The 144,179-nt window shown below is 35.7% G+C and overlaps 8 protein-coding genes across 14 annotated transcripts; 4 read left to right on the top strand and 4 right to left on the bottom strand.

The window, feature by feature from the left end:
- Nucleotides 1-8,176: 8,176 nt before the first annotated feature.
- LOC132611834 (endo-1,3;1,4-beta-D-glucanase-like) lies at nt 8,177-16,619 on the bottom strand. Its single transcript, XM_060326201.1, has 7 exons — nt 16,493-16,619; nt 16,385-16,406; nt 15,727-15,829; nt 9,633-9,723; nt 9,434-9,523; nt 8,952-9,052; nt 8,177-8,632 (listed from the first exon to the last, which is right to left on the bottom strand). Exons 1-7 carry the CDS (start codon nt 16,617-16,619, stop codon nt 8,492-8,494), a joined length of 675 nt encoding a protein of 224 aa, XP_060182184.1. The 3' UTR covers nt 8,177-8,491.
- A 3,041-nt stretch (nt 16,620-19,660) lies between these two features.
- LOC132611070 (endo-1,3;1,4-beta-D-glucanase-like) lies at nt 19,661-25,804 on the bottom strand. The gene is made up of 7 exons (XM_060325486.1): nt 25,498-25,804; nt 22,899-22,920; nt 21,492-21,618; nt 21,213-21,303; nt 21,015-21,104; nt 20,358-20,458; nt 19,661-20,160 (listed from the first exon to the last, which is right to left on the bottom strand). Exons 1-7 carry the CDS (start codon nt 25,643-25,645, stop codon nt 20,020-20,022), a joined length of 720 nt encoding a protein of 239 aa, XP_060181469.1. The 5' UTR covers nt 25,646-25,804; the 3' UTR covers nt 19,661-20,019.
- Nucleotides 25,805-29,920: 4,116 nt separating this feature from the next.
- Nucleotides 29,921-34,115, top strand: LOC132610609 (heavy metal-associated isoprenylated plant protein 22-like). Its single transcript, XM_060324928.1, has 5 exons — nt 29,921-30,117; nt 30,366-30,396; nt 30,500-30,575; nt 31,800-32,124; nt 33,280-34,115. The coding sequence occupies exons 2-5, from the start codon at nt 30,376-30,378 to the stop codon at nt 33,299-33,301; spliced, it is 444 nt and encodes a 147-aa protein (XP_060180911.1). The 5' UTR covers nt 29,921-30,117; nt 30,366-30,375; the 3' UTR covers nt 33,302-34,115.
- Nucleotides 34,116-53,456: 19,341 nt separating this feature from the next.
- Nucleotides 53,457-60,044, top strand: LOC132611068 (uncharacterized). 2 transcript variants are annotated; one of them, XR_009571448.1, is made up of 9 exons: nt 53,457-53,644; nt 54,412-54,563; nt 54,653-54,786; nt 54,891-55,135; nt 55,226-55,432; nt 56,996-57,076; nt 57,334-57,643; nt 58,819-58,943; nt 59,423-60,044. XR_009571448.1 is itself a non-coding variant. In XM_060325483.1 (8 exons), the coding sequence occupies exons 1-7, from the start codon at nt 53,601-53,603 to the stop codon at nt 57,593-57,595; spliced, it is 1,125 nt and encodes a 374-aa protein (XP_060181466.1). In that variant the 5' UTR covers nt 53,458-53,600; the 3' UTR covers nt 57,596-57,643; nt 59,423-60,044. The 2 variants fall into 2 exon arrangements, 1 of the variants encoding a protein (XP_060181466.1); XM_060325483.1 differs by lacking the exon at nt 58,819-58,943 and having other exon boundaries at nt 53,458-53,644.
- Nucleotides 60,045-65,812: 5,768 nt separating this feature from the next.
- Nucleotides 65,813-78,555, top strand: LOC132611065 (mediator of RNA polymerase II transcription subunit 33A-like). Of its 2 annotated transcripts, none has more exons than XM_060325480.1 (12): nt 65,813-66,201; nt 68,879-68,989; nt 69,854-70,201; nt 70,384-70,703; nt 70,773-70,864; nt 71,548-71,884; nt 72,256-72,466; nt 73,435-73,549; nt 74,291-74,452; nt 75,081-75,738; nt 76,472-76,678; nt 77,135-78,555. In XM_060325480.1, exons 1-12 carry the CDS (start codon nt 65,921-65,923, stop codon nt 78,265-78,267), a joined length of 3,975 nt encoding a protein of 1,324 aa, XP_060181463.1. In that variant the 5' UTR covers nt 65,813-65,920; the 3' UTR covers nt 78,268-78,555. The 2 variants fall into 2 exon arrangements, with proteins under 2 accessions (XP_060181463.1, XP_060181462.1); XM_060325479.1 differs by lacking the exon at nt 65,813-66,201 and adding an exon at nt 66,938-67,490.
- A 3,810-nt stretch (nt 78,556-82,365) lies between these two features.
- LOC132611064 (protein PALE CRESS, chloroplastic) lies at nt 82,366-88,416 on the top strand. Its single transcript, XM_060325478.1, has 7 exons — nt 82,366-82,555; nt 82,653-82,723; nt 83,573-83,767; nt 84,502-84,588; nt 86,885-86,935; nt 87,357-87,539; nt 87,741-88,416. The coding sequence occupies exons 1-7, from the start codon at nt 82,453-82,455 to the stop codon at nt 87,972-87,974; spliced, it is 924 nt and encodes a 307-aa protein (XP_060181461.1). The 5' UTR covers nt 82,366-82,452; the 3' UTR covers nt 87,975-88,416.
- Nucleotides 88,417-89,330: 914 nt separating this feature from the next.
- LOC132611063 (isoamylase 2, chloroplastic) lies at nt 89,331-93,964 on the bottom strand. Of its 2 annotated transcripts, XM_060325477.1 has the most exons (3): nt 93,769-93,964; nt 89,622-92,273; nt 89,331-89,541 (listed from the first exon to the last, which is right to left on the bottom strand). In XM_060325477.1, exons 2-3 carry the CDS (start codon nt 92,199-92,201, stop codon nt 89,488-89,490), a joined length of 2,634 nt encoding a protein of 877 aa, XP_060181460.1. In that variant the 5' UTR covers nt 92,202-92,273; nt 93,769-93,964; the 3' UTR covers nt 89,331-89,487. The 2 variants fall into 2 exon arrangements, with proteins under 2 accessions (XP_060181460.1, XP_060181459.1); XM_060325476.1 differs by having other exon boundaries at nt 89,333-92,273; nt 93,769-93,960.
- A 3,292-nt stretch (nt 93,965-97,256) lies between these two features.
- Nucleotides 97,257-106,140, bottom strand: LOC132611062 (CSC1-like protein At4g02900). 4 transcript variants are annotated; one of them, XM_060325475.1, is made up of 13 exons: nt 106,060-106,140; nt 104,916-105,086; nt 104,038-104,377; nt 103,710-103,859; nt 103,135-103,270; nt 102,946-103,047; nt 102,621-102,740; nt 102,408-102,488; nt 101,033-101,373; nt 100,350-100,595; nt 99,374-99,698; nt 98,323-98,556; nt 97,257-97,875 (listed from the first exon to the last, which is right to left on the bottom strand). In XM_060325475.1, exons 3-13 carry the CDS (start codon nt 104,349-104,351, stop codon nt 97,669-97,671), a joined length of 2,256 nt encoding a protein of 751 aa, XP_060181458.1. In that variant the 5' UTR covers nt 104,352-104,377; nt 104,916-105,086; nt 106,060-106,140; the 3' UTR covers nt 97,257-97,668. The 4 variants fall into 4 exon arrangements, with proteins under 4 accessions (XP_060181458.1, XP_060181455.1, XP_060181454.1 ...); XM_060325472.1 differs by having other exon boundaries at nt 104,916-105,107; nt 105,813-106,129; XM_060325471.1 differs by having other exon boundaries at nt 105,813-106,129.
- Between the last annotated feature and the right edge of the window lie 38,039 nt (nt 106,141-144,179).

Here is a 144,179-nt window from a genome sequence, read left to right as displayed (position 1 = left end):
TCCAAGACGTTGACAAACAAAGTGTACCTAAAGAAGCAATTATACGCCCTGCATATGGGTGAAGGTACAAATTTTTTGTCACATTTAAATGTGCTTAATGGATTAATCACGCAGCTGGCCAACCTCGGAGTAAAGATTGAGAAGGAAGATAAAGCCATCGTGCTCTTGAACTCGTTGTCATCTTCTTACGATAATTTGGCAACAACCATCTTACATGGTAAGGACTCAATTGAGCTGAAGGATGTGACATCAGCTCTTCTACTCAATGAGAACATGAGAAAGAAGCCTGAAAATCATGGTCAGGCTCTCATCACAGAAAGTAGAGGCAGGAGTTACCAAAGGGGTTCGAGCAACTATGGTAGATCCGGAGCTCGTGGAAAATCTAATATTCGATCCAAGTCAAAAGCCAGAAATTGCTACAATTGTGATCAACTAGGTCACTACAAAAGAGATTGTCCAAATCTAAAAAGGGGCTAAGGTGAAAGCAGTGGCTAGAAGAATGACGACAACACAACTGCCATGGTGCAAAATAATGATAATGTTGTTCTCTTCATAAACGAGGAAGAGGAATGCATGCACTTGGTAGGTTCAGAGTCGAAATGGGTGGTTGACACAGCAGCATCTTACCATGCCACACCAGTAAGAGACATTTTCTGCAGATATGTAGCAGGAGATTTCGGCACGATGAAAATGGGTAACACAAGTTACTCAAAGATTACGGGCATCAGAGACGTTTGTATCAAGACAAATGTCGGATGCATATTGGTTCTGAAGGATTTGCGCCATGTACCTGATTTGAGGTTGAACTTGATCTCGGGAATTGCTTTGGGCCAAGATGGATACAAGAACTATTTTGCAAATCGAAAATGGATACTCACCAAGGGATCATTGGTGATTGCAAAGGGAGTTGCTTGTGGAACGTTGTACAGGACAAATACAAAAATATGCCTAGGTGAATTGAATGCGGCTCAAGATGAGATTTCTGCAGACTTGTGGCAAGAAGAATGGGTCATATGAGCGAGAAAGGATTGCAAATTCTTGCCAAGAAATCATTCATTTCTTTTGCCAAAGATACAACGATAAAACCTTGTGACTATTGTTTATTTGGTAAACATCATAGAGTATCATTTCAGACATCGTCTGAAATAAAATTGCATATACTTGATTTTCTATATTCTAATGTTTGTGGTCCAATGGAGATAGAATCGATGGGTGGTAACAAATATTTTGTTACTTTTATTGATGATGCTTCACCAAAATTGTGGTTTTATATCTTAAAAACCAAAGATCAGGTATTCAAGTTTCCCAGAAGTTTCATGCTCTGGTGGAGAGGCAGACGGGTCGAAAGCTAAAGCATCTCCATAGTGACAATGGGGGGGATTACACTTCAAGGGAATTTGAAGGGTACGTTTCAAGCCATGGGATCAGACATGAAAAGACAGCTCCTGGAACCCCACAACACAATGGTGTAGCTGAGAGGATGAATCGCACCATTGTTGAGAAGGTGAGTAGCATGCTCAGAATGGCTAAACTGCCTAAGTCATTTTGGGGTGAAGCAGTTCAGACAGCCTGTTACCTGATCAATACGAGTCCATCAGTTCCATTAGAGTTTGACATACTAGAAAGATTTTTGACTAATAAAGAGGTGTCCTACTCATATCTGAAGGTGTTCGGTTGCAGAGCTTTTGCACATGTACCGAAGGAGCAGAGAACAAAGCTGGATGATAAATTCATTCCCTGCATATTCATCGGATATGGAGATGAAGAGTTCGGGTATAGACTATGGGATCTTTTAAAGAAGAAGGTCAACAGAAGCAGAGATGTAGTCTTTCAAGAAAGTGAAGTTGGAACTGCTGATGATGTGTCAGAGAATCCCAAGAATGGTATAGTCCCTAACCTTGTTACCATTCCTTCTAACCATCCTAGATGTGCAGAAAGTACGACCGATGAGGTTGCTGAGCAAGGGGAGCAACCTGACGAAATTGCTGAGCAGGGGGAGAAACTTGGTGATTATGTCGAGCAAGTGGAGTACCCTACTCAGGAAGAAGAAGAACAATCTCAACCTCTGAAGTGATCAGAAAGTCAAAGGGTAGAGTCATCCAAGTACCCTTCCTCAGAGTATGTCCTCATTAATGATGAGAGGGAGCCAGAAAGTCTGAAAGAAGTGTTGTCACATCCAGAAAAGAGCCAGTGGATGAAAGCCATGCAAGAAGAGATGGAATCTTTACAGAAAAATGGCACATACAAGTTGGTTGAACTTCCAAAGGGAAAGAGACCACTCAAATGCAAGTGGGTCTTCAAACTCAAGAAAGATGGAAATGGCAAGTTGGTCAGATACAAAGCTCGATTGGTGGTAAAAGGCTTCGAACAGAAGAAAGGTATTGATTTTGATGAAATTTTCTCACTTATTGTCAAAATGACTTCTATTCGAACCATTTTGAGCTTACCAGCTTGCCTGGATCTTGAAGTGGAGTAGTTGGATGTGAAAACTGCATTTCTTCACGGAGATTTGGAAGAGGAGATTTATATGGAGCAGCTAGAAGGATTTGAAGTATAGGAAAGAAACACATGGTGTGCAAATTGAATAAGAGTCTTTATGGGTTGAAACAGGCACCAAGGCAGTGGTACAAAAAGTACTCATTCATGAAAAGTCAAACTTACACAAAGACCTATTATGATTCATGTGTATACTTCAAAAGATTTTTCGACAATAACTTTAGTATTTTGTTATTGTATATGGATGACATGTTAATTATAGGACAAGACAAGGAGCTGATTGTTAAGTTGAAGGGAGATTTGTTCAAGTCATTTGACATAAAGGACTTGGGCCCAACGCAACAAATTCTAAGGATGAAGATTGTTCGAGAACGAACAAGCAGAAAGTTGTGGCTATCTCAGGAGAAATACATTGAACGTGTACTAGAACGCTTCAACATGAAGAGTGTTAAACCCGTTAGCACGCCTCTTCTTGGTCATTTGAATTTGAGCAAGCAAATGTGTCCTACAGCAAAGGAGGAGAAAGAAGGTATGGCCAAAGTTCCTTATTCGTCAGCAGTCGGAAGCTTGATGTATGCAATGGTATGCACTAGACCTGATATTGCTCATGCAGTTGGTATTGTTAGAAGATTTCTTAAAAATCCTGGAAAAGAACACTGGGAAGCAGTCAAGTGGATACTCAGGTACCTGAGAGGTACTACTAGAGACTGTTTGTGTTTCGGAGGATCTAATGCAGACTTGAAGGGTTTCACAGATACTGATATGGCAGGTGATCTTGATAATCGTAAATCTACTACTGGATACCTGTTCACATTTTCAGGGGGAGCTATATCATGGCAGTCGAAGTTGCAGAAGTGTGTCGCACTCTCTACAACTGAAGCAGAGTACATTGCCTCTACAGAAGCTGGCAAGGAGATGATATGGCTGAAACGGTTCCTTCCAGAGCTTGGATTGCATCAGGAGGAGTATGTCGTCTATTGTGACAGTCAAAGTGCAATATATTTGAGCAAGAACTCCATGTACCATGCAAGAACAAAGCACGTCGATGTGAGATATCACTGGATTCGGGAAAAGATCGAGGATGGATCAATGCAGGTCAAGAAGATCCCTATAATTAAACTTTGTTTCTCCATGGCATGGTTGCTCCACCTTTCCCCATTTCTCTTCAACTAAATCAATATAAATGACGTCCTTAGGATTATACACCAAAATAAGTAGAAGGAGTAGTCCAATGAAGCTTTCCATTCACAAGGGTACCCCACCTAGTGGGTAGCACCCACGCCAACATTCTTCGGTACTTTTCCAAGAATCACTTTCTAGACTATATATTTTCATCTCAACATGATGTTTATCATATCCAAAACCGTTAATAATATTCCAAGGCTTGCAAACTGCCACTACTTTGTAATCATCATGAAGTTCATCATATCCAAAAGCATACCTGACATAGAGACCGGGTCCAGGATCAGGCAATTTCTTGAACTTCCTGATCGATGGATTGTAAAGAAAGAAGTCGTTTACCTCGATGACAAGACAAATAAACCCATTGACAGAACCTACAATCTAAGAAGATTTCTTCATAGGACAACCAAAGTTAAATGGCAAATTAGCAATAGATGTATGGGGTTCTTTCATAGGATAATCCAAGTCAAAGGCCTCAGTAACAGTCATAAAGTAAAGAAGTAAGCGAATAGTTCTTAAGATCAGTTGGATATACTTTCAAGAAGCGAATTGTTCTTAAGATCAGTTGGATATACTTTCAAGACAATCCTATAGTGAGTGTAATCTTTGTCATTAGCACATATACTGAGATGGGTATTGACAAAATCAGGGCTAGAGATTAAAGCAAGCCAAGATTTTGAAACACAGCTGAATTTCAAAAGAGATTTCACCGGAAGCCTTAATAGGATATCAGTAATAAGTTCAGGTGGAAGGGTAAGGCTTGTCAAGCTTGAATCTTGCACCGAAGTTGATGGAAATTGAGAATGGTTTGTGGGTTTGCTCTATTTTGGATGTAGATGGGAGGCTTCATCTTCCATTTGGGCAACACAAATTTGAAGATTAACAGGTTTTGATGATTTTCATGTGTAAGTACTAGAACAATACTTGCGCAAATAAAAGTCCGCTTTTGGGTTCAATATAAGCGATTGATGGGCCAAAACATATTTCTAGCATAGCAACTCATTAGTATCATTGTGCAATATATTAAAAGTCAAATAAAAGATACACATGAATTATTAGGAAGCATAAAACTGAACAAATATATGGAAGTCCAGGAATGCTTGGTGTTTTAATAATGAATGAACTGATCCTTCAGACATTGTGGTGGTGGTAAAAACTAAATATTTGAGTACAATGATTCCTGAAATAATGTTTGTCGAGTCCTCAAATGGTAATTTACAGGAGAACTATAAATATCAACTAATAATGTCCGAAGATGAAATTTGTTTATTCGTTGATACAGGGTTATAAGTTAAGTCGAAGAAGGCATGTATTGATCTTGTTGTTATGGATAGCAAGGGTGTTTAGCTTCACCCATGAATCCCAATTCAGTTTGTTGGGATGTCTATGATTGTTGAAGCGCTTGAAATTAGAAAATTTGTGGAAACAACGATACAAAATGGATGGAGAAAACTTTATCTCTTCTCTGATGTGAAAGGTGTAGTAGACATTTTGAAGAAAACTATGAAAGCTACTTGGGGCGTGGATGTTTCTTGTGAAGATATTTGGAACATGTCTTCATGTCTAGATCACGTCGTGTTTGTATATATTACTAAATGGTTTAATATTTTTGCTCATAACTTAGTTAAGTTTTCAATTTCTTGTCGCATGGATTTTTTTTGGGAAAGAATATTTTCGAGTTGGATTGTCCATGATGATATATGCTCCTTTAAACATATCATGTCCTTAATACATTAATAGATGAAGATTTATGTTTAGAGAGAGAGAGAGAGAGAGAGAGAGAATCAAGTAACTTAGATATCTTTTGAATTATAATTTAAGCATTTAAATCTTTTAAATTATGTAAAAAGAAAGATTAAAATATCGTGGAACAAAGAAAATGGAAAAAGGCCAAAAATGCCCCTGGACTATTAGAAAAGGTCCAAAAATACCCTCCATCTACCTTTTTTGCTAAAAATATCTCTCTAGTTACATTTTTGGCTCACTTGTGCACTTTGACTAACGATCAACACTAAAAAAAATTTAAAAAAAAAAAATTCACGTAGCATTTTATTACTGGTTCAAGTTTAAACTCTGACCAGTTAAATAAATTCACCCACCCGATTTTCCCCAAACCCGCCGCGTAAACATAAATAGTATATTCTTTTTCAAATGGATCATATTGTAACAGCTATTTGAAACTTTAAAGGACTATTTGTAAAGTTAGAAGAGTATTTTGAAACTAAAAACATTTCAAGAGAAGTCGTATTATTGCATCTCTCGTTTTTATCAAATAAAATTATTATTTGATAAAAAAATGAAACATTTATGGTGGGTAGGGTAGTAGGGGTGGTAGCAGTGGGGGTTGGGAGGATGAGGATGGTAGTGGTTGACCATGGTGGTGATAGTGGTTGTGATAGAAGAGATGATTAGTAGTGGTAAGGTGGGTGGTGGTGTTAGGGGATGGGTGGAGGGGTGGGGGTTGGGAGGGTGGTTGTGATCGTAGAGGTGGTTAGTGGAGAATGGGTGGAGGTGGGTGTGATGGCAGGGGTGGTTAATGGTGGTGGGGTAGGGTGGGATATGGTGGGGAGTAGGGTGGGGAGTAGGGTGGGTAGAGGTTGGGAAGGTGGGGTGGTGGTAATTGTGATGACAGAGGTGGTTAGTAGTGGTGGGGCAGCTGGGTGGTGGTGGGTAGGGGTGGATGGAGTTGGGAGGGTGGGGTGGAGTTGTTGGTTGTGGACAGAGTGGTGGTAAAAATTATCCATACAAAGGTACCTCTTAATGATATTAAGATTTTTTTCAAGATCTTAATGATTAAGACCTATTCAGACCACATAAGTGTTTAAATCTTCATGTAAACAAATGCACTTAATGGCCTAAGGTCTGAACCATTCAGATTCAGACCTCCAATAAGTGCAAACAAATGAGGCCTAAGTGTCTATAGGAACAATCCTAATTAGGGTGCCTAAATGAAAATCGTGACAATTTTAAGGGGCCATGTATGTATTTGTCCTAAAGGCATAATACATAAAAAAAAAAAACTCAAACTCAGTCTCATCTGGCAAGTATGCCTTCCAACTTTTGGTGTGCACAAGTAGGCACCTCAACTTATATAAAGTTGAACACGTAAACACAAATGCTGACGTGACACATGACTTTTCGAGGTGTAGTTTATACAAATTGAGATGTCTAGATGATCATTTTGTAAGTTAGAGTGTTCAACTGACAAAGTGGAGACAAGTTGAGGTGCCTACTTGTGCACACCCAAAGTTGGAGGGAACACTTGCCAGCTGAGGCCAATTTTAAGGACCTATTTATGTATTATGTCTGTCCTAAATTTAATGTTTTGTGAAAGGCATAATACATAAACAGGCTCTCAAACGTGGTCTCAGCCGATTATTATGCCTTCCAACTTTGGGTGTGCATAAGTAGGCACCTCAAGTTGTCTCTACTTTGTCAGTTGAATACTCAAACTTACAAAATGATCATCTAGACACCTCCAAAATCTATGTGTAACATCAGCATTTGTATTTACATGTTCAACTTTATACAAGTTGAGGTGCCTATTTGTGCACACCCAAAGTTGGAGTGCATATTTGTCAACCAGCCGAGGACAAGTTTGAGAGTCTGTTTACGTATTATGCCTTTGTGTATTCAAAAATGAATAATACTTGATAATAAAGGTAAAATGGATATAAAATGGTAAATTATCTCGTGATTATCCAAAATGGACAAGTAAAAGCAGACATCTCTTTTTAATATAATGGACAAGTAAAAGTAGACGGAGGGAGTAGTCACTTGGTTTTGTTCGATATATTTTGTACCCTTACTCAATTTGGCACTCTCCTCTGTGAATTAAGGTTTTTTCTTTTTTCGCATAAAGGTTGCAACCTTGATCAGCAGGTGTTGGAATTTGTTTGTCTAGTAGTTAATTATTTTTTGCGACAATCTACAAACTACTGAATTTCTTCCACCATTACAGCCTATAATAAGTCCTAGAAGAAACTACGAAGTTTTGAAACAATCTAAAACAATATTTTGGATTCTTAAACCAGGGAAACAGAATTTAAAAACTAACTTGGATTTTGCTGTCAACAAAGAAAATTAGAGAAGACAAGTTTCAGGAGGGGGCCCAGACCATTCTATCCATGGCAAGGGAAAAAAATTCCAATCAGAAGGAAATCCCAACAATGTTTTCGGAGGCTTGTTTATCTTGTCAAATTGGTAATCATCTAGAAAGCCAACGGTTTTAACCATGATTTAAGGGTTATTTTAACTAACTAACATTGACCTCTTTTTTTAACCTGACAAGCTACTACACGTAAGGCAAGGAATTTGAGCGAGCTGCTCAACCAGAGCGTCTGTCTAGCTTTTTACATTGACCCTTCGATATATAAGTGGACTGGTGTGATAAAATTACCAATGCACTGGATAAACTGGATGGATGTTGTAACGGAGAGGAGCTTCATAGTCCTAAATCCGCCTCAATTAATGAAAACACATTAATTTAAAAGGAGTACATAATAACATAAAACACATCAAGTAAGGTAGCTGCTAAATAGTTCATATCATTCTCAGACATAAAGAATATGAGCATGCAGCAGCATTACACTTCAGATGAACATAGCAAGATAATTTCTCATCAAACAAGTGGTACAGTACAAGGTTTTTATTGGAAAACAGGGAGTTTTGAATTTAAGGATTTATTCAAATTATTCAATAACTTGATAATACGGGGTTTATCAATATTTAGCTAAGTACACCATTTTTTCTCGAGACAGACTTTTCGAATTCTTAGCTGGAAATTGCAACTGCCAGGTATCCATCTTTGCACTCACATGACATACTTGGTAAGCCAATGTAACATGTCCCGGTGGGCTTTTTCAGCACTCCGCACAGCCTCTTTGTCTTCCACATTGTATCTCAATGTCCATCCATGCTCATCACTAGGAAAGATTTTGACAAAGCTATCCACCTATATTTACACAAATCAAGAAAGCAAAGCAAAGGGTAAATCTAAAATCTTGTAACATACACTGAGAGATTCATCAAATTAGTTATACCCACTTATGTCGGTTTATTCCCTGAATAGACAGGACAATATTATTTTCCCACATCAATCTTTTAAAATGACGAGCAAATCCTAGAATTAGTAAGGTAAGTCCGAGCTCCCATTACTTATGCGCATAAGTAATGGGATTAGCATGCTATTTCTTTTGAGTATTAGTAATAAATTAATCCACCCAGGAATCCGAGTTTGGAACCTGGGTAGGTACCTTAAAAAAATCATGTACCTCAGGTTTTGATGATAAAATCTCCTCAAACTGCTTAATAAGCTCCGGAGGAGAGATGCTATCATTCTCAGCAGCTAAAATAGCTACTGGTTCCTTAACGTCTGCAAGTAATATGTATCATCAGTCGGTGGGGAGAGAAAAAAGAAACAATGTTCAAGGTAGTCTTCACGATTCAAACTACAGTTAGCACCAATTGCATAAAACGAAGGTAAATTCATAAATAATTAGCAAGATTCATATTAGAACGGAATTGAGGCGTAAACGAATACAAAACAGCTATATAAAGTCTTTGGAGGACTAAACATCAATCTAGATCTCAATGCCCCTTGCAGTATAGTAGTATGTATATGCAACAAATGCGTGTAAAATCCAGGATTCAAGTGGCATCGAGAACATTGAATGAAATCGGTGGATAAGCAACAAAAGTATAAAAGCACACCAGTAATAGCTCAATCTGATCATTTTCGTAATAAGAGCCATACCTTTAATATCATCAACTTTGACAAATGCTGGGTGCAATAGTGCTGCAGCTTGAATGTCATCAGATTTAGCTAGGTCAGTAACTACCTTTCCTGTTAAGAAAACTTGAGATAACTATCACAAGAACAACCACAAGAATCTTGACCTTTTACATCCTAGTACAGGAAAGGGTTAAAATAACCTTGATGTTCGAAAACTTACCACCCCAGCAAAACCCTACAGCTCCAATTGCAGATACACCTTTATCTTTTAGAGCTGCAACAACCTGTTTTGCATCTTCAAATCCTTTATCCTAACAAGAATAATAAAAAGTTAATAGCATGGGGGCAAGCCTGTTGCTAGAAATGTTACGGGACATTTCCGAGCAGTGGCAGATGAAACCCATTAGCTTTTATCCAGCCCTGTATATACAGTAAGAAATATACTAAACATCTCTAAGTATTTGGGGCATTTAAATATAGGTGAACTTTAAGTTTTAAAATTGAGTAGAGGTGATTCAAGTTTTAATTATTGAGTAGTGGTGATGATTTTTGATTAGTGATTAAGGGATTTTAAGCTTGTCCAACAGTTTTATTTTTGACACTTTGACCCTCAATTTTATTTTTAACACTTTGCTCTCAAGTTTTATTTTTAACACTTTGTTCCTCGCCCCCACCCCCTCCCTGCCCCCATCCCCCCACCTCGCCCCTGCCCTTGCCCCCACCCCCCACCAAAAAAAATGTTTTTTTGAAAAAGATTTTGAAATTATTTTTTTGTTTGTTTTTTTGCACCACCCCCACTCTACGCATTTCACCGCTCCACCGGAAATTTCCTCTGCCCCTACCGTACTCCAGCTTGGTAGTTTCCACCACCTGTCCAAGGTTGAGCCCTGGGATTTGACGGCAGACTTAAAAAGCCACCTACAAACGCTTTACGCCCACCCCTGCCCCCAGCCCCCGACCATGCCCCCTCCCTTGCCCCCCAACCCCACCCCCCACCAAAAAAATGTTTTTTTAAAAAAGATTTTTAAAAGATTTTTTTTTTTTTGTTTTTTTGCACTACCCCCACTCGCAGCCCCCGACCACGCCCCCTCCCTTGCCCCCTGCCCCCACCCCCACCCCTCACCAAAAAAATATTTTTAAAAGTTTTTTTTTAGTTTTTTTTTTTTGCATAACCCCACCCCTTGCCGCCAGCCCCCCACCACGCCCCCCTCCCATGGCCCCCACCCCTACCCCTACCAAAAAAAAAAGTTTTTTTTTGCACCACCCCCACCCCCTGTCCCCAGCCCCCACCACGCCTCCCTCCCTAGCCCCCCACCCCCTACCCCCACCAAAAAAATATTTTTTTAAAGAAGATTTTTAAAGGTTTTTTTATGGCACCACCCACCCCCACCCTCCCAAAAAAAATTAATTTTATTTTAAAAAAAAAGTTTTTGTTTTTGGTTTTTGGCAACATCCCCCTCCCCCCCCCCCCCCCCCCCCCCCCCGCCCCTAACTCCAAAAAAAATTAATTTTATTTTTTTAAAAGTTTTTGGTTTTTTGCACCCTCCCCCCCCCCCCCCCCCCCCCCCCAAAAGCAAAAAAAAAATTGAAAAGAATTTTTTTTTTTCGTTGGTTTCTTACTCCACCCACCCACCCCAAAAAAAAAATTGTTTTAAAAAAAGTTTTGAAAATTTTTTTTTTTTTGCACCACCCCACCCAAAAAAAAATCTTGAAAAGAAGTTTTGAATTAGAGAGAGAGAGATACCTCCTTCATATGTTGATCCTAGCAAACCCAGAAGAAGGCGGACAAAGAGGAGGCGTGGATTCGGGGAATCATTGCGAACGAGAAAAAACAAATGCTCCTTATGCAAAACAGTTGGCACAAAAACGACATGTCCAAACTGAAATGCTCCATAGTTGTTAATTGCACTGTGTTGTAATAATAGTTATTTGTTGGAACTTTATGACATTTTAATGTTATTCTTTTTTAGAATGATAATTTATGTTCTTGGTGTTTGTGAACTTGGTTTATATGATATGTTGATCGTGTTCAATCATAAATGTGAGTATTCTTGTTAATAAATTGCTGAACAATTTTCAACAACTAATGAATCTGTTGCAACAGCTCTGTAACTTGTTGTGTTTTATCCAACAAGTAACAGGACTTGTTGCAGCAACTAGTATTTTGTTGGGTTTTATCCAACTGCTAAAAGATTTTCAACAAGTAAGCAATTTGTTGCAACAACTGACAGGCCTTGTTACAGCAACTAAGTTACATTTTGGGGTTTTTCCAACAAGTGGAGTGACTTGTTGCAGAAACTGGGTAACTTGTTGTGTTTATCCAACAAGAGTAAGGACTTCTTCGACAATTATGTCACTTGCTGCAACAGATACTACAGTTGTTGCAACATATACTACACTTGCTACAACATATATTACAGTAGTTGCAACAGATACTACTTGATTCACCCATATTTAGTGATCAACAAAGGGAAACCAATGATATTTAGTAATAAACAAAGGAAATCAACGATATGTATCAATTTATAATACTTAATCAATTTGATGGTATTTTGAGTCAGGAAAGTTGATCTACTAAGTCAGTATGCACTAAATCCAATGATCATTAGAGTGAATTGATATCAACTACTTGATTCACCCATATTTAGTGATAAACAAATGAAATCAATGATATTAATTTAGTGATTAATATATAATACTTAATCAATTTGATGGTATTTTGAGTCAGGAAAGATGATCTACTAAGTCAGTATGCACTGTGAACTACTTGATTCACCCATAGTTAATTATAAACAAAGGAAATCAATGATATTTAGTGATCAATGTATATACTTAATCAATTTGATGTATTTTGAGTCAGGAAATATGATATACTAAGTCAGTATGCACTAAATCGAGTTATCATTAGAGTGAATTAATGTGAACTACTTAATTCACACATGTTTAGTGATAAACAAGGGAAATCAACGATATTTAGTGATCAATGTATAATACTTAATCAATTTGATGTATTTTGAGTCAGGAAAGATGATCTACTAAGTCAGTATGCACTAAATCGAGTGATCATTAGAGTAATTTGATGCGAACTACTTGATTCACCTATATTTAGTGTTAAGCAAAGGAAATAAATGATATTTAGTGATGAATATATATATCTACTAATATCCTTAATGGATTAGATAGTAATTTCATAGATTAGATGGGCAATTCTAAGTGTATTCTTCCTAAATCGAGTGATCATTAGAGTGTTTTGATGTGAAGTACTTAATTCAACCATATTTAGTGATAAACAAATGAATTCAATGTTATTCAGTATAAACAAAGGAGTTCAATGTGATCAATATCATGAATATGTTGCAACAAATGGAGGAGTTGTTGCAACATATGAGATACCTGCTGCAACATATGAGTAAGTTGTTGCAACATATGAGATACCTGCTGCAACATATGAGTAAGTTGTTGCAACATATGAGATATCTGCTGCAACATATGAGTAAGTTGTTGCAACATATGAGATATCTGCTGCAACATATAAGTAAGTTGTTGCAATAATTCAAATCTGTTGCAACAACTAAGCAACTTGCTTAAACATCTGATCCATCTGTTGAAACACATTAATAACTTGTTGCAACTTCTTCAACAAATGTATGATCTGTTGCAACAATTAACTCATATGTTGCGACATATTTTTTAGTTTGTGCAATAATTTAAGCCATTGTTTGATTTTTTTCCAACAAGGTGAATAATTTGTTGCAACAACTAAGCAACTTGTTTAAAAAGATTAGTAACTTGTTGAAACAAATTAGTAACTTGTTGAAACAAATTAGTAACTTGTTGCAACTTCTTCAACAACTGCATGCATCTGTTGCAATAATTAGTAAGTAAAATAAATAAGTTCATAAACAAAAATTGTTCAACAGCCACCTTGGTTGCAAATACCACAACTAATCAAAATAAATAAGTTCATAAACATCATTCACAAATAACATAAAGGACAAAAAAAAAACATAAATTGTTCAACAGCAACCTTGGCTCCAAATACCACAACTTAAGTAATAATTTGTTCAGCAACTGCCTTCTAAGGTGTAGCAGATTTCCTTGATCTGCTCCATCTCCTTCATTTCCATCATCAGTTTCTTCATCTTCTAGTTCTTCTTCACTTTCTTCATTTGTATCTACTGCTTCTTTGCTCTGTTCTTCATCTCTTTCTAAGGATTGATTGTCAGTTTGGCTGTTCAATTTGACTATATCTTTCCTCAACATTTGCTGATTCATAAATAAATTGTTTACTTATTGCAACACGTGTAGAAATTGTTGCAACAACTACAAATCTGTTGGATATCTTCTACAAACAGAACCAAATAACTGAAGCTATGTCCAACAGATTTGTAGTTATTGCAACAGATTGTCTACTTGTTGCAACAAGTATAGAACTTGTTGCAACAACTACAAATCTGTTGGATATCTTCTACCAACCGAACCAAATAACTGAAGCTATATCCAACAGATTTGTAGTTGTTGTAACAAATTGTCTACTTGTTGCAACAAGTGTAGAACTTGTTGCAATAAGTGTAGAACTTGTTGCAATAACTACAAATCTGTAGGATATCTTCTACAAAAAACAAAAAAAAACTAAATAACTGAAGCTATGTCCAACAGATTTGTAGTTGTTGCAACAGATTGTCTACTTATTGCAACAAGTGTAGAACTTGTTGCAACAACTACAAATCTGTAGGATATCTTCTACAAAAAAAAACTAAATAACTGAAGCTATGTCCAACAGATTTATATTTGTTGCAACAGATTTATAGTTGTTGCAACAGATTGTCTACTTGTTACAACAAGTGTAGAACTTGTTGCAACAACTACAAATCTGTTAGATATCTTCTACAAATAGAAGCAAATAACGGAAGCTATGTCCAACAGATTAGTGAGTCGTTGCAACAGATTATCTACTTGTTGCAAAAAGTGTAGAACTTGTTGCAATAACTACAAATCTGTTGGTTATCTTCTACAAATAGAATCGGATAAATACCAGGACAAGAACAAAAAAACTATTTGTTGGATATATTTTTCTAAACCCTGAATCATACCTGACAGTAACAGAAAAACCATCTATTCACTACAAACTTTTCCTAAACCCAAAAAAAAAAAAAAATCAAAACTTCCTTTCAAGTTTTTTTTTTTTAAGGGGATGGGGGGGGGGGGGGGCGGGGGGGGGGGGCAAGAAACCAAAAATAAAAAATTTTCAATACTTTTTTTCAAAACAAAATTAATTTTTTTTTTAGGGTGGGTGGGGGAAGTAAGAAACCAAAAAAAATAATTCAATTTTTTGGTAGGGTGAGGGGTGCAAAAAAACAAAAAGAAAAAAATTTCAAAATTTTTTTTTGGGGGGAGGGGGGTGGGGGTGGGGAGGGGGGAGGGGTGGGAGGAGGAGGAGTGGGGACCGGTAAAAAAATCAAAATTTTTTTAGGGGTGGGGGTGTGGGGAGGGGGCTGAAAAACAAATAAAGAAAATCAATACTTGAAAAAAACAATTTAGGGGAGGTGGGGAAGGGGGTGGCTGGTGAAAAAGCAAATCAAATAACAAAACTTAAATATATATATATATATATATGGGCGGGGTGAGGGGTGGAAGGAAGAAGAGTGGGGACTGATATAAAAAAAATTAGGTGGGGGGGGGGGGGGGAGTGTGATTGCGCGGGGGGAGGGTTGCGAGGAGGAGGGGGGGTGCAAAAATAAATAAAGAAATTAAAACAAAACAAAAAAAAAATGGGCCGAGGGGGTTGGGGGGGTGTGTGGGGGTGAAGGAGGAGGAGGGGGTGCTGGTGAAAAAGCAAATAAAAATATCCAAACTTTTCTTTAAAAAAAAAATTTGTGGTGGTGGGGGGAGGGGGGCAACGAGGGTGGGACTGGGGAGGGGTGGGAGGAGGAGAAGGGGGGCTGGTGGGTTTTTTTTAATTAAGTTGGGATCTTTTTGTATTTTATAAAAGATTAAGAAGTTTGAAAAAAATACATTTTGGACCCAATCTTCTTAATTCCAAATTTAATTGAGTTTTGATTTGATGTGGTACCCACAAGTCACCTATACTAATTTCACAACTAAAAGGTCACCTTTAGTTAAATCTTCCAAGTATTTGACCGTGAGCCGAATTATTATTATATATTTAACTTAAGATCGTTACAGAAATCATAATCTTTAAATCTTCGATCTGCTTCTGTTTCCGAGCATGATCAACTTAACGAATGGAGAATTAAGATTAATAAGTTGAAGAAATCTTGAACACATATTGTTCCATGTGATTGTATCCAGACCGGTAAAGGCTTCTCCGTATTTTCAGGATTATACGGATCGCCATAAAGAAAATCAGGAACTACGACATAGTATCCTTTAGCGGCAACTTTGTCAGCAAGATTCCTACATAACGGCAGTTGAATTTGGGGATCAGCGCAAGATAAACAGAAAGATCGGTACTGACCCTGACCTCTTCCCTTGATGTGACCAAAAGATACATGGATAAAACATGGCCACAGTTGGATGAATTAGTGTCATGAGGTACAAAATATAAAAACTTCAGGTGAAATTTCCTTTTCAGTTAACCTGATCAAAGTTGAATGACTTTTATATGACGAAAAATAGAAAAGTGATTTGTGTGTGATAAATTTTGAAGTTTGACTTTTTGTAAAAGACAATAAAAAAATAATTTTTGCATGATAAACTCAAAAGTGGATACAAAAGATGAAATTTACTCCCAAAAGATACACAGATAAAACATCACCAAATTCTATATAGACCCATTTTTAGCTTATTTCATCCCATCCTTACTAATACAACATCCGTGTGGTGCATGGGACCAATTTATTTGGTTCAATGGACATATAAACGGAGTTTGGGTAAGCTTAAAAGTTGGTCAAACCAGTTTTAAGCACTCTTTTGCATGAAGTCGGAAAAGAGGAGTAAATTAGAGGGTACCTCAGATTTGGTGCTTCATAACCTACAAAAAATTATGAAGACCATGAAATATTGTCTTCCAAAATATTACATTTAAAAAATAAATAAATAAAAAGTTAATCCTTTTACCAAAAATGTCGGAGACGAGGACGATGGCGAATAAGGAAGCCGAACAGCCAGAGACGTATGTGTTGAAGCCTCCAAGTTGTATAACACTCCCATTTCCGCTACTTGAGCTCAATGTTGGTGCATTCATGCAGCGTTGGTGCATTCATGCAGCATTGATGCCCCGCCATCTTTTTCTCCAAGGAAATGATAGATATAAAGATATGATATTAAAGGGAGTAACGAGTTTATATTCGACGATATGTGCGTGTTTGAGAAACAAAAGATATTAAGGATGTCTTATTATCATTTATAGTCCTATTTGACCTGCTTTTTATTGCCTCTCTACCTCGCAAGTTAAAGGTAAGATCTGCATACACTCCACTCTTCCCAGACCTCACTTATGGAATTACACTAAATATGTTGTTGTTGTTGTCGGGGCCGGCTGAAGCCTAAAGCCACCAAAGCAGTGGCTTTAGGCACCAAATATATTAGGGCCCCAAAATAATTTGTATTATATATATGATTTTAAAAAATTATATATTTATTATTAGTGATAAATAATTTTTTGGATCATTTTACTGTCAATTATTTATCAATCATTAAATATCTATATATTTTCAAAGTTTATGTTACTTTTTAGAAATATGATTGATGTAATTACAGTTCGAAGTTGTAGACAATTAAATTTATAATTACATCCTACTTTGTAATATGGTTTAATTCACTTCAACTTAAATCAATCTAGTTTATAATTTTGACTTTGTAAGATCTTCTATAACTCTTTGAGTGCCTTTTTAGATATTTTTCAAGCTCAATGTATACTTATTAAAAAATTAGAATAGAAATGACATTATTAAGCCCTTAAATATTTTTTTAAGGCATAATAGTCACTGACAGTTTTAATCTATTTTTACAGTTAAAGTGATACGAAAAATATTTATATGTAGAAGATGATATTCTTATTGGTCTGAAGTCTTACTTCTATTTTTAAATGTTTCCATTGCTTATAAAATAATGTTGAAAAGTTTTTTGTAACAATCGCTTGAACATAAAAAAAAAAAAAAAAAAATCAATGAAATGATCGTAACACAGAAAGACTCGTGATTCAGTTAAGGTCTCATGAAAAATTACACGAATTGACTATATCGTCAATTGAAAAAAAAATACACTTTAAAAAATCTATAAGAATAAATAACAAATAAAATATATTAAAATTTTACTAAATAAATATAAGTCCTCCTTTTAAATTTCGGCTTTAGGCCACCGGCTCTCTAGAGCGGTACTGGTTGTTGTTATCTTTTATAGTAGAGGTGTGTTGGCCAACTTGCGAGAACCTCCATTAATTTTACAGGATGTTACCTCCAACCAACATAATAAATCTGTTAATCAAGGCCTAGATAAAGAATACTTATTGTTTTCTTCTTTGATTTTTGTTTTTTATTTTCAAAACCTCATTTTTGCTTCATGGGAATATAAAGGTTCAAATTTCAATGATCGATCATGTTACTTGTACTTAGTCAAATGCGTGTAAAGCTTTTTCCCCTATTTTTTTTCTTTTTTTTTTTTTTTTGGGCATTCTTACACATTCAATTGTCTATTATTTCTTGCAAATATTTCATTGCTAATCGCTTTTAAGATAAAATGTTTTTGTCTCGAATGTGAATACAGTTTATAGGTGAGATGAAATTTCAAGTTTTAAAATTCCAGTAAAACGTTAAATCAATGTCTCTTTTATTTCATGCAATTAGACGGAATTTAGGCCTTTCTATACAATAAAAATATAATTGGTTTTTTTCCAATCACTTTTTAGAAGAATGTATAGAACAAATATAACTGAAGGTCATTTTTTTATATTTTGAAAATACGTGCACCGACCAACTCATCTTTTTACCATTAATTAAATATAACTGAAGGTCACCTCATTCACAACGAATTGAGGCATAGTTTCCCAAATTCATAAAGTTAGTGAGATTGATTTCATCGTTTATATTGACTTGTGTTAATGGCATTTTGAATTGAGAACGAAGTTAAATCCAGCGTGTGTAAAGTTAAGAAGTTAAGCGAGATTTACTCTATCATTTACATTGAACTGTGTCAATATCGTTTTTTTTTATTGAGAATGAAGTTAAATCCAAATGTGTTGAGTGAGATTTACTCCATCGTTTATATTGAATTGAGTCAATGGCATTTTGAATTAAAAAGGAAGTTAAATCCAGCATGTGTGTGCTGGATATTATATACTCCTATAAAACTTCATCTAGAGTTTAAATCACTGGAGATCAAATATTTTTATTTTATTTTTACAAAGTCTGCAACACTTTGATGGAGACCTACCACCGAAATGACACATTAAGCTATTAATTGGTTAATTTTTTGAGTTTAGTGTGTATCACTACTTATCTAACTCAAGCCAGATAGCAGTAATCACTCGAAATAGTCATATGCAGAACACATGCAAGTCCAGACTGAAAGATAAGAAAGGCAAATCCAAGCAGAAAGAAAGCCTTAGCCGGAGCAATAGCCAAAGAAGCAAAAAGCAGCAAGGCCAATTAACCAGACTTCTGATTTTTGGTGCAGGCTATACACAGCTCACAATCTATTTAGCTGGGAGTCTATCGAAAACAGCCTCCCTCCCCTATAAAGGTAGAGGTAAGAACTGCGTACATCTTACCCTCTCCAGACCCCACTATGTGAGATTACACTGGGCATGTTGTTGTTGTTGCTGTGCTATACACAGCTCACGAATTATTCTTACATATCTAAAAAAAAAATAGACTACGTTAACCAACTAGGAGTGGAAATTCTAATGAATGCAACTTGCAAATTACAAGTCTCTCTGATCACTCTACCTCTTCATTAATACAATAATTTAGTCACAAAGAGAAGCTGGAATCTCGGAGATCACTGTATCGAAAAAATATTTATGCACTTTCGATATTTATAACAGAACAATAATCAATACAATGTTATCTTTCCTATGCATTATGCACCTTCATTGCTAATGAATAATAAAAGCTAATTAATATATTAGCACATTAATTTATCACTAAACTATGATAAACTGGTAGGATATTAACTTTCCTTCCTCTCATGGAAACAATGCCTTTAACACTCTTGCTTTGGTCTTTGAAGGGAGGGTTTCAATAAAATAGTCTAGTGAGTAGAATTTTGCATTTTCAGACATGAAACTAACTAGTCAAGAAAGACTGTACTAAACCATATTCTCCCATAGAAGTGATGGGAGATTGTGAAACTTCCAGTTCTAGTTCTAATAGTTGCAAAATGTTGGTATCAAAAAGGCATTACCCATTTGACTCAATCTCCCAACTTACCAGCAGAAATTAACACCTTTTTTTCTTAGAGAAAGCACATACTAGATCATTCTTATGCATAATGGACCATACAGTACATTTCACATGACCATGAATCTAGTCTTCAAATATGAGATACAATACGGGGTCTGTAAGTAAGCAGCTCCATAACTATTATGATGGTCCGACTTTCAGACTTTTAACTGGAAATTTGCAAACTGCTGGGGTTCTTCCCACTCACTTGACGTGCTTGGTAAACCAGTCCAACATGTCCTGATGAGCTTCTTCAGCACTCTGCACAGCCTTCTTGTCCTCAACGTTGTATCTCACTGTCCACCCATGGGCAACACCAGGATAAACTTTCACAAAGCACTCCACCTATTTTTACCGACGGCCACAAAAGAAACGCAAAGGATAAATCTAGAACTCTGTAACGCACTCTAAGAAATTCATTAAAGTACTTATCCACTTATCTCGATACATCAAGAGAATAAACAGTAGTATACTATTTCACAGATAAGTCTTTCTAAAATAAAGACATCTTTAAATATAGGAAGGCTCTAATGTTCGCATACCCCAGGTTTTGATGATAAAATCTCCTCAAACTGCTTACAAAGCTCAGGAGGAGACATTTTATCTATCTCAGCTCCTAAAATAGCTGTTGGTGTCTTCACCTCTGTAAAAAGATACATCATCAGCTCCGGACAGGAGGAAAAATAACTAAAGATAAAAAGGAATCAGGAAGAATCTAAAAATGATGCAGTTCAATGTACTCATCAGAATTCAGAAAACACATGATACCAGATATCACTTAGGATATAGGGATATCCAGAAGGACCAACAACAACAACAACATACCCGTGTAATCCCACAAGTGGGTTCTGGGGAGAGTAGTGTGTACGCAGACCTTACGCCTACCTCGGGAGGTAGGGAGGCTGTTTCTGATAGACAATATCCAGAAGGACTGGAACACAATTAATAATTTTTCATATAAGAACAGAATCTAGACATTGTACGAATAAAGAACAGCAATATTTGGACTTGGGGTACTAAATATCAAACTGGATCTCTCAGCCCCAGGCAGAGAGAGCCTAACCTGACCAAACAAGTCATCAGTATTCTAGTGTCACTGAGACATCAAATGTTTTGTCCCATATGCAACACACTTGTATAAAATCCAGGAGTAATAGCTCAATCTAATCATAAATGAATCAGGTAAAAGACAGTCGTACGCTTAATATCGTCCACAGAGACAAATGAAGGGTGCAATAGCACAGCAGCTTGAATGTTGTCAGACTTTGCTAGTTGAACAACCACCTTGGCTGTTAAGAAAACAGAAGGTCAGGATCTCAGACAACCACAAGAAATTGACCCTATACATCCTATGGCAACCGATGAATAATCCTAAAAGAGAAAGTTGAACAACTTACCACCCCAGCAAAACCCTGCTGCTCCAATTGCAGATATGCCTTTATCTTTTAAAGCTGCAATAACCTGCTTTGCATCTTCAAATCCTTTATCCTAACAGAACAAAGGAAGCAAATGAATGCCATGGCGGTGAACCTGATACTATGAACGTTGCACAATGATATTCCCAAGCATGATCAAGTTAATGGATGGAAAATTGTGATAAGGATGGTGTTGCCTCCTTTTATTCTTCATGCAAATCTATGGCACTATTACAAGAAGAAATAAATCAGAAAGCATACTGGTCCATGTGATTGTAACCAGACTGGTATAGGCTTCTCCGTATTTTCAGGATTATAAGGATCCCCATAAAGAAAATCAGGAACCACCACATAGTAACCCCCAGCTGCAACTTTGTCAGCAAGCATCCTACATAATAGAAGTTAAGTTTTGGAATCAGCCCAAGATAAAATAGAAACTTCTTGCAGCTTAATTATTGGAAGAAATGCAAAGAACAATCACCCCAACTTCCTCCCTTGAAATGTAAAAAAAGATACAAAGATAATGTGGTTCTGAAGTTATCAACAAATAGAAACACCCTAGAGCATCGACTTTTAAAAAAATAAAAAAATAAAAAGAAAGTTGTGGTTGTATATGATACGGCTGTCTATCAAAGCAAGAAAAAAATTTGTTGACAACAGAGAAACATCCTAGAGCATGCATATGGTGCAAACATTAGCACAGAAATATATGAAGAAGTAGGGATGGCAACGGGGGCGGGGCGGTTGCGGGGCGGGTTTGACGTTATGCGGGGCGGGGCGGGTTTGGCTTTGTGTGGGTGCGGTGCGGGTGTGGGGCGGGTTGAAACAACTTTTTGAAAATCTAATGCGGGGCGGGGCGGGGCGGGTTGCGGGTTCTCTTTCAAATTTTATAAAAATCATGCGGGTTTCCTCTCCAGTTTTATAAATTTCATTGTACATAGCAATCCTTCCTCTTATTCTTTCTATTTGTGATCTTTCTGCTCCTATTTTTCAGTTGCAGCTCATTTTATTTTGTTTCATTTTTTCTTTTTTCTTCTTAACTTATTTTAACGCCACATGCCCACAATTCTCATATTTGAATCAGTTCAAAAGATACGTGGCTAATCTAATAGGAAATGAAAACAGAAGATGAAATATAAATTTTCAGATACAGATAAAATATGTGCACCTGTTTCTTTTTTTTTTTATTTTTTTTTTATTCTCATACTTTTAGATATGCTCGTGTACAGTGATTATAAAAAAGAGAATTGGAAAAACAGAAAGAGAAAAGTACTGTAAACTTCTTGAGTAAGAAATAGTAATTACTAAACTCTCCATTTTTAGAAAAACTGAAATGTTAAGCTAATTTGTTTAAGCTAAACAATAAAATGAAATTTTTTTAATTTTTTTTTGGCTGTGCGGGGCGGGGCGGAGCGGGTTGAAAATAGAAAAAATGCTACGCGGGGCGGTGTAGGGCGGGTTGAAGTCTTTGCGGGTTTAGACCAAACCCGCACCGCAACCGCCCCGCCCCGCCCCATTGCCATCTCTGTGAAGAAGTAACAATAGTGAAGTGGAAAAGAGTGTAATTTTTCCCTTTTTCTTTTTTTTTTTTTTTTTTTATGAAGGAAAAGAGAGTAATTTTAGAATGTATTTGACAAACCCAAGCTGAAGTTGAGAAGCAGTGCATACCTCAGATTTGGTGCTTCATAACCTGTGAAGTATTCATAACATGAGATTGTCTTCGATAGAAATAATAACAATAGTCTTCATACCATAATATACTTCTTTTGGTTCAAAACATAGATGTTTAACATTACCAAGAGTCAAAACATCTAATTTTCTTCCTTAATATTATGATTTAGAGCCAAAAGGTCACGGGTTCAAGCCATGGAAAGAGCCATGGGCATAAATGCAGGGTAAGGCTGCGTACAATAGACCCTTGTGGTCCAGCCCTTTCCCGGACCCTACCCTATGCATAGCGGGAACTTAGTGCACCGGGCTGCCCTTTTAAGTGCCAACATACCCAATGTTATCCCACAAGTGGGGTCTGAAGAGGGTGGTGTGTACACAACCTTACCTCTACCTTGTGAAGGTAGAGAGGCTATTTCCGGTAGACTCTCGACTCAAGTAACGCATAACAAAAATCAAGTATGCAAAGCAAATACAATAGTGAAGGAATCATACTGAAAACAATGGAGAAAAGAGCAGTAGCAGCAACAAATCATATGATAACCGAAGCAAAGGAAACAACAGGTAATACTAGAATCGAAGAATAAGATAGTAGAAGAGTAATAGTAGCAATACTAATACGGAAACTAGATAACGCTCGACTACCTACTAACCTTATACTCTAATCCTAGACCTCTATATTTTCCTATCTAGGGTCATATCCTAGGTAAGCTGCACGTGTGCCATGTCCCGTCTAATCACCTCTCCCCTATACTTTTTCAGCCTACCTTTACCTCTCCTCATATTCCCCATAGTCAAACCTCTCACACCTCCTAATTGGGGCATCTGTGCATTTTCTCTTCACATGTATAAACCATCTCAACCTCGCCTCCCTCAATTTGTCCAGGGACGCCACTCCCACCTTATCCTGAATATCTTCATTCTTAATTCTATCCCTCCTAGTATGCCCACGCATCCATCTCAACATCCTCATTTCCGCTACTTTCATCTTCTGGACGTGCAAGTTCATGACCGGCGAACACTCCGCCCCATGAGTCATCTAATTTCCGGTCTAAATTCCGACATTTGAAATGAAATTTATGTTTAGATACTGCACAAAGAATACACTAGATCATAACATTTGGAATAAAAATATCAAAAAGCATATCTGAAACATTTTTAGTTAAAGACAGAGCTACTCAACTTCCAAAATAGCAAATGCCTTGTAATGAGAAGAAAGAAGTAGTACTAAAAAGGAAGTGCGAAGTTCTTTTACTTATCCCATATACATCTAATTGTCCTTGCTAGTCCAGAACATATATTTATTCTACTGTATAATTCTCTAGGATTTTGAGATACTCAAACCCAACTACAGCAGTGTTTTTTCCAAAAACTAGTTATTTTATAGTGCTTGATTGCCATAAGGTATTTCCAAAAGGACCATTTTCCATCAAATGGGGGAAAATGTCCTCACTTTTGGACAAAGGTGAGGGCCTAGGACTAAATTTACTTTACGAAGTAAGATAAGGCAAGAAGCAAGGGTGCAACAGCCACACAAGATTCTCTTCCTGCAAAACAATATTATACCACTGCTCCAATAAACAATTTACACATTATTATCAAAATCTTTAATGTTCACTGTCAAGTTAGACCTTGAGCCTAACTCACACCCCCAAAAGCTAGTTCAAAGGGAAGAGGATTTGCCAGGCCAAGCCATATAAGGAGTCAGGGTCCTTCACTGATGTGGGATTCATTCCATTCATCACTCACAAATGTCATCAAAACACTATCCAATTTGTTCTTTAACCAAATAATTTCAAAAAAAAAAAAAAATTACTCCTTCCTTCCCAATTTATGTCGTACTGTTTGGTTATGCATAAAGTTTAAGAAAGTAAGGAAGACTTTTGAAATTTATGGTGTGAAACAAACCTTAGACATTTTGTTTGGCTATAAATAATTTCACCAAGGATAAAAGGGAAATTTTAAAGCTAAATTATTTTAAGGGAAAAGGCTCAAATATGTCGTCGTACTATCGGCAATAGCTCATTTAGGTCATTCATCAATAGTTTGGCTTATTTATGCCATCGTTATTACCAAAATGGCTCATTCATGATATTTTTCATTAATTTGGGTCGATTTTTTAATAATTTGAGATTTAAAATTAGACTGATTTAATTAAACAACGTGGACTTCTAATTGGAGGCCACGTGTCATATTTGATATTGTAAAATCAGTGTTAATGAAAAATGACATGAATGAGCCATTTTATAAACGGTGATGGCATAGATGAACCCTTTTGGTAAGGTAAGACTGATGATATAAATGAGTCAAACTACTGACGAATGGCATAAATGAGCCATTTTCCGATAGTTCAACGGCATATTTGAGCCTTTTTCATTATTTTAATTATAGATAGAAAGGTGACATTTTTTTGAAGCAACTAAAAAAAAGTGTCACATAAATTGAGACTGAGGGAGTCAGTTATTTTTCGAGAAATGTCTTCCGTGGCAACACAAATTGATCAATAGGCTACTAAATCTTCATGATATAAAGATAAATAAAAGTGGAAATTGAGGAGAACCCAGATGGCCAAAGTTAATGAAGATAAAAGGGTAAGTACCAAAAATGTCGGAGACGAGGAGGATGGCTTGTTTGGAATTGGAAGAACCAGACACGTATGTTTTAAGTCCCCCAAGTTCGAGTACAGACCCATGTCCGGTGCTTGAGCTCACAGCTGGTGGGTTCTCACAACACTGAGGCCCTGACATCTTTTGCTACTCAAGATATACAGGTAAATACACAGAGAGAAATATGATATATAGCTACAAAGATTATGTTTTGATGAATTTAGTGCGTTTCGGGGGTAGCTGGGTGTTTAAATATGCGGTTTTCCTTTTTTGCTAAACCTGTCCGATATTTATATTAGAGCTTGACTATATTTGAATTCAAATACGAGGCCCTAGAAAAGTCACGTAGCATCACATCCTCTGGTGTGGTTAAATATGCGGTTAGCATACTATATCGTCTCTGCTGAGAGCTCTTGAAAGGAGAAAAACGACAAAAATGGTCCCGTATTATTGTTGGTGGTTCAAAATAGTGTTATAAGTATTTGATCAGTTTTGCTCTTTTAAGTTTGTTCAAATTGAGTATTTTTTATCAACTTCAAAATTTATCAAATTTTAATTGTTAAATTTAACGGGTTAAGAAAAATTAACCAAAAATATCAATTAAAAAAAAAAGTGCAACACATAAAAATATATATCAACCAAAAATAATAAAAATTGCACCTATTTTTACTAAACTCTTTAAATAGATCAAAAATAAGGTAAAGCAATAAAAGTAATTTCAAATATGAATTCCCATCAAGTGTTTTCTATTTGCACAATTTCAATTAAATTTAACAATCAGAGTTTCATAAATATTGAATAAGATCCAAAAGTAGGGGTGTCTATGGTACGGTTCGGGCAGTTATTTTATAAAATTTATAACATGTCAATTTTTCGGTTATTTGATTTTGTAGAACCAAAATTAGACTTTTCGAAACTGTCCCATCATCTCGGTTTCTCTTCTGTATCGGTACGGTTCGGTTAATTTTTGTTTTTTTTTTAGAAAAAGAACAACATGTTATAGTCACTAGTAAAAGTTAAAGACACGTTATCATGCATGCTTTTATAGGACTTTAGCAAAAATTCTCTAGACTTTTTTACTATTTAAAGCATGATGAATCAAGAAAACATGAAAGAAGACGATAATAAAGATTGATCCCACTATTTTACGATAGGGTAAAGCAATGTTAAGCAAAGACAAAAATTATAATTTAGATCGCACAAGGAGGAAAAAATCAATCAAGATGGGACTCAAGAACAGAGTCTACTAAGATTAAATATCCAATAAGATAAATTTAAAATCATATGATAAGAAAGATATCTTATACTTTGTGGCTTTCTATCCAAGATCGTTGGAATACTTTGTAACTTACAAGCTAGTTACTACTCGAGATGGTAGAACTAATTTAATTTCAATAGGAGTAGTATAATAGGTTTCAGCGTAGGAACTTTAGGTGTTAATTATATTGCCGGCTTGTAGTGGTTTTCATCATCCCGAAATCAAGGCGAAATTTTTAATATTTTATTATATTTAAATTTAATATATAGAATATATTTTACACATATAAATGTATTTGGTACGGTTTGATTTTTTTTAGGTTCATTTTTCTAAAATTAAAAACCAACCTAATTATTCAGTACGGTTATAAATTTATATAAAAACCGTCGGTTTTATTAAAAAAAACCTAAAAAAACGGTTCGGTACAGTACGGATCGGTCGGTTAAGTCGGTTTTTTTTTTTTAAACCATTGACACCCCTATTAATAATGACCAAAAGTGCTCGCTTTGACAAATTTAAAAGATCAAACTTATTCATATATACTTTAAGGGATTATTTTAAACCTATCACCAGATATATAAGAGACCCTTTTTTTCTCCTAAAAAGTATCGACCTTTCTTTTTTACAAAAGACCATCTTTTTTCTCGTAGAAAGTATTATTCCATCGTCTAGCAACATCCACTATATTTTAAGGTTAAAATTAACGGAAAAGGGCCAAATATACCTCTGAACTATCGAAAAAGGGTCAAATATACCTTTCGTTATACTTTGGGTCTAAATATGCCCCTACCACTATACTATTGGCTTAAATATGCCCCTTCACCGTTAAAATTGTCCAAGTTAAAACCCAATCTCACGTGGCACTAAAATTTTAATGAGGTGGCAATATGTGGCATGCCATGTCACTAACCAAATTCAATTTTACCTCCACCTCCCTCTCCACCATTGTTACACCCTTTCACTAATATTTTTTTTCTACATTAACATTGTTCCAGAAACAGAAGTATGACCTTAGAAATTACAGCAATAAAAGAAAACTAATAATTGGGTATCACAATTTTACAAGAAGTGGGCGGAAACCACAAACAACGGACACAAAGACACCATATTTCACCCTCTGGTTGCGAGCAAAGCAAATTTTGGAGGTACTTGAAGGCGAATCTTATTAGAATATGAGTAACGATCTAAGGCGAGAGAAAAGGCTACCAAGTTCTTTTGACAGAGAAGTTTATGATGTCTTGGATGGGAAGGAAGTCACAGAAGAAGCATACCAACTAGCTCTGGTAACTATAACCACAAATGAAAAATATGACTATGGGATAGAAACAGAAGAAGTGGAACATGAACAGGACGAGGATGGCGATGTTTCTCATACAGGGGAATATATCATGGCAGAAGATGTTCTACATCCAGCCATGGAGGAAATTGGAAGCAACCCACTAATGGTGAAAGATGATATGGAAGGAGAGGGAAGTGGGGGTAAAATTGAGTTTGGTTAGTGACGTGGCATGTCACGTATTGCCCACCTCATTAAAATTTTAGTGTCACGTGGATTGAGTTTCAACTTGGACAATTTTAACGGTGAAGGGGCATATTTAAGCCAATAGTATAGTGGTAGGGGTATATTTAGACCCAAAGTATAACGAATGATATATTTAACCCTTTTTCGATAGTTCAGGGGTATATTTGGCTCTTTTCCATAAAATTAATAGGACAGACTTTTCATACCAATCGTGCTTTAAGCATCCAAAAACATATATATTTAATTATTTCACTTTCTATACCACAAATTTTACATGCACCTACATATATGTTTTAATTTTTTGAAATAATATAATTAGCAGGTCACACATTCAATTTACGTTTTCTCTTTATATTCATTTTTAATATTCATGGATCGTAATTAATAATAAGATTGGGGTCTGGCATTACTGACATCTTGACATTTTATAATTTTTCTAGCTAAAGGATATATCGATTTACCTTAAACTTGTCAGATTTAGTATGATGTCAAGTAATTCTGTCTAATGATTAAGTGACAGAAATTGGAATAGATATTATTGCATAGATATCGACCGTACAAAATCATTGCTGGAAATCTTGCAACTTACAATTATGTGTTTTATCAGCTATAAGGTCATTCACTTGTAACGTTATATCCGTTTGGTGTTTTTGGTTGAATATTTTTTCCCCCAAAAAAAAAGAAAAAGAAAGACTGAAAAAAAATTCCAAAATAAGTGTTGCAAATTTTTGAAGCAACCACCGCCTTACTAATTTGTCTTTCCACTTCCTTTTTCTTTAATCAAACAAGCGCATAAAAACTTTTCTATCTTTTTCCTTTTTCATCCTTTAGTTTCCATTGACATTTTTTGATGTTGTAGACAAAAAGAGGAATACAAATTGCCATGGGAGTTTAAATTACTATAATCATTTATACTATATATCCAAAACCTAACATTCAAAGGTTCTTATGTTTAGAGAACTCGTTTTATCATAACAATTGATTTAGAGATTGCACTATCAGTTTTATTTTCGAAAAGAAAAGGACAGAGTGGAATAGAAAAATTCCTTTACAGTAAGATAGTATTGCCGTATGAAAGTTTTCCTGTCATCAAAATGCAATCTGGTACCACAAAAGGGGAGAGACACAAATACAACTTACTACTAATAATTAATAAATCAATGCGTAATTTTAGGCATTAAATTTGTTACCATCACCTACCGTTTCTTTAATTTGGTCTTGGTCACTACCCAGTGTAATCCCACAATAGTGGGGTCTGGGGAGGGTAAGATGTACGCAGCCTTACCCCTATCTGAGTAAGGAGGCTGTTTCCGATTGACCCTCGGCAACCCTCCTCCTTTATCCGGGCTTGAGACCGGCAATGTGAGCGAGCTCACACAGACTACCGTTTCTTTAATTTATGCATGATAAATAAACATAGATATTTAAAAATATTTTTTTCGCAAACAAGTTAAAATTCTCTTGCATGATGCTTTTGGTAAGGATATTACAAAATCTTTTTTCACATTCAAGTTAAAGTTATCTCTTTTATGATAGTTTTGGTAAGGATATTCAAGAATCTCTTTTCTCTGGGAAAAATAAGGCAAAATAGTGCTTAACTAGAAGATGGGATCTACAATTCTACGTATCATAAATTTCCATATATTGAGACGATATTATAAATGACTAAATCTTTGCTTGCTTTTAACTAAATGAATAAAATATGGAAATCTTAGAAAATCACTCCTAAACATGCCTTGTATGATTCGTAGTTAAAACCTTAATTAGCACCCATTTTCACCAAATGCCTTATTCTCTAATTACTTTTCCTCATAATTGACTGTTCATTGCCAGGTTAGTTTCTCTTATTTTCTTTCTCTTGTTCTTTACAAGTTTGGTCTCCGTTTACTCTAATCTACCATACATCCATATATTATGTAAATCATGATCAATGGGTATTTGGTTTACAGAAGAAAAAAATAAGAATTTATTGGTGGACAATTAAATAATTTGTACTTACAAGAATTTTTCTCTTTTTGGTTGTTACAAAGATTTGCTACATTTGTATACATGTCTAATTGATCTTCTTTTTCATTTATCAGTTGTTTAGACATGGAGCCCTTTGCAGAGGTGGTAAGTAAGAAAACCTTTAATTTCTTGATGAAGATTTGCATTAACCCTAAGGTTGATTTGTAAATTTTTAGTGTAAGTTCTATTGCTACCTTTAATTTTGTAGAGTTGCATATTGAAAGTGGATGTCCATTGCGATGCCTGCAAGATGAAGATGGTGGAAGTATTGAGCGCTGTATGCGGTAACATGTTTATAATTACATTAGGACATGTCAAAACGGGTTAAATTAATAAATATGGGCAGGTTGAATTTTATTTGAACATGTTGAAATGGGTTGAATCTATGGATTTGATATATAGTAGTTCATAATTTGCCTAATGTTTACTTGGATCAAAATGGACGGGTCAAATATTTAATAATTGATCATATCTCATTCCGCCCAACTAATATCATTTTCATTCATTTGAATGTTCTTTAATTACTAAATAATAATTAACAAAATAACAAAAAAAAAATTATCATAATTATATTAATAAAACCAAATTCAAAAGATTTTTTTTCAATGATTCAACAAATATTCTTATGATTCAATCGAACTACGTATTCAACTAGGGGTGTCAAATTTGGCCCAAAAAGTGATTGTCGCCTAACCCACTCAAAATTTTATGGGTTAGGCTCAAGATAATTTCTCATTAGCCTGATTTTAGTCCAACCCAACATAGCCCACATTAAAGTGATCTTCAACTTAGCCCAATACTAGCCCAATTCTAGCCTGTTTTTAAGATTTACTTAAATTTGGATTTATTGCTTGAGTTTACTCTATTTTTTTTATTTTATGTATACACTTTTCTTGTATCATGTATCTTATAAGTTTGTAGTGTTTTTTATATGAAAGGAAATATTTTTTCACAAAAGATGTTTTGCTCGAAAATATTTACCACGGAAAATGTTTTCCTCAAAAATATTTTTGAAAAATCCGCGAAAATATTTTTCGCGAAAAATGTATTTCTAGAAAAAAAATTCCACGAAAATGTTTTCCTAGAAAATAGATCCTTCAAAAAAAATTGGGTCAAATTGGGCGGGTCATGACCCAACCCATTTTTAGCCCATTTCAGCCCAAGTAACTTTTGGGTCAATATTAGCCCAACTCATTAATCACCTCAGCCCATTTTGATTGGGCCAATTTCAGTCCAACCCGCCCATTTGACACCCCTATATGCAACTCATTTGGGCCCAAACGTTTCAATGAACTAATTTGGATTATGTCATGACCCCTCAATGAATGCATGCTTAGTACAACTCACTCATTAAATTTGGAATGATTGAGCAAATTATAGTTTCATGAGCTAATTTTAATATTTCTAGATTCTGAAACAAAGATATTTGATCATTTGACCTTATAAGCCTATAAGATTGAGAGTTGAATTGTCTTCTTACTAGTGAATGTTTTTTTTTTGGTCTGTAGGAGTGTATGCATTGACAATAAATGCAGAAAAAGGAGAAGTAAATGTTTGTGGGGAAGTTGACCCAAACCTACTTGTGAAAGCACTAAAGGGAACAGGAAAACATGCAGAAATAGTATCAGTGAAGCTGAAGCATCCTGCTCTTTGTACTCCCACACCACATTATAATTATTATCGTCCTCCTTATATTGCCTATGGCTATAACCATAGTGCATTAGGAGGACCCTATGGCTTCTACCCCACAATGACAATGAGCCCATACTACTCAATGAGAAGACCTATGATGGAGCATCCTCACTACTATGGGCATCCTTCCTCATATCCCAGGTAATGTCATCTTGCATAAGCAGTGTCGATTTTTATTACTCCCTTCTTTTCATAATAAGTGTTTTTTTAGCTCATACAGACCCCTTAAGAAATTGCTCACTCTTAAAAAACTAGGAATGTTTTTACTAACTTACCCTCAAATCAAATTGTGCTTACATAATTAAATGTCTAGAAAAAAGAAAATGTAGTTAATGAATCTTGATTATTTAAATAAGGACAATTTTGAAAGAATCTGCCCAAAGTCTTTTTAAAATCTTAAAACACCACTTATTTTGAAAAATTTGAAAAACCTAAAAAACAACTTATTATGGAACGGATAGAGTATAAAAAGAAAGTTGTTTTCTTAGTTTATATAATCTAGGCAATAGTATGGGAATGTTGTATGAGGTGGTCGCCGTAGGAGTGTCGTCACAAGCAGAGTCATGATATGAACTATACGGGTTCTAAATTCTAGGATAGCGACATCAAGCATTAATAATTTTGTACATCTATATTTAATGAATTTGTTAATACAAATATAGGGTTTGAACTAAAGCTACTTGATTGGGCCAATCCCGTATGTTGGCTTCTTAGCTCTGACCCTAAGGGTGGTGGTGAATCGGGGAGTGGGCGTAGGGGCTGGGATGGGGATGGGGATGGGGAGTTGGAGTGTGGAGGAGACAATTGTGCAATATCATTTATGAATTTGTTTTCACAACTTTTGAATATAAATTATTTTTTCTAAACTTAATGATATATCTCAACATCTATGATGAGATCAAAGACTTGTGTATTTGTTTGTAAACTCTCGTGGGGTTGAGTAATACTTGGGGTGGTTATTTATGATCTAATGCAATGTATGTGACCATACGTCTATCATACCCTCACATGACATTAAAAAAAAATCCAAAATTTTTTTAACCAACCAAATATGAAAAAAAAATTAAACAAAAACGTTCTTTTCTCCGTGCCAAGCACACCATACAATTCGACTTATATTAGGGTATGGATCTATATAAGAATATAGAAGTGCTGTCAATAACACCTAATGTCATAGATGTTTAGGGAAATCTTCCATGACTTTAATTTGTTCTCTTCCTAGAATAGTACACCAAATTCTACGCAAATTATACTTTTTAGTTAACGTTGACTGAAAATGCTTGTGTTGTTTTGCAGGTTTCGCCCATTTTATTACTAATTATTTTATGTGGCATATGCTGGAATAGAGTGATCGCTATAGGAAGATATGTTTTAGTAGTTCAATTCATTCATGTGCTAGCTACTTGGGACTGTTAACCTGGAATGTTATGCTTTAATCTTAACTTCTGAATACTAGATGTATCTTTTGAGTCTCAATTCTTCTTGTCTATACTTTTGATTAGATAAACTATCGACTGTGAACGTAGGTTGTGTTGAGAATATATTGAGGCTAGTAAAATCTTGTCTAACGAGACAAAAACACAACTTTCTATGTTAAGAGTCCGAATTGGAAAGTATAGTCTCGAAGTGGAAAAGATGTGGTTGACCATGGCATTTGGAAGAGCTCAATTTAGGCATCATATCTCGAGATTATCCAGAACTTGACACATTGGGTTGGTGTATATCTAAATTATATTTGATCCTAATTACTCCTTTCATATTTAGCTATTTGGTACTTCCTCCGTTTTAATTTATTTGTCATGATTTTTTGAAATGGTAATCTCAAATTATTTGTCATTTTAGAAGTTCAAGATAATTTTTTTTTTTTTTCATTTTACCTTAGTAGTAATTGTTTCTTGAAGACAAGTAAAATGAAGGGAGGTAGTGGCCTCCACCCCTGGATGCTGACAAGGCAAAGAGGCGTTCACTCTTTTTTAAGCGGTTGATGAAACATCAACAAATTAGCTTTCAAGTGAAGTATTTTTCAACTGTTAATCGTAACATAGTCATAAATAATGATTTATGTATTTCAATTATGTATTTCTTCTCACTTATTAATGTACCACATGATTTCACTTAAACTTTGTATTTTTTTTTTTAAAATTATCGTTGTATGATGGCATGACCTTTATAACCAAAAAAACATAAATTACAAAGCTGAGGTTAGCAGTAGCTTAACCCTCTGTTCCAGTTTGTAGCTAGAAAACTGCTTGCAAAAATTAAAGCACCACCAAAGACTATACAAGTTTTGCACAACTATACATGTCCAGTGATAGACACAAAATAGCTTAGCATCTCAATTGCACCATTTCTATACAAAATAATTCTTCCTTTGTCTGTAAGGTCTATTGGCCCTCGAAGGTAGGTGAGCCTGTAAAAAATAATCAAGTCATCATTTGTAATACTCCAGTTTGCTAAGTTCTGTTTTTTCTTCGTTAGATGCAACTACAATTTATTCTGATTGTATGTCCATCAATATATGCATCAAATTAAACAATTTAACAAACAAGGATTGTTTGTTATGATAAGTTTTCACAGTTTACCAATATATATATATATATATATATATATATATATATATATATATATATATATATATATATATATATATATATATATATCCACCTATAGTGAACTGGGCCTCCAAGTCGCTCTTCGTGTACAAGATGAACGAGAAGATGTTTCATCACATCAAAAAAATCCCGTAAAAAAATCTTCTCTAGCTTAATGGTAATTACATGAATATTTTGATTCATCTTTACTAGGTTATCTTCCCTCAAATTATTAGTAACACAATTCTCTGTGATTGATTTTCATTTCTTCAGGGATGCGGCTAAATGCAATCAGAATCAAAATTTTCATGAAAACGTGACAATCATGGTTGTTCATACCGGTCAATTTTTGTTCATTCATATCTGCACGCTTCTCCAAATTTGATTCACAACCCTCGGACATGCTAGAATTCTTAATATACTCAAAAATCTCCCGTTCTATATCCAAAGTGCAGGAATAACTAGTCTTAGGCTTGAATATTTTATTATTGTTTGATTCCCTTAACCATAATTCGTATCGCCTACATTATTTCATTACATCCTCCGGTATGGTTTTAAGTCTAGAAGGTGGAGCTTCTATAACCTTAGGCAAGTGATAAACTCTCTCCCGACAATGCTAGATGTGGCGGATCTTGTTCAATTGTATTTTTTCTAAATGATTGTTTCATTTTCCCGAACTCATGATTTATGGGTAAGAACTGATGGTGACAATCAAACCATGAATTTTATATAATCATGTTAAAAAAAATCTTTGTTGATATGTCATATGCAGTGGCAGATTCAGGATTTTCCATTCGAAAAATAAAAATATAGTGTTTGGGATTTGAACTTGGAAGTTCAAGGTACATTTTGAACCCCCTACCACTACCCCAACCTCTAGTCTTATGTTCAGGAGATTCAAAATCTACATATGTACATAAAATATTTTAAAAAAATACCTTATATATACAATCTTTTAACACCTTCAAATCATAATTGTTTTAACTCACCAATCAAATGTTGCAGATATACATCAATCAAATATTTTGGATTATGTGGATCAGGGACAATACAATTTATAGCCTGTTTGGCCAAGCTTCTAAAAACAGTTTATTTTAAAAAGTACTTTTGAGCAGCAATTCGTGTTTGGCCAAGCTTTTAAAAAGTGCTTCTATGTGTTTTTCTCTCAAAAGTATTTTTCAAAAAAGTGCTTTTGGGGAAAAGCTATTTTTTTTTAGCTTCTGAAAAACTGCTTCTGCTACTCCCCAAAAGCACTTATTTTCTCTCAAAAGCTTGGCCAAACACTCACTTTTTTTAAAATAAGCATTTATTCAAAAAATAAGTACTTTTGAGGGAAAAATAAATTTGGCCAAACAGGCTATTAGAAATATATAGGAACTTGTCACAAACATTTCAGTCGGAAGATTGTACGGTGCAACAAAGACGGAGCAGCATGAATAAGGTGCAGGAGAAATAGAAAATGGTGTGAATCCATTTGCACACAAATCCAAATGAATATTCCTTGATTCACTACCAAAATCTGGATAAGTTTTATCAAAATACTTCCACGCTTCTACATCCGATGAATGCCACATAACACCATGTCCCCTCTATTTTCATAGTTCCATTTCATATGAGGAGTTTTGATGTGCACAATCTCTTTAACTTAGGTATAAGAGGTAAATAATGCATGGCCCTAGCTGAAACCATCTTCCCAGGAGCCCATTTAAAATGAGTTTGTCCATAAAATTTACAACCTCCAAATAACATCGTCCTTCTAGAATAACATGCAGTCCTTTTCACAATAATGAATTCTATCATACGACAATCATAACTTGGAAATCAATTTCTTTACCTAATGAAAATCTTTATGTATGTTGAAATCCGGTTAACTAGTTTCCCCAATCCATAGCAGCTTGAGAAATACTCCAATCTGATTTGATAGTAAGTGTTCTAACTGCAACAGACAACTCATATTGCGGACTTCCTACACATGGTGGACGACTAGCCTTCTCTAATTGTTGATAGAAACACATTGCTTCTTCATAGGGAGCTTGCTTAAAATTTTGTTCAGATTCAAACCCATAGTACATCTCAAATGCATCACTGATCATATCATATACTCAATCATTCTGAACACAATTTTCATGTGACGTACTACTGTCACAGACAACAATAATACGAAATGTATCAAACATATAATCAGACTCTCCATGATCAGCTCACACATAATATATAATTTGACTTAAACCCTTTACCATAGAGATGAAGCTCAGCATCATTTGACTTTGAAAACTTTAAACACTTGCAGCGCACACAAGGACACCTAACCACCAATTCACTTTGAAAAGAATAAAAGTTATATTGCATGAATGATAAATTCATCAATAGCTTGAACAAATTATTCTCTCATCCTCGCAAGATCACTATAATTTTTATTATACAGCCACATACAATTTCCACCTTCAACAACACCGGGAAAATATAGATATATTAAATTATAAGTTACATTACACATTTATAAACTTAACTTTGTCTGTAAGTTACTTTAATTCACTGTACGAAGTTCAAAATCAATCAAAAAATTTTGCGTATTCAGTTTTAATAATTAATTAACCGTGATGCACACCCTTCGAAAGTCCATTAGATTCATATTTTATTAATTAAATATATACTTTAAGTAAATTAGCTTAATTTTTGTGATTATATTTAACCTTGATTAAAAGACTTAATTTATATTCTCAAATTATAATTATAATTTATACCGTAACTAAATTAATGGGAATATAATTAACAAAACATTACTTCATATAAGTTAACATAACTAACCAAAGTTACTAAATTATGTTGATTAGTTAAACAAAAACATAATAAAATCCTATATAATCTGGCGCAATACATTTTCAATAACGAATTCTAATTTTAATAAATTAGAAAGAAAATTTCATCAAAATAATATATTCAAAACTAGTCAAATAGAATTTACAATTTTTTTCACAAATTCATATCAATATCAATAACATTACAAAGTATATTTAAATAAACTAACACATTCATACTAAACCTAAAATGTAAGAACAACAATCCAATTTCAACCAAACAAAACTCTAAAGTCAAATGTACATTTTTTCACGAATTCAACTCACCACACATCAAGAACATTACCAAATAATCTTAAATAAACTAACACATTGGCATTGAACCTAAAATGTAAGGATAACAAAACAATTTCAATAAAAATACCTAAAAACTTACCTGGATCAATCACTTTGGGCGGGGACAAGGAGCTGGTGGGCTCGCCGGTGGGTGGCCATTTGGTGGAATCAGCGGAGTTCCTGGAATCACTGGAGGATTGTTGGGTTGGGGGATTGCTCGAGAGATGATGATCTGGGAGAGAAAGATAATACAGAAAATTGTGGAAAAACGACCTTATTTCTAGATCTATATAAACAACGAACAAATGGATTGAATCGGTTGGACCGTCGGTTTGTCATTAAAAGCCGATAATTTTTTTAATAAACACGACGGACATGGTCAGTTTTATTTAAAAATATTAAAATAACTTTATTTAAACGATTTATAATTAAAATAAAGTTAATAAAACATTTAGATAATTTTTATATGGAAACCCACAAACTGTTGGTTAGGGTAAAATATTTTCATTTAATATTATAAACGAACACGGTCCGTCAATTCCTTTATTATTTTTATTGGGTAAAAGAATCTAGTATTAAACTGATGTTTTGTCTCAAAATATTGTTTTTGCATAAATTTGCACATAAATAACCTGGGGACGTCCGTCGATTTCTATTAAGAAATGAAAAAATAAAAAAAAATCTGGATAAACCGACGGACTGTGTCGGTTACTCTATCAGAATTTTGGACCAGACCTTTCCATCGGTTTGCTTCCCTCAATTTTGGACCATTTTTTATAGTATATGCACATATTTTTAGTTTCTTGTCACGTATGTTGCTGGTGTATATCAACAAATGTACTATACACTTTTGTAAAATAATGTAAATTGTTTTAAAATAAAACTTTGAGTAAACAATTAAATGTGAAAGAATATACGATTAGAATAACATCTATAATATTACATCACATACGCTTCATTACATGTTTGTACCTCATAAAATAAATAAATAAATAAATAAATTTATGTAACTAAACTTTGAGGGGTCGTTTTGTACCTGGTATAAGGTGGGATATCCCAGCACCAACTTTGAAATTTATTTTGTACCATGTTTGGTAGAAGGCATAAAATTATCCCAAGATAAATTTGTACCTTCTACCAAACTGAGTATAAAATGAAGCCGATAGTTAAAGATGGGATATCCACCTTATCCAACTAACCGTGGATTATTTTATCCCACCTTTTAGATGGGATAAATTAGTCTCAGGCTTATAATCCTAGAATTATAATATCGAGATAATTTTGTCTGCGTACCAAACAACCATTAATTGTTCATCTTCATAATTTCAAATGATATCTAATCATGTTGATCTCGGCAATTAAATCACCATACAATGATCCACATTGACCATTCAAAGGACGTATATGTCACGACCCTAAATTACGGATCGCGCGGGCACCTACCGTATTATCACCTAGTTGGCAAACCCTTACTAGCCAACCCATTATTGAAAACTCGTCCTTAAAACTATGTAACTACTAACATAAGTAACAGGTAGAAAACGTCATAATCCATTTCATAAAATCAAGAGAAAACTTCCCATTTCCCGGGATCTAGTCTAGACATGTACAAGAGCTTTTATGATATAAGGAATGGATCGAAATTAAAATGATGACACAACTTTTGTCTGGAAGGAGATACACAAAAGATACCGGAGGATATCTACCGCTGCAACATAAAGAACCCTCCAAGAAACTACCTGAAAACACACCTACACTCCGGAAGGTATGTAGCAAGAGTAGTATCAGTACACCACACGTACTGATAAGCATCATAGGCCTACTAAGATTAGCTCACGCAATATAGTATAAAATTAAACAGAATAAACATATATGTTAATTAACGATTACACTTATTAGCTATTCCCATTAAATAACACTGCATCATGAAATTACTCGGAGGTCCCCCCCCCCCCCCTCCCGGATTTCTATCACTTACTTACTCGCATAATAAGTAATAACATAACCCAACGGCCTCATCCATTTCACAGACTCTCAGACATTCATAATTCAAAAATAAGAAATTGGGACAACTCTTCATACCGCTTCGTCCTATTGTAACTGATTAGCTTCCCCCTTTATTCCCACAACACGGTGAACTTATTAATTAACCGGCATACACAATAGTATTACGATTCTAGACAGCCCGCAACTGCTATCTACTTATAGATTATTCCGTATAATAAATATCAACAACTCATGAGAACAGAACACCCGTTTTAAGTATTTCATTCTTAACCTTTCCTGATGTAAACATTAAATGCATGAGAAACCACAATTACTTTACTATGAAAGGATTGAACTCTTGAAAACTCGAAAGCGAGTCATACCCCAATACATTTCCACAAACCCACGAACACCATCAATACAATATATATATATATATATATATATATACAAAAAGGAAATAATTACGGAAGTACAATAAAATAAATGTAGTCTCTCACCAACCATGTACACACATGCTAAATGGTAATGTTTTCCCCAAATAGCCATGACTTGCAGGGAACCCATGGTGTCCATGTACCACTCGTTCCGGAACAAATCTCGGACCACGAGTTCACAACAAGGCTACATCGTCACCCCCTGTCAAATGTGTCTTACGTAGATATATATGTCGCATCTTCAATTATTATCATAATTATCCATCACAATATATTATTTGTAATTTCCATTATGAGCTATTATCCATAATGTCTTAGTCGAGCATAATCAAATCTTAAACACGAAGTGATGTCAGAATCAGTGATGTACCAATCGAATTACCACACGTCATACTAGAACTTGATATTAATCATGCATACCCACAACATAAATTCTATAGTAAAGTGCGTGCCACCTAACATATCGTAATCCAACCTATACTAAGATCAATTTACAACTGCATCACGCCCAACCCTTCTCGACCTTCCATGATTACACATGCAATTCTAATATCTCTCTGAGAACAATTAGCTAAGTTTCTCACTACTATAAGCCCCTTTCTAATGCTAACAACAAAAACCTGTCGTATGTCCAACCGAACTTCTTGTCCGAAGACCTAATCATGATTTCTCCCATCAATTATACGTCATATATACATTTCACTAATCAAAGTCTAACTCAAGTAAACCATAACCTACATCTATGCCGAGCAGCTACCATGAACGTGTGTGCAACCTTTCCCTACTGCGTTGCTGAACTGAAGCTTTGACCTAAAACTCTAGGAATTTACGAACACGAGGACAAGGGTTATACAACAATCATACATGCACTACGTCTTTATCTTTTACAAACTTTGAGGGAAAAGTTTTATCTACGGGAGGAATTTCTTTTATGAATTGTAAACAAGAACGATGTTTAGAGGCTTACCTTAGGGAAGTTTTTCGGGTGCCCTATCCAAGAACCCTCATAGAAGTCGGCTTAGAATAAGGTTTTAGAGAAAAGTGGGACAAAATTCCAAAATAAGGCATTTATAGGAATCTGGCCCATGCTCCTTCGCTATAGCGGCGGGCTTCCCGCTGTAGCGGACCCGCTGCGGCGGTCTCTGGACCGTTGTGGCGAATGGTCTTGACCCTGGGCCCATAATTTTGACTTCTACAAATTTAACTCCAATTTTAATATTGCATGGAACTTTTTAATATGCCTACCTTTTATAATACGAAGCTTGAATTTTGTACGGGGTTCAAGGAGTATTTCAATAACGACCAAATAGGTCGTTACATCAGATACCAGTTAAACAAACGTTCGTCCCTGAACGGACTAGAGTGGCGGAGGAGGTTGATTCATTGCGCATAGTCAAATGACTGGAGCATTTTACCCTATGGATTGGGTCTGGGTCCGGTTAGGGCAGAACACGCCATTGGAACTAAGGGGTTTCGGAACACAATGCACATAAAATGACACGGAAAAGAGTGAAACATTTGGGCAAGGACCGCTGCAGCGGCTGGTCCCTCGCCGCGGCGGGCTCGCTACAGCGAAAAAGGGGACCGCTACAGCGGACATCTTTTCCCAACAGTTATAACGTTTGGGGGAGGGGTTTTAACTTCTCCCCCTCCTCATTTATTCACCCATCCGTTTTTACCCCCCAATTACCCATTATTCCCCTCTCTCAAAACTCTCTAACTCTCCATATTCACTCCCCTTCATAACCACCCCTTACTCTCTTCTCTTCCACACTTCCTCCCAAATATTACAAGGAGAAAAACATCCCAAACTTTCCAAGGCACTACATCAAGGGTCACTCTCCTCCATCACTCTTCTCAGATTTTAAGATATGTTCTTCCCACTCCTCTTCCTTCATTTCTTACTCTTTTGCAAAAATTCAACTTTCCATGCTTGGGTTGTTAAAATAGACTAGCCATGTTAAGTCTATCTAGAAGAACTACGGATTTGTAGAGAAAGTGGGTTTGTGATTTGTTAGGGCTAAAAGATACTTGGGTTATACAAGTTATTTAACATCCCCATAGTCTTAAAATCGCTTCCTACTAAAGATCTGCTGTGAATGTTGGTGTAAAACTTTGCTTTTAAGGTGGGGTAGTTGTTTTATGCCTTTTTGTTATTGCTAGAAATCTTGGGGCATAAAGTTGCTAAAATCATGTGTTAGTGGGTGGAAAGTACATGCACGTTAGTATACTACTTGATCTGGGTTGAATTCGTTAGTACTGGCAAAACATTTAGGGTTCTATTTTTGAAATGAGAGTCTTTTGGTTTGGGGACGACGAGGATTCGCTGCAGCGGACACGTCATGATGAGACTTGGCTTGTCGTGATAAAGGATTGAGGGTTGGGCAACTTCGTCGCGGCGAAGGGCTGCTCCGCTGGGACGAGCCTGCTGCAGGGGAACTCTCATCGCTGCAGCGAAAATTCTGGACAGAATCCAAACTTTTGCTCCCTTTTTGTGGTTAATCTAGTTTTATACAAATCTTGCTTTCGTTACCCTACGTGAATATAAAACTAATATCGTCTCTCTCTCTTTCAGGTACTCATTTTCACTAAACCATGACTCAAGAGCAAGATGTCCCTCCCGTTACCCCGAACCTCAATGCTCCTCCTTCCTACAATCGATTTGTCTCTGGTCAGTGTAAGAAGCGCTTTCTAGAACAGAAGACGAATGGAATAATACTGCCCGAGCGGGGTTTCATTATGTACCAGGTGGATGAGTTGGCTCCTGAATTTTATAATCGCCTTCATGAAATCAAATGGACTAAATTGGTGGAGTCCCCGGATAAGTACAATGCTCACTGGGTTAGGGAATTTTATGTTATGCTCCCGGCAGCGGATTTGGCCCTTCCCTACCCGGCAGTCATTCTTTGGGGTGCTAGGGTACCGTTTGGTGCGGCGGTGATCAATGATCTCTACGGGATGATGCCATGAATAACAAGGATCAAGAGGGTAATAGGCAATGACTTGTGGACACCTTGGTGGTGGAGTCGATAAGGCATAAGGTTACTTGGGCCAATAGCCGGACTGGGATCAAGGCCAACTATTTCACAGCTAATGTTAGGAGATGGCTGGAAATCGTGTCTCGTCGAGTTCTCCCCTCAAGTAATACTAACGATGTCACCTATTCCCGGGCTCTTATGGTGGCTTGTGTGCTAGACGGGGTGCCGGTGAATGTGGGAAATCAGGTGATCTTCGAGTTGAGAGCTTTTCTGGATAAGTCGAGCCCGAGTCTGATGTTTCCAACTCTCATTACCTTACTATGCGAGCGGTTTAATGTGTCTAAAGAGTATAATGATTTGTGGGTCCATTCTGACGGTGACTTCAACTTGTTGAGAGTGAAGGGCTTTAAATCCCGAAGCAAGAGGAAGAGGATTGGCTCGGGTAGCGAGGATAGTGATGGCGTGTAGGAGGAGAGAGGCAGAGACAAAGGTGATGCTTTCCAGCCTCAGGGGTCCTCTTGAGCGGATAGAGTCCGAGTTAGCCACCATGAGGGGTGTGATGACAGGTTGGACACCACTTTCTTTTGAGGTGGGTTCGTCTAGTGGCACCGCTGGTGCCGGTAGGTTTGGCCCGAATGAAATCAAAAAGTACATGGCCACCCAGACCAAGATGCAGGATTTGGTGGACGTCCTCCAGAGTGTTTACAGTTCATTAGTTGAGGCCCATGGGGAGTTCCACAGGGATCTTGATGCTGAGAAGAAGAAAAAACAGAGCCCGGGACAAGTTGTTTGCTCGGATGTGGAAGGGAATCAAGAGGATGTTGAAGACAGTGAAGCTACGGTCCAAGCTCCCTAAGGTGACCAAGGCCGATGTTAAGCAGTTCTCCTTCTTGAGCAAGTCGTCCTAGACACTGATTCCTCCAGCAACTCGAGTACAAGTAGTGGCGAGGCAACCAACAGGCCGATGAACTAGTGATCCCCCTTCCCCTTTTTAGCAAGGTTATTTCAGCCCGCGTAGGGCTTACTTTCAGGCAATATTTCCATTTGTTTTGGGTTTGTGTTTTGGATGTTTGGACAACTTTCATTTCTCTTATTTCTCGTGATCTGCTGTATATTTGTGTTTGGATGGTTTTGTAAGACAATTTCCCTCGTGAGGCTATATGTTTTATGTAAGGTTATGTTTAGGATATCGATGTTTTGCTTGCCTTTTGGTCGAATTGCACAAGTTTAAAAAATGTGGGAACAGGTCTTCTAGCTGCTGGTTGGCCTTCGCTGCAGCAGACATTTTGTCGCTGCAATGGTCTCGTCACGGGGAGAGTTGGTTCGTGGTGGCGAGGCGAAGAGAAATTGTGGGTCCACCGCAGCAGACACTCATGTCGTGACGACGAACCCGCTGCAGTGGGACTTATACCGCTGCAGCGAAGAGACTGACACTGGGCCAAGGAATGCCCACTCTAAAAGTTCATAAAGTACGGGGAAAAATCGATATTTTACACACATTCTTCTACTCACGCACATACACGTTTGTAACCGGACACTGTAGCTACTTACACTATATATCGGCAGATACCAATTTGACTCGCCAAGGTACCAATTGGAATCATCTAGATACTAATTGGACTGAACCTAGATTTCAAGATATTGAGATAGCACGATAGGAATGAAAGAAGAGAAAGATTCCTAGATGTCCCAGTAACCTCTCGTGGATGGGTATGGATATCAACATACCATTCCAGGAGACTCTACTAGACACAGCTCTTGTACAATGTGAGACCGGTAACCTAGGCTCTGATACCAACTGTCATGACCCTAAATTACGGATCAGGGGGCACCTACCGTATGATCACCTAGTAGGCGAACCCTTACCAACCAACCCATTATTGAAAACTCGTCCTTACAACTATGTAACTACTAACATAAGTAATAGGTAGAAAACGTCATAATAATTTTCATAAAATCAAGAGAAAACTTCTCATTTCCCGGGATCTAGTCTAGACATTTACAAGAGCTTCTATGATACAAGGAATAGACCGAAATTAAAATGATGACACAACTTCTATCTGGAAGGAGATACAAAAAAGCTATCGAAATATATCTACCGCTCCAACATAAAGAACCCTCCAAGCAACTACATGAAAACACACCTACACTCCGGAAGGAATGTAGCAAAAGTAGTATGAGTACACCACACGTACTGGTAAGCATCATAGGCCGACTAAGATTAGTTCACGCAATATAGTATAAAATTAAACAGAATAAACATATATGTTAATTAACTATTACACTTATTAGATATTTCCATTAAATAACAATACATCATGAAATTACTCGGAGGTCGCCCTCCCTCCCGGATTTCTATAACTTACTTACTCGCATAATAAGGAATAACATAACCCAACGGTCTCATATATTTCACAGACCCTCAGACATTCATAATCCGAAAATAAGAAATTGGGACAACTCTTCATACCGCTTCGTCCTATTGTAACTGATTACCTTTCCCCTTTATTCCCACAACACGGTGAACTTATTAATTAATCGACATACATAATAGTATTATGATTCTAGATAGCCCTCAACTGCTATCTACTTATAAATTATTCCTTATAATAAATATCAACAACTCATGACAACGGAACACCCATTTTAAGTATTTCATTCTTAGCCTTTCCTGACATAAACATTAAATGCATAAGAAACCACAATTACTTTACTACGAAGGGATTGAACTCTTGAAAACTTGAAAGTGAGTCATACCCCCAATACAATGCCACAAACCCACGAACACCATCAAATATATACACACACACACACACACACACAAAGGAAATAATTACGGAACTACAATGAAATAAATGTAATCTCTCACCAACCATGTACACACATGCTAATAGTAATGTTTTCCCCAAATAGCCATAACCTTCAGGGGACCCATGGTGTCCATGTACCACTCGTTCCGGAACGAACCTCGAACCACGAGTTCACAACAATGCTACATCGTCACCCCCTGTCAAATGTGCCTTACGTAGATGAATATGTTCCATCTTCAATTATTATCAGAATTATCCATCACAATATATTATTAGAAATTTCCATTACCAGTTATTATTCGTAATGTCTTAGTCGAATATAATCAAATCATAAACACGAAGTGATGCCAGAATCAGTGATGTACCAATTGAATTACCACACGCCATAATAGAACTCGATATTAATCATGCATACCCACAATAGAAATTCTATAGTAAAGTGCGCGCTACCTAACACATCGTAATCCAACCTATACTAAGACCAACTTACAACCGCATCACGCCCAACCCTTCTCGACCTTCCATGATTACACACGCAACACTAATATCCCTCTTAGAACAATTAGCTAAGTTTCTCACTACTACAAGCCTTTTTCTAATGCTAACAATGTCAACCTATCGTATGTCCAACCGAACTTCTTGTCCGAAGACCTAATCAGGCTTTCTCCTGTCAATTCTACGTCATATATACATTTCACTAGTCAAAGTCTAACTCAAGTAAATCATAACCTACCTCGATGCCGAGCAGCTACCACGAAATTGCGTGCAACCTTTCCCTACCGCATTGCTGAACTGAAGCTTTGACCGAGAACTCTAGGAATTTACGAACACGAGGACAAGGGTTACACAACAATCATACACGCATTACGTCTTTCTCTTTTACTAACTTTGAGGGACAAGTTTTATCTACGAGAGGAATTTCTTTTATGAATTATAAATAAGAATGATGTTTTGAGGCTTACCTTCGCGAAGTTTTTTGGGTGCCCTATCCAAGAACCCTCACAGAATTCGGCTTAGAATAAGATTTTGGAGAAAAATGGGACAAAATCCCGAAATAAGGCATTTATAGGAATCCGGCCCACGCTCCTTCGCTGCAGCGGTGGGCTTCCCGCTGTAGCGGACCCGCTGCGGCGGTCTCTGGACCGCTGCGGCGAATGGTCTTGACCCTGGGCCTACAATTTTGACTTTTACGAATTTGAATCCAATTTTAATAGGGAAAAGGGTCAAATTTACCCTCCAAGTATGATTTATAGTTTAAATTTTCCCTCTGTCAAAGTTTAGGATCAAATTTGCCCTCTCCGTTAAATTTTGGGATCAAATTTGCCCTCTGTGTCGAAGTTTGGGATCAAATTTGCCCTCCCCATTAGGATACTTGATAAATTTGCCCTTATATGGATGAAAGTCTAACTTGGACTCCACAACACAAAAAGTTATCCACGTTGGATCCACATAGGCTCCATGTAGACTCCCAATCCCAATTCTCTTTTGGAAAGAAAAAAGTGCCCCTCCAACATTTGTTTTGTCATAGTGAAGGTGTCTTCATGAACTCTTCAGAGCATTTCTGAACAGAGGAAAACATTTTTTCTCAGAATACATTCCTAAACGTATGCCGAAAGTAACATCAGAAAAGTTATGATCCTGCAAAAGTGATAACAAGACAACAAAATAAATTTGTGCAGTTCAGCTTTGAAAATCCATTTTCAGTTCTCTTGAATAGTTTTTGAGAGCTTCTGACAGGGAGCCGACAACAATGAGTTAAGTTAGCTCCATCGAAGTTCACCTAAGATAGATGTAATGTTCAAGAAAGTTTTGCTGGTCAGATAAATTCTATGTTTCTGGAGAGAACAACGAATCATTAGTCGTATTAAACATTTGTTGTTACTGCTGCAGAATTTTGTTACATGCCTCCTATTTTATGCATTACGTGTGTACCTCGATGCGATTAAAACTCCGGCTTTTCACATTACTACACGTGCCTTAGTGTCAGCAATAGTCTAGACGGGTTAAGAGAATTGGGATTGGGAACCGGGTTAAAAAGAGAATTGGGTTTGGGAGTCCACTTGGAGCCTATGTGGATCTGACGTGGCTAATTTTTTTGTGATGTGGAGTCCAAGTCAGACTTTCATCCATAGAAGGGCAAATTTATCAAGTATCCTGATGGGGAGGGCAAATTTAAACTATAAGTCATACTTGGAGGGCAAATTTGATCCCAAACTTTGACAGAGAGGACAAATTTGATCCCAAACTTTGACGGAGAGCAAATTTAAACTATAAACCATACTTGGAGGGTAAATTTGACCCTTTTCCCATTTTAATATTACGCGGTACTTTTTAATACGCCTAGCCTTTTATAATGCGAAGCTTGACTTTTGTACGGGGTTCAAGGAGGATTTCAATAACGACCAAACGGGTCGTTACATTATATTTTATTCTTTTAGATTTAATTATTTATTCACAACCTTGTTTTAGTAACATTTATTCTATTTCTCACAATCACAAATTACATGATTCGACCTTCACGGGCAACGCACGTGCCGAGAAACTAGTCCATGTATAAAATAACTAGTAATACTAATCTTTATGCTGAGTTTAGTACCGAATAGTAAATATTGTATCACTTATACAAAGAGTGTAGTAGTAATGTAGGAATTTATCTAACAGGTGAAGTGTATTAATTTTCAAATCCAAAATCTCAAAGGTATAAATGGAATTTACTCATTTATGAGGTATAATTAATACATAATCTATTTTCTGAATTTGTTATAGATTTTAAACTATGTACTTATATTATGTGAGCTACCTAATACCCATATATTAATCTGACGCCACACTGGAAAAATATTACTAGATTGAACATAGGTTTTACGCATACTGGCGTCACTGGTGTTAGGTTGGGGGATTGCCCGGGAGATGGTGATCTGGGAGAGAAAGGATAATAGAGAAAATTGGGGAAAAACGACATTATTTCTAGATCTGTATAAACAACGAACCCATGGATTGAGTCGGTTGGACCGTTGGCTCGTCATTAAAAGCCAATTATTTTTATTTTAATAAACACGACGGACAGAGTCAGTTTTCTTTTAAAAATATTAAAAGAATTTTATTTAAATGATTTATAATTAAAATAAACTTAATATAATTTTTATAAGGAAGCCCACAGACTGTGTCGGTTAGGGTAAAATATTTTCATTTAATTTTGTAAACGAACACGGTCCGTCGGTTCCTTTATTATTTTTTTGGGGTAAAAAAATTGAGTATTAAACCGATGTTTTGTCTCGAAATATTTTTCTGCTTAAAGTTCCACGTAAATAACCAAGGGACATCAGTTGATTTCTATTAAAAAATGAAAAAATATAAAAAAAAATCTAGACAAACCTACGAACTATGTCAGTTACTCTATCGGAATTTCGGATCAAGCCTTTCCATCGGTTTGCTTCCCTCAAATTTGGACCAGTTTTTAGTAGTATACACATATATTTTTTATTTTATATTTTATCATGTACTAGTTTCTTGTCACGTGTGCTGCACGTGTATGTCAAAAATGTAGTGTACGCTTTTGTAAAATAATATAAATTGTATTAAAATAAAACTTTGAGTAAATATTTAAATGTAAAAGAACATACAACTAGAATAACATCTATACGAAAATATTACGTCACATACATTTCATTACATGTTTGTACCTCATAAAATAAATAAAAAGATCTATGTAACTAAACTTTGATTGTTCATCTTCATAGTTTCAAATGATATCTAATCATGCTGATCTCGACAATTAAATCACCATACAATGATCCACATTGATCATTCAAATGACGTATACTTCATTCTTTCAGATATAATTGTTTATCCACAACTTTGATTTAGTAACATTTATTCTATTTCACACAATCGCAAATTACATGATTTGACCTTCACGTGCAACGCACGAGCCGAGAAAGCAGTCATGTATAAAATAATTAGCAATACTAATCTTTATGCAGAGTTTAATACCGAATAGTAAGTACTGTATCAGTTATACAAAGAGTGTAGTAGTAATGTAGAATTTTATCTAATAGGTGAAGCGTATTGATTTTCAAATCCAAAATCTCAAGGGTATAAATGGAATTTACTCATTTATGAGGTATAATTAATACATATTCTATTTTCTGAATCTGTTATAGATTTTAAACCATGTACTTATACTATGTGAGCTATCTAATACCCCTATATTAATCTGACGCACACTAAACAAATATTACCAGATTGAACATAGGTTTTATGCACGTCTAAAAAGGAAGTTGTTGAAAAATCAAGCAGTGAAAGAGTTTAAAAGACGTTAGTTTGAATTTGGACTTGGAGGAAGAACCAAAGGAAGTCAAACATTCAACTTTCAGTCAAGATTTCAGGTACAGTTACAAATATCATAATTTTGTTATTTTATTTGTGTGATAAGAATAAAGTGTGTTTTCAAATTAAGATGTGAATGATTTAGATTATGACCGTCACAAATAAGGTCTAAATCTTAATAAAAAATTGGAGCTTCATCAATAATAATGAAGGAAAACATGAATGGTTTACATAATTACAAATAGGAATGCTCATGGTTCGGTTTGGATCGATTTTTTATTGAAATCAAAATTAAACCAATTTAGTCGATTTTTGAATTATTAAAATCAAATCAAGTCAAATTTAATACACATTTACAACTTGGTTGTTCTCAATTTGAGCGGTTTGATTCAATTTTTGAGAAATCTAATGGTATTTCTATTTGTTTCGTATAATCAGAAAAGAATTTCCTTTCCTTGCCAACTTATAATCCTTTACTACTCTTTTAGTATAGGGCTATAATTTCCTCGGATTATGGAGAAATGCCTTGAGATATATAAGCTTTAATTAGGTGAATAAATGTTATACAAAAATATAAGAACAATCTAGGCAAAAGTCTCATAGTTATTTTTTTTTGACATAAATTGATTTTGATTCATAGCTTCCTTCTAACTAAAGTCCATTAATTTACTAGAATTAAAATTAATGGTAAGAATATAATTTTGACGAAAAGTTGAACAAAATATTTAATTTATTTAAAATTAATATTGCATATATATAATTATAAAAATTATTTATTTAATTTGTGGGTTTGATTTGATATTGTCTTTGATTTGTTTTTAATAAAATCAAGACAAACTAAATATTATCGGTTTTTTAAATTTAAAATCAAACCAAACCAAATTTAAAAGGATATCAATTTATTTAACTTAATGCATAGGTAACTCCTTAAACTTGTTTGAATATTCCATTTAGACACTTGAACTAAGCCCTGTTTCAATTGAATACCTCAACTTCTAATAAAGTGTTCCAATTTGACACTTTCGGTCCAAATTTTGAAAGAAAAAGAATTGCATGTGTTTTCATTAATCTATTAAGTAGTTAAGTTAACTACATAAAATAGTCATCTCCAGAAATTATACGCATTCGTCTCAATAAGCAGTAAAACTCCAAACATTTTGTACTTGAGTTTGAAGCGCAGAGATGACATAGTTTATTTGATTAACTTAACTACCTAATGGACGAATAAAACACAAGTAAAAAGGATTCCAAAATTTGAAATGAAGGTGTCTAATTGAAACATTTTATTAGGAGTTGAGGTGGTTAAATGGAACATGATTTAATTTGAGTGTCTAAATGAAATACCATGACAAGCTTAAGGGGCTGACTGTTAAACCTTTATTTAATAATTTGATTTGGTTTATGGTTTAGATTGATTTTTTTACCGTACCATGAACACCCTGTCTACAAGTAGGGGTGTTCATGGGTCGGTTTGAGTCGTTTTTGATTAAAATTAAAATCAAACTAATTTAGTTGATTATTAATTGTTAAAACCAAAGTAAACCAAATATAATACATATCCATTAGTTCGGTTGTTGATGGCTTGGTTCAATTTTTCGGTTTTTAAGAAACTCAATGGCATTTCTCTTTTTCATTTTTTTCCCTACAATTAGAAAAAGACCTTTTCATCATTTTCAACTTATATTCCGTTATTACCCTTTTATTGTGGGAGCTAAAGTTTTATTGGATTACGGAGAAAATGTCGTAAGGTCTATAAGCTTTAACCAAACGAATAAAGATTATAATAAATACAACATATTTTTAGGTAAAACATAATGAGTTGATACAGGGAAAAGAGTCAAAAATACTTCTCTACTTTGGGAAAATGGCTAAAAATATCTTCCGTTATAAATTTGGGTCAAAAATACTCCTCACGTCATTAAAGTTTTCATATATACCCCTGTCTTAACGAAAATTCCCAACATAACTCGATATCACTTTTAAACTCGCTCCAATTAAACTCGACCCAACTAAATAAAAAACTCATATGGGTTACCTGCTCCTGTGCCTAGCAGCTCCAAATGTAGGACTCGAGAACAAGTTGGTTGCATATAGATTTTTTATGTAGTTGAGTCGGGTTTAAATAGAGCAGATTTAAAAATAAAATCGGGTTATTTTGGGGGATTTGGGGATTTTCGTTAAGATACCGGTATATTATAAAACTTTAACGATGAGAGGGGTATTTTTTATCCAGATTTGTAATGGAGGATATTTTTAGTCATTTTCCCAAAGTAGAGGGGCATTTTTTACCCTTTCCCCTTGGATATATTCATGGGTTTACTCTAAGACATTGGCTTAAGGTATAAAGTTCATTAGCCTAACAGAGTTAAAGAAAATTTTGATGAAAGAGTAAATAAAATATTTAAAATTATTTATAAAATTAATATATTGTGTATATATAATTACAAAAATTGTGTTTATTATTTTATCGGTTTGGTTTGATTTTTTCTTCGGTCTGTTTTTGATAAAACTAAACCAAACCAAATATTATCTATTTTTAAATTTTTTAAAGCCAATCAAACCGAACACAAACAACTATGATTTATTTAATCGGTTTTGAACCCAACCATGAACACATGTAACTACAAGTATGTTTTGGCATTAGGTAATATTAATTTGGGACATCTTTGTCCTGGGTTGATCATTATTGCTTTTTTATTAGCCATTTTGACTGCAGCTCTAAAGACTATGTGTGTTTGTTTTTTAGAAAAGTCTATAAAAACAGCCCTAAGCCTTTAATAGCCTAGTGGAATTGCCTTTAAAAAAAAACACTACAAGTATTATGAATGTACCAAAAATTTAATACTTCCTCCGTCCCATAATAAGTATCATCTTAGTAAAAAATACGCATAATAAGAAACTAATAATGCAATGTGAAATTTAGTAAATTACCCCTATATGCAAAAATAAACTATTTTTTCCTCTTGATTAAAGCATGCACAAGTATTAATCCCTTTGACATTGGAATCCAACAATACCAAGTTATTATGTAGCTTTTCTAATAGCCAATTTAGATGTTACTTTAACTTGTCATTTTTTGTCTAAGGGTAGAATTGAAAAAATTCGTCAATTTATGTCTTGATTTCCTAAGATTAGTGAATTTGGAATAGTATAGGGGCGAAATTGTACCTTTTTCCTTTGTCGAGGGACCTGCAAATTGCAATGCAGGCTCAATTTAGCACCAACCAGAAAAAAAATGAAGAGAGCATATTTATACGCATTTTGTACTCCACTACTCTATGCTGGTCTACTCTACAGTACACATGACCATTTTTTCTTGCTTTTAATTACACTATGAGTTGATTCTGTGGAAATGGAACCCTACGAAGTTCCTATGCAACCCCTCCGCACTACAAGGTAATATTGGAAATCATATTTGACTTCATTATATGAAAGATATTAGAGCTGCTTTTTCCTTCTAGTGCTTTTAGGGTGTGTTCGGTATGAAGGAAAATGTTAATAAGCGGGTTTTTTACTTATATTTTTGTGTTCGGTTAGTAGCATTTGTATATAATGGGGTGGTGGGGTGAGGGTGAAGATCAGGTGTGTTCGAGGGCGGGGAGGAAACAATTAACGTGGACTGCCACTTGTGGAACTTGTTTCCCTAAAGAAGTCATTTTTTGAAAATGAACTTATTTTCCTAGAGAAAATGTTTGACCAACCAAAATGAGACATTTTCCAGAAAGTATTTCCTCCATGCCATACACACCCTGAGTTTTTGCTTATTAATTTGTTCATACAAGTTATGAATCCATTTCCTTAAAGGCTAAAGACAGCGATCGTGACACTAGTAAGTAATGGTAACTCCCCTGTCCTAGCTTGTTGGCACTACTTCAAAATTCAACCAATTTCTTCTTTTGGGCTTGTCAGACACTTTTAAAATGCTTTTAATGGTAAAAACAAGGATTTTAAACGAATTTATTTCGAGAAATGAATCAAAGATCCAATTCACACTGAAAATTAGACGCATTCACCATTATACTTTGAATTTGTCATTTTCTTGTGGATGGAAGGAGTAAAAACACAATCTTGTACCAATTAAACTAAGGTGTTCTATGTTGGGGTATAGAATTTTGATTTCATTTGCCAGGTTGTGTTTGCTTATGTTCTGTATGTGATGTCAGGCACAAGTGTTCTGCTTGTTTCAAGCAGTACAAGAAGACGGAGCATCTCATCGAACATATTAAAAGCTCTTATCATTCAGTTCATGACCCTAAATGTGGTGTGTGTAACAAGCATTGCAAGTCATTTGAATCACTAAGGGAGCATGTTGCTGGTCAGTTATTGTGCCAAGACTATGAATGTGCTTTAGGTGTAAATACTCTCTGCTGTCCTTAACCTTTTGATATTCACTTTAACATTTAGGTCGTTTGTCCAAAGTGAATTGCGCAAGCATCTTTGCAGAAAGAGGTTGCATTTTGTGTCTGAAAACCTGCAGCAGCGTGGACTCTCTCAACGAGCATAAGGAAATGTGTCTTCTAAGCACTCCTCGACCCATTGTGAGTTGATGAATTTTCTCTCTCTCAATCACAAGAATCAGTTACACTTAGGGTACTCTAGGTGTATGTTTAGTTGCTGGAATTTTTATATTCAATTGTTGCAGGACACAATAGAGATGCTTTTTCCAGAAGACCAAATGGATATGCTCTATTCAGAATCCGAAATGGACATAAGTAATGAAACTAGCAGCGTAAGACGCCGGGAAGCAGTTGCCATAGATTGTGAAATGGTTGGAGGGGGGAGTGATTGGTCACTAGACCTTTGTGCAAGGGTATGCCTAGTTGACGAAGATGAGAAGCTTATTTTCCACACTTATGTTCTACCTCAGATTCCTGTCACTGATTATAGGTATCTTCTGGCGAAAACATATCTATTTATAGTGTCAGGTGACATTTTTAGTATTACACCTTTTCATACTTCCTCATCATCGTGTGTCAGGTATGAAATTACTGGTATAACAGAGGAAAATCTACGAGATGCCATGCCTTTGAAGGAAGTCCGGGGGAGAATTCTGCAGATCCTTTACAATGGAGAGTCAATAAGTAGAGTAAGATTGAATGGTGGAAAAGCAAAGGTACTTGTGGGCCATAACCTTGAGAAACACCTGGCTTGCTTGAAGATGGATTATCCTGATCATCTTCTGAGGTAATTTTATTTTGTTTTTATTTCTAATAAATGAAAATCATTTTCTCGCAACCTTATCTCCTGTGTTATGTCCAGATCATGTGTTTGTCCTGTATTATGTGTATTACGCCATTCACTGCCATGTGTTAACCTGAATGGTTAAATTATCCATAGTTTCGACATGACATGCTTCTTTAAGAGTACCTATTTACCCGGTGGAATTGTCAAGGTGTGCACAATCTGGCGTGGAGAACGCCGTTATTAAAAAAGGAAAAAGAAAAAGAGAGTAGCTTAGTTGACTATTGTTGTGGGTGGAACATTTCTGCTTAGGTCAAAGTAGATACTGATGTCAAGAAGCCTAGTAGTTTTCCGAGGCCCTTGCCATACGTGTTTATTTACTCCTTTAGGTGCGGCATAAAATGGCCCTCTTTGTTGCACCTACAATTTTCTATATAATTTTCACCCCTTTAGGTTTTCTCGGACGTACTCCAAATACTGGTACGTTATCCTCCAAATGCTGGTACTTTAATCCTTCCACCTGCTTGGCCCATCCAAATATTTACTCCATTCCAAATGCTATCAATTCCCCAGAAGATGATCTTCTGTTCCTCCTGGAACTGGTTCTGAATTCCCACCCATTATTAATAAGTAATGAGCTATTTTTGTGCAGAATTTGGTCATATCATGATTTCAATATCAAGCAATTTTTTCCAGCACTATTATAGCATGAATTTGTATCTAAATATAGAAGTTTTTTTTTCTGTTTTTGAACAAGTATAGTACTTCTTTTCTGTATTATTAGTTTCAACTTTTTTGGCCAAAGAGAGACAGAGAATAGCACTCTTTCCTTGATTTGTAATATTGAGAGCTTTTTTGTCTATTGAAACAAAGTAAGGTAATACTTGGAGCTATACTCGTTAGGTCTTTTTGTTACTTCTGTCCTCATTCATTCACTTTCTCCATAAAAAGATGTTGCTCTTCCTAAAGAGTTAGCTTCCTCAATTAACCGCTGCCAGTATTTTTCCGTTATATTCCTTGTTAAATTCATTATTTGGTCAGACTCAGTATCACTCAGAACTGCTGAATTGCTACAAATCAGTATAAATAACTTTAAGTTTCACTTTTTAAGTGTGGTGAAACCTGTAAAAAGAAGGTCAAGAAATTTGGATCTAGTAAAATATGAGTATATTTGTTAAGAGCCAAAGCCGGTACCTAATAAATGTTTTAGCTTAAAAGTCAAGGTCAGAACTTAATAAACTTGTTCATTTAATCCCATGATGCCTTCATTTCCTTCCATCCGCGGGAGAATTTAATAGTGTGGTCGTTATTGAAACTTGATCTGCGAGCATTTACTATAGCTCCTATTGCAGCTTGACTTCTCTTGTACTCCGTTTTGAGAAATTCGAACATAAGAGTTGAAGATAAAACTAAGAATTATCATATCAATTTCCCATGTTCTCAAGAATAGTATGTCAAGTTGGGCATATGGAAAAGCAACTGTGTATGCATTGGAGATCTTTTCTGCAGGAGATTCATTCCCCTAGTAATGGCTTGAAATTAATATCTTGCCTTCATTCTATGCAGAGATACTGCAACATACCAGCCCCTGATGAAGACCAACTTTTCCAGCCACTCTCTCAAGTATCTAACCAAGACTTATCTAGGGCAAGTTACTCACTGTCATGTTTTTTTCTTTAGTTTTATCTTCTCTTGTATTTTTGTTGGTCAAGTTTATCCATTATATTCCCATTGTACGCTGTAGTTTGACAGCCCCCTGCTAATGAGGAAAATGTTCAGTCACTGTTGGTTTCTTGTTTACATGGAGCTGCAATTCTGTGCAGAATTGATGGCTTAATAGTTACTCCTATTTTCTCTGGTTCTCCACTTCTGTGCTCTGCTAACTGTAACTTTTTGCCAAACAGATATGATATCCAAGTTGGTTTCCATGATCCTTTCCAAGATTTGGTGTCTGTCATGCGGTTGTATAAGAGAATCCGCTCACGGGACCACCCAATGGAAGGGACTATTTGGGTATCAAATTCACCTCTAAGCTATAGCAGTAGCTCTGATCCATGGAAACTCATGGCACACGAAAGTATGACACCAGATGAGCTCTTAGCAATATCCAAATCAAACTATCGCTGTTGGTGTCTGGATTCACTGGAAGCAATGCAGATGCAATAATGAAATGAGTGTGCTTGAGGAGTTGTACCTGTTAACTCGCTTAATGAGGTACTGATGTCAAGAAGCCCAGTATTTTTCTACTGGAACTGGTTTTGTACTCCCATATTATCAATTCGTTAGACAGAAAAAAAGTTAGAATCTTTGAGCCCGTTTGGATTGGCTTATAAGTTGTTGAAAACAGCTTTTTTCAGTTTTTTTGAGTGTTTGGCTGGCCAGCTTAAAGCCATTTTGTGCTTAAAATGAGCCCAAAAAAATAATTGAGCCCGTTTGGCTTAGCTTATCTAAAGCAGCTTATAAGCTGAAAACAGCTTATAAGTTGCTTTTTTTAAGCCCATCCAAACAGGCGCTTTATCTATTTTTATGCAGAATTTGGTTATATCATGATTTCTGCATCAAACAATTATGTCCGGCACCATCATAGCATGATTTGAATCTAAATATAGTAGTTATTTTCCCTATTATTATTTCTTAACTTTTTTGGCCGTAGAGAGAGAATAACCCTCTTTCCCTGTAATGTTGAGAGTTTTTTTGTCTATTGACAGAAAGTAAGGTAATACTTGGAGCTATACTCGTTTGGTCTTTTGTTACTTCTGGCCTAAGTCATTCACTTCTACCATGAAAAGTTTTTGCTCTTCCTCAAGAGTTTGATTCCTCAATTAAACTACTGCCATTATTTTTCTGTTATATTCTTTGTTAATTTCATTTTCTTGGTCACAATCACGCAGAATCGCTGAATTGCCACAAATCAGTTGGTAACCTATGTTTCACTTTCGTGTGTAGTGAAACCTGTAAAAAACAATTCATTGGGATCTGGTGAAAAATGTAAAATACGAATGTATTTATTAAAAGTCAAGGTTGAAACCTAATAATGAGTTAGCTTAAGAGTCAAGGTTGGAACCTAATAAATTTCTTCATTTAAGTCTTCCTTGATCCCTTCATTTCCTTCCATCTGTGGGAGAATATAACTGTGTGGTGGTTATTGAAACTTGATCTCCGAACTATAGCTCCAATCGCAGCTTGTGTTGATTCCCGTGCACTCCATTTTGAGAAATTCGAACATATGAGATAAATAAAATTAAGGATTATCAATTGTTCACATTCTTAGGATTTGTCTGTCAAGTTGGGTATATGGGAAAGCTTCTGTGTATGCCTTGGAGATCTTTTCTGCAGAAGATGCATTGCCCTGTCCATGGCTTGAAATATGCATGTCTTGTACTATGCAGAGATCCTGCAACATACCGGCCCCTGATGAAGACCAACTTTTATTTATATAACTGTGGCGTCCGGGCTAGCTTGTGCGCACCTCGACTAATTCCACGAGATACCTGCCACCTCCCACCAGCAACAGGTACCAAGTAACTCTATCCAAAAAGGCTAGGATAGATGGGAAGGAATCACCTAATGTTTTTTCGTCTCTGCTGGGATTTGAACCTAAGACCTCACGGTTCTCAACCCACTTCATTGACTAATAGGCCACACCTTTGGGTTCCTGATGAAGACCAATTTTGTCAGCCACTGTCTCAAATATCTAACCAAGACCTATCTAGGGCAACTTACTTGCTCGCTCTCATGTTTCTTTCACTCAGTTTGATCTTCTCTTGTATTTTTGTGGGTCAAGTTTATCATTATATTCCCTGTGTGCTTTGTAGTTTGATAGTCCTCTGGTAGTGAAGAAAATGTTTAAGTAACTTTAGGTTTCTTGTTTACATGAAGCTTGAATGAGGCAATTCTGTGCAGAATTGTTGGCTTGGTAGTTATTTGCTTCAACTATGCTTAGTGCTGGTTCTCCACTTCTGTGCTTGCTGACTGAAACTTTTTGCCAAACAGATATGACATCCAAGTTGGTTTCCATGATCTTTACCAAGATTCCGTGTCTGTTATGCGGTTGTATAAGAAGATCCGCTCACAAGATCATCCAATGGAAGTGACTATTAGGGTATCAAATTCACCTCTAAACTTTAGCAGTAGCTCTGATCCATGGAAATCCATGGCACACGCGACAATGACTCCAGATGAGCTCTTAGCAATATCGAGATCAAACTATAGGTGTTGGTGTCCTGATTCCGGGGAATCCAGTTATTGAATATACATTTGATCTGAGAAAGCTTCCAGCTCCAAGTGGGCGGACAATAAAGCGAGAATGTGTCATCTTTTTTGTGTGATCTGCATGAATTCGCATTTAATTAGGCATGTGAGGCTGTTGCTGAAGGTTTTTGTAGTTACTGAAGTGTAAATGAGTAGAACTGCTTGTTTTTCCTTGGTAAAAGTTATAGTATATCTGCCCTAATTTCCATCCTTGGAGGACTTCTTTGATGCTTTGGAAAAAGGAGGGAGAATTACTGGATTTTGTTATTGCAATTTGCATTCTCTATAATGTGTAGCACGGAAATACATATACAGCGTTAAATGATCTTCCATATTGGCAGTCGGATATTTTAACCGTATTAAATATGGATAGGTCAGATATTTTATCCGCTTTTGTCTAACCTGTTTTCAATCCGCTCATTTGTCAGCACTACGTATAGCTGTTGAACATGTTCTGCTACCAGGGTAAAGAGGAAGATAGCTAATTAAGGGGGGAAAAGGTCCATTAGGTTTCAGCTGTATGTAAGGTTAGTCTATGATGATCTCATTAAGAAATGAAATTTGAATGATTATTATTGTCTAATTGGATAGTGTAAATTAGTCCGACAAAAATCTTATTTGCAATTTCAATGGGCCCCATGGAGTACAAAGTTATTTTAATACAATTTGAGCACTCCAATATAGGCTTTTAAGAAGTCATAAATCGGGGTGGGTGACCACAATCTCAGTGAGGAAACTTCTTAAATACTCTTAAAGATGAGCAAATTATTAAATGCGTATGATTAATATCATATTAAAAGTTGAAAAATTGAATTATCAAATTGCTCATTAAAAGTTGAATGAACCTTATACCATCTAAGCAAATGCTACACCAATAACATTTTCGTACAAAGCTAGAATTACACATTCTAATATCATATAGACTAAAATATCCTAGAGCCTGTTTGGATGGGCTTATGCCTATAAGCTGAAAACAGCTTATAAGCCAAAAAAAATAAGTTAGGGTAGTCTAACTTTTTTTTTTTTTTGGCTTATAAGCTGTTTTCAGCTTATAAGCTGCTTTAGATAAGCTAAATTAAATGGGTCCAATTATTTTTTTGAGCTTATTTTAAGCACAAAATGACTTTAAGCTGGCCAGCCAAACACTCAAAAAAACTGAAAACAGCTTATAAACAACTTATAAGTCAATCCAAACGGGCTCCTAATAATGTTAGTACATTTATTCCCTTTAAACGTTACCCCTTTACAAGCCAATCCATTAACCAAAGAATTTAAACAGTTGCATGAGTTAGTTCTAGAAGACCAAGTTCATGTTCATATTATAATACTAGTGAAATTATCCGCGCTTCGCTCGGTTATTAAAATATTAATGAATTTGTTATATTTGCACTTTATATACATACAAAAACTAATTGTATGGATTGATAGTTTCTTATTATAATTAAGGAGTATGTAACATATATTTACTTCTTTTTAATTACTGACCATTCATATGTACATAGTAGAAGTAATAATAATAATTTAGGGTGGGTGGGTGGGTGGTGAAGTCAATGGAATCAGAGGTCATATTTTGAAACAACATTTTATCGTATTAAGTTGCAAATAATTATTTTTTGTTTCAATCCCCTCTTTTTTAGTACATTTGTTCACTACAATCTTTTACACATTAATTAATTTTTTAGGAGTTACGAAAATGAAATACATATGAAGTGGATCCCAATTAAGAGTAGAAGTTAGGAAGATGATGAGATGTGAGTTATAAGAAATTTTAATATATAATATTTATTAGTCATTAAATACATTAATCATTACGCATTTGATTTTTTTAATAAAAAAGATAACTCGGTTATAATATCATGCATATGCTTACTCATGATCAACAGAAAGTAGCAAAGCTGTACAAGTTCTTTTCAAGAAGAAACATGGAAATATAAAAAAGAGAACAAAAAGTGAAGACCCTTTATATTTTCTTTCTTTTATTTCATCTCTCGGGTTAAAAAATAGATAAAGGGGGGAAATATGGAGAAAAAGGCATAAAAAAATGTATTTGATGGCGGAGGTGTCACATCACTATTTCAAAGATCACAATTATATAATATATATAAATTTTCTTAGTTATGTAGTTAAATGTATGTAAAAATAACCTGCACTATATAAACAACGAAAAGAAAAGCAACAAAAAAAAAAGATTGTTAAATACGCAAAAGAGTAGAAAAATAAATAAATTAAACAATGACATCATAAAATAAATTAGTTCATCTTTTAATTTTCGTTATGAGAATAATAAAACTCTTCATCATATCCTACCAGTTAAACTAAAAAGTTTTAATACAGTTATGAATAAATAAAATAAATTCTCTAATTAAAATAACACAAAACACAAAAAATAAACTAATTTTATTTAATATAAAAATACCAAACCCTTTTTTCCTTCTTCTTTTCTTGAATAAAAAATCTAGACAATTGTTAATATGATACTACTAAACACTATGTATGATATTTACAATATTTCTATTCTAATCATACCTACCAAAGAATAATTATTTCATAAAGAGGAAAGAAATCTAAACTATACAAGTCTCTACAAATCATTTCTTCGGTTGTAACTAACTATCAAAAGTTTCTTGAGATCTATCAAATATTGTAATCAAACTACACCATCTGATTAAAAAGTTAGTGTCCGGCGCAAAATAACTTTCGGAAAAAGTAACCACACAAGTGTCAATCGCAAAATAACAATACTACTAAAAGTACCTCACCGAGAAAATATTTTTGATCATGGTTCGTTGGAGCTTGGAGGATGATAATACATACAAGCGTAAAGAAAATATGCTAAAGAAAGAGCGACCAAGCACATAAAGTTGAACGGAAGACTTGCAAACTAAATTTTTTCTTACCTATATAGTCCTTGCCTTGACACATTAGTTAATCCAAAAGCTAAAATGATAGAGAAGAGAAGAGAAGAGAATTTTGGATGAGAGTCTTCATGAAACAAAATATGAATTTATTTAGGCAGAATGGAAGAATACCATAAGGTATCACAAACTTACAAATTAAAATATGGGGGTTATGGGCATGAAAAATTAAAGTATGAGAGTTATGGCTATTACTAAGAGGGATTAAAGAGGTGTGAGTTATGAGTAGTTACTCCTTGTAAAAATATTAAATACAAAAGAGAAAAATACTTAAAGTAATAGGTGATATTCTCATTTAATAATTACAATAAGGCCAAGAGAACAAAATAAAAAATAAGTTTGTTAATTGAACGCAAAGATTTGAGACAATTTTTGGACATGACAGAAAGGTGATCAACTCTTTAAATAACCAAAAAAAAAAAATCAAAGAAACTTAGGAGTTATGAGTCTCAGACGTGGGCAGGGGATGAGTTTTTTTGCTTTTTACTAGCATTTAGTATACATTAATTGGAGGAGAAAGAGAAAAGATTTAAAAATACATTTAGAGACTAAAAAATCTCAAAAAAAGGAGAAAAAAGATAAATGATTTTCTAGGCCATAGAGAGGTGCCACATCGCCTTGTCTATGCCTAACTTTATATTATATATAGATTCAATATTGATGCAATTAAAACAATTACTGTTGCCAAAAGATTGGCCCTCCACATTTTTTTCAGAATCTTTCCTATCCCTGCACATATGTCAGTATCTCTTAGGAAATTCGGCACAGAAGACTTATTCAGTATGTGAAGATTGAGATACACACGGCTAATTAAAGAAAATTATGCATACAGTAAATATTTCTTTCTGGCTATTTTCCAACACCACATTGTAATTATCAGTACAAAAATCGTAGTGCAGTGTTAATAATATACTATGCACCCGTTTACATGAAGTTATGTATTTATCAATTATTATTTTCATTGGTATGGTATTGAAGGTGACTGGAGTAATTGTTGAATGCAATCCCGTGCTTCATGTTAATGGTTTCTTTTGGGGTAGTAATATTTATGAGCTTTGTTTATTCACCTAAAAAAGAAATTGTTTTGAGGCATTTGTCGTTCTGAATTTAATTTTTGAAATCCATGTTAGTATCCGACTAATTCGAATCCGCGCTTGGAAATCCAAGTTTGACATATATTATTTTCTTTAAGTTACATTTCATTTGCTCTTATTGCTAAAAGATGGTCATATAGAGAGATAGGAGAAGCGGACTAAAGTATCATACATAGTTAAATTTCCTCTCCAAACCTTTTTGTCATTATTATTGTATTTCATTTTTATGACTGCAACGTTGTGATAATCTTCTTATTTTAACTAATGAAAGTTGTGATTTTAAACTCTTCCGTTTGAGTCTAAACTAATAAATTGAATTTAGTCGAGTGTTGGCTCATTATCCATCAGTTTTCACTTAAATTTCTTGTCTTCAAATTTTGAGTTACTCATCAAACACATATTCTAATATTATCAGTGGCGGACCCATGTGCAAATTTTGGGTGCTCCACCACCCATTAAACTCAGTCACGGAGTGTATAGCTGTATAGAAAATATAAAGGAAACATATATAAATAGTTAATAGAGCACCCCCGAACTCAAAATTCCTGGGTCCAGCACCCCCGAACTCAAAATCCTGGATCCGCCACTGAATATTATTTATATTTTTTTATAGTTTATACCCATCGAAGGGATACACGTGCAACACACATGTCCAAATACTAGTAGATTTAAAGTCGTGAACTCTTTTCTTCAATCAGTCGTTGGAATGCCCCTACACTTTCAACGTGTAGAGTTGCTTTAACTTTGGCAAGGATGATCCCAAATTTCGACAACACAAATTATTTAGGGCCTGTTGGACTTGAGTCTCTTTATTTTTTTATTTTTTTTAGATTCCAAAACATTGTTCCGATTTATTACTTAGCATTTGAAGATAAGTTTTTCAATTTTGGAAAACTGATCATTATTATTTTTTTGAGTGAAAATGTTCTTACTCACAAATTATCTATTTTCAAGTGAAATATATATATTCAAATAGAATTTCAACTTTCAAATATCATTCTTTTAAATACTAATTTCTTTAAATTATTACTCAATGCGTGTCCAAGTTCCTACTAGTTTCAAATTGAACAAAATATCATGATACTACAAAGAATTGTGGCAAAATGATGGGAGTGTCTCCACCAATAATCATAAGTCTCAGCAGGTGTTTAGCCATAGATTCTAAATACTTTCACTTTATTCGGAATTTATGAATTGAAGTTGAAGGAGGAGTTGTGTTTGATTATACTTTTTGCAAAGGAGATAAAAGAACATCTTATTTGAAATATATAAAGACGGAGTTGGAAAACAAAATTGAAATCCATCTCCAAGTTGAATTTAAAATTTTTACAACTAAGTTAATGACGTGAAATATCTCATATACACATTCGCTTTAATAAGTCATAAAACCTCAAGCATTTTCTATTTGTGGTTAATGCGTATAATTAAAGAAGGTGAGATATTTTACTTGATTAACTTAACTATCTAACAGATGAATGAAAACATACGCAAATAAAGTTTCAAAATTTGAACTTAAAGTATCTAATTGAAATACTTTATTAGATTTAAGGTGTTCAATTAGAACAAAACTAGTTCATTTTTTTTTGTGCGGAATGGCCTTCAAAGGCTTAATTTTTATCCCTCAAATTTGAAATCTTTAATTTTTGCCTTTTGCCTAAAACCCATGAATTCTGGGTTCAAATCCCTCCTCAGTTAAATATTAAAAAAAAATCGCAAAACAGAAGTTTGTAGCAAAGCTAGGCCTATCCGGGCAAAGTTAGATCTATTCAGGCAGAAGTTTGTCTTCTGCCTGAATGGGCGTAACTTTATCTGAATAGGCCTAATTTTTTCCGAATAAATCTAATTTTACTACAAACCTTTAATTTTATAGACTAGTAAATAAGAGTATTTTAGCCCACAAATTTTTATTAAACAAGGACAGGTGATTTGAGGGGAAAAATTAAAGAGCAGTCAATATGTAGGTCAATCCGCGCAGTTCTTTGTTAAGCCTTTCTGGAAACGACTCAAAAATATAAGTGGGTCCATTACGTGTTCATATGTTCAAAATAGAGAAAAAGTCAAAGAAGCAAAACAAGCCACCGAAGCTGACTAATCTCTGTATTTATATTCCCAAAGTCCTCCCACAAACACACTCTGAAAAAACTCCCTTCTCCAGTGAACTCATTTCTACTAACTAGTGTTCATGAGCAATATTCAGATCTAACCTTAACCCTAACCTCAAAAATCCCCAAATGGCTATTTTATCCATACAACAATCAAGCTTATATGATGGAGTAATTGAACTCACAAAGTCAGCTCAGTTGAGTGGCACTGACCCACTAATGTGGGCCATCCAACTTTCTTCAACCCTTAACTCTGCTGGAATGTCCATGCCTTCCATTGATGTTGCGGAACTTCTTGTTAATCATATTTGTTGGAGTAATAATATTGCTATTGCTTGGAAGTTTCTCGAGAAAGCTTTGGCCCTTCGTATTGTTCCTCCTATGTTTGTTCTCGCCCTTCTCTCCAACAGGTCTTTGTTTCTCTCTGCTCTTTGATTTTTTCAAGAAATTGCACTTTTGTCCCTATTTTGTGATGGTTTTTAATTTGTCCTTCAGAATAGCCCGACATAAGTTCTTTAATGGCTTGGAACATAATTATGGCGAAAATATAAACTCATGCACAACAAATATTATTTGTTGTTTGACTTGAGGGACAAAATTAAGACTAGCACAAAATTGGGACAAAAGTGCAAATGACCCATTTTTGAAGAGATTGCACTGTTTACCCTTCAAATGGGTTTGTTTTTAAATTTTCTCTTTTAAAATCGAAGGCGGGACATAGGTTTTTTTAAAGGCTCGCGAAAAAGTTGTTTGCCTAAGGGACAAAAATTTTAAGACTAGCAGAAAATAGGGACATAAGTGCAATGACCCTGAAGAAATTGCACAGTTTCCCTTCAAAAGGGTTGATTTTTAATTTTTACCCTTCCAAATGGAACTTATGCCTCACTGGATATAAGTTGTTAAGGGCGCGAGTGGGATATTACGATGCAATAATATAAATTTATGCCTCAGCGAAAAAATTTGTTGCCTTGAGGGGTTAAAATTAAACACCAGCAAAAAGTGCAATTGACCCTGGATTTTTATCTCAACTCACTCTTTTTCCTTTGTTTATTACTATTTTAAGGACGCGGGGCATAACGTGAGAGATATTATGATGCGAAAATGTTTAAGTTAAGGTTATTTTTTAAAGATCATATTAATGTGGTCCAAAAATTCAAGATTGGACAGTTTTGGTACACCATGTGTCGTTTCCTGTAATATTTTGGCCAAAATTTTGAAAACGACTCAAAACAATAAGTGGGTCCGGCAAGTGTTCATGGGGTCAATAGAGAAGAATCAAAGAAGCAAGAACAGCCACCGAAACTGACTAATCTCTGTATATATTCCCAAAGTCCAAACATTGAACTTAGTAGTAGTAGTACTACTATTCATGAGCAATATTTAGATCTAACCTTAAACCCTAACCTCAAAATTCCCAAATGGCTATGGTATCCATACAAGAATCAAACTTATATGATGGAGTAATTGAACTCACAAAGTCAGCTCAATTGAGTGGCACTGATCCATTAATGTGGGCTATCCAACTTTCTTCAACCCTTAACTCTGCTGGACATTCCATGCCTTCCATTGATGTTGCGGAACTTCTTGTTAATCATATTTGTTGGAGTAATAATATTGCTATTGCTTGGAAGTTTCTCGAGAAAGCTTTGGCCCTTCGTATTGTTCCTCCTATGTTTGTTCTCGCTCTTCTTTCTAACAGGTCTTTGATTTTTTGAAGAAATTGCACTGTTTGCCCTTCAAATTTGGGCTCGTCTTTGTTTTTTTGGCCTTCAAAATTGGGGCATACGTTCTTTAAGGGGAAAGTTATGCTCTATGTTTACTGCGGGTAGCCCATATTTTCAGTTTGTTACCCGATTTAGCCAACTAAGCTTTTAATCAAGTGCACCATTAAGCCTATTTGTAGCATGGGTGTCAGCAAGTAATGTTAGATCAAATTTAGAAAATATGTACATTGAAATATCTAATTTTGCGAAAAGACCATGGGTTCCCGTGACCCAAAAATTCCACATAAATTTGCCCCTGGATTTAGCCCATATTTGTGTATAAACACCTTTTATACACTTTTGTACAAGGTTGATACTAATGCTTTCCCCCAAGGTATAATATTGTATAATATACATGGTTCTCCCTTCAAATACACAGTGTGTATCGGGAGTGTATAAAGTATACTAAATATACATATACGCAATATATACATACCTATACATATAGTACCCATACCTATACACAATGTATACAAACGAAGTGTATATTTGGTAAACTAGATGGCCGAAGGGTACGTTTACCTAAGTTTCCTTTTCTTTTTTTGTGCCTTTCAAAATCGAACTTATGTATAGCGGGGCATAACTTTGGTGTATTATGATGAAAATATAAACTCATGCCCTGGCAAAAGTGCAAATGACCCTTGATTTTTATCTCAACTTCACTCATTTTCCCTTATTTAATTATGAAGCTGAATATTACATCATAATTTGTGCGGATATTTATATAGGGCACATATTTTGGCAGTTAAAAATGATTAAATAATAATGTTCTAACTTTAATATTTAAAGTTAAAGCTTTAAGATGAGATGATAGCTATTGAACATACTTCCTCAGTTAAAGTCTAACAGCTACTCATTGATTAATACAAATACTTTCACAAGCTTGTCCTAATAGAAAAGAAGCACCCACGTAGAGGAATTTTGGGCCGTAATCAAAGTAATGAAAAGCGTCCCATTCGGAACAATGTTTAGTAGAGAAATGAGAAGCGGATTTATCGTTGTTAGTCTTTCTTGATGTGTGGTATACCCATAGGGCTTTGGTAGGCGCACGTCACGAGTCTAAATCTTGTTGTGAACCAAATATTGTATTTAAGGTGAGAAGGGTAAAAGGGAGAATCCATTATCTGCCGAGTTTGGAAGCTATAACCAATGGATTTTTCAGTTACAAAAGAATGAAATTGGCTGTTATAGAAGGGGATGGATATAGAAGATTCGTATAGCCAACTCTAACTAGTTTGGGAATTGGGATTGGGCTGTGGTGATTGGTTAATGGATTGCTAATTTTTTTTTGTTCACACTTTCCCTTCCTTTTTTCCCTTTGCAGAGTGATCTCTACTCGAAGGAGCTATCCAGGGGCATACAGGCTTTATATGGAACTTCTGAAAAGATACGCCTTTTCATTGCCATCTCTGATTAATGGTCCAAATTATCAAAAGTACGCCTCATTTCTTGTATCCTCTCTTCAGTTCATCTCATTAGTAGCGTTTTGTTTGTTTGTATCTTTATTATTAAGTTTAATCTTAGCTCTGAAAAACATTGCTGCAATGCCACATTTGAGTTGGCACCGTAGACATCCGCAAGATGGGAATTCATTTATTAATTTATTTAGATTTCTCGGTTAGATGGTGAGTTCAGAGAAGGTGGAAAGGTAAATGGGGGTGAAAAAGGAAAGCCAACTCTTATTTACTTTGTTGTCAATATTAAAGTATGTTATTGGCCTTCCTTGGGCACTTTGTGCACCTAATCAAATCGGCAGCTTCAGTTGATAAGATTCCAATCTTCGTCTTTTTTTGAGTCAAAGGTAACCAAGATTCCAATCTTTTTTTGACCGTCCTAGAAACCAAAGTATCATTTTTTTTTTTTTTTTTTAGGAAAATATTAGTTGAGACTTGAGAGTCTAATTTTGAAAAATCTTTTTTCTGTAGTCTTTACTCTGTTGGGACTTGGTAGGGCATTTCTTTTTCCAGTAATTTCTTTTGTTTATATATTTTCGATTTTCGCCTCTGGAGCACCGGTTTTCAAGTTGAGGATTGGTTCAACTCCGTCTTGTAAAGTTCAGATGATCCTTGTTCTTGTGAAAATGATATAAGTGGAGCTCAGAGGACGTATAATTACTTTTCTCATGTTATGCTCCTGGAATTTTTCCTGTTTCTTATTAACCCGAAGATAATAAGATATTGATATGAATGAAAAGTATATTGACTCAGATTTGCGAACTTATTTTGAGTTCGTTTGAACTAATGCAAATGCAGACAATTAATTCTGTACCAGCAGTTAACAAATGTGAATGCACTTGCAGGATCATGGAAGCAATAAATGATACATTACATCTTTCCCAGTTATTTGGACTTAAGGGGTCCGAAAGTGGTCTAGTTGTGGTTGAATTTGTTTTTGCAATTGTATGGGAGTTACTTGATGCGTCCCTTGATGATGAAGGATTGCTGGAACTGACTGCTGAAAAGAAGTCTAGGTGGCCTATTACATCTCAAGACATGGGATTGAATAATCATAATGGTTTTGCTGGGGGAAGAACAGAAAAGCATGAAGTATTATGTAAAATGAACACAGTTATGGCTATTGAAATAATTGGTGAATTTTTTCACGATAAAGTGACTTCCGCAATCCTTTATTTGGCACGCACAAACTTGTAAGATCATATACCTTTATTCCCTCAACTGCTGCTCTTCTTAATAGTGACAGTACCCATACTCAAGTTTGCATGTTTTGGTTGCCTTCTTTTGCTGTTTCTAAGAAATGAATAAGTTTTAGATGTACTAGACTAAATGGATATAACAGTGGCTCATTGTTCAATTTTTCTTTCTTCTTTAGGTCCACGCATTGGGAGTCCTTTACACAGAATTTAAGACTTCTCGTGTCAAAATCATCAGCTTTAAGAAACTCTAAGAATATTTCTCCGGAGGCTTTGGTGCAGTTAACATCTGATAATCGTGTAGTCCTCTCTAGAAAATGCAAAACAAGCTCACATAAAAGGTTTCATTCTGTAATGGCTTCTGGTTCGCTTGTATCTTCTGCAGATCAGTGTCATGGTGCTAGTCCATCGGTGCTCTGGCTTCCCATTGATCTGTTTCTAGAAGATACCATGGACGGGTCACAAGTAGCGGCTACAAGTGCTGCTGAAACACTCACCGGTATACATACTACAATCCTCTAAGTTATTTTGTATAACCTGCTATGGCTAAAATGGAGTTGAATTGTAGGTTTAGTGAAGGCTCTGCAGGCAGTTAACTCTTCAACTTGGCGGGACACTTTTCTTGGATTATGGATTGCAGCCCTAAGGCTTGTTAATAGAGTAAGCGTTCATGATGAAACCCCTTCCATCCCCTGTCAAGTTGAATTCAGGCTGTATTGTCTTTTATCTTTCTTTCCCCTTGAGCAAAATTATAGAAAAGACTATGAGCCCGTTTGGATTGGCTTACAGCTTAAAGCTGTTTGCAGCTTATAAGCTGAAAAAAATAAGTTGGGGTAGTCCAACTTATTTTTTTTGGCTTATAAGCTGTTTTCAGCTTATAAGCTGCTTTAGATAAACTAAGTCAAATGGGTCCAATTATTTTTTTGAGCTTATTTTAAGCATAAAATGACTTTAAGCTGGCCAGCCAAACACTCAAAAAAGCTGAAAACAGCTTATAAGCCAACTTATAAGCCAATCCAAACGGGCTCTATGCTTCTCAATGTGATATTGCTGGGAAGGAATGGTTTCAAGTATTAAAGTGCTGGCAAGTCAACCGATGTATTAGATAAAGCCAAACTTAGGGTTGTTTTGCTATTGAACTATTCAGTTTCTTTCTATAAAAGGTTCTGGGGATATGTATGATGCTTGTGTGTCACTATTGTGATTTGTGGGCGTTGGGGGAGCAGGATGATGGACGCAGTTTATCAGAAGAACTGAAACTGCTATTTGACAATCTTGCTAAGAGTCTGATTTTTGCTTTTGGTTTCATTGTAGAATCTTCTTACCGTTTTTGGTCAATGTAGGAAAGGGATTCAAGTGAGGGACCAGTACCTCGCCTGGATACTTGCTTATGCTTGTTGTTGTCGATTACACCACTAGCAATAGTGAATCTTCTTGAAGAGGCGGAAATGAATTGCTGCTCTACCAATCAAAAGAAAGAGTCTTCCAGAAAACGTCACGAAGACTTGGTATCTAGCCTTCAGCAACTTGACGAATATGAAGGCTTGCTGACCCCACCATTGCCTGCTGCTCCATTGGCAAATCTAGCTGCCGCAAAAGCAATGATGTTCCTTTCAGGTCTAAGTGTTGGTAGTGGCTATTTTGAGGGAATGAGCTTGAACGACATGCCTGTCAATTGTGGTGAGATAATCTCTTTATTGAATTTCAAGAAATTTCAGTGCGTCTGACCTTGTATTAGTTGTCCCATGTGGTGTAACTTACGTTTATACTGTTTGACGAAATTGCTAAAAATGTGCCCCATCTCCATCAATGCAATGGTATCTAGGATGAAACTTTCAAGTTTTGCCATTCCTCAGTTGGATATGTATGTTATTTTCCTGTTTTCCCTTGTTTTGTTATGTTTATTTCATTTATTTTTTGATGGTTGATTGCTTTCAGATAATATGATTTTAAAATTTAATCTACGATGGTGCATCTGCTACTTCTCGTCTATGCATTAGTATGTGAGGCTATTAATGTATGTATTTATGCTAATCTCTAACAATGTGTAGCTGGAAACCTGCGACACTTGATTGTCGAAGCCTGCATTGCCAGAAACATTTTGGACACCTCTGCTTATTTGTGGCCTGGATATGTAAAAGGTAGATGCAATCAAGTTCCTCGTAGCGTCTCGAGTCAAATGCCTGGCTGGTCATCATTGATGAAGGGGTCTCCCTTAACTCTGCCCATGGTCAGCTCTTTGGTATCAACACCAGCATCAAGGTACAACAGAGTTGTCAATTAGAAAGTTTTCCTTGTTTTCTGATTTCCTAGTTATCTTCTGCCAAGGATACTTGCTTCGAGTAGTAATATTTTCCATGGTGCCACTGGTTCATGTTGCCTAGTTGGAGTTTTCAAACATGTTGAGGAGCATGAAAAGATATATATTGAAGTTTGTGACGCTGTCATCTAAGAGCTTAAGCTATTAGAGAGAACACACTTTTAATATTTAATAACTATATTCTCAACATGCCCCCTCACGTGCGGGCCTGATTCTTTTTCATGGGCCAAGCACGTGTAATTCCTTCTGATAATGGGTGGCGGTGAGATTCGATCACAGGACATCTGCCTGCTCTGATACCATATTGAAGTGTGTGGCCATCTTATTTAAAAGCTTAAGCTGTTAGAGAGAGCACACTTTTAATATTTAATTATATCCTTAACAATATATGGATAACAGAACTGATGCAGATTTAACTACTCCCAGAATGATACTTTCTGATTTGAAGAAAGCTAGACCTTCATGAAGTATTCCATCCTCGCTGGCTTATAAAATGGGCCTTAGTGAAGTATTCATTAGTATAGCGGAAAAGAAAATAATGGAGAATTTACTAAAAAAAATCTTTTGAAGGGTTAATCTTATACTTGATCTCGCTTTGGATTATCTTACTAGAATTTTTATTACCTATCTCATAAAAAAAATCTTACTATAAAAAGCTCTTGAAAGTGTTATAAATTGGAAAATAGATCTAGTTTAAGGGTTGATTAGTAATTCGGGCTTTCAGTTTCATCAATCTCTCTCTCCTAAAGTGCAGTTGTGCTATAAAATAGAACATTCCCTTATTTTTCGTAGTAACTGCCTGGTCTTCAGTTAAAACCTTTTCTTTCCTGAAGCCAGGTATATCAGATGTTTTTTTCGAAATTTATACAGTGGTATGGAACTGAAATTAAGCTCATGGATTTGATGGAAGTTTAGCAGAAATAGAGAAAATATATGAAATTGCCGTCAATGGCTCGGATGATGACAAGATTTCTGCTGCTACTATTCTCTGTGGTGCCTCTTTTGCTCGTGGTTGGAATATACAGGTAATACTTGCCCTTTTCTCTAGATAAAACAAGTGTTTTGTACTATTCGAGGTAGTTGAACCTCAAAACTCTTTTTATTCAAAGCCTTTAGAGTCTAAATTATTTGTGATAATTTTCTCTACACTTGTTTTTTCCATTGTGAAAAACATATTTCTTTTCCTCTTTCCTTTTTTCTGTTTCCAAAGAATCCGTTTAATAGTTAGTACAGGTTCCAAACACCACTTACATTATAGAGCTAAAATTCGCAACCATAACCAATTACAGTCAGGTGGAAGGTCGACACTCTTCATCTCGGATTGAAAGATGGTGTCTAGCTGAGCATCATCAGCTTCCCTCCTTGATTTCATTTTTTTACTTTTCTTACATGGTTGGGGGCTCGTATGACTTGTAGAACAAGAGATGGAATGGTAAAGGTGGTGACCATGAAGCGTCCACTGGCGGAGGGGATGGTAGATGAGAAGAAAGAAAATAAGTTGAGATTGGAAAACCCCTTAAGCGAACACGGAAAGTAGCTCATTTGGGAAGAGTGATAATTCTTTGCTGTAGACTACCTGAAATACTCGTCTTAATAATTTAGAGCACATTACATTTATTCGAGCTGCAAAAGAACTTAGATAATAGAGTATACTTGTACTAGAAGTTGGTTTCAGGAAAGTCATTTCCAAGTTCAAAAACAGTTACAAAAATTGCCATTCCTATGTTGACACGCTCATTTCCTGTGTTTCATCTGCATTGATGCAGGAACATACTGTTCTGTTCATCACCAGGTTGCTTTCCCCTCCTGTTCCTGCTAATTATTCTGGAACTGAAAGCCATTTGATTGGTTATGCTGGATTCCTGAATGTTCTTCTCATCGGTGTGTCATCTGTTGATTGTGTTCAGATCTTTTCTCTGCACGGATTGGTACGTTGAACTTCAGCTGCTCCTATCTCGTTATAAATTACCTTGAATGACATTTATGTTTCTCGTATGGCTGAAAATCATATAAAAAAGCATAGAGACTAACTTACAATTGCATGGCCACTTACATGGATGGAAACCTTGTGACAATTGACAAACGTTCGAAAAAGAATTCTTCTGTGTACACTTCATGAAAGTTTGATGATATCACAAATAAATTTTGAAAAAGATATCTGTATGCACTCAGGGGCCTATACAACATATTGGAAACTTTAGTTAACCATGCCAAAGGAAGCCTGAAATAAAGTCGTCTTTTATGTACCTATTGTGGGATTTCACTGGGTTGTTGTTGTTGTTTTATGTACCTATGAAGGCCTTGATGCTAAGCCAGAAATGGATGTTGGATTTCGGAGATATGTCTTTTCTTTAAATCTTAAGGTTGGATCTTTAACGTACTTATTCAATGGACATGTAACTGGTTATGCTGGCATTGCTTATCTGTAAAAAATGGTATACCGAACTGTTTGAAGTAGGTTTCAAAAAAGTATCTACAGCAGCAGCTGTCATAAGATTAAGATAGATAAAAGCAGATTGTTCATATTGTTTAACGTGTACGCATTACATTTTCCAGGTTCCACAACTTGCTGGTGCATTGATGCCAATTTGTGAAGCCTTTGGTTCATGTGCATCCACCGTGAAATGGACTGTAATGTCTGAAGAAGTTTCTTCACATGCCGTCTTCTCAAATGCATTTACTCTTCTGCTGAAGCTGTGGAGGTTTGATCAGCCGCCTCTTGAGCATGTTATGGATGTTGTTCCGGTTGGAGCCCATCTAACTCCTGAATACCTTTTGTTGGTGCGCAACTCCCAGTTGACATCCTCTGATGATCTGCAGAGAAATCAAAGCAAAATCAATCGGCTCTCTAGACTTTCAAGTCCATCATCTGGAGAACCCATATTTCTTGATTCTTTTCCAAAATTAACACTTTGGTACAGGCAACATCAAGCATGCATTGCTTCACCTCTCTCAGGACTTGTCCCTGGAACTCCTGTTCATCAGATTGTTGAAGCACTGTTGAACTTCATGTTCAGAAAAATAAATAGAACAGGTCAGTCCCTGACACCAACTACTTCTGGAAGCAGTAGCTCATCAGGGCCTGGAAATGAAGATGTATCTCTCCACCTTAAGCTGCCTGCATGGGATATTCTGGAAGCTATTCCTTTTGTGCTTGATGCTGCTCTCACAAGCTGTGGTCATGGTAGATTGTCACCACGTGAACTAGCTACAGGTTAGAGAATCTGGTCTGGATTTATATAAATTGCAATTGCCGTTGACTTAGTGTCTAGCCTTCAAGAGGAAGTGTTTAGTGTGCTGGACAGCCGAGCATGCATGAAGGTGACAGTTTAGAGAGAGAGAGAGATGTAGCTTTTAAGACTAATTATCAGATGTAAGAGACTTATTGTTCAATGCTACAATGATTACTCTACAACAAATAAAAATGGATAGTCAGAACCTCCACTTTCATCAGGAGGAGAGAAGTTTTGAGGGGAGATATATCATGTTGAAGTGTGTGACCTTCTCATCCAAAAGTTTAAATTGTTAAAGAGAGCACATATTTTTACTTAATTATATTCTCAACACTCCCTGTCACGTGAGGCCTGATTCTTTTTCATGAACCAAGCATGTGGAAGTTCTTTTTCTTTGTAATGGGTGACAGTGAGACTCAAACTCAGGACTTCTGTCTGCGCTGATACCATGTTGAAGTAGTGTGACCTTCTCATCTAAAAGCTTAAGTTGTTAGAAAGAGCATACTTTTATTTACTTAATTATATTCTCGGCATATCATATACCCAACCCAACCATCACCCTCTGACCTGTCCAAGATGCACATTCTCACTCACAAGAGTAGAAAGAAAATGTAACTAATAAGTATTTCTTAACTTGTGATTTCACTGGTTCATTGTTTAAGTGAATGAATTGTATGTGTTAGTATTTTGACAGATGCATTTTCCTGTTCACAGGTCTTAAGGATCTGGCCGATTTTCTCCCAGGTTCTTTGGCAACAATTGTAAGCTACTTTTCAGCTGAAGTGACACGGGGTATCTGGAAGGTTGCTTCTATGAATGGAACTGATTGGCCTAGCCCAGCTGCAAATTTAGCAACAGTGGAGCAACAGATAAAGAAAATTTTAGCTGCAACTGGTGTGAATGTTCCAAGTCTCACCATAGGTAAGGACTCATCTAAGTTGAAGTGATTTTTTTTAAGACCAGTGGAAGTGTGGCACAAGAAACCTACTTCCTGCTTCTCTCTATAGTACATTCTTTTCTCCAAACCTATTGATTTGGCACCAACTGGATAATACCACTTATCTCTGGCGATAATTCCTCAATGGGAGTGTGAAAATATTCTCTTTCGCTCTGTCATATGTACGAGTTAGGATATAATAGAGTTTTGATTCCTATACCTTTCAAAGACCCAAATTGTGCCAGCTAAACAAACTTGCTGGTGCTAAGCTTGACCTCTCAATTGTTGATGCATGTATAACCTGTCTCCAGCTATTGATGCATTCAAAAGCTTTGCTATACTGACCTGGACATTCACACATCCTGTACATCTGTTTCAGGGTTTTTAACTGTTCATTCATCTCTTTCTGCATGTCTATCTTATGCTGTTTTTGTTTGTAGGTGGAAATTCTCCAGCTACCCTTCCATTGCCCCTGGCAGCCCTTGTGAGCCTCACCATTACATACAAACTTGATAGATCAACTGACCGCTTTCTGAACTTAATGGGCCCAGCCTTGAGTAATTTGGCTACAGGTTGTCCTTGGCCCTGCATGCCTGTCATGGTTGCTCTATGGGCCCAAAAGGTGAAGCGCTGGAGTGACTTTCTTGTTTTCTCTGCATCACGGACCGTGTTCCACCACAATAGGGATGCAGTGGTTCAACTGCTTAGGATGTGCTTTGCAGCTACACTAGGTCTAAGTACATCTTCCATTGCAAGCAACGGCGGTGTAGGTGCACTTCTTGGTCATGGTTTTGGCTCTCATTTTTCTGGTGGCATCTCTCCTGTTGCCCCTGGTATTCTCTACTTACGTGTCCATAGAGCTGTCCCAAATGTCATGTTTATGACAGAAGAAGTTGTTTCCCTTTTGATGCATTCCGTCAGAGATACTGCACGTAGTGGAGTACCTGCTGAGAAGTTGGAGAAACTCAAGAAAAGTAAATGCGGTATGAGGTATGGTCAGATTTCTCTTGCTGCAGCATTGACTCGTGTAAAGCTTGCAGCGTCACTGGGTGCTTCATTAGTTTGGATCACAGGTGGCGTAGGTTTGGTCCAATCATTGATTAAAGAAACTTTGCCATCTTGGTTCATAGCAGCACACGGGTCAGAGCCCCGTGGCGGTATGTCAGGAGGGCTAGTTGCAAAGCTGGGGGGTTATGCCCTTGCTTACTTAGCAGTGCTGTCTGGAACATTTGCATGGGGAGTGGATTCGTCATCACCTGCATCCAAGCGGCGGTCAAGTATTCTTGAGGCACACTTGGAATTCCTTGCCGGTGCTCTAGATGGGAAAATATCCCTCGGTTGCAACAAAGCTACCTGGAGAGCTTATTTTTCAGGGTTCGTCAGCTTGGTGGTGGGGTGCACACCAAGCTGGTTGCTAGAGGTGGATGTAGAGGTTTTGAAGAGGCTAAGTTTGGGTTTGAAACATTGGGACGAGGAGGAGTTAGCATTGGCTCTTTTGGGTAGTAGTGGTATTGGCGCAATGGGCGCCACTGCTGAAATGATTATAGAAGGTGGTATAAACTTCATTAGATGAGGTTGCAGTTGATGTTTTTGTGCCCATGTGAGGAACTTGCCTGTACCATAGCCTCTTAGATTTATCAAAGGAACTTCTGCTTTTGTACAAGTTTTGGTTTTGTACATAAATCATGTAGCTGAGCATAGAAACCAAAGTATTGAAAACCCTGCTCATATGACTAGGAACTCTTATCTTGCAATCTGCTATTTCACTTGTATTGCTAACATGTGCTGGTATTAGTTGGCAATCTGGCTCAGACGTAGAGTGGTTTGTGTTATCTCGCTATACGCCTATTCTTTTTTATTAGATTCTGGAGAGCTTTATTTGAAATTTTATTTTTGCCCTATTTAAGAGAAGGATTAGGAAATTACAAAGCTAATAATAGGACATTATGGATTTCATAAAATATTGACAGCGTATTAATTCTATGTTTTACCAAGAGGATCCAGAAGCTTATTACTAATATATGTAGACCTTTTAATGGAGATGGTGGCACTATTAAAATAGGTTGATTAAATGACTTATGGCCTGTTTGGTCAAGCTTAATTTTTTTCAAAAAATACTTATTTTAAAAAGTGAGATGTTTGGTCAAGTTTTTGGGAGAAAGTAAGGGCCTATTTGGAAAGTCACCTGGTAATTGGAATTGGTGTAATTACTAGGATAGTAATTATACAGCCTAATAATTACACAGTAGTGTAATTACAACAATCTGTTTGTTTGTCATAATGTAATTATAGTGTAATTACAACAACCTGTTTGTTTGTCATAATGTAATTATAGTGTAATTACAACAACATGTTTGGTTGCACAAGTGTAATTACTCAGTTAGTTTAATTTAAAAATAAAATTTAATTATAAAAATTTAAAATTAATATTTAAAAAATATTTTCCTTTATAAATGATATTAAATTAGTTATTTAATAACACTTGAAAATATATTAATTAATAATCATATATTTGTAAGTAATATTATAAAAAATAATTGATATATATTTTTCAAATTAATAATATTTAATTTTAATTAATTATAAAACTTAAAAGAAGATTTTTTTTTTGTGAGAACGTCATGGATTTGATGTTTGATAAAAAAATAATATTTATAAATATAATACCATAATATTATTCAAATGTTTGACACAAAAAATCTATCAAATGTAAGTGAAAAATAAACAACATGCAATGTGAAAGTAAATAACCTAAAATTAAAAATATAACCTAAATTCAAAATTCAAAAGAAAAAGTTTAACATAATACTCTTATGTCAAATTCTAACATTATATAAGTAAGTTTCAACGTAACTCAAGTAAATAATTCAAAAGAAAGAGAAAATCTAAGTCTATAACCTCATTCGTAACGAAATTCTACTTTAATAACGTCACTCGTTATATGCCAACTTTGTTAATGACTCATTCTTAGAGGTGTAGTTTCAAAAATTAGAATAATGACACGGTTATGCTAAATGGATAAAATAATTAAAAAAAAAATACTAGCAATTACATGGAACCACAAGAAGTAAACGTTGGGAATGAGAGGAGAGGGAATGAAAAACAAATAAATATAAAAAGAAAAATATATTTTAAAAAATAAAAATAATTAAAAAGTAAAAATAAAAAATAAATTAAAATAATAGAAATAAAAAATAAATTAAAAATCAAAAGAAATTAAAATAATAGAAATAAAAAATAAATTAAAAATAAAAAGAAATTAAAATAAACAAAATGGAAGCAAACTAAGAAGTAACCCTATAATTACAAGATGTAATTACACCCAATTTTCAACCCCATTCAGAATTGGAGAGTGTAATTACACCCTCTCAATTACACTCAATCCCACCTAACTGTGTAATTACTTGGTCAAACAAACAGGTCAAACTGTGCAATTACACCCACTTCCAATTACATGGTGGCTTTCCAAACAAGCCTTAAGTGTTTTTGAGCAGAAACTATTTTTCATAAGCTAAAAAAAAGCTTTTGCCCAAAAGCATTTTTGAGAAAAAATACACTTAGAAACATTTTTTAAAAGTTTAGTCAAACATTTTTTAAAAGTTTGGCCAAATACAAATTATTTTTCGCCAAAAACACTTTTAAAATAAATTGATTTTAAAAGTTTGGCCCAACAGGCTATAAGAATTGGATCAAAGCCAAAAGCATAATTAAGATCAAAACAAAAATATTAACTAGTCCAAAACAAGATTAGTTTTCGTAGTTGTAATGGTTTCCTACTCGAATCATGTATGTGTCTAGAAAAGTTCAAAAATGAGAAGGAAAAAATAAATAAAGCAAGGGGAAAACGAACAAAAGAGGGAAATCAAAGATGAGCAAGGCTAACTCAAGTGTTAAACATCTTGACTTCCCCTCAATAACTTGTGGTTAGAGTCATACTGAGGTAAATATATTTAAATTCTACATACTGATTGTGTAAAATATTTATACAATTATTTGTCATTTAATATCCTATTGCCAATAATTAACCGCCTGTGATAAATAAGAATTATATTCTTAAAAATATGGTAAATAACATATATGTTAACATACACCAATTGTGAACAAAAGATTGCAGCTTCAAACGAAAAAAGACATTATTGTCTTTTGAATTCATTCGGTCGCAAAACGTGATGCATTGAAGGAATTGAGTACAAACAAATTCGAAATTTGTGAAAAGTTTTTGAAGTTTGTCCATTTATTAGTTGATTCTAATATTTATGCGGACCAATAAATTAGTGCAACCTATTTAAATAAAGCTATATATGTTTCATTTCATAATTCCGTTGAAAAGAGGAATATCTTTAACCCGAAATTTAATGCTAAAGGGCTACTAAATAAAAGGAGGGTCGTTGTAAACCCAATAAGTAAGATGACAAATGGGGTTCAACAAAGATAAATTTAAATAACTTTTAATTATTTAGGGACATTTTAAATACAATATACTAGAATTTAAGCATAAGAAAAGAAAAAAGGACATAAATGATCCCTTAACTATGGGAGTAAGTTAAAAAAAATCCCTTAATTATGCACTTAACAGTTTTGGTCCTTTAAGTTTGCCACAAGTTAACAAAAATGGTCCTTTAACTATGAGGGTTGGTTAAAAATAGTCCCTTAAGTATGCACTTAACAGTTTTGATCCTTGCAGTTCGTCAAAAGTTGACACTTTTAGTCTCCGACAAAATATTTATCGAACCCTGTTTGTTAGATTTGATGAGAACTATGAAAAAAAAATTTAGCGAGAACTCACATTTAGAGGTACACATTACTAAAGAAAAGACCAAATACCTCGGGATAAAACCGACAGACGTTAGTCCATTATCGGGAAAAACTAAGGAAAAAATCAACAAACTTGATAATGTCAGATAGTGTCTCGGAACACAAAGACCGACGGACTCTGTCGATTAAAACCGAGGGAGTCCATCGGCTAAGTCAAATACAACAGACTTTAGAAATAGCAGAAACTATAAAAGTTGTCACTACTAAAAACAAGCGAAAAAACGATGGACGGAAACCGATGGATAAAATCGAGGGACACTATTTTTTTTATTGTTTTTTACGAAAATCAACGGACGTCCATCAATTATTTTCAAGGGAAGATGCGCGGAAACTTTTTTTTTAAAAGAAAAGAATCACATAATGGAAGTATTTATTTTATACCGGGTTTTCAATAAAAATGAGTCTAGTGTATTTTACTTAGTCGAAGGACTCACTCGGTTTTAATCGACAGAGTCCGTCGGTCTTTGTGTTTCAAGACACTATTTTCTGACATTATCAAGTCTGTTAGTTTTTTCCTTGGTTTTTCCCTATAACGACTAACGTCCGTCGGTATTGTCCCGAGGTATTTGGTCTTTTCTTTAATAATGTATACCTCTAATTGTGAGTTCTCACTAATTTTTTTTTTTTTTTTGTATAGTTTTCGTCAAATCTAACAAACAGAGTTTCATGAATATTTTGTCGAAAATTAAAAGTGTTAACTTTTGGCGAACTTAAAGGACCAAAACTGTTAAGTGCATACTTAAGGGACTATTTTTAACCAACCCTCATAGTTAAGAGACCATTTTTATTAACTTATGATAAATTTAAAACACTAAAATCGTTAAGTGCATAGTTAAGAGACTATTTTGAACCTACTTCTCATGCTAAGTCCTTTTCTCCGTAAGAAAATATAGGAAATTAGAGCAATTGAAGGGTTATCCTGGGTTTTAGGGAACAGCAAGAAATGGAGGCAATAGCTGTTGGACTAACATGCACTGCTTTTCCTTCAACTTCATCTCTTTCAAGAACTTCAATTTTTACTTCAATCAAATATCCATCCAGAAAAGGTCAGTTTTCTATTTTAATCTCTTCCTAGTGTTTTTTATTTTTATTTTTAAAAAGAGTCATTTTTGAGCTAAATTGATTAAGAGTTACAATTTTCAGGACTGCACAGAAGAAGCAAAGGGATAGAAGAGAAGGACCTTTATGGACTTCCAAAGGAATATTATGATGATGTATGTTCCTTTTCTTTTCCCAATCTTCTGCTTCTGTTTTTTCTTTCTAGTTTGATTCTTGAAAAGGGTACAAGAGAAAGATAATACTCCACCTGTTGGAAAAAGATTTATGGGGTTATGGGGGCCTAAAAGCTTTCAATTTAGTGCAAATTTTGACATGATTTCTTGAAGTAAAATTTACTCTCTCCGTCTCAAATTAAGTGTCTTAGTTTGACTGGACACAAAGTTTAAGGAATAAAAAGAGATTTTTGAATCTTGTGGTTTTAAACTTGCCATGCAGGATGTTAGAATTGTCTAACTTACTAAATATAGAAAGAGTTGCTCTTTTTGGGACAGACTAAAAAGGAAAGTAAGACACCTAAATTGGGATAGAAGGAGTGTATATTTAGAAACTACTCCATCCGTCCCGTTTTAACTGGCGCTTTAGCTCAAGAAAAAGTGTCTCAAAATAATTGTCACTTTAGGAATTCAAAGACTAAAGTTGGCAAGAGTTTTCAACTATACCCTTTACATTAAAAAAGTAGTTCTTTTTAATACTACCCAATTCTCAAAAAACATCTAACATGATAAGCAAGGGTGACTTAGTAAACTATACCTTGTTTTTGTTGTTCTTCTTAATTAGCGTGAGTAGCTAAAAAGGACAGTTAAAATGGGACGAATGAGTACATAAAAAGTATTGTAATTCACAATATTTTGAATAAAAGTATATTCAAAAATGGCTTGAAGAAAAAAGAAGTTGTCTACTCCCAAAGTATATTTAATAGAGGGAGCATATATATAAGCAAAAGGAGAGGAAAAGGAAAGTTTAATCTTGTTAGCATTCGTTGGTGCTAAGCTTTCTCTTATTAGGAATGGCAAGCTAAACAAAGGGAAAAGACCAAGGAATTCCATAAACTACGTCAACAAGAGGAAGATGAAGAGGAAAAAAAGGTGGATGAATATCGTCAAATTGGATTGCGCTTGAAAGATTATCCAGAAGAAGAGCTTCTAAAGGCCAAGAAATTGGTTGCTAGCTTTATTAGATCAGCTGAAGAAGTGGAAGAGGTGAACAACTTTTATTGCTAATGTGTATTCTTATTTGTTTCTGGTTGGATATAGGTAATATACTCAAGGTATATGAGGCTTTCCATGTGATGCAACTGTATCTGTTTTATAGAAGAATAGATTTATAACCTTTATGAGAACATTAATATTGTACCTTGTTAAGTATTTGACTTAATAACCCAACCAAGGAGACGACCAAGGCCTGATCTTACCTTAGGAAGTTCAGTAATTACTTCCTGACATAAGTGAAAAAGTAACGGAAGGCAACTTTAGGTAGGGTAAGCCTTACTTTTTAATGAAGCAGACTCTATCCTTCCGTTTTCTGTAGCCAGATTTACCTGTTGTGTATTCGTGATTGTAATTTCCTTCACCTCCCTCATCTTGTTTGTTTGGTTTTGATCTTGGAATACAACTATTCTAATCTATCATGCCTTAATTATTTTTGAAATGCATATACTAGAATTTGGGTCATTGAACTAAATTCCATACTTGTTTTTGATGACTGAGAAATCACCGTGGTTCAAAACTCGGTGGATAATGGGCCCGTCGCTCTACCTTTCTCCACTTAAATATCAGGCTTGTGACGTGCGCCTACACCACACATCGCGTGTTGCACTCTTACCACTAGACCAAAACTCTGGGGTCAATTATTTTTCTTTCTAAATTCCAATTTTCTAATAGCTTTCTTATTGGAGATTGTTTCTTGTATGATCTTATTTGATACTTATGTGCAGAAAATTGAGGAAGCTGCAGAAAAAGGCGAACTCGATGAACTTGTTCTATTGATCATATGGAATCGTCTTGATCTTGCTCGGCGTGATGTAAGCATTTTACTGCTTATCTTACCTTTCTATGACTAACTCAACAACCCTTATTGCCTGTTTGTGCAACGGACTTGTCTTTTGGTCGGCAGTATAAGTCACATTCCCCTTAGCAGTTCTTTAGTTTTTTAGCTCAGGTGTTTTGGTTTAATTACCAAAAAGCGGTGTCTGCTCCAATATAGCACACTTATGCAGTAGCAAATTCGGAATGTAATCTAGACTGTTTCCCCCAAATAAATGGCTTTGTTTAAATGAGAAAAGATGCCCAAACATGCATGATATTTCACGCAATTCTATTTTTTTTTTTTTTTGGTTGTGAAAGCTGGTAAATTGTATTCCTCAGCATTAAGGATATGCTAGAGACCTCCAAAAAGTTACCCACAAGGAGCTGTAAGATAAAAACTATTTACAGGCTTCCTAAAAAGTCTACCAATTATTCTGCTCCCTCTACATTTGCTTCTTTACACTAGAAATGAAAATTTGCAATACAGTTCCACTTAATTTTCTGCAGAGTATTAAATTTATCCTCAAAACACCTCCCATTCCTCTCCTTCCAAATTGTTCACCAGATACATGATGGAACTGCTCTCCACCATTTCTTCTGAGATTTGATTCCTCCTCTTCTAATCCAGCAGCTTAGTAAATCAGCTGTATGTTCTGGCATGGTCCAACTGTTTCCTGTGAGGCTGAAGAACAATGACCACAGATGGGCTGTCACTCTACTATTTGTTACTGCAGTCTCATTGCACAAATAGCATCTAGAGACCAATTGCAGTCCCCTCTTTTGTAAGACTTCATGGGTGAGACAGACTTTTCTGGTCACAAGCCAAGTGAAGCACTTGATTTTGGATGGTACCAAACTTTCCACACCTTTGTCCATGGACCTATTCTTCCTCCTGGTTGATCCAGCACTTCCAACTTGTGTACTCTTCTGACTGAGAACCTCCCATCACTGTGATGTTTCCAGTTGATTACATCTGGAGTTGAAGAAGTCCCTCTAAACTTATCAACTTCCTTCAAGAGCTCAACCACCCTGCCAATTTCTTAATCATTCAAATTTCTTCTGAAACAAATATTCCACCCTTGTGGTCCAGGACTCTGCTACAGTAGTATCAGGGCTGCTACATATGGTAAATATATCAGGAAAAGTGTTCATCAAAGAACCCAATCCAGACTTCCTTCCAAAACAGAACCTTAATCCCATCACCCACCTTGCAAACTATATGTTCATTTAGACTTGGCCACAAGTTTCTTATATTCCTCCAAACTGAAACACTGTAAGTGCTGACCACCTCATCAGTGCACCACTAATTTGTCTGACCGTATTTATTTTTGATTACTTCCTTCCACAAAGCTTTATCTTCATTCACATATCTCCATAACCTCTTCATCAATAAGTTATTACTGAGAAGTTTTGAGATTTCTAACACTAAGACCCCCTTCTTTCTTGTCAAGCTGAACCTCATCCCAATTCATCAAGTGAATACCCTTGCTTTCCTTATTCCCAATTCCCATTCCAAAGAAAGTTCCTCCTGAGCTTATCTAGTTTATCCACCACCCCAGCTAGAATAGGGAACAAAGACATCACATAAGTGGGTAATGAGTCTAACATTGCATTTATCAAAGGTCAGTCACCCCCAAGGGAAAGGTATTGAGACTTCCATTTTGAGAGCTTCGTTTCTGTTTTCTCTATAATCCCATCCCAGATGCCCACCTCTTTGTGCTTGTAACCCAAGGGCATGCCTAAGTATGTTGTTGGTAGCTGGTCAATCCTGCAACCCAGAATCCCAGCTAGTCCTTCTATTTGAGACACTTCTTGAATAGGAAAAATGCTGCTCTTCCTCCAGTTGGCCTTCAGCCCAGAGGTATCTTCAAAGATTACAAGTATCATTCTTATAAAACTGATTTAACCTGCTTATGCATCACAAAAGATGACAGTGTCATCTGCATAAAGAAGATGACAAATTTGCACATTTGTCTCCTGTCTGGTGCTTAACTGAAAACCCTTCAACCATCTCTTTTGCATAGCTAATCTTACCATACTGTTGAGTCGTGTTTAAAGTCCTTCATATGCAGCGTACAATCTTTGATTAGTATGGTACTGTTGCATTAATAACCGTCTTTTTTCTACTTTAGGGTAATAAAAGAATTTGCACCTTCTAAGTTCCGTGCTTGTGTAGAATATCCTCTAGAAGTCCATATGTAGTAGCTTCGTTAGCCCCCGCTCCCAACACTTTAGGAAAAGGACCAAAAGAACAATCTAATACATGTGAGATATCTTTGTTGCAATTTCCAGGATGAGAAGGATGCAGTTCGAAGTCTTGATCTCCTGTATAGGCGAGTTGAGGTATGTGAAAACGGGGCTTCAGTTGGAGTTTTAGCATCAATTAATGAAATTTTGATTATATTACCCTGTATTTTCATTTGACTCATTTATATTTGGTAATTTTAACCTTGATAATGTCCAACTGAGTTTCCCTTCTTCTCTTATGTGTTATATTCTTCTGCCCCACCAAAAGTAGTTTTTGTGTAGCTTACTGTCACCTTGATAAAGTGCACCTCATCTTAAGTATCCAGTTTTGATAGGTATCTTACCCATTTTTTGATCTTTGACGAATTCACAAAGTAGATGTGGTTTACTTTTGTTTATTACTTGTGTCCTCTTTTTTAGTTTGTTTTTACATTTCAAATGGTAGGCTTTTATACTCGTCTCTCTCTCTCTCTCTATTGGTTTTGCTCTGTCTTTAAACCTTCATCCTTTTATTTAGACAGAGATTTTGAAGCGGGAAGCAAGTCCTGCCATGAGACTACTGAATGATCTTCTGAATATGCATGATGGTGGACTAGACAATGAAGGATGGCTCAAGGCATGTAAGAAACGTATGGTTGATACATTTCCTCGAGAGGACCCATTTAGTATTCTTGTACCTGCAGGTTTTGATTTCGACACGGTATATTTATGCTCTTTCAAATTGCTTTTCTGATTTGATATAAACTGTTTATCTTCCTGGTCTTTGTCTGTGAGATCCATAACTCGATTTCACTTGTGTGATATTTACATTCACTTCTTTATATGTGGTATGTGCGCGTTAATTTCGTTACTTTAAGACTTCTGAAGTTGCTTTTGTTTTACACTGTGTGTTTCTTGTTAGCATCAAGGCCCTCTAAGACCAGGTTTGGAAGTTGATGATGTGCTTTTGAGGGTAGATTTTGTCAGAGAGGTGGACGAGCTGTTAAAGGAGGTACGATCTGAATATACTGAATCATTAGACGCACAAGGATTTGATCCAGAATCAGTTGCTAGTAGATTGAAACAGCAGGAGAAGCAACGAGCAATACACCAAGTACAAAGTCTTTTGGATCTGGCTATCAACTTGGAGTGGTAGTCTAGTTGCTGCCTCTTCCCAATTAAGGAATATTGGCTGAGTTGAATTCTCACTAGAGAAGGAAAGTTCACTGAATGTTCATTAATAGTATGCCCGGATCACGAGGTTCTCCCAGTGCAGTTAATATATATGGAATGTCCAATTCCAACTATCATTATAGTGACGACGACTCCATGCCACCATATTGTAGCATCTCATTTCAGATAATTTTGGCATGCCTCCTTCCTTCCTGCCCCATGGAACAACTGCGTGCTGCTGCTCTCTCCCAGCCGAGAAGGGTTTCTATATATGATATCCTGAAGCATAGTATTTGAAGCTTTATTTGTGAACCAAGTATCAGTCATTAGGGGGGATATATTACTGTTTGGAATCAAACTGTTGTACAAGAGATACAAGAGAAAAAGCTCAAATTATAACGACTATTACACTTGAATACTAAAAAGTGACTCCTGGTCGTCTTCAATCCGCATTCAAGAAAATTATTTCCTTCGGCATGTTGCCCAGACACTCTTTGTTTAATGTCGTATGAAATGGTTCTCTCTTGAGGAAAATGTTTTCTGTGAAAGAAGCATTTCCTAGTGTTTGCTTACCAGAAAATGTTTCCAAGTAAGAAAATGATTTCCCTTACAACTATAAATGATTTCCCTTACAACTATTACTTGCTCCAGCTAGTACTTAGTTACAACTATTACTTGCTCCAGCTAGTACTTAGAAACTATTATTGATCTTTAAGGCTTTAACAATTTCATCAAGACAATTCAATTTCCTAATCCACTTACCAATTAAATACTGAACTTTATCCTAGAAAATATTTTCATGGAAAATAATTTTCATCATACCAAACACACTAAAACTTAGATATGATCAAACCTATGCAATTATCAAAAGAAGCCATAATACGGCTGCCATATGCTTGTTGGCAAATCTTTTGTTTGAAACACAGTAAGAAGCAACTGTTATATTTTAACGGGTAGGTGCTTGTTCAAGGATAATCATAGTCAGTTTGGGTTTGTAAGGTAGGTGCATGTTTAAGGATAATCATATTCTGTTTGGGTTTGTGGAGTGACCATTGATGACTGATTCTCCAGACGTGCCAAATTCTCCTCTCATCTTTCTACGAGGCATTTCAAAATTTAAGTGGCCTTTGTCCTTTACTTGAGCTCCAAGGATAATAGTAGATGAACATCCATATGATCTCCATCACAATCAGCAATAAATCCCTTACAAACTAATGGATATAAACAAATAGCACTCTCCTCCACTAAAACAGGCTGGAATGCCTGCCTAATCTATGCAGAGTAGGTGCTCTATTCATCACTACAGTATAAAATCCTGCCAATAAACTTGCGCGACAAAGCTACAATGGCATTACTAGTACATGCTACACGAGAACTCGAGGTTCTTCCAGCTGCAAAATAAAATGTCAGATACAAGTATTCTCAGTAAAAGCCTCTTATTTATTCATCTGTTAAAAAAAAAATTCTCTTATTTAAATATATACGAGCTTTACAAACTATTGCCTCTTAGAAGAAAGTCTAATATGCTTTGTCTCCTTGCTAAAATCTATAGTGAAGGAAATAAGAGGCCTCATGATACAAGACTCAAGTTAAAAAAGCAACAAGCCAGCAGTTTAAAAGGGGATTAAGTTTCAGCTAGTCTCTGTGCATCAAACAGCAAACAGCTGTGAGACTTCATTTCATATGCAACTAATCCATCTTCAACTGGAGTCCCCTTCTCATCAAAAAATCCGGGAAAAGGAAGAGCTGTGTCAACGAGACGATGCCATACCATACCTGTTGGAGGTGGCGGAAGGATAACACTCTCTGAATCGCCTGCACTATTGAAGGCAACAAACAGGTCACCTCCGATATCAGAGACTAATGTCTGGCTGTCTAGAACATCAGCCTTCAAAGTCATAGCCAAGAATTTGCTAGACGGGTCATCCCATTTCGGAGGCGATTGGTCACTCCCATGCCACTGGATATTTTCTTCCTTCAAGAAGGTTCTCTTTTGAAGAATATCACTTCTTCTCATTCTTAAACTAGTCAAGAATGAAATAAACTGAGTTGTCTGAATCCCAAAACCAGTTTTTAAAATATTCCAATCCAAAGACTTTCGAGCATCATATGCAGGGGAACCTCCTGTAGACTGGCCACACTCATCTCCCATGTTAAGTACTGGTACACCCAGAGAAATGAACAATATGAACAGAAAATTACGAACTTGTTTAAGTCGTCTCTCTAGGACAATATTATTAGTCGTAGCGCCTTCTTCTCCACAGTTCCAACTTAATTCTGAAGCCACTTCACTACTACCAAAGCTAACCAAGTCAACAAGTGTAAGTCCAGAATTTCTGGCAATATAATTAAAGGAGAATGCAGGGCCTCGTCCACCTGAGAAGATATCCCCACTTCCACAAAGTCGCGTCGCTAGATTGCTTAGACGACCCTCGCCTCTCAAGAAGTCCCGAATGTCATCACAAAATCTCATATTCATCTCTGCCCATCTCCTCCAGTGAGGGAATAAATTTTCCTTCGAATCATTGGCGACTGGATCCCAACTATCCGCAATCATCTTGACATTTGAAAGTATAGGATCAAAGGCAATAGCTTCAACTAATGGAGGACGAGATAGAATCTCTCCATGGAACCCTCTCAACAAGGAAGAAGCGTTTACAAAAACAAAACCATCAATATGAAACTCAATTACCCAGTGGCGGAGACAGTCCAAAATCATTTGTTGGACAATGGGGTAATTGCAATTCAATGCATTTTGAATATTCCGATCCTGACCACCTTTTATGCAATATGAAGAGTTATCAACATGCTTCAAAGGTGCATCCTCTGCAGTGTGAGTGAAAACAACTTCAAGAAAAACCTCTATCCCGTTAGCATGTAATTTCTTAACCATATCCTTCATAGATTTAATGACAGAAAGAGGGTCACCAGAACGTCCATACATATTTCCAGGTGAAAAGAAATGCCACGGAAAATAGGGTCCTTGCTCCTCAAAAGGGAAAATTGGCTCCAGTAACATTGCATTCACACCAAGATCTTTGAAATGGTGCCATTTTTCGCTAATGCCAGAGAAAGTTCCAGCAAGGTCATCAGGTAGCTTACTGGACTTGTCCTTTGTAAATTGAGTCACATTTAAGCGATAAATTACTAGTTTCTCCATTGGTAAGCTAGGGCGTACTTCACCGCTCCAATCATAGCCAGGTTCCTGGCATAGTTCTCCAAGATATTTTGGACGTATCTCAGACCCACCCTGACAGGGAATAACGCTCCTTATAACCTTAGCATATGGGTCCAAAAGAATCAGCTCTCCCTCCCCAGAAGTGGCCGCCTTGCATCTATAACCATAAGTCTTGAATGGCAAAGAACAATCTAAAGCAGCATGCCAAATATCACCTGATCGATTAATATAAGGATCTAGATCAATCTCTAAAGAAGGCTTTTCAACTGATATGTCATTATACAAGCACAAAACTACACTTTTTGCACAGCGTGAGGAGAGAGCAAAATTCATGGATCCATCTGGCTGAAAGGAGAGACCCAATGGAGCAGGATGCCCTGAACTGAGACCAACTGGTACAACAAAATTTGTGTTCCTGTGGTTTCTGATTTCTGAGCTTCCGATGTCAGAAACTAGTTGTGACTTCATATAGAAGGAGATATAGAAGGGGGCTAAACTTGCTTCAAAATCCAGCTCGACTGTGACCTTGCCTGAAGGTCCTTTCACAAATGGTGTTTCAACAGTACTACTTTTTCCATCTGCTCCACGTCTGTTTTGATCTAGAGGCATAAAGCAAGATGCATCAGATCTAAATAGGCCCCAAACCATAACTAGCTCAGCATATGCATCTGAGAGCTCTAATGGCAAAACTTCTACAAGCACTTTGTACTTTCCATTTGTCTTTTCCACCAAGACTTTCACTTGACCACCAGTATCTGTCCTGAATAGGTAAGTGGGAACCCTTTTTGCAGTTTGAACAAGTGAACTGCCCGATGCTGATAGTGCTTTTAGTCGATGAGTCTTCCTAGAAACTTCTTGATCATTTTTTCGACCTATGCCAGAGAAATTCATCTCTTCCAATTCCAGCTTCCTTAAGCTGCATACTACTGTTCCACGGTTACCTGGAGGTGCAGGAACCAACTTGGTTGATTCCCTACTGCCATAGCTCCACAAACGTGAATGCACAGCCAACTGTATTGGTGAAGTTGCCATTTAAAATGCAGCACAAAATGTTACGACAGTTCAGATATAGAACTTGGTGGATCACATATTCTTCATCAAGTCCTGCAAAACATGAAAACAAACATTATATATCTCAAAGGAGTTGGAAGAGGTGGTTGCCTTGGCGAGAATTTTTTATCAGGCAGAACAACTACAGAGAAAGACAGCAATAATGGAAGTAATAGATGAATTGAACGTGGAAATAAATTACAAGAATTATTGCCAGATCAATGAAAGTGCACCCACTGCTTCCAGAAACAGTAGAATCAAGAAATATTTTTGTAATTAGTGATTTACGTGGTCCTTGGATCATTCTTGGGAAAATATCTTGTAATGTTCTTCCAAAAAGATTTTTAGGAAAATATCTTGTGCGCGCGTTTAATGTTGTTCAAATATGGAAAACTATATTTGGATATGCTTTTACTTTGATAAACTATCAGTTAAACCTCCAGGTATGTAAACACTATAACGATATTCCAAAATCTACATCATTAGACAAATAATATGTTTGAATATAGAACAATAGTAAAAACATAAGTAGTTTCTCTTCTTAGAAATAAATCAACAAAATTACATTTTCAAAATGGAATTGCTCGAGAATATGAAAGCATAGGGGGAAAATGTGATAATTATAAGGGAAAGGGGTTAAAAATGCCCTTTAAGTATGCGAAATATACAACATTTTCCCTCCGCTAATAGGTTGGTCCAACCATGCCCCTACCTTAGTTGGACCAACATGCCCTTATTTCACACAGAACCTAATTAGAAGACTAATTGGAGGGCACACATACATTAAGGGCATATTTGGTCCAATTTAGTTCCTAACTGCAATTATGCAACAACTCAGTTAAAGTTGTAACAAAGTTTCTTGCCAATTTAAGGCATCACATAGAGCACATATTGTACCATTTTAAGCTTCTTGAATTAGAAGCTCTAGGTAAAGATACCACAACCATAATATCATTAAAAAGAGAATTCATTACATTACTTCAAACCATATAATATCTTTACATTCCATCAAACCACAAAATGCATTTACAAAGAACTAGAAAAGCTTGAAACACCCCTAGACTATGGCGAAATTGTCAACTACACACCTAAACTATGACGAAAGTGTCAACTACATACCTAAATGATGAGGGATCCAAAACTTATTTGTTCGTATTATTTACCCCTTTCAGTAATTACCTTGTAAAAAAGAAGTTAAAATGCAGTATGTGCAACCATCGATTAATATAACAAAACACACCGATTGCTTAAAAAATATACTCATAAAAAGCTTTTTTGGACCAAATGGGGATTCTCAGAAAATGGATTTTTACTGTATAACTGCAATAGTATCAGTCTATCACAAATTCAAGCTATTATATGAAGCAAAGAAGAATCATAATGAAGTATGATAATCAAGTTGAAGTTTTATTTAAGCAACCATGGGAGTGAACAAAACACTAACATCTAATTTACTCTAAGAATTTTGTACTCTAACATAAAAAATTAATTGCAAAATGAAGTGATATCTGGTTTAAACAGAAATGAAAATATGTAGAGAAAAACATACCAATTTGATTGAGTCAGAGAAACAGAATGTTACGAATTTAGTGCAGGTGAGAGAGTGAGTGAGCAAGTTACGAATCTCATGGTCCATTTATTTCTTCTTTTTTACATCCAAATGGGCCCCTTTTCCTCAAATATCTCACCCATATTTTCTTTTTCTTTCTGCTACTCTCATTTGACTGGGCGCGATATTTAAGGAAAAGTGAACACTTTTGATACTTGTAATTCAAGAAAGAAAAATCATTCATTTTAGCGAGGAGGGTCATCCAAGGATAAAATTATCAGACTGCTATAACTTTTTAAATTTCGCGAAGCAGACGTGTACGGTGTAGCAGCTCTCCTTTTTTATGGTTGGACACTTGTACCAACCAATGGCATTGCTTTTTTCTGCTTTTCCTGTAAATTCCAACTAATACATAAAATTCCTCACTCCCACTCCTCTATTTCATTTCCTCAATTCTTGAGTCTTGACTGTCAAATAAAAATAATAAAAAGAACTGGTTGGCTTTGTGTTCTTCATAAATCATAACTCATCGATTACCTTTTCAATGTAGTGATAAAATCTAAATATTGTATTTGCTTTTAAATAAAAAATATATGTTGAGCACATATTTGGAAACTGTTAGGGATAATTTTTTTGATATCCCATTCAATCCCATGTGGATGGGATAAAAGGTGGGATTAGTAATCCTATCTTATCCCACTCAATTCTATCTACATGGGATAACTGATCATCCTACCAAACGACCCCTTAGTGTTCCATTTCTTTTACATGGGTATTTCCTCTGTCTCATATTACTTGTCATATATTTTTTTTTTATCTTTTGCACATTCCTTAAAAAAATCATATATAAAAGAATATTTTTTTTATTTATTTATCCTTATTTGTCTTTAAAAAAAATATGCACTCTATATAAGAACGAGGCTAAGCTAATATTATTGATATTTGAACAATCATAATGTCGATCAATAATCACTTGTTTGAACTCTTCAAATTTATAACTTTTATGCGTTAATCAATATTGATTGCTTTAATATTAAGGGTAAAACGAGATACAATTGATTAATTTCATTTTAATGATGTAAAATACTCGATCCGTCCATGTTTATTTGTTCATGTTTGACTTGACACACCGCTTAAAAAATAATAAATCAAACTATCTTACTGCCCCTAATTATTATGAGTCATCTCAATTATTGAAAAATGAATTGAAAATAATTAGAAGTACTTAATAATATAAGGGTAGGACAAGTATCAAATGATACATTATTTCTTAATTCAAACTACACAAATAAAAGTGAAAATTTATTTTTAATATAGAGGATAAGGTAAAAATGGATGAAGTGAGTAACAAATATTTTGAACTACGGATTTTTAGTAACCTACCAATTCAATAAGTTGTGGGCAATTTGCGCGATTGCCCTTTGTTGGGGTGGTCTTTAATTTGTGTCCCTCATATTCTTAGTCTTTAATTTTTACCCTTTGCTTAAAATATCCCGAGGTTTTGGATTTGAATTTCGGCTTGTCATAAAAATAAAAAAAATCGCAAGGCAAGACTTTGTAAAAAGTTTCGCTTTACGCGGCGGACTTTGTCTTAAGGCATAATTAAAAATTCTCTCGGATAACCTCAGGATATTTTCGGCCACCTTTTTAAGGGGCAAAAATTAAAGACCAACAATTTGAGGGGCAATAATTAAAGACCACCCCAAATGAAGGACAATCCGCGCAATAAGTTTTTAAAGAAGCTTGTAGAATCCAGTATTACATAAAATTAAAAGAATAAATTAAGAGACCGATAATTATTTTTCTTAATACAAAATTTTCACTAGAATACATAAAGAAGTAACGAGTTTAAGACATATCAGATACGAAAATGGGATAACCTTCCTTTTATTTGTAATGTTACATACAAACACAATGATACACGTCAAAAGTTAAATCAAATAACAGTGGAAAACGATAATAATACGTAGCATAGTCGCTATTATATTTTTGGGTGATTTTTGCAATACACAGAATTGATGCATTTTAAGGAAAATGAATTGAGGTAATTTAAAGTTACTGATATAAGTTCAAGTTTTTTTTTGGAAAATAATTTCTCACTTTTGTTTATCAGAATATTTTCTAATATTATCATACTATTCTAAAAAGTGAATAATATACAAACATATTATGCTCCCGTGCTTACTTTTAATTGTTGTAGAGAAAAAACACATACTCATCCGATCCATTTTAGTTGTCGTCCTCAATAAATATAGATGATTCAAAATAGTTGTCATTTTAGAAAATCAAGATTTCCATCTTTACTGACTGTAAGTAGTATAAATAGAAGACACGATAAATGTGAATTGTTGGGCCCGTGCTCTCATCTAGTTTCAATAAAATAAGTATCCAAAGAAATCCTAATATCTCACATCAAACATTCTGTCACATTAAATTTTAAAATATGAAATACAAAAAATTATACGGAACACTTAAAAGATTTTTCTTTAAAAAATAGCAGAAATTGTACACAAGAAAACTGCACCAGACTCTAGAAATAAATTTAAAATAGCAGAAATTACAAAAATTTATAGAGTTTGGTAAATATTAGACGGAGACTAAAAGTGCTAAATCTTTGCAATACTTGAAAGATCAAAATTGTTCAATGCATACTTAATGAAATATTTTGAACCTACCCTTCAACATAAGGGAACATTTTTTTTTATCATTTTCTCAAGTATTCAACATTACTTGACACATTACAACAAGGGTAAATAAAAATAATCTAACGTCCTCGTGCTATATTTTTGGTTCTCGATGATCTACGATAACCAAATTCGCACTACTATCGGCTTTCAGTAACCAAATAATGGCATAGAGCATAGTGCACTATTTTATCAAGTATTGTGTTTGTAACTTATTAAAAATTACTTCTGAAAAAAAATAATTCCGTATCTAGTGATACATGAATGGTTAGCAGAAATAACAATTCGGACTAAATTATTTTAGTTTAGGCTACAGCAGACATCTGATCAGTTTTAAAATTATGATTATAATAAGCTGATTAAACCCTAAACTATGAATAAACCAACACGAATAAGTTCATCTATTAACCAAGTAAATCACAATACTTTCAAGGGGGAAATCCTAACAATGAAACAAAATTTATCATCAAGCAGAGAACGTTGAAGTAAAACAGTAACAAAAAGTGATTCAATGAGAATAAAAACAAACAAAATTCTTCCAAGTTCTTCTTTCTTTTGTTACTTGTCTCCTTTCTTTGCCTATGATTTGTATTTTTTTGTGGTCATGTTGCAGAACCATGTGCCAAATTTAGTTCCAGAAATAGAACCATGGATGAAAAAAAATGTTTTTAAGATAATCTTGTCAACAAATAAAGTTAGTCATTGAATGGTTCAAATTGGCCTCCATTGCTTATCGTTTTTTTCAATTTTTGCAATTTATCACTAAATGATGTGCTTGAGAGATGAGGATGCCATGCCTAATGCAACATTCCTGTTGGCCCATGGGGCTCTTTTTTCCAATTTAATTCTTGATGGAACTTACAAAGAGACCTTTTTGGTCGCTTTATACTTGGATTGCTTAGATGTTGACGTACCACTATGGTTAAACACTCATTTTTTTAGCCTTTGAATTCTGCACAAACATCAGATACTATGAACAAGTTAAAGAATTCTTTCTCCTATAGTGAGCAATGAGCATTTACAGGCGCCTGAAATATCATCACCATCTCTGTGCCTTTGAGTTCTGCATTCAGGACATTCTGATTATGTTATATGTTCTACTGCAGAAATCCCAACACAAGCTATAGCGGGAAACAGAATAAAGAAATACCACTTCCCTTAAATTGTTTCTTTCTATCTGCTTCGGGTAACAAAAACTGACTCTACAACCTGTGTCTCATACGCCCTCTTCAGAATGAGTCTTACTACTCCTACGTGATCTCTTGGTAGCAACAAGTGGATTGTTCTCCTCATCGTCAAGTGCTATCGGTCTGTCAAACTCCACACCTTTAAAAACTGGGTGTACATAGGCATCCTTCAGATATGCTTTTAAATTAAGGGTTGGTTCTGTTGCCCGTTCTAGTGTATCCTTCACCATTGCATCCTGCACCAAACACTTGACTATCTTAGCTAAAGTTGACAAACATGGTTAGTTAAATAGCATTCCCAGATAGAGGAAGAATATAATGTATGTGTAAAGATTGAATTCCTTCCTAGTTAGCACTCAAACCAGCACGGTGGCGGACAGAAATTTTCTAGAATATAATGATTTCCTATGAATGTGTCTTTTAGGGATAATTACCTTTTTGGACCGCTCTAAAAAAAAATAGCCACCAAATATATGTAATGTCTATTAAGTGAAAAGATGCATATATATAGAGAAAAATATACATATAATATACATAATCATGTATATGCATTGTATATTTTGGCTAGAGCCCCTTATTAAGTTTGGCCGCCGGGCCAAAAATTAAAAAAGCCCTTTTTTTTTAATTTCAAATTTGGAGTCCTTGCATATAAGAAGGTGTTGCAGTAGGTAATGGACACTAACCTGCAAGGGGAATTTGACAAATGCTGACTCATATCGGCCCTTGCAAAATATATGGAACCAGATTGTCAGAACTGGAAGTGCAATCAGTATAGGTGTTGATCTGGCAACATTTTTGGTGCTCAACAGACCCAGCAATAGAAGCTGGGATATCACCAAACCTGTAAGTATACGACGATGGACATCTGGCCAAAATGATGCGCCGCTCTCATACTTCTGATCGTACACATTAATGATCTAAAGGAAAGAGCAAATTTCAGTATCTGACCATTTAATGGATCTAGGGAGTAGGAACAGCAAAATATTAAATGTTGAAGCTCAAGACCAACAAAACTGCACCATCTAAAATTAGTTCAAGCTGCATGAAATGGATAAACTGCATGAAATGGATAAAAGAGCTGATAATTTCAAGCTGTCATGAAACGAAGCAAGGCAAAGTAGCACAAGATAAGTACGGAAAAACATCATCTAATTTCTAACGAGTGACTTAAAGAACTGAGTAGCAATTAAAGTGCCATATGTATATGGTGATGAGGTACTGCTTATTCTTGTGCCTAAATGTATAAAGTAGTAGGTTTTTTTAGTAATCCTTTCATTTCTCTCTCCGTATACCTGCTATTCTTTTAGTTGGTACTTCTTATATCTGCTATTTGTTCAAGTTATTTAGAAATAAATCTGCTAATTCAGTAAAATAGTTCCAGCATTAGTTAACTGAGTTATTTAATCAAATAATCTGTTACTATTTGACGAGGCTAAATAAAGAAAGGGATGTCATCTCTTTGACTGAAGGAAGTGTTGTTACCAGAAATATAAAGCAGGAACCAAGTGTAAAAAACCACAAAGCAAACAGATTCAACTATAGATATTACAAATGAATGTCATTTCATACTGAAAATACAGACTACACATTCTATATTTGCTTCATTGGCTATCCACATACCGAAATATAATTTTTTTTAGGTTCCATTGCTTTAAGAATTTATCACACATATCGCCTTTGTTTCCACCTTCTCAACAAAATATCAAACTGTTGCAAAAGGAATAGTGAACTAACCTGATGGCGAAAAACCATATAAGAGAATGCGAAGAAGACAATGATGAAAGGCAGGAGTATAGGTGTGACCACTGAGTACACGAGGCCTAGTAGGAAGTACAGTTGTATGCGAGGTTCTGATACAGAGAAATTTAACGAACCGGGATCTGTTGCCTGCTCTCTATCCTGATCTGTCTTTACCAGAAACGTATTCTTAAGATGAAACACAACTAAAGGAACCAATCTAAGAATCTCTGCAGCAATTCCAGCCCAACCATCAACCATTATGTAGGTAATGAAGAAAGTAGCCTTCAACGGAATAGCTACGCCAACTGTTTTTGGAATTCTGAACGAAAAGGAAAAGGTTTAACAAACTGTGTATATGATCTCAAGACAGAAGAAGAAATGCTTACAGAGTATCAAATACAGCGAAGTTATGTAATACTAAGGAATTCGTATAAACATATTCAGACTCCTATCACAATAACCCAAAGTCACTTAAATAATCCAAACTCTTGATGCCTCATACTTCAACACACATAATGTAGCCCGATAATAGATCGGTCATTGTAATGTATCTTCAGTTACAGCTTTCGTTGAACGTCATATAATGAAAAACTGTTGCTGCACTTTGAGGGGAAAATATTATTCAACAAGTACTACTAAAGAATCAAAATTCAAAATATCCCCCCATCTAAGTTTCAATGCCCCTATAATAGATTGGTCACAGGCGGCGATCAGCTATCAAGTTAATGTAGTTTATGTCATACGAAGAGTGAGATCCTAAAGCCAAGACGTTAATTGTTTAGATAAATCTATCGCTGAACCGAGAAATAAACAACCATAGGAGGTAACATGTTTGTGACTGGATAATGCGAATATGATCTTCTTTTGTCTTTCCTTAAAAAAAAAAAAAAAGTTGTTTCTTTCCAGCAGTTGAACGGTAAGATGCGTCAACATTTCATGGCTTCCATTTAGATCAGCTGTAGGAACTCACTCTGATGGAGGCTCTTCCACAAATCTCTGAAGCTGCTCAAATGCTGCTCCAGTAATGATACTTCCCAAGAACACGTTGACAAGGATAAAAAAATGATATTTAGTTGCTGATCTTCTGTCCAAAGATGAAAGTGATGTATAGCCTTCTATTTTTGACATGGCCATTAGAATCATAGGAAGAAGAACCAGAAAAATCTTCAATATAATCCCAGGAAGAACACCTTGGATAAAAGATTTGACAACTTCCCTGTAACAGAAATTCCAGAATAAGAACCTCAGATATTGATTTTTTAATATCCTCAAGTAATATGAAGTGCAAATATTGAAGTTTGATGCTAAATTTGTGGGTTTCTTTCTCTTTGTAGATAAGTAAGCTAAACTGCTTACCTTCCCTAGGAAAATATTTTGCAAGGATGAAAGATATGAAGGGACACGAGTAAAGAGTATAAAAGTATATACATAGACCTCTAGTTCAGCGTATCTGGTAGCCCGAGCGCTTATATGGAATTGGTAGAAATATTCTTATGGTATAATCATCCATCAATATAACAGCATTTCAGAAATTGCTTTATTTCTTTTTTTTTCTCTATTTTCTATAAACACTGGCACCCATTTTACTAACTTAACAACATAAGATCACTTTTTTTCATAAGTGAAAAATAACAAAGTAAGAAGATGACTTACATTTGTATCAATGGCCTCAAGACGGGAAGTTTATTCTCAATACCATCAATGCTTGCCAAAGATTGAACGAATGCAATAGGGATCATAAAAAAGAATGTAAGAAAGAAGAAAGCAACAGCCATTAACAGTTTGCGGACATTGAGTTCAACAAATGGTATTGATAGATTATCCCAATAGACGTCACGTGGTTCAGGAGCCCATTGTGTCAACCAAATGGTTGGGTTACTTGATTGTTGTGTTTGAGCACAGACAGCCGCTCCCCAACGAGATTTGAACGAAACAAATGCTGCAGGAACTATTGCCTTGGGATCACTCATTACCTTCTCTCTTTCAATAGTTTCCTACATCAAAGAGTAAGTCGATTACCATAATGCAACAGGAACTCCAAATATTTATTGCTAAGAACTTCAAGCCTTTTCCATTAGCAAAATTACCTTGCGTTACAAATTGGTTGCCCATAAAGTGAAATTTTAGCGGTCAAAGGATCAAAATCTCTTGAAAATGGAAAACCATCTTATTCAGCAGAGACATTAATGATATAATTTAATTTAAATTGAAACCACAAATGCTTAGCAAGTTAAGTTTATCTACTGGTAAAGCAAAGACAGGAACCCTATGTCTTATATCAACATAATCAAACATAAATTGGTCTAAAATCACCTTGTGCTAGCTAGCATACAAAATTATGTTCAGCCAATGAAATTACCAATACTACTACAGGTTATGTTATGTTATGTTTTTCTTGACTCTAAATCCAAGAATCATCATTTTTGACCAAATATTAGCGAGAATAAAACATTTTATTTTGGATTACCTGAATGTATATTAAATTTCCCAATGTACTACATTAATATAACTATGCACTGCCCAAATACATGCATCTTCTTCGTTCTAAGTTTTAAAGAGCTAGTTGAGACGCGTGGTTTTTTCAAGATGGTGCTTAAAATATGGAAAAATCTGAAAGGCGACGTTTTTATGTATGAGCATGTACGTTAATTAAATCTTAGGCTCTGCTGAAGGTTTGTATGTACGTCCTGTTAAATAGTCCTCTACGACACATTTATCTCTCCAGATTCGATCAAGTATGCCATTAATACAATGCTTATTGCTTATTTCTTAACAAACCTCCATTGTTCAAAATCAATTTGGTTTTCCAACATGTAGCTCATTTGATGGGAAAGAAGGAAGCGTGATTTATAAACAGAAATTACTTACACCAGTAACATAGAATTAATACATTGGGACCCATGAAAAACTTTAATAGTGGTGCATGTAGATAGAAGAAAAGCCGATACTCCAAGCAAAAAAAAGTAATTATTCAGATGAATTCATAAAGAAGCAAGAGAAATAAGATACCACAGTCAGAGACACTTACTTCTTTACCCAACTTCTCAATTTCATCGGTATAATACTCGATGGCATCCACAGTTTTTCCCCAAAGGCCCCAAAACCCTGTCTATACATGACTGAACATGAGATTCGTTATGTATGACTAACTCAATAAATTTAACAAGAAAACAAACAGGAAACGAAATTAAAACAATGCTTTTGTGTTTAGAAAGGTACCAAGGTAAAGGAAAAAAAGTACCTTCGTTTTTGGCTTAATTTTAGGGTTTCTCTCATACTTGGTTTGGTAGTACGTCAGCCAATTTTGATAGCTCTTCCTCTTTTCCACCAATTTAGCTAAATTATTTGCATTGTAAACAACCTACAAGTTGCAAAAGTATAAGCTTGATCAATTGCAGTAACTGCAAAATGCCAGGACATGTAAGAATGAGAAATGGCTAAATCCCTATACATCTCAGCATTACTAGGCTAGATAGGACATATCATAATTATGTCATCTAAGAAGGGAAGAGACATGATATCAATGTCTGAAATACATCATTATTGACATTCAAATGGATAGAGACCTGGTGTGTTAGATAATGATCTGGATGATTCACGCAAAAGAAATGTTCGACATGCTCGCTCACTGATTCATCTGGATCTGGAGGGACATTTCTGACAAGGACCTGTAAGAGGAACAGCACAGGTAAACTAACCAAAAACAGTTAACTACAAAACATTCAACATTTCAATGAATTATTTCATGCACCTACAGTGAACTGATCAGGCCGACGATTTTCAGATGCAAGAAACTGCAGCCTCATGGTTGTTATTATATGATATTCTTTGTACAGTACATAGCAGGTCCAAAATGTGACTATGTAAGCCATTACCAGGTGCGCCCAAAACCTGATTTTTTTAAAAAAAAAAGGCTTTAGTTAGTAAGTGTGATCCTTATAAAAACCACTAAACAAAGGAAACTGCAGCAGCTAAGCCTGACAAGAGTACCAAACGAGGTGTTATTTTATACATTACTATTTTACTATGTAAAAGAAGTGAAGAAACAAGAAAGTATATCAATGTGGTGCCATAAAATCTGACCACGAATATATGTTTCATTAACATTTTTGCAAAACATACAGATGTGTGTGAATATCTTTTTGAAACCTTGATAATATAATTTTATCATGACTTGTGAAGTGCAATTTATTTACCAAATTAATTATTAATGACAAACATTTTACACAAGAAACTCAATTTAAAAAATGGTTGAATAGAAGCAAGTAGCTTTTTTACAACAATGTCAACTTGAGATACCAAGACAGAATGGGAAAAAGTCAATCCTCACCTCTGTGATCCAGGTGGGACATTGGATATCGAAAGTTTATCAATAGTGCTGAATGTTAGATCCTCAATGCGCTCTAATGATTTCCCAGTCCAATTGACAGGCATTAAAATCCCAAAAGAAAGTAGTGCAATAGGAACAAAGATTTTCAAGCTGCATTGATAATACTGGAGTTAGCTCTGATACATAAAAACCGCAATAATAAAATCAACTTTTTGCCACTTATCCTTTAAAAGTTCCTACTGACATTGAAGGAAAGCATTTCGTTACCAGTAAAAATTGTAGCCTTTTAGTGAAATGGAAAGGAATATTGTAAATGTTGTGAACTTACCCAAGAAGGTATATACGTATATACACTGCAGAATCAAGACCAGCATGATCGATAAGCTCTGGTTCTGGCATTCTTAGAGCTGCAGGCATCCAATTCAAGAACCTTATGTATGTTCTGCAGTCCAAGTTGACAAATTTTTTCATAAATGCGCCGGAACTTCTTGGGCTTGCTCGTATACCCTTCAGATACCATTTTGAGAAGTACACTCTGTCGTTGATTGGCTGGAGTCGTAGAATAGCAAAGGCCACAAGAAATGCAAATGCAGATAGAAGATTGAGCACAGCTGACAGAAGAATATCTTCACTGCTAGCCATCTTTCCCTCGAAATGTTACTTGTAATCTGTTATTTCGGCAAGAACAGGTAAGATGTGAGTGACAACCTTGCTAACTATGGTATTTCTCATAATAAGACAAAACTAGTCATAATTAAGTTTAACAAATACTCCCTCAGTTTCAATTTGTTTACTTTTCTTTTTAATCTGTTTCAAAGAGAATGTCACAGTTCTATATTTAGTAACTCTTATGCCCAACATCCTACCAGTATGTTTAAGACAACAAGATTCTAATGGAATTTCGGTACATTACACCCATCTTTAGTTCAAGAACACAAGATCCAAAATCTTCTTTATTTTCTTAAACTACATGCTGAGTCAAATTAAAACGAACAAATTGAAACGGATGGAGTATGTCATCAGTGCAATCAGCAATCAGCAGATGGGGGATCCAGCCTTGTTCAAACTGGATTCAACCGGACCAGTAATTTCAATACAGAACATAAATATATGTGAAAAATTAGTACAATTTCAAGAAATACTATTAACTTCTGAACTCATTTCAAAAGTTCAAAGAAGTCAAGAGTAAGAACTTAAAGGTTGAACCTGTAAATCTAAATTCTGGGTCCCCTTTGGCAGTTAGCACCTCTTGCTTGTTATCAAGACAACCAGAAGAACTTGAACCTAGGCACTCCTTTTTGCCAGCCACAATGATGGCTCACTTTCGAGGTTTGTCAATCACCCTTACACTCTATCAGCCTGTCCGTTCGTGGTAACCTACAAGTTCAACGACAATATCTACAAATTAAATGCCAAAGTTTACTTACTTCACCACACACTAAATGAAGAAGCATCAAAGTTGTAACTTAGTATAACAAATATTATTCAGAAACAGTATGCTATTATGTCAGAGACATGTCGGTAGAATATTCCCTGTTTTTGTAAAACCCTTCATAAAAAAAGAGAAAAAAAAAATCATAACATAAACTTCTTGGGTCACAGAGAGATGGAAGAAGTCTTGAATATGACACTGAGAGCATGATAATCATGTTTAAGCTCTAGCAGAGACAAAAATATAAGGTGATTTCTTCTCATCCATGCAAGCTTCGGTGACAGAGATACCTATCAAAATAGTGGAGGTGCACAAAAGCTGCCTCGAATACCATCATTATAAAAATAAAAATAAAAATAAAAAAGTTATGTTAAAGCCCAGAGTTGCCAGGAATAAGACAATGAGAAACAGCTATGCCATTGACGATGGACAACCTAGGAAGTTAAAAAGATTTTCTTATACATTAATGGTGTATTAAACAAATCAGAATCAAGAACAGAGGCCCATCAGATTTTTTTTATTCTTTTTTTTTCCCCTTCTTTTCTTTATGAATATAAAAACAGTTTTTTCAAGATCATGGGTTCGGAAGCAGCTTATATCCCTCCCATCATCAATCAAAACACATGAAAAAACCAAAATGACAGCAAAACTTGAGAAAGATTAATGTAAACCAGAAACAACCCAAGATTCTTGTTTTCCGCGGTGTCACAAGAACCCAAAATAACTTCTTTTTTTCTCCCCCAAGAAAACGAAGGTATAGGTTTGGATAACAATGAGGTTAATGTGAATGACACAACAAAACAGAGCCACCTGTTATTTTTCTGTGAGAAAGAATGTGGGTGAAGAAAGTGATTTCAGTTTGAATTAATTATGGTTTCTGCGAGGAATGATGATGATTTGATGAAAATGTGGCCGGACCTGAGAGGCAGGGAGGGGCGGCAGGCAGCAAGCAGAGACGGGTGACCGGCCTACCTTGGGAGGGCGAGACTTTGTGTCATGACACTTCCACCAATAACGTTGTTATATTATGCTCTTATTATTTGATAATAATACTTCCTCAATACTTCATTTATTCATGCAATTCCACAATTGCCCCTTCTCTTTTACTTCCTTAGCTAGTACTCTCTCTCTGTCCCTAAAAGATTGTTCTCTTTTGATTTGGCACAAAATTTAAAAAATAAAGGAAGACTTTTAAAATGTGTGGTCCAAAACAAACCTTAGATATTTGTGTAGCTGTAAATTATCTCATAAAGTTAAATTGTTTCTAAATATAGAAAGGAGACAATCTTTTTAAAACAGACTAAAAAGAAAAGAAGGACAATCTTTTTGAGACAGAGGAAGTAGTATTTGTGTTTTGTACAACTCTCTCTCTTTGAAATTATCTATTGTGAATTTTTTTTTAAAAAATAGTTGTACTCCACGAGTTCAACATAAGATTAATTTTTTTTTCTCATTGTATCGAGTTGTAATTCTTCTTGAGGAGTACAAACATATCAATAGAGTAAAACTTTAGTGACAAGAATGAGGGGAAAAAAAACCTTTTAAATAATATTCTTTTGAAGGCCTTATAAAAGAGAAACGCGATCGATATTTCAGACGGATGGAGCACAATCATGCTATAACAATCATTCTCTGTTAGACTATAGCATTATTTTACTATAATGATCAAGGTTTCTTTGAAATTGATTTTTTCACGTCATGTTACTCTCATTGTCACAATTTATATGATATAATTTGACTAGGCACGGAGTTTAAGGAAGAAAGGAAGAATTTTGGATCTTGTTGTCTAAAACAAGCATAGATAATTGTATGACTGTAAATCATTTCATTAAGGGTAAAAGGAGAAGTTTTGAGTTAAATTATTTCTAAATATAGAAATGTATATTCTTTTTGGACATCCTAAAAAGGAAAGTGTATCATATAAATTGGGACACAGAGAGTATATGTTATTTATAACAAACATTTTACTTTAATAGCCAAAATATATCCGAACAAATGACGTCATGATAGAGAGGTTTAAATGCCCTCCATATGTCTCAATTTATATATGTGAACGTTTAAATAAGTACAGAGTTGATAAAAATGTCACGCCCCGAACCATGGCCTGGGCGTAACACGGCACTCGGTGCCTTGCTGCATGTAACCAAGCGAACCAAATGGCTTGCTGAATCAACATGGGGTACGTACTAATGCGGAATACACTTTAAAACATGAATAGTTTGAATAACATGAGTCATCATAATACTAATAAAAATACTTTTAAACATGATGCAGAAGTAGTCTGAAAATATAATAAGTACTGAGCCAATACTGGCTATACGACTTTGAACATCTGACATGACATAACTGAACTAGTCTAGTCTATGAAACCTCTGGCATAAGTCTGACTGCTAAAGTGTTTACGGGACAAGGCCCCTGGCATACCTTAAATGCATAATTGTCCTGAAGTAAATAAAAATAAAACCTCGAATGTAATGAGGCTTACTAAAAGCTGATACGAGCAAAGTCCTAACGAGATGATCCGTCGTCCTGTAAATCTGCATCGAGAAATGCAGGCCCAAGGCAATAAAAGGGGACGTCAGTACACTTGAATTGTACTGGTATGTAAAGTAACTGAATGAAATAAACATGGCACATGAAATAGTAGGACTGAAACTGAAACTGTAACTGTAAGCTGAACATGGACATGAATATCATCTGACATGAGTATGTATGACATGAATAAAATATTTTAAGTCTGTAAAGATATCTGTGGGAGAGCATTAGTATAACCGACATGTAACCACCACGTAAGCACGTGTCGTCTGATCTCTGCCCGATCAGCTAACTCATCTCGTACCTTGCCGGGGCACAAGACATGAACATGACATGAATGGATCTAATAACCCACAATTAGTAAACATGAAGGAATCATTCTAACTGGTGGAGCGATCCTTATTATACGCCGGCATTCGTATTTTTAGGCTGTCTGAGCCTTCTCAGTAATTTGTGCAACTCTCAAAATATGAACATGGATATAATTGGCTTAATAGCCCATGAATTAAATAAACATGATTGTAAACATGATTCGTGATTGTATTATAGCATGAAGTTAGATATATATAGTGTAACTTGTATGAAAACATGGAAACATGTAGAAGTTCATGAAAATAAACATAAAAGTTCATATCTAGCATTTAAGAACCCATGGAATGCAAAGCATGGGTGTCCATGGATTACAGACGGATTCTCAATAACCAAAGCGGACTATTAAGAACACTGTAATAATACAACATGATATATTATGGTACATGCACTTAGGGTTATCATGAACATGGCTGAAAACCATAGTCTTAGTGAAATTTCGTATGATCATGGAAGAACGTGGCGTGGGGAAGAACAATGATGTTCCCACACGAAGATAGAAACCCTACATACCTGTAACGCTCCAAAACTTGTATAAAAGTCTGAACTTTGAGAAGAAGTCCAAAGGCCTTAGTCATGAATCCTTGTGATGGGTTTTCTTGAAAACCCTAGGTTAGGAATAATGAATTCTTATTTAGCAATCATGGATATAGGTTAGGATTCACTTGAAAGGCTTGGAATAGGCTTACCTTAGCGTATGAGAGTGATGGGAGGAAAAACACTTTGTCCTAGGGCTTGAGAATATGAAAAAATAAGAAAAAGAACTGAAGTCCCGTATTTATACTATTTGCTGAGACAGAAAAAGTAACGGCACCATGTGAATGTACGGCCCGCACATTGTGGCCGTACCTGGAATGGCAATTTTCAGTAACCTCGATTTTTCTCCGGTGAGATACGAGCACCATGTACAACCCATACTTTAATGTATGGGCCCGTACAATGTGGCCGTACCTGGAATGCCAAATATTAGAAATCTCGAATTTTCCCTTGCGAGGTACATCCATAAAGTACGGCATGTACATGAATGTACGGCTCGTACAAATGACGTAAAACATCCATTTAATGATCTGAGGCTAATTTTCAATCCCAACACTTCCCATCTTGGTTTTGAAGTCCTGAATCGTGAACATAGCTTTGTTTGATGGTACGAGGTGTTACAAAATAAATCACGACTTTAAAAATAATAAAATATAAACGTAACTTTTTTATGACAAAGGAACCCGTAAGGACGGTCGAGTTGGTTGAGCAGAAATCTCCCAAATCGGAGTTTATAAAATACCTTCAAATAAAATAAGAACTTAAATTAAATTACTTTCAATTTTTATTTTTATTTTGTTTTTTTTTAAAAAAACTTCATTCTTCTAAAATGGACTTAAAAGAAATATTTTCACAGATGATTCTCTATCTTGGGCGGTTGTGTTTGGCTCCTAGCCGTTTGTTTGTCCGATGTTATTCTTGTCTTCAAAATTGACTTCTTGTTTGTCCCAACTTCTCTTTTTAAAATGATTCACTTCTTTTTTGTTGTAAGACAGGTATGCACATTTGGGGCATGATTTCTCGCCGAAGCCGTCCCACTTCTACTGTTTCACCATGTAAGTGAGTTTGAGGCAATTTTTAATTATCTTACCTTTAAATTAATATTTATTTTATATTGTTTTTAATCGATATTTGAACAATTCAAAATACTTATAAGGCATATGAAAAAATTACGGTGAAAGAAGAATTTATTTGACTCTCGATATTTGGTGCCACATAAATTGAGACGGTGAGAATAGCATTTGGATGCCTGTTAAACCAATTATTTTTAAAGAAATTCGCCAACGCGTTAGACCATTTCAGGCAAGAAGTTACAGTGATAAAGTTCATTTTCAAAGATATATGGGGACATCAAACAGCTATGATTTCAATTAAATCATTGGTTGAAATACAGCCGTCTCTTTCAATGCATTCGTGTGGGTAATCAACAAAGATCGTAATCTTCAACACTCTTTCTTTCGTACAACGTTGATGGGACATTTATTTTCTTTCACATTTGGAAAACCCCTCTATAGAAGATTTCTCCCTGCTGGTGATCTATCTAAACTAGTAGAATCAAATGGTGATAGGCGAGTAAATATCTCATGACTGAAAAAAAAAAAAAAGTAAATATCTCAAGGTAACTCGATCACGATGGATTATGCAGCAAAGTCATTGAACTTTATTTTGTATCAATAAAATCACTCAATTTAAGGCTTTTCTCTTGTAAAATCTCTCAACCAAATTTGTGATTAAAGCACTCCACTTTGCTCCCTTAGGGTAGTTGGTAGGAGGGATAAGTTATCCCATATAGATAGGATTGGTGGGATAAGATGGGATAACTTATCCCACCTTCTCACATCCCACCTTCTATGTGAGATTACTTATTCCACCTTTCATCCCATATAGATGGGGTTGGGTGGGATAACAAAGGAGTTATCCCATCAATCAAAAATGGGATAATTCTAATCCCATGGGACTAATAACCCTATCTCATCCTATCCCTCCTACCAAAGGACACCCAGTTTAGGAAATAATACCCCCTTCACATTTTGAATGGGATTATAAACTCTCTTGATCTTAAATCAATGGCTAGTAATGAGTTGAATTAATGCATATATTTTTAAAATTTCTTGATTGATATTAATATAAAATATTATGATTTAACCAATTTGTGTTTTATGGTATGTTTTTTATTTAATTAATTTTAACAATCTAGGCAATTATAAAAAATGGGTTTATGTGATTTTTGAAGCAAAACTTGTTAGGATTTTATGAATAGGTGTGAATGGGAAATTGTCCTTTGGACCTTTTCATGGAAAAGGCTTCACACCTTTTCATGCATTTACTTTGTTGGCTATAAATACTCAGTCTTTTCCGTCGGATTACTGATGAAAATTCTGATCATCATCATCATCATCATCATCTTCTTCTTCTTCTTCTTCTTCTTCTTCTTTTCTACACTTCAAATATTCTTTTGTGTGTGATTTCTGTCATCTTTTGTGTTCGCCGGGGCTTGAGGTACCGCTACGCTAGTGAGTTAATTTTTTCTATCTTCCATAACCTCGGGTACTTGAGGGGAATAATTTCCTTAAGTACACACTGTGAATTCAATGGGCTCGAATTTATTTTCTTTTCTTTGCAGCTTTTGGTTTAGATTGTTTCCTCTCTTTCCAGATTTTGGGTTAGATTCTTTTTCGAATACGTATTGACAACAATCTTAAGGAAATTAATATTTTATATATTTAGTATTCTGTTAATCTACTAGAAACTTTGACAAAGAAGTTTTTCAGAAATAAAAGTACTCTTTTCTGATTTAAAAAAAAAAGAGGTACTTTTTCAGAAATAAAAAAGTACTCTTTTTGGAGACTGAAACCTTTGTGGTTTTCTACTCCCCTGTTTGGAGATTAAAATCTCCGTGATTTTCTACTCCAAGTTACTATTCGGTTTAAAGAATATAAAAACTTTACCGGTTTAGTGTTTTGATTGGCTTGAAGATATAAAATCTTCGCTGGTTGTTTATTCGGTTTGAAGAAGATAAAAACTTCACCGTTTTATTAAATTTGTTAGTGTTAGAGATTATTCGGTTTTAAGATATAAAAACTTCGCCATTTTATTCTCCGATGAAGAAAACAAGTAGATAAAAATCGAAATTTACTTTCGATAGACGGCATCAAACAGAACTGTTCAGCCATGGAACAAGTTTCTTCTTTGTTGTATTAATTATTGTATATGACGTTGGTTTGGCGAGTCACAACGTCGAATTAATTTTATGACACCAACAAATTACGTTGATGACACTGGTTTAATCACTAACTGATTGTGTCGTTTGAGAAAAGGGTGTCAGATGTGTATCTTTTGTTTTGTTTGGGTGTCACGTTCTTCCATGATCAATCTAACCATTAAAGTGGGTAATTGACATGTAGTATTCCTGCAAGTCATTCGTGCGTTTACTACACATTTGAAGGGGGTAATACTCTTTACACAAGAGGAAAGTAAAGAAAATGAGAGTCATGTGGAATCTTCGGTCATGAATTCAAGGGTTTGGAAATTGAGAATCAGTTAATTGTAATAAAGGGTCTTCATAACTTGTTACGAAGTAGAGTTGTTATTTGGTCTAACCAAATTTGTGTTTTCAAAAGGTACATATATATTAATATAAAAGTGCTGATCAATTTGTGGTGAAAAAAAAATCATCAAGTTTGGAATTTTATCATCCCTCCGATAAAATTCGTACAATTAGAGCACATGTCACAGAACAATGTACTTTGCTTCAAGGATGAATCAATTCAAGAAGAAAGCAGGAAAAATCGAGTTCTATTTTCTTTACTCTGCTCGTCTTTCAATTTTCTACTCTTTATGATTTATGAAATTCAGGTTTTATAAATGTTAGGGTAGACGTTTATTAGTTGATGATCTCAAAGTATATTCTATTTGCGTGCCATAAAATTAATTAGTTGGTATATAATGTGGTAGCATGCACGAAATATGTGGAATATTATTTTCAAGGTAGTAAGACATGAACTAGGCTTACATTAATACTTGAAAGTTATTCTAGAGATCATGTAAGTAATATGTATATATTATTTTTGCTCAAAAAAAAGATGAATTTCCTTGAAAAGCTTTTGATTTTGGGTGTATGACAAACTTTTGAAATCTGTCAAGAACTATTCTTTAAGATGAAGAAGAATGAAACATCTTCTTTGATTCCTAGATTGTCATTATCTTTGGGGTTAAACGTCTATAGACAGAGTATTTTATCACATTTACAGTGAGTGATCCGTGGTGGACGGAAGTTGAATCTGTCTGGCAAAATTGCAGCGGCAATTAAAAGTGAAATGAACAATAAACATTTTGTTCCATACTTATGTTAAGGCTACCATCTCTAATTAAGTATTGTAACACCTCGTAGCTTTGGGCGAAGGTTTGACTCATAAAATGATAATATAATGAAACCAATCTGAGGGTTATAGGAAGTGTTTTGAAAACCAATCAAGTCATAAGAAATGTCTTTGGGCAAAACAAAGTTGGAAGCCACTCTACGGGGCATGTTTGCAAGTGAGTTTGCACTATGTCTCAATTAAAATGAGTATACAGAAAAATATGTAAGGCATTTGGGAAAATGTCCTTCTTGAAAGTTGTAGATCTTCGAAATAGCTTTCCAACGGTATATTATGGGTCTTGAAAAGAGCTATGTACAAGAAGTTATACCTATTTTACCGAACACTGTGCAGAACCGACACCCGTCGCTTCTCGGGGCGCGTGAGGGCGCGTGAGAGAGAGCGCGATGGCCCCACTTCGCGGACTGATCACGCAACTCTGAGATTTTAGCTGCAGACTGTTGCGCGATGTACGCGCATCGCGGACCCATCGCGAAACAGGTCGATTTCGGGTCAAAAGTCGGGTTTACGCGTTTTTTTGTTATATTTGGGATTTAGGGTTTATTTCCCCAACACCCCATTCACGAAAAATCTCTCTAAACTCATAGAGAACAAGTACCCAACCTCAAGAACCTTTCAAGGTAAGTTTTATCATGATTCTAGGTTGAATCCAAGTCCCCAAAACCCTTCTAATCCATAGAGTTATGATTGGAACATATTTGTTGGATGTGGAAACCCTAGAACCCGAATTCAAGAGGATTGGACTTCAAAAAGGTAATGTTTCTACTCCCTAATCATTTATAGTTGTGAATTGATGAATTCTTGGGAGAATAGTAAATGGGTTTGATAAAGAGAATTATATGAACTATGCTAGAATTTTTGGATTGTTGACTTGGGATAGTTGTATTCATGTGGGTGATGAAGAATGATGTTAATTACATCTAATTGAGATTGTAGAATCAGTTAGAAGTAATAGAATGGGGATTGGGTGAAGAAAACACCATTAATGAAGGTTGTGGAGCTTCATGCCCACCAAGTGTTTGATAAAAATGCTTAGATGATCAAAGCATGGATATTGTTGCTAATATGGAATCCCTATGACCTGTATTGCTATAGATTAAAGTTGAAGGGATTGAAAGACATTGTGATACGCTCAAAAGCAGGAAGTCAAGGTATGTAGAACTTCTATCCACATGTGGGAATCTCTACGTTCTTCCCCATGCTCCGTTTCTTTATATTCATGAAGTTCAAATCCTAGGGCACTAAATCCAACATATTGGTAGCCCGTAGTTATGTATTTATGTACATGAATCTTGTATCTATATTCGTTATTGTATTCCTAATATTCCATTACGGTTATTAGGAATCCCAGCTTAATCCAGGAATCAGGAATTCTTCCTCATGTGTTCTCATTATGTTTATATGAAACTTTATGATTCTATCTAGCAAGTTACAAGCATGTTTTCAAGTCAATTATATATATGATTACGAACTATTGTGATTACTCATGAATCAAGAACATGTTTTACAGACTATGACAAGTTATCTTATGAAACTATATTTCAAGTTATTTCATGAAACCATGTTTACATGTTATTTCATGAAACCGTGTTTACAAGTTATTTCATGAAACTATGCTTACAAGTTATTTCATGAAACCATGTTTACAAGTTATTTTCGTGAAGTAATTATTACAAGACAAGTACAAGTTAATTCACGAAAATCATGGGCTTCTTAGCCAACTATATCATATTCATGTTTTTGGGAGTTGCACGAATTACCGAGAAGGCTCAGATAGCCTGAAACTATGTAGCCACCATAGGACAAGGATCGCTCTGCCCAGTTAGGACGATACCTTAATTTTACACTGAATGGATCCATCAGGCACGTTATCACCTTATACCCTGGCAAGGTATAGGGGCTCTGCTGGTCCGGCGAGGTACCAGACTCCACGTATCCACGTGGTGATATCACATGTCGGTTTATGCAATGCTCTCCCTACTTATCATGTTTTTACTTATGTTATATATATACATATGTACTCATGCTCATGTTCATGTCCAGGTTTTCAGTTTCAGTTCTTATCATGTTGTTCCATGTCCCATGTTGTTTCTTTCGGTTGCTTTACATACCAGTACATTCAATGTGCTGACATCCCCTTTTATTGCCCGGGGGCCTGCATTTCACGATGCAGGTACGGATTTACAGGACGACGCTTCTGCTCAGTAGGACAGCATTCGTATCAGCTTATTGGTGAGCCCCATCTCATTCGGGGTTTAGTTAACTTTTGTTTATGATTAGTTATGCATCTAAGGTATGTTGGGGGCCTTGTCCCAGTAAGTATGTTTTCCAGTCAGACTCATGATAGAGGTTTCATAGACTAGACAAGTCAGTTATGTCATGTCAGACATTCGGAGTTGTATAGCCATTTTGGCTCATTCATGTTATTTCCGCACTCATGTTTAAACAAGTATTTTTATTAAGTATTATGACTTATTACGTTTTATAAAGGCTCATCATGCATTCACGTTATATTCCGCTTATGTTATGTATCATGATGATTCAGCAAGCCATGTGGTTCCCTCGGTCACATGCAGTCAGGCACCGAGTGCCGTGTTACGTCCAGACCATGGTTCGGGGCGTGACAAGTATACTGATAGTAGGTAATATTGTTTTTATCCGTTCCAAATGTGTCTCGTGTGAAGGGTATTTTGACCATGTAGAATGGAAATATATCATGAAATTTTTAGCAAAATTTGGTGACTTTCTAACAAGTTTCTGCCTTACTTTTATCTGGGTAATATAAGAATTTTCTTGAATCTATTTGATAAAATAGAAAGGTTGAATCATAATTGGCAGAACCATAAAAAAAAAAGGATGGCCTGATGCCTTTAGTAACTGATTTCATTGTTCCAATTTGACAAGATGTTGTTTTGACATTTGATACTGGAGAACTCTGTCACGTCATTCTTGCATATCATCTAGCAAATGAAATGAATCACGAGATAAATACACTTCAAAGAAATTGCTAAAACCATAAGACACATTTGGTAATAAGAAAACTATTTTGTGTCGTACTTTGTGTCGTGTCATTGCAGGATAACTGAAGTGGCTTGATGGAAATAAAAGTTGGGTGTTTTGTGATGCTCTGTGCAAATATATTTGGCACCAGTTAACAATGATTTCTTAGCATGAAGTTTGGTTAACAAGATTCTAACGTCAACATGTTTGAGGACTTTTTTTATGTGCATTTTGATTTGATGTTATGGAGAGAAATTGTTCATATGTCCTTTAATTTTGAGTTACCCAAGAAAAGGGTACTTAAAATATATGAAATGTGAGGGCTTCCTGTCTTATGATAAAGTTAATATTAGACTGAGTGTTTAATTTGGAATAACAAGAGATATGAAAAATCATGGCATTCTTGTATATTATGACAAACCAATAAAATCTTTAATGAATTTTTGATATGGTAGTCGTTGAGATTAACTAGTAACAAATTGATAATTGGTTATATACTTGTTTAGAAGAGTTATGTACTTTCATGAAAGGGTGTCAATAGAAATGTCGTGAGTTGTCACAAAAATACGTGTCTATTAAAATACAATTATCTGTATTGACATGGATGTTGGTAAAAAGCTACCTGTTGTTTATTGTTTGATAAATATGATGTTCAATTAATCATTGATAATAATGAATGTCTTGTTAATGAGTTAATAATGAATGTCTTGTTAATGAGTTATTGTTTCCCGTAGAACTTGTTGGGGAAGCCTATCCTTATGACTACTAGAATACTCAATCGAGTGCCTAGAGAAAAACACAATTTATTCCATCTGAAAAATGGAAAGGAAGAAAGCCCAACTTGAATTACTTCAAAGTATGGGGGTGTTTGCTTAAAGTGCAAGTTCTTAAACCTAATAGGGTAAAAATAGGACCGAAAACTGTTGATTGTGTTTTCGTAGGACATGCCACCAATAGTAAAGGATATTGGTTTTTGGTTCAAAAATCAGAAAATTTCGATAGAATAAGAAGATGTTGACTTATTGACATTATTCTATTATGTTAACCCCACGATAAATACGTCCTTGGTGGTATTGACATGGTATGCCCTTGGTGATATTGATATGGTAGTTAGTGAAATATTCACATAACTCGTTCCGTCTTGGTAAAGAATAGTTGATCGAACTATTAATTTGATGAGGTTGATCATATGTCTTGCATTATAGGTCATGTTCATTAATTTCGTGAACGGATGTCACTTGAAAGGTTGTGACTTTTCATGATAAAATGTGTCTGTTGAAAGACTACTGTTTGAAAAGACAAGACGGTTCATTGAATGTATAAATTGTTGACACCTTATTTTTGACCTCCCGTAATTTATTTTAATTACCCAGAGTCCTTGGATATCAAGCAGAGTGAAATATGTATTTTTTAGAAGTCATAATGATTTTTATAAAAAAATTTAAATAGTATTTTACCATTTTTATTTGGTAAAATAATTTATGTAATATTATAAATCATTTAGGAATTAATTTACATATTATTGCAACAATCATGATACATTTGCTAAAATTAACCAAGAGAAAAAACAATTTAAAATAATTATTTATTTAATTTTCAAAATTGTTAAACTGGCAATTAGCAAGTATTTTACTCTGTTTAATTCAAGGAACCTGATTAATTAAACAATTAATCATTTTACCCCTCAATTCTTAACTTTTTTTTTGCATATTCAATTTATCAGAGTTTTAGCACAATTAATTGATTATTTAATTGTAATTAATTCTATAACTTGTCCACTAAATGGCTGCAATTGAAATAATCAATTGCTTAGGTTAATTATGGCTCTAATTGAAATAGCCAATTTCCATGGTTTAGCCCAATTGAGGTCATTTGTGTTCAGAAGATGAAAGTCGCGGAAATGCGAATGCTGCGGTGGATGTGTGGGCATACTAGGAGGGATAGAATTAGGAATGAAGATATCCGAAACAAGGTGGGAGTGGCATCGGTGGAGGACAAAATGCGGGAAGCGAGACTGAGGTGGTTTGGGCATGTGAAGAGGAGAGACACAGATGCCCCAGTGCGGAGGTGTGAGAGGCTGGCTATGGACGGTTTCAGGAGAGGCAAAGGGAGGCCGAAGAAGTATTGGGGAGAGGTGATTAGACAGAATATGGCCCAGTTTCAGCTCACCGAGGACATGACCTTAGTTAGGAGATTGTGGAGGACTCAGATTAGGATAGAAGGCTAGGTGACTTATCCTTCCACCATAGTAGTTGTAGTTCTGCTCATTTGTTTATTGCCATTTGATTTCTGCATTTTATTGCTGCTTATATTTGTGGGGCCGTTGTACTTTGATTATCTTATTTATTTATAGTAGTTTATGCTTTTTTCTTTCCGTACTGTTCTACCATGACTTTCTCTCTTTTGTTATTCCTTGTTTTCATCTTGTTTTCGATATGCTTGTCCTTATCTGACCTTTTATCTTGTTTTCCTCTCTTGAGCCGAGGGTCTTTCGGAAACAGCCGCCCTACCTTTCAAGGTGGGGGTTAGGTCTGCGTACACTCTACCCTCCCCAGACCCCACATGGTGGGATTATACTGGGTTTGTTGTTGTTGTTGTTGTTGTTGTTGTTGTTGTTGAGGTCATTTGTGCCAATTAGCCTTTTCAATTGTCATATAGTTTATTTGTGGCCTCATATGAAAAGGCCAAATTTATTAGTTCAATTAATTGGGGTAATTTTTGCAAATGTTATTTTAAATTGGCTAATCAGACCAAATAAGGCCATAATTGAAATAACCTGGTTTCAAGATCAAGTCAATTAAAGGACATTGTTCGCAAATTTAGTCTTTATTCGTTTGATCAATCTTATTTAAACACGATTAAAGGTCCAAATTAACTGGTCTTTTCTTAATTGTGGTTATTTATTAAAACAAGTGTCAAAATCTGATATATATATATATATATATACATACAAGGATATACATGTAATATCCCATGTATATATGTGTATAAAAGAAACAGCCCATCAGTTTTTAAAAAAGGGACTGAGTCCAGCCCAAAGTCGGCTTGACCCGGCCGATTGACGCGTTAAAGGGGTAATACCTCTATACTCCCTTTTCATTTCCACATTTCACACAACCAAATGAACGCCTCCCTCTTTTACCCCAAAACCCTAGCCGCCTTACTCTCCCTCTTCTCTCTTTCCTAGTCATCATCGCCAAGAATGGCAAAAGTTGAGGCGCTCTTTTGCGGTCCGTGTGACTGAGAATGGCAAAGCATTAAATGCTCCCACCACTTCTCACCTAATCCAACCCAAACACATTATTAAACCCCCTTTGCTTTATGTTTTCTTTTGATTTTTGAATTTAAACGGTCAAATACTCTGTGAAACTTTAATTATCTTTGTTTGCATTTGTTTGAAATCATGAATTTTGATTGGTTCTTGAAGAACCTTTTGGATTGATCTCCGTTGGGTCGAAATCTGGCCTTTAATGTGTTATTTGACTAAATCTCGACCCTACGATACTCGAATGTGATGGAAGAAATCCAATTTTGTGGATTTGTCCCACATCGGTTCCAATTAGGGTTTCCTTATATTTGGGATTCTATAAATAGGAGCCTAATTTTCATTATGAAAAAATCCAGGCAACTGAATGTCTCATTTGCATACTCAAAAATCGAATACCTAGGGCTTCTAGAATTTTTTGCATGAGACCTTTAATTTTCTATTAAATTCAAAATTTTAAGATACTTTTCGATTTTTCTTGTGGGTTCTCTGTGGTTCTGAGCATTTGGGGGTGAATCTTGAAGTTTCCAAGTCCAAATCTCTTCACGACTGCACAAAAGAAAGTTAATTCCCCTTCTCTTTTATTTTTGCATTTTTCAGTTTCTTAGTTATTATGTGCTAACTTAGTTTATTGTATGTATGATTTAGCATGTTGCTATGTTAGTTCAGTGTTTGGTTTTGTGAAGCATGTTTATGTGCTAGTATAATTAGATAAAAATGCCTCTGTCTTAATTTTGTTTAGTAGTTAAACATGTTTTAGTATGTTATGTTAGTTTATCTTATTTAGCCCTGTAGATTATCTTAAACCTATTCTTGTATATCTTATGTGTTATAGCCTATTATGTTAAGCATGGCTAGTTGTTAGTTTAGCCTGTTTTAGTTTAAGCATGTCTTTAAGCATTATTTTAGTGTAATTTGTCCATGTTAAACATGTATCCTGTGTTAGTTGATTATTCTATAGTAGAGTTCAGATATGGTTGGTTTTTAATCTGTTTGCAAAGGATATATTAGTATAGTTTAGTTTATTGTTTGCTTGAGTATTGGTTCTGTTAGTCCATTACTATGGTGGATGTAGTGTTACGATTTGGTCAAATGAGCTAATAATACTATAAATGACTTAAGTGTTTTAGTCAGCCTGTTTTACATGATGTCATGTTCCATTAAAATTGATCATGATCCTATTTCTAAACTTTAGTTACCTCTTTCTAGTTAAATGGGAGTTGAAGTTATATGTTTCTATACTAAAAACCATGTTTTAACTTTATTTGTTGTATTAAATGTGAATCCAATGACCTGCTGTTGTACTGCCTAATACGTTGGTTAAGAATATACTAAAACAATGCCTAAGTTTCCTGCTTGGCACACCCCACCCCTTTGTATGTCTCAAATCCTTTGACTGTTTTAAAACACCTCTATACTGGCTTAAGTTAAGATGAAAGCCATTTGTGAGCTGTAGTGTCTAATGCATTGAGCTGTTTTCTAAAATGACATGTAATTTGAATTAGTAAGATGACCAAGACTTTGTATGTCCCTTGTATGCCCTGTTTCCTAGTATGAGACTGGTACCATCTGTTTATTGTTAGTTCAGTATTATAATCCTCAGAACATGCTTTGAAGGTTTTAAAAGGATTTTAAAACCAGTTTTAATATCTGAAAACTCTTATCCACATCCTGTTAAGTCTTATAAAGTTATGTGAAGTGCTTGGATGATAAATATACTAGTTGCATGCCATATGATCATTTCTTGGTAAACTTGAACCTGTTTGTGCACTTGAGGACACTGTATGAGTTAGAATGGTATGTTTTTCTTGCATGATGCTTTGTTTTGGTTCATGTGAAGGGATCTGGTGACTGTTGTCTTTATACTTATGACACAAAATACTTTGTGTTCTGTCTGCTTACCTCTGCATGTGATTAAACTAAAAGTATAGACTTAAGTATTATCATAAGCTGTAAAGGACTAGGCTAATACGAGGCTGTCACTTAAGGTATGGATAAAAATGAGTGTGACTTACCTAGGACCCAAGGAAAGGGAGGAATACTTGGAGTTTCTAGCTAACTCAGTCTAAATCCCTTATCCTAGGTTGATGGGGTTCCCTCATAAGAATCCATTATCTCACGGGACCCTCCAAATGATCAAAAGGATCACCTAAAGAGATACTGAATTTAAATGAGTATATTCCAGTGTGGGATGTTAGTTTAGGCTTGTAAAATACTGAGATGGTCATATCTAGTTAGTGTGTCAAAGACCTGTTTGTATGCTATATTTAGATGTCTACTTGGTTCGCATTCATGCTTTTGAAATGCTCATATTTATCTACTAGAATGCTACACATCTTGTCCTTCCTTGTCTAATGGTTAGATAAGAAGGAATAAAAGCAGTGAAACATGAATGAGTCTGGGCTATTGACATGAATGAACCCGTGTATATTATGTATATTCTGGCGTTTGCTTGGTACATTGCCCTTCCCCTGATTCTGTTTGATTCTACCTGATTGAAACTTTAAGCACCCAAAGTCTTAACATGTTTCTTTGTTATTTACCTTTTATATAATTGGTTATGTATGGTATGGTGAGGGAATACACTCAGGTATACAAAGTATATTCCATCTTATATACACTTCAGTGTATATAAGTTGGTATATTTAATGTATATGAGGTGTATCACCCTATTATTCTAAATTGTTGTTTAAGTCTTGTTAAAATTTTGGGCCTATTCCCTTCTTTTATTCACTGGGCCTCTGTTCAAAAAAGCTGAATATGATTCTTTGGGCCTGAGTCTATCCGCTGCTAATAAATGAATTGCTTAGGCCTTACTTGTTTCTTGCTAGAACCTGACTTGGGTTTGAACCTCTTCTTAAAGCGTTCTATTATTACATTGTGTGTTTATTTGATCTATGTGTTTAGTTCATTCTTATGTATGAAAATTATCTAGGCCTCACTCTCCTAAACACATACTAATTTTATTCTTTTGTCTGATCTATGTGAATCCCGCCTGGGCCATTTGGGCCGCCTTCTACACTAAATACAATTGGGCCAGAAGCCCAACAACTCTTTTGTCATTGAGTCCATTGGCAACGGAAGCTAGTATTACCTTGAAGGCCCAGTCATGGGTGAGAATGACTGAAGGCCTAACTATGGGTGAAAATAGTAACTGGTGGGCTTAGGTAGGCCCACCAGCATAAACCCGTCTCTTTATTGTTTCATTTATGTGAAAAATATATTTATAAAATAATGCTTTATCATTATTGAAACCCATATGAATGTTAGGACTTGGGAAACGCGTAGTAACTTAGGAAAGTCGCCTCAAAATATTTTAAACTCAATCTCTCCTTTTTTCCTAAAAACAATTAAATGATTTCAAACAACTTAATTTAATACGGTTAAATTTGAGACTGGGTTAATGACAAGTTCAAATGATCTCCAAAAATAATTAAGTGATAATTTTGGGCCTTGAGCCCGTACTAGTAAACTGCTGGATGAAGACTTTTAAAATCTGAGCTGCTTCCAATTTGTTTTTGTAACTGAAAATGATAGGAGCTAACTTTTCTTAAAACTGGGCTAAGTGTTAAATAAAAAGATATCAACTTGGGTATTTTCAGAACTTTGAACCCGGATAAGTTATAAACTGCAAATTGAATCTTTGAAATTGGGAGATTCTGAGACTGAATGTGGACTGGAGGGACAAAGACCTTTTGGTCCTGGAAGCCCATAACTTGGACGGACTGAAAACATGCAAGATGAAACAGCTTATTGGACTGAATTTAAGGTTCAGTCGGATTTGGGCTTAGAACGTGGGTTGATGTTATGAGCTACAAAATAAAAGGAATTGGATTCAAGTAAATAAACTTGTGTTTTTTCTTACATATATGCATAAAAATCAGAGATATACTCCATACTTACGTGTATATATATAATAAAACCCGTAAGAACTAAACTCATTTCATTAGGACTAGAATACTAATGACTCTACTCGAGATAAATCCCGGGTGTGTCCTAGTATGGCAATAAAATGAGCTGAACACTTACGCGGATTTTTAAACCCAAAAAACCCTTTTTATAAGGGAACTTTTTACCAAAAAATTTCTTGAATTAATAATATGAATGGAATGACACTTTTGCGAAAACTTAAACAATTTTAAGCAAATAATTACAAAATCACACATTGAAGCTCATAGGTCAACCGCATTCTATGAATCTTTAATACTAGGGTGCGTAAAATCTTCCCTACGGGATCACCAGAACCCTTACCTCGAACTTTGGTCCAAAAAGAATTTTTCTCTTGCTTGAAAAACTCTTTAAATCCGGTTTTCCTAATTTCCCTTAATAAATTAGGTGGCGACTCGAAAAATATAAAATCCTATTAGAGCACCAACAACCTCTTAGTAGCTTTTATGCACCCGTAATATAAATTCATTGGTTTATAAATCGAAGAACCAATTGATGATAATGCTAAAAAACGACAATAGCTTGGATTTTCACATCGGTGAATGTGCTATTAGTTGGATATTTGAAGAAGTAGACTTACAAGAAGTGGAATGGTTAAGAATTTATCTTTTTAAAAAAAGGTTGTGGCCACAACTAATGTCAACCATCCACAAGTATCATGATGTCACTTTAAGTGTAGTCACCAGTCTACGATATATCCTATTTTATAAGTTTTATATTGCATTATAATAAATATGCTATGATTATTGAGGGGTATAATGATGAAAATTGAATCACCGGGTCAACCCAAAATAAAATCCATAAGTGGATATGTTTTTACCATTGGTGGGGGAGCAATGTTTTGTAAATCGTCCAAACAATCTTGTATCGCCTGCTCCATAATATAGTCTAAGTTCATAGCTTTGGACAAGATCGGTGAAGAAGTTGAATGACTCCGGAATTTCTTGGAAGATATTCCATTCTAGCTTAAACCATTAGCACCAATATGCATACATTGCGATAGCCAAACGACAATAGGAATGGCAGGGAGCATTATGTATAACGAGAAATATTTTCACATACGACGGAGACACAATACCGTTCGACAACTACTCTGTCGTAAAGTTATCACAATTGACTGTGTAACGTCAAGAGATAATGTGTCGAATCCACTTACAAAAGGCCTAACTAGAGAGGCGGTTGAAAGATCGTTGAGGGGAATAGATTTAAGGCCCAGGATATGTCATCATGGTGGCAACTCTACCTAGTAGACTGAAGATCCCAAGAGCTAGGTTAAAAGAGATCAAACAAAGTTATGAATGACGGTTCAACTTTGTAAAATAACTCAACCTATTCTTATGATGAAGACAATGTTCAGAAACAAGGATAAAGCATTAAGGCTTTTTAACGAGTCAATAAAGCTTAAGCTTTTTAATGGTTTCTAAGTTTGGCAAGTATGACCAAATAGTGTATCTACGGGATGACACGTTTAGGAATCACCTATGAGAGTGTGAAGTGTCAGCCGCTTCAAGGAGTATGTTAGGTAAATGCCCATGCTCTATGCACTTTTCACACCCCAACCTTGGGGGGTGTGGCCAGCACCCGGCACCTGAAGGTCCGAGCGAACCAACCATGGCATCTATGACCTGTAACATGAACATGGGGCCGATAAGGCCACTAGATGATAATAATAAGAATCAATGTAACAACCTGCAAGTAGAAGAAGCCCAACGACAACATATATGTATATCTAAGGCCGACAAGGTCACATCAACAGAAGAAGCCCAACGACAACATATATGTATATCTAAGGCCGACAAGGTCACATCAACAGTCACGACAGCTATCCAGGACGCCAACATGGCTAGACAAAAACATATATACACTGACAGCTAGTCTGCAAGCCTCTAAGAGTTGAATACATTGTCAGCACTTTGGGACAGGGCCCCGACATACCCCAAAACTGTATATATACATATGCATCTGTACCTATGGACTCAAAACCAGCAACTCTGAAGAAGTGAAGTGCGACACTCAAGCGTTGATTTTGGTGTCCTACTGAGGAGGCGCTCGGGCCTGTCTATCAGCATTTGTAGGCATGAACACAGCGCACAAAAAAGGCGTTTGTACGAAATATGTATTAAATATGTAGGGCGGTAAGCATAAGCATAAAGAATGTAAATAACTTGAGAAGGGATGTAGAGACAACCTGAAGCTTGATCAAGGCCACTGAGGGCAATCATAACCACAACATGACTATAAATATATGCTCGTAAAATCATTCCTCACTGTAGAGGCATATATCATAGCATATAATAATAATAAATCCCTCTGTGGGGTGAGCTTATCATCATAACATCATCTCGGCCCAACTGATCAGTGGTATGCACAGCTACGTGCCTACCCGCTCGTTTATGACACGGTGCAGTAGAGAAAGAAATACATCTAGGTGCACATCTACGTGCCTACCCGACCGACTATAGCTCGGCTCGATAATGAAAATAAATACATATATAGAAGTGTAATGCAAGATCGACCCCAGAAGAGACATCATAAAGAGAGTCAGAGTGACCTATCGGCGTTATCCTCGATCGACTATCGTCATTGTCACTATGTCCTTTATTCTTCAATTCAAGAGAAAATAGACAAGGATAACATGTAAGATATTTGACATGAATTACACATAAAAAAGAGTTCAACTCAATTGGATAGTACATGGTCAATTCAACTTTAGCAGAAACATTTCAATTGATGGCTACAAAAGATATAGAAGCATGAATATTACTTGAGATAAATCAAACTTATAGGTCAGAACTTAGTTTAATCACAAAGAGGCATGTTCATCTCATATTTTTATCAGAAATGTTTCAACGGAAAGTTCAACGAGTTCTAGTCATTCCACAAAGAGGAAACAAAGCCGTACATACCTTGTCAATGAAGCTATATATGTTTCCCAAGTCCGTGGACACCTTACATGTTACATATTTAGTTTATGCATTAAGATTCGTCGTACGTTAGTTGCCTTAATTTTTGGATACCGAGATTTGCCTTCAAGATTATATGAGGTTGGACATGCTTAACTTGTGCTTATAAGTGTTTAAATTCATATTTGGTAAGTTACGGAAAGATTAGAGAATAAGTGAATCGAAGAGGAAAGGTTCGTTAAAAATTATTTTTGGAAAATACAGTATATGGACCGTATAAGTGGGATATGGTCCGTATTTTGAGATATGGACCATATTTAAGGATTTAAAAAAATTATAGAGAAGCAGAAATTTGAGGAGGTATTATACGGCCAACTATACGGACCATATACGGCCAGAAAGTTGACCTTATAATGTTATACAGCCAGAGATACGGCCAGTATTTTCCAATGTCGGTGGAATTTTTCTGATTTTTTATATGATGACCCCTTTTCTTTTTAAGTCATTTTAGACATAGCCCCAAGTTCATGAGGCTCTAGAGACCTCTCCAAACATATTCAAACATTTCTCCAAGCCTAAATCAAAGATCAGAGTGAAGATCAAAGTACTTAGGGTTTCAAGTGAGGTTTAAGCTTGTCTCCTCTTCTTGTAAAAGCTTTGGAGGGTATTTCAAGGAAAAGTTATCTTGGAATTGAAGTGTCCTTGAGTTTTGAGGTAAGATTCCATCTTAGTTTCATGTTTATGAGTTTATGTGGTAAATATGTTAAGATTTGAGGAGATGAAAATGAAAGAAAGTTCAAATATGAATTTGATAATATTTTGAGTTGTAAATTAACTGGAGCTACAATTGTTGGCATGTTTTGAGTATAATTTTATTATGAGAGATAGTAATGTTGAGGAAGGGTCATATACAAGTGTATATGGGGTTGTTCAATGGCATATCTTTAAATATGGAGAATATGAGGTTAAAGGAGATCATACGGAGTTGTTGTGTAAATTATTTTGGAATTGCGTTATCATTGATATACAAGCGCCATCTAAGTGGTATATGTATTCTTGATTATAGGAGTGGCGCTCTAGTGGTGACAAGCTTATTGTCGGGTTACTTGGACGACTTGAGGTATGTAAGGTTGTCCCTTTCCTTCCTTTTTGGCATGATCCTTATGAACTAGACGTATACGTAACGCAAATCCATAAGAACTCTATTCTTAGAGTTAAGAATGATCCATTTGATTTATGTACTATAACGTACCTTCAGAAAGTCTTCCTTCAGATTCAATATGATCTTTAGGGTTACTTGTACTCTTACCATGTTTATGCATTGCATTCACTCATATATATATACAAACATGTGACCCCTCAGCCGTTATATACGCAAATATGTATTATATAAATATATATGTATGGGGTATGGAGAAGGTAACGGTGTTATATACGCACTACCACTTGATCAGCTGGGCATATGATGATACGATGATGATGATGATGCCCAGCCCACAGTGGTCGATACGATACAATGTGATATGATGCGATACGATGGGATGCCCAAAGAGGCTTGACAGCCGTTATATACACATATTTATATGTATGACCTCATCCATACATGCACAGTATTTACGCATATCATTAGCCCTCAGAGGCAGTTCAGATGCACAATATTTATATACATGATTGACTCACAAGAACAGTTCAGACATACATGTTACATTCATTTACCCTATGGTTTCTTTGTCTCTCTTATGTTACTCTCATGCCTTACATACTCAGTACTTTGTCCGTACTAACATCCTTTTGTTTGTGGACTTTGCGTTCATGCCCGCAGGTAGACAAAGAGATGGTTCAGACCCTTAAGTTGTCCTCTTAGCGCTTGTACAGGAGCACCCGACTTGTTCTGGAGCTGCAGTCCAGTTGGTATGATTCTTTTGTGTATATATGGGCATGGCGGGGTCCTGTCCTATCCTTATGATGTTATGCACTTCATGTATTGGCTCGTAGATAGATATGTACAGTTAGATGTTCTATGACTTTTTCTGTCCATCTTTTGCTATTTCATTTTGACAGCCTTGTCGGCTTGTGTACTTGATACTAGCTTGATGACGTAGATATGTATATATCTCTTTTGAGCTTGTGTCCCTCACAGTTTATGACATATATTAGACAACACTATGGCCCACTCAGGTTTAATTATGTGATGCACATATGTCTTGAGGTGCTCGGTAGGCTAGCTCCAGGTGCCCGTCGGGGCCCTCTAATTCGGTCGTGACAAAAGTGGTATCAGAGCAGATCGTCCTGGGGTTGTCTACGAGCCGTGTCTAGCAGAGTCTTGTTTATGGTGTGTAGTGCACCACACTAATAAACAAGAGGTTGCGGGGCATTTAGAAAAATTATCGCATTTAGAAAAACTACCTTTCTTTCTCATCTTAGATCGTGCAATAAAGCCATGGTGTGAGGATTCCCTTCCTTGACCCGTGTTATGATTTCAGTAATGCCTGTGACGAGGAAAGCATCAGCGGCCTAGAAGGGCAAGTCAGTGGCAGGTAGGAGAACTGGATGAGTAACGCTTGCAGATATAGAGGAAGGCGAGTCCTAGAATGAGGAGCCTCAGACCTTTCATACTCCGCCCGATTCAGATGAGCATAGAAGAGCCAAAGTTCTAGCTCCAGAACCCCCAGATCCTTATCCTGATGCCTCAGGTCAGGAGATGCGAGAGGTCATTCAGTTGTTGACTTAGTTAGTGGTTGCTCTGACCCAACGATAGGGTACAGGTCGTGGTGACAGGGTTGTTAGTGCTAGGGTTTGAGATTTTATTAATTTGGACCCTCCAAACTTCTTTAGGTCGAAACCAGATGAGGACCCGCAGAATTTTATAGATGGAATGCTGAGGACATTACGGGTGATGCATGCTTCAGACACTTAGTCCGTAGAGTTGGCTTCCTATAGACTACGGGATGTTGCTGTTTATTGGTATGAGACTTGGGTGTCTTCTAGAGGGATTAATGTGGCCCCACCCGTGTGGCAGAAGTTTACAGATTCCTTTCTTCGATATCATTTGTCGCCAGAGATTCGACAGGCCCAAGCTGATAGGTTCTTGAACCTTAGATAGGGGAACATGAGTGTTTGGGAGTACAATCTTCATTTTAATTCTTTAGCTACATATGCTCCGGCTATGGTAGCTGAGATGGAGGATCGTGTTTATCGATTTATGAGTGGATTGGGGCCATATCTGATTGATGACTGTATGATGGCCTCACTTCAGACAGGCATAGATATTTATCGTATTCAGGCACACGCTCAGAACCTAAAGAAGCGTAGGCAGCAGCAGAAGGTTGAGCGTGAGTATGATAGGGGTCAGAGTAAGAGATCCATATCTTCAGGATTTTCTAGTGAGTTTAGAAGTGGTTAGAGGCAACAGTTCTCTAGGCGTTCAGCCTATTCAGCGGCTAATGCGCCTACATAGTTTCCAGGACCCAAGTTTGATAAACCCACTCATTTGAGGCAGCTCATAGTTTCAAGGCTTCCAGTTCCCTTTTTAGGTGTGGTTCTAGTCATATGAGGCCACCTCTACTGCGATGTACCCAGTGCGGTAAGTGACATGCTGGATAGTGCCTCTTAGGTTTAGATGTTTGTTATACCTGTGGCAGGACAGGTCACATTATGCGAGATTGTCCCTTGAAAGTTAGTGGAGGTATAGTTCAGCCGACAGGGTCTGTAGCGGGATCTTCGACATCTATACGCCCTCCTGGGCACTATCCTCAGACACCAGCCGGTCGTAGTAGAGGCAGAGGTGGAGTGTCTAGTTCGAGTGGTCCTCAAAACCGCATTTATGCATTGGTCGGTCGACAGGATCATAAGTCTGCACCTGATGTTGTTACAAGTATATTGTCGGTTTCTTCCCATGATGTGTATGCATTGATAGATTCAGGTTCTACATTGTCGTATGTTACTCCTTTTATTGCTGGTCAGTTTGGAGTGAAACCCGAGTTGATTAAACCGTTTGAGGTTTTTACACCTGTTGGTGATCTAGTGATAGTTAGACAAGTGTATAGAAAATGTGTAGTTGTAGTATGTGATTGCCATACTATGGCAGACCTAATTGAATTAGATATGGTAGACTTTGATGTCATTATGGGTATGGATTGGCTGGCTTCTTGTTATGCTAATGTTGATTGTAGAATGAAGATGGTTCGATTTCATTTTCCAGGAGAGCCAGTTCTAGAGTGGAAGGGTAATACAAAATCGCCAAGAGATAGGTTTATTTCCTATCTCAAGGCAAGAAAGATGATTGCCAAGGGTTGTATTTATGATTTACTCCGGGCTCAGGGTGCAGAAGCAAAGCCGCCCATACTTCAGTCTGTTCCAGTGGTTAATGAGTTCCCGGATGTATTCTCGGACGAGCTTCCAGGTCTTCCACTAGTGCAGGAGATTGATTTTTCGATTGACGTATTACCAGATACTAAGCCAATATCTATTCCTCGTTATAGAATGACACCTACTGAATTGAGAGAGTTGAAGGAGCAACTGAAGGACTTGCTTGAGAAAGACTTTATCAGGCCTAGTGCATCGCCATGGGGAGAGACTGTGTTGTTTGTACGAAAGAAAGATGGCTTATTACAAATGTGTATTGATTAGAGGCAGTTGAATAAGGTGACAATAAAGAATAAGTACCCACTTCCAAGAATCGATGATTTATTTGATCAGTTTCAGGGTGCTAAATGGTTCTTAAAGATAGATTGAAGATCAGGGTATCACTAGGTGAGAGTTAGAGAGAGAGATATTTCGAAGACAACTTTCAGAACTAGATATGGTCACTTCCAGTTTCGCATAATGTCGTTTGGGTTGACGAATGCACCAGCGGTATTCATGGATTTAATGAACAGCTTAGTCAGGCCTTTCCTAGATCTATTCATGACCATGTTTATTAATGATATTTTGGTATATAGTCTATCGGAGGCAGAGCATGCAGATCATTTACGCGTTGTTCTTAAAGTTCTCCAAGATCAGATGCTATATGCAAAGTTCTTTAAATGTGAGTTCTGGTTGAACTCTGTGACTTTTCTGCGGCATATTATCTCAGCTGACAGTATTCGGATGGATACACAGAGGATTTAAGCCGTAAAGACTTGACTGAGACCCACAACACCCACGGAGGTTCGCAATTGTCACGACCCAATCGGAGGGCCATGACAGGCACCCGATGCTAGCCCGCCCGGGCACCTCTTATCGTACGTTCATATTCGCATCTAGGTGAGTCACATGGCCTACTCATGATATCCATACATCAATAATACTAATCTCATTGGGCAACGACACATTTATATCATCATTAACAACAATGCCCATATCCATATACGCAAGCCGACGAGGCTAACAAAACAATGTACAAAATATGAGCCGACAAGGCCAAAGGACATCTAGCTATACACAACTGTCTACGAGCCTCTAAAGAGAGTATGTAAAATCGTATAGACGGGACAGGACCCCGCCATGCCCATATATATGTACACAAAGGAATAATACCAACAGCTGCAGCTCCGGATGAAATGGAGCTCCTCTAGGCAGTCCCTGAACAAGTAATCTATGGATCAAGTCTGTCTTCCTGTCCACCTGCGGGCATGACGCAGTGTCCACAAACAAAAGGACGTCAGTACGAATAATGTACTGAGTATGTAAAACATAATCATTAACATAATGGAAGCATAATAAATAACATAAGATAGACGAGTCATAGAATGAGAGAATCATGTATACCTTTAGCGGCGTTCATCATATTTACTTACCTTCTTTCTGATGGGAAACTCCCATTTCATACATTTATACATTTAGAAGTATCATACCCGACCATAGGGGTTCGGTGTCTTACGTACCCGACAATAATAGGGTTTGGGGTTATACATACCCGGCCCTACCAAGGCTCAGTGTTATCCGTACCCAACTGCAGTGGTGTGCGTGTGATAGACGTCATACCCGGCCATAGAAACTCGGTGTTACATAACAGCCCTACCTACTTATACCCGTATACATACTGGTCCTTAAGTATTATCAACATCATCATTATCATCATCGTTTTCATTACTTCTTTTCTTAGAGGATCAACTACCATATAAAGGAGGCAATAATATCGTAAAAATATCGAGAATCATGAGCTTTAGAAACTCTAAGGATGGAGTCATTTAGAAGACATTTTTGGAACCCATGAGGAGGTAGGTAGCAACGGAATCATGCCTTAATGAAAGAAGGGTTAGCCTTACATACCTCGTCGTCTTCTTAACTATTTAACGTTCACCGCCCAAGCTTCAGAAATCTACATTTAAAAGGATTCATACCACGGTTAAGTCTTAGAGACACTCTTAAATTCAAGCTAGAATAGTTCATGTGCTAACGGAAATTGGGCAGCATTTCCCCTATTTCATCTACTTCTACCAAATTCCAAAATAACTCCCAATCAATAATGACATTATTATCAATGCCACAATCGAGAGACTTCATTCAAATGAAGCATCATTCAATCCCCACAACTCCTTTCAAGACCATTAATAATAATAATAATAATAATAATCTCAACACACTTCATATACACTTACATGCAATATTTCCTCAAAATTATTATACTCACCCACAACAAGGTTATACTCATAACATGCCAAGAATATCAATTCAAGTTAACATATAGCTCAAAATATCCTCAAATTCGTACTTGAACTCCATTTTCATTTTTCTTCCTTCACCTATATGGTATAACAATCAAACAACCTCAACCATGTGTAGAAGATGTAAAAACTTACCTTAATCTCACAATAACAAGTAAATCAACTTACTCCACCAAAGTGAAAAACCCCAACATCAACACCCAAGGAAAATATGAGCTCCACAAGCCCTAGCAAACTTCTTAGCACTTGAACCTCTTATTTCTTTTAGATTTTCTTGGGTTTTGGCTTGGATTATTTTATGGAGTTGAAGAGAGGGTTTTTGGAGAGCTCTTGGATCTAATATGGGAAAATAAAAGGTCCAAATGAAGTAAAACAAAATATATAAAGCGTGACTTAAAAACACGACGGGCAATCCTGTGACCACTTTGACGGACCGTCAAAATTTATACGGTCCGTCAAACTGCCCAGCTTTGCATAGCCCACTGTAACCATTATACGGTGGTGCTCCACCATTTTACGGGCCGTCAAATATTATACGGTCCATCAAATAGTCCGTCAAAGTGCCATCTCCCGATAAGTTGCTCCTTTCAATTCGTTTGACTCCCAATCCTTATGGAACCTTCTCGGCACTTGCATAAATCTTCATTAACCATACAATCGGCCCTATAGCAGCCCCTCAAGATATTACCAAATAAATATTAGCTCAATTATAGCAAAAACCTTCCCGAACACGGCTCATATCTCACTTCCTTCAACGAACTTAGTTCCATATATTCCTATGACTTCAAAGTCTTAAAGTACTCACTTAAATTTATAAACTACTCTCCTTAATCTCATAAGGATCTTATGTTCACTTTAGGTTCACGCTAGTCTACTCACGATTCACATGACTCGAAATTTTCGAGATGTAACAACAGTTTTCTGGGTTTGGGTGGCTATTACAGGAGGTTTGTAGAGGGCTTCTCTTCCATTTCTGCACCACTGACAAAGCTGACTTAGAAATCAGCTAAATTCCAAATGCTTGTGAACGCAGTTTCAAGAATTGAAGAACATATTGACTTCAGCCCCGGTGTTGACACTTCCGGAGGGATCGAAAGACTATGTTATTTATTGTAATGCTTTAGGTGTTGGGTTAGGTTGTGTGTTGATGCAATATGGTAAATTTATAGCTTATGCTTCGAGGCAGTTACAGAAGCACGAGAAGAACTACCCAACACATGATCTGGAGCTAGCCGCGGTGATTCATGCATTGAATATGTGGAGGCACTACTTGTATGGTGTTCGTGTTGATATATATAATAAGAGCCTTCAGTATATTTTCAAGCAGAAGGAGTATAATTTGTAGCAGAGGCTATGGTTGGAGTTATTGAAAGATTATATATGATGTTAGCATTTTGTATCATCCTGGGAAGGCAAATGTAGTAGCCGATGCCCTTAGCCGCAAATCCATGGGTAGCCTATCGTATGTTTAACCAGAGAAAAAGGAGTTAGTTCGTGAGTTTCGACAATTAGCTAGCCTAAGAGTTCGGTTATTGGATTCAGGATGTGACAGACTCATCTTTAGTAGTTGGAAGTTAAGGAGCGCCAGTACGAGGATCCTATGCTAGTTCATTATAGTGATACAACCCCTCTGAAGAAGAAGTCACCATTTGAGATTTCTGCTGATGGAGTTCTCAGATATCGAGGTAGACTGTGTGTTCCTGATGTTGCAGGATTACGTTATTAGATTTTGAGAGAGGCTCATTACTCTCGTTATTCTATTTATCCAGGGAAGACGAAGATGTATCATGATATTTAGGAAATTTATTGGTGGGACGGAATGAAGAATGACATAGTGGAGTTCGTAGCCAGTGTCCTAATTGTCAACAGGAGAAGATTGAGCATCAAAAGCCCGGTGGATTATTGCAAGCTATTGAGATTATGACATGGAAATGGGAAGTAATTAATATGGATTTCATTACAGGCATTCCCTGTTCTCAGCGTAAGTTTGATTCGATATGGATGATTGTTAATAGACTTACGAAATCAGCCCATTTTCTTCCTGTCAGAACTACTTACTCAGCCGAGGATTATGCGAAGCTGTATATTAAGGAGACATTCTGACTCCATGGTGTGCCAATATCCATCATCTCTGATAGGGGTGCGTAATTTACATCTAATTTTTGGAAGTCCTTCCAGAAAGGTTTGGACACTCAAATGAGTGTTAGCATAACATTTCATCCCCAGACAGACGGGCAGGCTGAGCGTACCATTCAGACCCTCGAGGATATGCTACAGGCCTGTGTGATGGATTTATATGGTAGCTGGGAAGATCATTTTCCGCTTATCAAATTCGCATACAATAATAGCTATCATTCCAGTATCCAGACGGCCTCGTATGAAGATTTATATAGGCGGAAGTGTAGGTCACCTATCGAATGGTTCGAGATTGGAGAATCTAAGTTGATAGGACCAGATCTAATCTAGCAGGCAGTTGATAAGATCAAGCTTATTCAGGATCGATTATTGGCAACCCAGAGTCAACAAAAGTCTTATGCATATTATCGCCGACGAGACTTAGAATTCCAAGTTGATGACTAGGTATTCTTGAAGGTATCGCCCATGAAAGGTGTTATGAGATTTGGTACTTTTAGTCCTTGGTACATTAGGCCTTACAGGGTTGTACGTAGAGTGGGCCAGGTGGCCTATGAATCAGATTTACCTTCAAATTTAAAATCGATCCATCCGGTTTTCTATGTATCGATGCTACGTAACTGTATTAGAGACCTTTCGAGAGTCGTGCCTGTTGATGATGTTAAGGTTACTGAGAAATTATCATATAAAGAGGTTCCCATTGTTATACTAGATAGACAAGTTCGGAGATTGAGGACTAAGGATGTAGCTTCAGTTAAAGTCCTTTGGAGGAACAGGAATGTCGAGGAAATAAATTGGGAAGCTGAGGAAGATATGATATCTAGGTATCCGCACTTGTTTACACTCCTAGATGAAATCCAGACAGAGACACCGTTGCCTTTAGGTGCATATTGTTTCATTTCTTATGATTACTGGTCGTGTGAGGCCATTTTGGTTATTTATTATTGTGGCCCTGTGTGGCATTGTATGGTTTGGGTTACTGTGTGGTATGTTGGTAGTGGTATAATTACAGAGGAAACTCTGCCAAAATTTTTATAGAATTCCTGGAAGTTAACATTCGAGGACGAATGGTTCTAAGGGTTGAAGAATGTTGCACCTTGTAGTTTTATACAATAAGATTTGTCGTACGTTAGTTGTCTTAATTTTTGGATACCGGGATTTGCCTTCAAGGTTATATGAGGTTGGACATGCTTAACTTGTGCTTATAAGTGTTTAAATTCTTGTTTGGTAAGCTACGGAAGGATTAGAGAATAAGTCAATCGAAGTGGAAAGGTTCGTTAAAAGTTGTTTTTGGAAAATATAGTACATGAACCGTATAAGTGGGATATGGTCCGTATTTTGAGATATGGACCGTATTTAAGGATTTTAAAAAATTATGGAGAAGCAAAAATTTGAGATGGTATTATACAGTCAACTATACGGACCGTATAATGTTATACGGCCAGAAGGTTGACCTTATAATGTTATACAGCCAGAGATATGGCCAGTATTTTCCAATGTCGGTGAAATTTTTATGATTTTTTATGTAACGACCCCTTTTATTTTTAAGTCATTTTAGACATAGCCCCAAGTTCAAGAAAGCTCTAGAGACCTCTCCAAACATATTCAAACATTTCTCCAAGCCTAAATCAAAGATCAAAGTGAAGATCAAAGTACTTAGGGTTTCAAGTGAGGTTTAAGCTTGTTTCCTCTTCTTGTAAAAGCTTTAGAGGGTATTTCAAGGAAAAGTTATCTTGGAATTGAAGTGTCCTTGAATTTTGAGGTAAGATTCCATCTTAGTTTCATGTTTATGACTTTATGTGGTAAATATGTTAAGATTTGAGGAGAAGAAAATTGAAGGAAAGTTCAAATATGAATTTGATGATATTTTGAGTTGTAAATTAACTTGAGTTATAAATTAACTTGAGCTACAATTGTTGGCATGGTTTGAGTATAATTTTGTTATGAGAGATAATAGTAATGTTGAGGAAGGGTCGTATATGGTGTTGTTCAATGGTATATCTTTAAATATGGAGAATATGAGGTTAAAGGAGATCATATAGAGTTGTTGTGTAAATTGTTGGTTGTGGACTTCGTGGTAATGAACAAGAAATAAGAGAAAGGTTGTCCATTTCATTTTGGAATTGGGTTATCATTGATATACAAGCGCCATCTAAGTCGTATATGTATTCTTGATTATAGGAGTGTCGCTCTAGTGGTGACAAGCTTGTTGTCGGGTTACTTGGACGACTTGAGGTATGTAAGGTTGTCCCTTTCCTTCCTTTTTTGCATGATCCTTTTGAACCAGACGTATACGTAATGCTAATGCATAAGAACTCTATTCTTAGAGATAGGAATGATCCATTTGATTTATGTTCTATAACGTTTCCTCAGAAAGTCTTCCTTCAGATTCAATATGATCTTTAGGGTTACTTGTACTCTTACCATGTTTATGCATTGCATTTCACTCATCTATATATATATATGTACATGTGACCCCTTAGGCGCTATATGCATGTATAATACGTATTATATAAATATATATGTATGGGGAATGGGGAAGGTAACAGCGTTATATACGCACTACCACCTGATCAGCTAGGCATATGATGATACGTTGATGATGATAATGCCCACAGGGGCCGAGACGATACAATATGATACGATACGATACAATACGATGGGATGCCCAAAGAGGCTTGACAGGCGTTATATACACATATTTATATGTATGGCCTCATGCATGCATACACAGTATTTACGCATATCATTAGCCCTCAGAGGCAGTTCAGATGCACAATATTTATATACATGATTAACTCACAGGACATTTCAGACATACAGGTTGCATTCATTTACCCTATGGTTTCTTTGTCTCTCTTATGTTACTCTCATGCCTTACATACTCAGTACTTTGTCCGTACTAACATCCTTTTGTTTGTGGACTTTGCGTTCATGCCCGCAGGTAGACAAAGAGATGGTTCAGACCCTTAGGTTGTCCTCTCAGCACTTGTACAGGAGCACTCCACTCGTTCCGAAGCTGCAGTCCAGTTGTTATGATTCTTTTGTGTGTATAGGGGCATAGCGGGGTCCTGTCCCGTCCTTATGATGTTATGCACTTCATGTGGAGGCTCGTAGACAGATATGTATAGTTAGATGTTCTATGACCTTTTCAGTCCATATTTTGATATTTCATTTTGACATCCTTGTCGACTTGTGTACTTGAGACTAGCTTGATGACATAGATATGCATATATCTCTTTTGAGCTTGTGTCCCTCACGGTTTATGACATATATTAGACAACACTATGGCCCATTCAGGTTTGATTATGTGATGTATATATGTCTTGAGGTGATCGGTAGGTTTGCTCCGGGTGCCCGTCGTGGCCCTCCGGTTGGATCGTAACATTACAAATGCCTTCCTACATAATACAGACAGGTCGAGATCAATTCCGAGTTCATAGCTTATAGAAATTCTCATTTAAACATTTAATCAAGCAACTTGCGGACGTAAGTTCGTAGGCTTCTTAGTAGTTCAATTTCCCCTTAAACGCCCCCATTTTCTTCCCTTATACTCCCACTCCTTATTACAATTCCATTGATAACTTTACAGCTTCAATCCATGCTTTTAAATCATATAAAACAGCCCAAACAACTTGCTATGATCACAAGAGTTCATAAGGATTTATAAGAACTTGTTTTGTGGAATTTCTATGTTTAAACACTTGTAAAAGCTTATGGAGATTATGGGAAGGGTAAAACATACCTTAAATTGCAAGAATCACTCCAGAATAATAGTTACTTCAAGATGAAGATTTCTTCTGAAAGACGAAACGATGAAGAAATGATGATTCTACGATTACCACGAGATTCCTTACGTTGTAATTACTTGATTAGCTCTTGAATTTGTTTATTATTCATGGAGAAGTGTTTCAGAGAGTATAAGGGGTGTTTAGGGTTTGAAATGTTGAAGAAATGAAGGTCAATTCGCAGAAAGTTGTCCACCGACCAGACCTCTCTTGGCCTCACGGCAGTTTGCTCCCTTAGATGAAAATGCGAATATTTGTCTACTCCGACGTCGTATCAATGAACTGTTACTTGTGATAGAAACTAGACTCGTAGACCTTCAATTTGGTGGGTGGATCACCCTATAAATCCAAGTAAAATGAGAGAAAAGTTGTGCGACATCTGACCCTAAATTTCAGCAATTTTATAAACATAACTTGCGACGACCTTTGTCGACTTCCGTATTATAACTCGTTTGACTTCAAAACTTAACATACGACTATCATATTATTTAAATACCTCATGACATTACCTTCTTATCATATTAGCCATCTTATGATACGATGACGCATGCAAACACGAGGTGTAATAGCACTCATCAAACCCGGCGGTATTCATGGCTGAAACGAACACAACAGTGAGAACCAAAGACCGTTAAGGGTTAGTTGTGTGACATGTGGTTGTCTAGGTCTACACCAAAGCTTGACGGTTCAAAGATATCAAATTTACTGATTGACCGAGTATATCCGACATATGTTCACTACGGAAAGTTCAAAGGGAAACCTACTTGCCCAGATGTAATTAATATTTACTTGCAAATCACACAATTGTCCGTGCTTTTCTTTATCATAGAGTCATTCTCCATTCATATGGGGGTTGTTAGGATTTTATGAATAGGTGTTAATGGGAAATGTTCCTTTGCACCTTTTCATGGAAAAGGCTTTCACACATTTTCATTCATTTACTTTGTTGGTTATAAATACTCAGTCCTTTCTATCAAATTTTACTGATGAAAATTCTAATCATCTTATTCTTTCTTTTCTGCACTTCAAATATTCTTTTGTGTGTGATTTCTGCCATCTTTTGCGTTCGCCGTTCCCCGGGGTTTGAGGTACTGCTACGCTGGTGAGTTAATTCGTTCTATCCTTGGAGGATATATTCCATAACCTCGGGTATTTGAGGGGAATAATTTCCTTAAGGACACACTGTGAATTCAGTGGACTCGAATTTATTTTCTTTTCTTTCCAGATTTTAGTTTAGATTGTTTCCTCTCTTACCGGATTTTGGTTTAGATTATTTTTCGAATACAGATTGACAACGAAACTTTTCCATATTATGGTGACCATTATTTTTGCAACACACGTGACTGATAACCAATTTAAACATTTTGTAAATTTAACTAGACATAAAAAGACACCAGAAGCCATCTAACCAATTTAAACATTTTATTTACCTGCTTAGGTTAGTGAAAAAAATTAAATCAGTTAAAAATTAAGTTACATCTTATGGTTCATCATATATTCATATGCTAAAATACTTGATGGATACCTTCAACTAATTGAAGAAATGTATCGGTAAAGTGCACTTTGCATCAATTAGCTTAAGTATAAACCAACTAAATTTTTATAATTTGCTTGAAATGATCAGCTAGTTTGATCCCATTTTTTATTACGCTAACAAATTGAAGAGATATTTTTCTTTGAAATAAACACTTAAGCTAATAAAACGATCAGCATGTGGTGGAAGTTACAAGTCTCTGAATAATATTCAAGCAAATTACTGGATTAATTTTTTAAAAGCAATCAAGATATTTTAAAAATATATGCAATAATTCAACTCATTTCTAGCTATTGATCTAAGATAAAGTGAGTTTATTATCCATTCAAAATGCAAAGGGGGTATTATTTACCAAAACCTAAAATGTTTAGGGGGTAAAGTGGAGCTTTTGAATGTAAAATTTTGTTAATTGATTTTATAAGAGAAAAATCCTAAGTTAAGTGAATTTATTGATACAAAATAAAGTTCAATGACTTTGCTATATAATTCCTCATAGTTGAGTGGCCTTTTGAGATATTTACTCAGTGATTGGCTAAATTTGAACGTGTTAAAGTGGATTGAATTAATAAATATGCGGTTGTTAATCCGCTCAAAGGTTACTTGAACTAACAGAGGATAAACACTAGGTAATGGTTCAATCCATCCAAATAATATAGGAGTAATTTTTTTTTTTTACTATGGCTATATATAACATATCAAACAACAAATTTAAAATATTATTGATAAGGTCCTTCATGAATTAATTTGAGCTATATATCTAACAAATTAGTTCAACTTTTAGATGATTTAAATTGAACGGGTCAAATGAATTAAGTGAATAAATTGCTAGAGGATTAACACCACAAACCGCCCCCCCCACCCCCCGCGCCCGGCTCCCCTCCTTAGGGGACAATGATTTTGCAACCCTAATCTAACTTATAGAGAAAGAGGACTAAGATTGTTGCAGTTCGTTTTTTTTTTTTTTTTTTTCTTGAGGATTCTATTGTTATTTGCCTTTCGTTTATATATTTTGAGGTGTCCGTAAAGAATTGAATTCGTATAGAAGATTTCATAGTTGTTCAATCTTCATGAAAGTCACTTCCAAAACCAAGGTAGCTTTTAAGTAGCAAAATGGTACCACTGCCACCATTTTTCAGATGTCGAAGCTCTTTTTGCTAATTTTTGAAGAAAGTTTCGTGGTTTCATAACTTCCGGATCATATGATGGTCCGAACCACCTAACAAGGTTGATATACTCTCTCCGCCTCAAAATAAGTATCGTTTTAGCTCATTTTACGCTCATTAAGAAATTAATAAATACATAATATAGTTTACTAAATTACCTTTAATTTTTAGACATTTCTTGAGAATTGAGCACTATTAAGAACTACTTATTTAATATAAGGACATAGTTGGGAACAATTACTATTTTTGTTTTGAATTTCAAAAGCGACACTTATTTTGGAATGAAAGAAGTACTATTTTATTTACCCTAAGTCGGTGTTTGGCCATAGATTTTAACTATTTTTCACTTTATTTGAGATTTATAAAGTTAGGATCGTCTAAGTCACGTAAAGAGACCATATGTCCCTTCATGAAACAATTTGAGATTCTTCAACAGTATCCTTCTAATACATCGAGAAATTCACTATATATTTTGGACTTTCGACATAACTAATTTAAAATCATAACTTTTGTAAATCTTCTGGTACAGAAATTAATGATTTGACTTTGTATGCAATTTGCAACATTAACAAATTAAGTATTGATTAACTTTTCTATCATGCGGAGCATACCGTTGTCCATTGTCGAGATTGTAAGTCAGATGAAATAATTTTTAAAAACTTAACACAATCCTATTTAAATCAATCAGAAGTTATTGCATAATGAAAGAGGTACACGGACATTGCCTAATTTCAGGAAGCTAATAATACAAGAGTTCAAGAACTTTGACACCTCAAACTTCACTTTAGTTGGACTGCGTCACTTAAAATTCTTGACCTCTTTCACCTCAAGTGAGCATATGGGCATGATACGGTATTTGAAACTTCGATACGGTAATTTTGGGAGTCCGTAACTTTTTTAACTCAAAAAGTATCAAAAGACACCAAAATACCACAAAAAAAAATACCGAAGTAACCTTTGCGCACTAAATTAGTGCACAATATAGGTTCAATAGAATCCCACCCAGCTTCATTTTCCAAGCTACTCTTCTTCACCTCCTTCATTTTCACTCTTTCAACATACCCGATGTTTGTGAATGTGGTCGTTATTGTACGCTAAAAACATAAGATAATCGGGGGCATAGTTTTTGGCGTTGTAAAGTAACCGAAGTAAGTGTTTTTATATTTTTTTAGGGTTTAAATTTTTTTCACATTATCTACATATTATACGTTTAAAAACTGATTTTCTTGTAATGTTTATAGGATATGGGCGGTTGCAAACATTTTCGTTGGAAAGATAGCATTCCCGTGGATAAAACGGTGGTGGCGAAGATTAAAAAGCCTCATGTTGATAGAGATACTGCAACTTCACGTATTTCAAGAGATACCGTGAAGTTGACTTGCAATTTAAGCTTATGGAAGCTAAAGAAAAGATTGACCTTTTGGAGATCTTGCTAAAAGAATTCAAAGACAAACAAAGTTTTCTCAAGGCTAATCTTAGAAAAACTCAACACGAGAAAAATGCTTTCAAAGAAAAATTGAAATTTTGAAAGATTATTTGTGTTATCTTGTTGTTGTTTATTAGAATGGGACATCTGATTGAATAAATGAATTTCTCTGTCTTTTGGCCATTCAATGAATGTACCGTTGTTTTCTTTAATTACTGTGTTTTATAAGTATGATATTGGAGTTATAAATGACCTATGTTTATTTGATTTGAGCAATACTCTGTAAATGAGTTAGCATGTTTACTAAGTAGGCGTTTGGCCAGAGTTGGAAAACAGATTTGGAACAGTTTTTCAAATTAAAATTTTTTATAATCAAATATTAATTTTAAAATATACTAAAAATTATTCTAAAAAAGTTAATAATTCTCATGGTCAAACAAGCAATTGATCTCGTTTGTGCGAATTTACCTCTTCAAGTGCACGATTACAAATGTACTTCTACACTTTTTCGTCTTAAAACAGGGTAGAGGAAGTGGGGTCGGATTTGACTCTTGGGGCATGTAGTTCGTAAATAAGTAATACTCCGTCTATTTCAATTTATGTGAGCCTATTTTTTTTTAATTCGTACTAAAATAAATAATCTTTTTCCTAAATTGGAAAAAAAAAATATTTTATGAAATGATTTACAGTCACATAAATATTCAAGACTGATTTTAAACCACAAGTTTCAAAAGTCTTCACTTTTTTTTAAATATCGTACCCAATCAAATGAGTTCACATAAATTGAAACGGATGGAGTATTAGAATTATAATATAAAAATTAAATAACGAATATATTTTATTGATAGATATTTGATTTATTAAACTAAGTAGGCGTTTGGCCATGAAAATTAAATATTTTTCACTTTATTTGGTATTTTGGAGTTGGAGTTGAAAATGGAATTGTGTTTGGTTATAGTTTTTGCAAAGAATATTTGGTTGTTTGAATGTTATAAAAGTGAAAAAAGTGGGAAAAAAAATTCTTTGATGTTTTTCAAATTCCAGGAATTTTCATGACCAAACGTTGATTTCCAAATAAAGTGAAAACGTTTTTCGGAAAAAAGTGAAATTTTTTCCTATAAGATATACACTATGTAATATAAAATAGAGAAAATAGTCAAATGCCCCCTCAACATATACTCGGATTAATTATGACGCACCCAACCTTCGCGGGCGACCTATTACCCCCCTGGCCTTATTTTTTTCTGTATTTTTGTACCCTTTTTCGGCTGACGTGGCACCAAAAAATTAGATGACCAGTTGCACAACGGAGAGTGTTGCACATTCTCCGCCACATCGGCGCCACGTTAGTGCCACGTTGGAACTTTCTAAATTTTAATTTTATATTTTTTTCCTTTCTTTTTTTCATTTG

The sequence above is a fragment of the Lycium barbarum genome, chromosome 9 (assembly GCF_019175385.1).
Source record: "Lycium barbarum isolate Lr01 chromosome 9, ASM1917538v2, whole genome shotgun sequence".
NCBI classification, from domain to species: Eukaryota; Viridiplantae; Streptophyta; class Magnoliopsida; order Solanales; family Solanaceae; genus Lycium; species Lycium barbarum.
Note: the sequence above shows the minus strand (reverse complement) of the source record. Positions and strands in the feature narration are given on the sequence as shown.

Bases quoted from the DNA above. Each gene is read 5' to 3' on its own strand.
- LOC132611062 (XM_060325475.1), bottom strand. From the start codon at position 104,351: ATGGCTAGCAGTGAAGATATTCTTCTGTCAGCTGTGCTCAATCTTCTA. The intron at 103,271-103,709 runs GTGAGGATTGAC...TAAAAAAATCAG, and splicing joins GTCCCACCTGGATCACAGAG to GTTTTGGGCGCACCTGGTAA. The intron at 102,489-102,620 runs GTACTTTTTTTC...AGTCATGTATAG, and splicing joins AAATTAAGCCAAAAACGAAG to ACAGGGTTTTGGGGCCTTTG.
- LOC132611065 (XM_060325480.1), top strand. From the start codon at position 65,921: ATGGCTATTTTATCCATACAACAATCAAGCTTATATGATGGAGTAATT. The intron at 70,202-70,383 runs GTAAGATCATAT...TTTCTTCTTTAG, and splicing joins TATTTGGCACGCACAAACTT to GTCCACGCATTGGGAGTCCT. The intron at 75,739-76,471 runs GTTAGAGAATCT...TCCTGTTCACAG, and splicing joins ACCACGTGAACTAGCTACAG to GTCTTAAGGATCTGGCCGAT.
- LOC132611063 (XM_060325477.1), bottom strand. From the start codon at position 92,201: ATGGCAACTTCACCAATACAGTTGGCTGTGCATTCACGTTTGTGGAGC. The intron at 89,542-89,621 runs ACTTAATCCCCT...ATTTCCTTCACT, and splicing joins ATGCACAGAGACTAGCTGAA to ATAGATTTTAGCAAGGAGAC.
- LOC132611068 (XM_060325483.1), top strand. From the start codon at position 53,601: ATGGAACCCTACGAAGTTCCTATGCAACCCCTCCGCACTACAAG. The intron at 55,433-56,995 runs GTAATTTTATTT...CATTCTATGCAG, and splicing joins TATCCTGATCATCTTCTGAG to AGATACTGCAACATACCAGC. The intron at 57,077-57,333 runs GCAAGTTACTCA...TTTGCCAAACAG, and splicing joins CTAACCAAGACTTATCTAGG to ATATGATATCCAAGTTGGTT.
- LOC132611834 (XM_060326201.1), bottom strand. From the start codon at position 16,619: ATGAATGCACCAACATTGAGCTCAAGTAGCGGAAATGGGAGTGTTATA. The intron at 16,407-16,492 runs GTAAAAGGATTA...AATTTTTTGTAG, and splicing joins CCTCGTCTCCGACATTTTTG to GTTATGAAGCACCAAATCTG. The intron at 8,633-8,951 runs GTACATGATTTT...GTGTAAATATAG, and splicing joins TTTTATCATCAAAACCTGAG to GTGGATAGCTTTGTCAAAAT.
- LOC132611064 (XM_060325478.1), top strand. From the start codon at position 82,453: ATGGAGGCAATAGCTGTTGGACTAACATGCACTGCTTTTCCTTCAACT. The intron at 82,556-82,652 runs GTCAGTTTTCTA...TACAATTTTCAG, and splicing joins CAAATATCCATCCAGAAAAG to GACTGCACAGAAGAAGCAAA. The intron at 84,589-86,884 runs GTAAGCATTTTA...TGCAATTTCCAG, and splicing joins TTGATCTTGCTCGGCGTGAT to GATGAGAAGGATGCAGTTCG.
- LOC132610609 (XM_060324928.1), top strand. From the start codon at position 30,376: ATGGAGCCCTTTGCAGAGGTG. The intron at 30,397-30,499 runs GTAAGTAAGAAA...TTAATTTTGTAG, and splicing joins TGGAGCCCTTTGCAGAGGTG to AGTTGCATATTGAAAGTGGA. The intron at 32,125-33,279 runs GTAATGTCATCT...GTTGTTTTGCAG, and splicing joins CATCCTTCCTCATATCCCAG to GTTTCGCCCATTTTATTACT.
- LOC132611070 (XM_060325486.1), bottom strand. From the start codon at position 25,645: ATGTCAGGGCCTCAGTGTTGTGAGAACCCACCAGCTGTGAGCTCAAGC. The intron at 21,619-22,898 runs GTATGCACTGCT...TCTATTATGTAG, and splicing joins TATGAAGCACCAAATCTGAG to GATGCTTGCTGACAAAGTTG. The intron at 21,105-21,212 runs GTAAGTTGTTCA...TTTTCTTAACAG, and splicing joins AGCAGGGTTTTGCTGGGGTG to CCAAGGTGGTTGTTCAACTA.